The sequence below is a fragment of the Hemitrygon akajei genome, chromosome 1 (assembly GCF_048418815.1).
Source record: "Hemitrygon akajei chromosome 1, sHemAka1.3, whole genome shotgun sequence".
NCBI lineage: Eukaryota > Metazoa > Chordata > Chondrichthyes > Myliobatiformes > Dasyatidae > Hemitrygon > Hemitrygon akajei.
The window spans coordinates 114,952,466-115,088,586 of record NC_133124.1 but is presented as its reverse complement, the minus strand read 5'-3'; the positions used below and the strand labels follow the sequence as shown (position 1 = coordinate 115,088,586).

The following is a 136,121-nucleotide window of genomic DNA, read 5'->3' as shown; positions in this document are numbered from 1 at the left end:
GATTCCTATATTTTTGGTGCTGTTTTGTCAGATCTGCCAAGAGGAACAGTAATTTTTCTTTTGTTAGAATCTCTGTTCACTGAAAATTCTATTGCTTTACCTCCATTGTGGAAGTAGATCTTTGTTCAACTCAGATATTGGATTCAATATTTCCAGGATAGACTGCTGTGTGTGCTTTCAGGACTTAAAAGACCATGAGGCAGAGGAGTAGAATTAGCCTTTCAGCCCATTAAGTCTGCTCCATCATTTAATAATGGCTGACCTTTTTTCCAAACCAATTCTCCCACTTCATTCACGAGATGGCGCCAGCGACCAACGTGACCAATGGCAGCCTCTGCGGACAGCTCATAAAACTACATCTACTACTTCTTCTAAATGTGCTTCTCTTCCTGAACTGCGGTTGATTGCAGCCTGTAATTTACATTTTTATTATGTATATTCAGGCCAACTGAGCAACCTGGCACTTTTGTTATCTCCTGGGGAACTTGGTGAGGTTGAGAATGGAGCGTGCGGCTATTATCTCCTTAAGGCAGAACACGAACCCTTGGTTGGCTCCATTGCTCCTCGCTGATTAAGCCGTTGAGCAAGACTGAAATCAATGAGGATGAGAGGGGAGGACGAGCGGGTGCTCAGTGTAGGCTGCCTGCTCTTGACAGGTTACCCTCTCGCTGCTGCCGGAGGAAAGTGCAGGTTTGATCAGCTTGTTGCAGGTCATGGCCACGGGACGTTTTTGGGGGGACTCTGCAGTTTGATGTTTAATGTCCTCAGCTCTGAACACACTGCGCAGTTATGTTCTTATGTATTTGTGACTCAGTGATTGTGACTCCTGGACCGTTTCTGGGATTCTGTGGTTTGTCGTTTAATATTTTGTGTTATTTGCTCACTTTCTGCTGTTTGCGTGATTTGTTTCCTTTTATTGTGCTTTGGGTGTTTGATGTTCCCTTTAAAGGGGGTCCATGGTGTTTCTTTGTTTTATAGCTGCCCGCAGAGGACAAACCTCTGGGTGTATATGTACTTTGAAACTTTGGACTTCTCCCCATAACCCTTAAACCCTTTATAAATAAATAAAGAAACTATCAATTTCTGCCTTAAAAGCACCCAATGACTTGGCCTCCACAGCCTTATGTGGTAAAGAATTCCACATATTCATCAGCCTCCAGCTGAAGAAATTGCTGATCATCTCAATTTTAAAGGGAAGCTCTGTCCTCAGATTTTAGACTCTCCCACTAATGGTAGCATCTAAGCCTTTCTGTATTCAGGAGGTTTCAATGAGAACACCACCCACAACCAAACCCCCTCCCCCCCCCCCCCCCCCACCCTGCTGTACTCCATCAAGTCCAGGCTCAGAGACATCAAACACTCCTCATATGTTAAACCTTTCAATCTTGGTATCATTCTTGTGAACCCCCTCTGGATCTCTCCATGGCCAAATACGGTCCGACCAATACATTCATATAAAGCCTCAGTAGTACATCCTTGCTTTTATATTCTAGTCCTCCCATAATGAATTAGTAATCTTTCTTATTCTTTTTATAAAAAATTGTCCACTCTCTTCTCTTATCAGATTCCTTCTTCTTTTCCACCTATCACCTGCCACCTTCTCACCCTCCCCACACAGTTGACTTCAGCTATCACCTGCCAGCTGGTAACCTTCTCTTCACCCCCTCCTCCCCACCCCACTTTCTCATTCTGGCTTCTTCCTCTTTCCTTTCCAGTCCTGATAAAAGGTTGCAGCCCAGAATGTCAATTATTTATTCCATAGATGCTGTGTTCTGCCAACATTTTGTGTGAGTTATGTAGAATTTATGTTTTGTGTTTTTCTCGTGAATGCTGGCTATATGACGCTCTGTGTGTGTGATGTTGCTGCAAGCAAGTTTTGCAATGCACCTGTGCATAATTACAATTTTGAACACTTAAACATTAAAGGTATTGATATTAAAATGTACAACAGATTAACCTGTGAATTTTTTAAATTAAAATTGTAAATATATAGCAATAACTACTATTATATTCAGAAAGTTATCCTAAGAAAGTTCCAATTTGGTTCTGGTAGCAGGATTATTGTGTGAATTTAAATCGCCACATAATGCATTTGGCTATTTGATTAGTATACTACAAAGTAGGCAGTTGTTGAAGCTGTGAAATCTCAGCTATACATGCCGCAAGTAACTCTGTTCCATTGATATAGTTGTGTCTTAAAAATGAGAATGCAATATTTCATTACAAACAATATAATTTTGTGCAGTAATTAAGAAAGTGTTCAAGATCATACCAAGTGTGATTCACCCGCCCCTCTCTGCTTGCTGATCTATAAGAGCTGCCAAGGTCCTGAACTTAAAAAATCTCATCCCAGTTTTCAAATTCTTTCCTATCCTCATCATGCCCCAAATCTCTAACCGCCTGCAGCCTTTCAAACTTCTCAGGACAAATGGTTCAATAATAACATTTACTGATGATAACAAACTTTTACCGCTGTACTATTGAGAGCATACTCACCAACTGCATCTCAGTGTGGTATGGCAATTGTCCCGTATCAGACCGCAAAACACTCCAGCAGGTGGTGAAAACTGCCCAGTGGATTATCGGCACCCAATTGCCCACCATTGAGAACATCTACCATAAACGCTGCCTGGGCAGGGTGAAAAGCATTATCAAGGATGCATCTCACCCTAACCATGGACTTTTTACTCTCCTCCCATCTGGTAGGCAGTACAGGAGCCTCCGCTCCCACACCAGCAAGCACAGGAAGAGCTTCTTCCCTGAGGTTGTGACCCTGCTGAACCTCACATCACAGTGCTAAGCAGTATTGCACCCATTTTGTACTGTCTCAGTACTTTTATATTTGTGTGCTGTAGCACTTACTTTTTATTCACAGTTATTTTGTAAATAACACTATTCCTTGCATTTCTGGTTAGATGCTAACTGCATTTCATTTGGCTTTGTATCTGTACTCCGCATAATGACAACAAAGTTGAATCTAATCTAATCTTATCTAAATATCAAGGGAAAGTAAAACTAACCTTGAGAAAGATTGCAATTTGATGCGAGATGCTCTCAGGAAACTTCAAGAAGTGGGGTTTGAGTGATAAATGGGCTTTAACACAATTAGTTCCATGGTAGTATGATTCAAAGGTAGGCAAGTTATGTTCAAGTTGTATATCATTAATTAGTGGAAAACTGCTCTGATCCCTAATCTGCAAGCGAGGCAGTGAAGCATTGGTTGGGCTTCCAAAAAGGGTCATGCAACTGAGAGATTACATCTGTCAGGTTGGGTCTTCTTTATCCCAAGTAGACCATCAGAATCTTTTCCCAGGGTAAAAATGTTGACTACGAGAGGGTACGATGAGAGGCGAAAAGTATAAAGGAGATGTTCAGGGCAAGTTTTCCTTTAGACAGAGTGTGGTAGTCACCTGGAACCAGCTTCTAAGGAATATGGGGGAAGCAGTGGTGTTTAAGTGGCTGTTAAACAGATTAATATGCAGGAAAAGGAAGGATATAGATCATATACAGGCAGAAAAGGCCTAGTTTAATTTGAAATTTTGCACTGATGGGCCAGTTCCTGTGCTGTGCTGTTCTGTTCTATGCTCTACATTCTATATTCAAGAAAAGAGACTTCACGAAAGGGAAGGAGAGCATCGGAGGGAGGTGATGGGCAGGTAAGGAGAAAAGGTGAGAGAGGGAAACAGGAATGGGGAATGGTGAAGTGGGGGGACAATTACCGGAAACCCAAGAAATCAATGTTGATGCCATCAGGTTGGAGACAATTTTCTGATGGTACGGAGTGGCCTCAGCAAAGTAGAGGTCCGTCTACAATAAACAGAAAATGTACAAACTCCCCACAAACAGATTTGGAGGTTAGGATTGAACCTGGATTTCTGCTCTACCAGATGCATCACTGGGCCACCCTATCCTTTGCTTTGCCTTGGTGTGAAAACATCTCCCGATCTCTGCTGGCAATGTTCTTGGTGTCTAAGATTGCACAGCCCTCTAAAGTTGAGATCTCCACAGATTTATCGCCCTCTGCTCTTCTCGATTCTCGTCCTGGAACCATTCACAGAAGATGGCCATCTCTTTGAAGAATCAGAATCAGGTTTAATATCAGTGGCATATGTCATGAAATATTTTGTTATGTGGCAGCAGCACATGGCAAACCAGAATAATAAAAAAAACTATTAAAAGTGTTAAATTCAATATGTGCAAAAAAAAGAGAAAAAAGTAGTGAGGTAGAGTTCATGGGTTCAATGTCCATACAGAAATCTGATGGCAGAGGAGAAGGAGCTGTTCCTGAATTGTTGAGTGTGTATCTTCAGCCTCCTTTACCACCTCCCTGCTGGTAGCAATAAGAACAGGGCATGGCCTGGGTGATGGGGGGTCCTTAATAATGGATGCCGCCTTTTTGAGGCATCGCCACTCCTTGAAGCTGTCCTGGATGCTTGGGGGTGGTTGTGGCTAGTGCTCATGATGAGATGACTAAGGTGACAATGTTCTGCAGCTTATTTTGATCTTCTGCAGTGGCCCCCACCCCACCCCCAAAACCAGACAGTGATGCAGATAGCTAGAATGCTCTCCACGGAATTTGTGAGTGTATTTTGCAAGCAGAAATCCAATCCAATATCACTTTCTCAAAATCTCGGCCAGTTATCTTATTCTCAAGTATTAATTTATTCCCCTTTTGAAAGTCACAATCTATTCTGCATTCACTTCATATTCAAGTACGTTCTAGAATGCAACAAATTTGCTACAGAGATAGGTTGGAATCTGAAAGTTCCCAGAACAATGGTGTGTTGAGTATGAGCAAAAGTAAAGAGGAACAGGAAGTGAAGCTGAGCTGAGGCAGAAGTAATGGGAAGAGATGTGGATCACCAACACATTTTAGATGACCAAATGGAGTCAGACAGCACAGAAACCAGCCCACTGAGTCCAGACTGACCATCAAGCACCCAATTGTACTTATACTAATCTCATTTTATTCTCCCCACAATCCTATCAACTTCCCCCAGTTTCTACCACTCACCCACACACTGGGGAAATTTATTGTTCAATTAACCTCTGAACCTGCACGCCTTTGGGATGTGGGAGAAAACCAGATCACTGCGGAGAAAAGAACCCCACACATTCACAGGGTGAAAGCTCCACACGGACAGTGTCAGAGGGTGGGATTGAACCCAGGTTGCTGGAGCTATGAGGGAGCAATTCTACCAGCTGTAGCATTGCGTCATCCCTGCTGACCTGTTCTGTTGCAGCGTGGGTCTTGAAGCGAATACTTCCATCCTGAGATTGTGTGGCATCATCAGCTCTACCATTTGGTAGCACTGTCACATCTTCCTGCATTGCTTGTTGGAATGCACTGTTGATCGGAATTTTTCCTCCCGTCAGATCAGCTCAGCTTCCACTCCAAATACTTTGCTTCAGCAAATGGGAAAACGTTCAACGTGAGCAAGTCAAATTCTTCTGGTCGTCGTCCTGAAATGAACTTCCTTCCCTCACTATTACAGATGAATGCAATAGAAAGACCTGGTCCTTCTAAACACACTAAATACTTACTCCCCACTGATGAACCACCGAAAGATCCTTAAACTCATGCGACTGGCCAAGTGGGGTTTAGTAATCACCGTGCGTGTGTTCAGACCCCTTCTCTGTGCCATCAGGTGAACATTATACACCATGATTTCACAGCTTCTTCTGGGAAGTGGAGAAATATCAATAGTTGGTGTGTGGCTGGAATAGAGTCAGGAACATGGGCAGGACTGTGGCTGGTGCCACGGTCCAGAGCAGCAGGTAGCTGTCAAATCCAGGTTTATTGTCATATGCACAAGTTGCTCTCTGAATGGAAGTGTTGGCCACTATATGTCAAAGTCAAGGTCGAGTTTATATAGCAGGCGCATAGCGTCACATAAGCAGCATTCACAAGAAAAACAGAATGTTGGCAGAAATGAAGCAAATTTTATGAGAAAGAGCCAAACCAGAATGAAATAAAAGTGACCAAAGTGGTGTGCGTTGCTAAAGTCCAGTGATTAGGATTGAACCAGTGGCTTCAAGAACAGGAGGAAAGTAACTGCTCTTAACCTATGGATGTGAGACTTCAGGCTTCTGCACCTCCAAGCCGAATGTCATTGCCAGCAGGCAGAAACATATCCTTCTTTGTTTTCTGCAAGCAGTCTGAGTTCCTATTTCTCAGGAATAGGGAATTAGTGTACGTTTCAGTGAGACACCTGCTAGTTATAGAAATATACTGATCGCACACCACAGAGATTCCACTGATGGTGTCAACCATGGTTCCATGCACATCAGAACGCTCTTGGTTTAAGCCCTGCTCCAGAGATTTGAGCATGGAATCGTAGGCTGCAGCTGCAAAGCAGAGTGAAATACTGTGGGGAATGCTGACTTTCAGGCAAGTTTTTGCACAATCTGCCTTTCCTGTAGATATGCATATTCATGGAGTGGAACAGCGACTGTCAATGTTTATCTGTCACATCCAGAATGCAGTTAATTCACACTTAGAATATTCCATCTCCAACTACGCAACATTCACTCAGCTCTGCACTGGGAGTGCCAGCCCCATTAATGTGCTCAGCAATTTTGATTCAGTGGCTTTGCAAGTGCTCTTAACAATGTTGCTTTAGAGATAAATTTTAGCTCCAAATCAATAGGAGGACTTGTATGACATGAACTGCTGGAAGAAGTGATTGGGGCAGGTACACTGACAACAGAAACACAAGAAAGTCTGCAGATATGGGAAATCCAAAGCAACACACACAGAACACTGGAGGAACTCAACAGATCGGGCAGCATCTGTGGAAAAGAGTAAACAGTCAATGTTTCAGGCCGAAACCCTTCGTCAGGACCTCTCATGAGTCCCGATGAAAGATATTGGCTGGAAATGTCTGCTGTGCTCTTTTCCATAAATGCTGCTGAGCCTACTGAGATCCTCCAGCATTTTGTGTGTGTTGTTTGGATTTCCATCCTTTGTAGATTTTCTCCCGCTTGTGATTGGTTTCATGCACCAGTGTTTCCAGATGTCATTGCATTAAAAAGAGCATGGTGTTCAGGGTAAGGGTAACATATTGGCAAGGATAAAGGTTTAGATAACTAACTGAAAACAGATTTAGGATACAGCTCATACTTAGACTGAAATCCCAACACTGACCCTGATTGCCAATCCATCTTGATGTCTTGGATGAAGGGGTGGACTAAACTACAGCCAGTTTTCATGATGATACCAAAAAGTGAATTAGCAAGATGTGAAGAGCCTGTGAGGGATACAGATAGGTTAAGTGAGTGGGCAAGAGATTGGCAGATGGAATATAGTATGAGAAAATATGAGGTTATGTATGGAAGAAAGAATGAAATAAAAGTAATTATTTAAATGGGGTGAAACAACAAAATGTTGCAGTGGGAAGAGATATGGAAGCCCTGGTCCATTATAAACAAAAGAGTTAGCACTAAGCAGAGCAAATAATCAGGAATTGAAAGGGACATAAACGTAGGGAAGTTTAGACATGGGCAACTTTACAGGTTGCAATAAGACTTGGGGTGTTGCATAGAGTTTGGTCTCCATATTTAAGAAAGGATGTGCTTGCATTGAAGACAGAAAGTTCACTGGGTTAGTTCCTGAAATGAAAAAGTTAACTTAAGAAGTTGAAGAGACTGAAGAGGGTGCATGTTTAGGAGGAAGCTGGGACAAGCACTTAACTATGACTAATTTTGAGGAGGCGTGTTAAATGGCATAAACATCAATTTCTTGAACTTCCAGTAATGCCTCCCCTCTCTTTCACCATTCCCCATTCCTGTTTCCCTCTCCCACCTTATTTCCTTACCTGCCCATCACCTCCCTCTGGTGCTCCTCCCCCTTACCTTTCTTTCATGGTCTTCTACCCTCTCCCATTCTCCAGCCCTTCATCTCTTTCACCTAACAACTTTCCAGCTCTTTACTTCATCCCCTCCTCCACCTTTTCACTCTCACTTCTCCCCTTCCCTTCCAGTCCTGATGAAGAGCCTCAGCCCAAAACGTCGACTGTTCACTCTTTTCCATAGGTGCTGCCTGGCCTGCTGAGTTCCTCCAGCATTTTGTGTGTTTTACTCCTGATTTCCAGCATCTGCAGATCTTCTCATGTTCAGACTATGAAGTGCTGGTCACCCAGTTTGTGCTTAGCCTCACGCTGGTAGTAGAAGAAGCTGAGGACAGACAAGTCTTTGGGAATGGAGGGGCAAGTTGAAATGGACTGCAGCTGGGAGCTTAAGATGACCACCACGGAGGGAATGCAGGCACTTGTCAAAGTAATCAACTAGTCTGTGTTCAGTCTTGCCACTGCAGAGGAGATCTAACGTCTAACTGTGCAGCCAAGCCTCGGAAAATTCAGGACTGAAGACATTTCATGAAATTACTTACACTTTTGTTACAAATGAGAGAAAATCTGCAGATGCTAGAATTTCAAGCAACACACACAAAGTGCAGGAGGAGCTCAGCAGGCCAGGCAGCATCTTTTGAAAAGAGTACAGTCGATGTTTCAGGCCAAGACCCTTCCAGAGTTTTGGAGCAGGTCAGAATTGGAACAGAGGGAGACTGTCAAAGATATTTGAAAACAATTTAAAATTGAGCTATTCCTGAAATATATGGGCTCATGCAAGTCTGACCTTCCCTTAAAGCTGCTCAAAAAGATCACTGGGTAAAAATAAGATAGAACTTAGTATAGTGCACTACAGGAACAGGCCCTTCAGCCCATGATGTTGTGTCCTACTAATGAAACTGGTAATTAAATGCCTAATAAACTAATTCCTTCTGCTCTCACATGATCCTTATTCCTCCATTCTCTGCACACTCGTGTGCCTAGCCAAGAGCCTATTGAACACCTCTATCATATCAGCCTCCCCCACCACCCCTGGCAGTACATTCCAAGTACCCACCACACACTGAGAAAAAACAATTTGCCCCACACACCTCCCTTGAACTTAACTCTTCCACCTTAAATCAGACCCTTTAATATTGGACATTGAGACCCTGGGAAATAAATATACCAGCTGTCTACTCAATCTATGATTCTCGCCATCTTATAAACCTCGACCAGGGCTCCCCCTCAACCTCCACCACTCCAGAGAAAACAACCCTAGTTTGTCTAACCTCTCCTTATAGCACAGGCAGCATCCTGGCAAACCTCTTCTGCGCCCTCTCTAAAGCCTCCTCATTTGTCCTATAGTGGTGTGACTGGAATTTCTACAGATGTACTATGGAGAATATTCTAACTGACTGCATCTCTGGGTGTCCCCTGCATAGGATTATAAGGAGCTGCAGACAGTTGTAAACTCAGTCAGCTCCATCATGGGCACTGGCCTCCCCAGCAACCAGGACATCTTCAAGGAGTGATGCCTCAAAAAGGCAGCATCCATCATTAAGGACCCCCATCACCCAGGACGTGCCCTCTTCTCATTGCTACCGGTTAGGGAGGAGGTACAGGAGCCTGAAGGCACACACCAACAACTCAAGAATAGCTACTTCCCTTCTGCCATCAGATTTGTGAATAGACATTGAACCTATAAACACTGCCTCACTACTTTTTGTTTGCACTACTTATTTAACTTTTATATATTTACTGTATAATTTTTTATAACTATAGACTGTATAGTTTTTATTATGTATTGTAATGTACTGCTGCCACATAACAAGTTTCATGACATATGCCAGTGATATTAAACACGATTCTGATTGAATGTAGTATTACAGGTGCAGCTAAATCAGTTTTATAAAGCTGCAACATAGCTTTCTGACGTACTCGATGCAATGCTCCTCAGACAGGATGAAGAGATCAATACTCCCAAATGCCATTCGGCTTTACAATTCAACCGCCAGGAGTAAGATATGTTAAAGTGCCGGGGTTAGGACTCAATGTATTCAAGTAAACTACTTAAGAACTTTTTAAAAGCTGTTATTAATGCTTTTTGAGAGGATGATTTTAGATGCATATCATATTTTTACTGAGTTAAGTATTGTATGTAATTAGTTTTGCTACAATAAGTGTATGGGACATTGGAAAAAATGTTGAATTTCCCCATGGGGATGAATAAAGTATCTATCTATCTATCTATCTATCTATCTACCATCGTTACCCCCCAGCAATCCTGGAGCTACTTTCAGTGAGCTACAGACATGGACACCAATATCCATTCTACATCAACACTTAAGGGTCTTGCATTAACAGTGCTCTTCCTTTTTTTTATTTGATCTTCCAAAGTGCAGCACATCAAACTTGACTGGGTTGAACTCCAGCTACCATTTCTCTGCTCGTATCTGTAAATGATAACAGTGACGCATTTCCAGGTAAAAACAGCTCATAGCAATTGGTAGTAGAAGGTCCTGCACTCACCTGCACAGTGGTTGAACTAAATTTCTCGGGTCTCTGCTTGGAGCATTTTGAGTATAGCGTGATGAGAATATGAAAAAGTTTTGAAAAACTTATATTGTTATAGCAGTGCTGTCACTGTTAAAATGTAGAATAATAGCAGCAGTAGAAATCCATTCACCCATCAAGCCTGTTCTGCTATTCAATACAATCACAACTGACTCTCTATCCCATTTCTCTGTATTTGATGCCATGTGAATCTGGAAATCTTTCTTCATCTGAATGATATTCAGTAATTTGGCTTCCATAGCTTTCTGTGGGAGGGAATTCCACTGCTTCACTGCACTCTGAGTGAAGAAGTTTCTCCTAATTTAAGTCCTAATTATCTTATTTTTGTATCCTGAGATCGTGATTCCTTGGATCTAAATTCCCAGTCAAGAGCAACATTGTCCCTAAATGCAACGTGTTAGATTTGGGTACATTTCAATGAGATTCCTTCTCAATTTTCCAAATTTTAGTGAGTAGAGGCCTAATCAAACCAATCTTGAAGAACAGTTGCAATAGCCCAGGAATTCATCCTCTAAGGCAAGTGTATCTTTCCTGAGTCAAGAGTCCCAAAACTGATCACGTATCCCAGGTATGCTCTCACCGAGACTCTGTATCTGTCAGTACCTCCAGTTGAACTCTGACTTTTTGTGTGTTACCCCTAGCTGTCAGTCTGTGGTTTTGTATTGCCGTGTGCTCCTGTCCCCGCTCCTGCTCTACTCCAGCCCCTGTATCACTGAGTACTCCGTCTCTGATCTGTTTCTCATTATTACCTGTCTTGCTGCCACCTGTGTCTCATTGTGCTCCACCTATCATCTGTCTCTCTGTTTATGGCTCAGTGTATTTCAGTCCTGTGTTTTCACCTGTTTGTGGCCAGATTGTGCCAGTGAATTTTCCTGAGCCTTTCCAGCATTTGTATCTGTACGCCATCTGTCTGAATATCAATTCTGCCTGTTTCCCGATTCTGGTTTTTGGAATTCTCTGGATGTTTTGATCTCTGCCTGAACTTTGACACTGACTTGGTTTGCACCTGGGGATTTGTTACTCAATCAATATCACTGTGTGCACAGTACTGAGTCTGTGATTGGATCCCTGCTCCAGTGTCCTGACAGTATCATTTAAGTAACAGAACCTTACTCCTGCAAATCCTCTAGCATTGAAAGCTACCATCCCAATTGCCTTCTGCACTGCTTTCTCCTTGGGTGTGGAGACACAAGACACTAGAGTTTCTAGAATTTGGAATCTGCCTGACCTGCTGAGTTCCTCCAATAGTTTGTTGGTCACCTTACAGGTTTCCTTTCCATGACTGGTGGATAAGGACACTCCAATCCCCATGTACAACAACTCTGCCCTATCAATCACTATTAAAAAGTTATTGTCTTCCAGGTTTTCAGACCAAAGTGGATAACTTCACTTTTATCCACATTGTACTATTATGATACAGCAACAATGAATATAGAATTGAGACAGATTTTTATAAACAAATAAAACATTTATTTAAAACTCAGCTCAAAGACAAATGAAAAGTAAACAAATGACTAACTTAACTGGAAGTTAACTGCTATATGGCAACTCAAACAGTTCTTAAAGTGATAAATGCGAACACAGTTCTTAAAAGTGGTAAATGCAAAAGTCCAAATGATTTACACAGTCAATTAGGAGAGACTTTCCTGAAGTAATGAATTCCTCGACGACGTGATGCTACTGCTGATCCCAGCCGAAATATGCCTTGCCCAAAGGGTTTACGACGAAGGAAATAAAATGGCTTAAAGGCACTGACCTTTCCTTGGTGAAATGCTGTGTCCAGCTGTTCCTGCTTTCACAATGCAGGAGCTATCTTGGATGCAGGTTACTACCTTCTGAATGAGGATTCAATAAGGTTGATCCTGTATTACCGATGATGACACCAACTTTACTCAATCCTTCGGGTCTCCGTACTTCCATAAATCTTCACTCTCCCACTGGACTAAACTGGCAGTGTTGTAGCAAAACTGCCGGCAATAACCTTTGAGACTTAAGGCAGAAAACAAAACTCCACTTTAAAACAAATCTGCGTCATGAGACGAATACGCAGCATAATGGAGTCACTGATGATCAGAAGGTGGTACTCACCTAATGTTTAAAAGATATCTGGTCAAGCACTTGAATTAGAAAGGCATTGAAGATTGTCATTTCTTCACAGCTATATGTGAACCTCTCCCTCTCCCACTAACAGTTTAAATTACAATTTAATGTGTAAGTGAAGTCTTACTGAGAAGGGCAATGAGGTTTGTCATTTCCTCATAGACTGTTCCCCTTTGGCTACCAGAGTGCAAATCTTGTTTTGCGCATTGTACCCATGTTACAAAAAGAATTCACAGGTTACATTTATCTGCAGAAGGAACTTTACTGGCAGCGTTGGCACATTAGATTGCAACAATATTGGGAGGCAAAGGTTGAGGGAACTCTCAGAACAGCAGAAGGAGTAAGTGTTTCTAGGGGAACCAGTGGAATGAAAAAGGATTAGGCATTGGGGACAAGAGGAGGGTGATTATTGGTATTCGGTTCATGTTTGTATGAAGTGGAAAGTTTTTTCACCGAGACAGTCTTTCCATATTGAAGTATATCGAGGTAATATAAAGGAAAACAGAATGCAGAATATAGTGTTACAGCTACAGAGGAAGTGTGGTGTCGGCAGTCAAATGAAGTGCAAGATTCACAACGAGATAGACTGTGAGGTCCAGAGTTCATCTGTAGTGTAAGAGTGGTGCGTTCAAGGGTCTGACAGCAGCGAGATAGCTGTTCTTCAGTTTGGTGGTACGTGTTCTCAGGCTTTTGTATCTTCTGCCTAAAGGGACAGAGGAGAAGAGAGAATGGCCAGGACAGGAAGGGCCTTTGTTTATATAACCTGCTTTCTCAGGGCAGTGGGAAGTGCAGGCAGAATCCAAGATGTGCTCTCCAGTGTCCACAACTCTCTTGCAATCTTGGGCAGGACAGTTGCTGTACCTAGCTGAGATGCATCAGGATAGGGTGAATAGGTAACAATTGGGTTATCAGCGACATGCTGAACTTCCTTATTCTTCACAGCGAGGCACCAGAAAAGAGGTATCTTTCCAACACAAAACATATTTAATTTTGGGAGGTGTGGCAGTGCCACCCAATCCCATGCACATTTATGTACTGGAAATTCAATGTTGTTATTTCATCACTGCTGGAGCTTAATTCTGAAACTCCCTCTCCAGATCACTGTGACAACACCCTCAGTCCGTGTTCAGAAAGCACCTAACATTCACAGCATTTTACATTGACACTGACTGCTTTCAATCATGAAAATGATCAGCTGAGGGGTTGAGATTGTCCATTTGACTCTGTACCTCTGCGAGGAAATTGCAGACTCCTCAACTCCCATAAGTCAGGAACAGCTTTGAACTGAGCCACAGACCATCTGATATCCTGGTGTCTTCCACAAATTTGCTGATCCAATTAACCACATTATCAGCCTGATCATTGATGTAGATGACAACAAACCCAGCACCGACCCCTGTGGCACACCACTGGTCACCAGCCTCCAGTCAGAGAGGCATCTATCCACGACCACTCTCTGGCTTCTCCCAAAAAGCCAATGTCTAATCCTATTTATTACCTTGTTTTGAATGTCAAGTGACTGAACTTTCTTGACCAACCTCCTGTGTGGGACCTTGTCAAATTCCTTGCTAAAGTCCATGTAGACAACATCCACTGCCTTGCCTTCATCAACTTTCCTCATAACTTCCTCGAAAAACTCCATAACATTGATCAGACACAACCTACACACATGAAGCCATGTTGACTATCCTGAATCAGTCCATGTCTATCCAAATACTCACAGATCCGGCCCTTTAGAGTACCTTCCAATAACTTTCCCACTATTGATGACAGGATCACCGGCCTATAATCTGGTTTATTTTTTGAGCCTTTCTTAAAAAGCAGAACAACATTGGCTATCCTCTGGTACCTCACCTGTCACTGAGGATGATTTATATATCTTTGCTTGGGCATGGCAACTTCTGCACTTGCTTCCCACAGGTAATGAGGGAAGACCTTGTCAGGCCCTGGGGATTTATCCACCCTAATTTGTCTCAAGACAGCAAACACCTCCTCCTCTGTAATCTGTATAGGGTCCATGAAGTCCACACTGCTTTGTCTCACTTCTATAGTCTCTGCATCTGTCTCCTGAGTAATTACAGATGCAAGAAATTAATTTAAGATCTCCCCCATCTCTTTTGGCTCCATGACTGGATCACTATTTTGATCTTCCAAAGGACCAATTTTGTCCCTCACAATCCTTTTGCTCTTAACATACCTGTAGAATCCCTTAGGTTTCTCCTGCACCTTGTCCGCTAGGGCAACCTCATGCCCCTATTTTAGCCCACTGGTTTCTTTCTTAAGTGTTCTCTTGTATCTCTTATACTCCAGAAGCACCTCATTTGTTCCTATCTGCCTTTACCTGCTCTACATCTCCTTTCTGTTTCTTAACCAGGGCCTCAGTATCTCTTGAAAACCAAGGCTCCCTAAACCTGTTATTCTGACAGGCACATACAAGCTTTCTACTCTCAAAATTTCACTTTTGAAGGCCTCGCGCTTATTGAGTACACCTTTGCCAGAAAACAACCTGTCAAATTCACACTTGCTAGATCCTATCTCTCTCATTGGGACTTCTACATACTGATGAAGGAATCTTTCCTGAACACATTTGTCTAACTCCATCCCATCTAGTCCTTTTACAGTATGGGAGTCCCAGTCAATATGTGAAAAAAATCATCCTCTATAACAACTTTACGTTTCTTGCAACAGTCTGTGATCTCTACAAATTTGTTCCTCTAAATCCCTAGGACTGTTGGGTCTGTAATATAGCACCATTAACTTGGTCTTACCTTCCTTATTCCTCAGTTCCACCCATAATGCCACACTAGATGAGTTCTCCAGTCTGTCCTGACTGAGTACCTCCGTGACGTTTTCCCTGGCTAGTCACGCCACCCCTCCTATTTGTTGATCCATGCCTTGAGTTCATTTGTCTTTCCTACGATACCTCTTGCATTGAAATATATGCAGCTCAGGACATTAGTCACACCATGCTTAACTTCTTGGTTCCTGACCTTGAGGTCTTAAGAACATCTGTCTCTATAGTCTCTTCACTAACTGCTCGGGCACTCTGGTTCCCATCCTCCTGCAACTCTAGATAATAGAACTAGATACAATTTTACACTGAGTTTGAAATGGTCACAGTTCAAGGAGTTGGCAGAGGCAAGTGAGAACAAAGTACATAGAACATTACAGCTCACAACAGTTCAGCTCACAGCATTGTGACAATCTTCCCCCTTGCATTCCCTGATTTTCATCTGCTCACTAGTGGCCATTCCTTCAGCTGTCCAAGTCCTACCACTGGAAATCTCTGCCTTCTTGAAGATTTTCCTGACTAACCTATATATTGGTCTTTTCATCTAAAAGCATCTTAAATAGCTTGACATCAAAGTTAGTTTGTCAATGCTGTACCGCAACTCGGAAACAGCTTTACTGCATGGAAGGTGATACCTACATGCAAACTTTTCAGAGGTAGTGACCAACTTGTTTCACTGTCTGATCTGCATGAAGCCAAACAAAAGCCTGCCACTTGTCAGCTGAGGCACCACGACCATAAAGTTTACCTTCAAGAATTTCAGAAAGAAAAACAATATTAAAAGGCAGGAAATTTAATTTCACTCTATAGCCCAATTAAAAACACCAGTGGAAGGAAAAATACAAATATAAAACATCAAATTTATGGAGCAAAAATCAAGCTATTTGAGGAATTCAGTTAGGCAGCATCTGTGGTTGGCAATGGACAGTCGAACTTTGGGTTGAGATTCTTCGTTTGGAATGATGGAGCAATTGGATCATGACACAAAACATCATTTCCCTCCACAGATGCTGCCTGTCTCAGAGTTACTCAGACAGCTCTTCTGTCTCCAACTTTAAGGAGCAGCTTTAAGATACTAGGTCTGTCACTGTAAAGTTATCTGACATCATTTCACACAAATCAATACATTAAGTCACCAAGTGATACTCTGAGATGATTTGGCCAATCAAAGATTAGTCAGCAGCAATCCATGAGGGTGTGGGCTTTTAGAAAACCTTGAAAGTTGTGTATTAGGACAGTCAAAATGCTGGTGAAAGAAGGTTTTAAAGGAAAAAGCAGAAGGCCGTAGTGAGGGTATAACAGAGCGGAAAGTGGAGTAATTGAATTTGGGATGCAGAAGAGCTGGAAGCATGCAGTTATCTTAGAGCAATAATGTACACAAGAGTCAAAATTTTGTTGTGTTTTGGACAGGTGCATTGATCCACCTTTTGGGACAGACGTTCATGTGTTTCCATTAACATAGATCAAGCTTTGATGTTCAGTTAGAGGGGTTTGATGTGTAATTCCCTGCTGGACATTCCCCTTGCCCTTCACCTTCCTCTCCCCCAACCCCGTCCCCTCCTGCCATATGTCCCTGATTGGAACATCTGTAGGGTTGGAAGAGGGAGGCTTCGATGAGTCTTGACTGGATACAAGGGGATGAGAATTCTCGCATCAAAGGGTTGGACATCCAAACTTTACTGAAAGATCATTGTTAGTCATGCTGTGAATTAGATGATCAAGACAATGAAGGAAATTGGTTATATTTGTCCAAAAATAAAGAACAAATGATCATAGACAGGACAATATAGTGAGTGCAGGAGGCTAGCAGCCAGTGGAGTGTAGAAGTCAGTGTGCACACGGACCCAACACTGACCATCCTATTCAGACAAGACACAAGGCTCTGTTGTAGGTTGAACATCGATGTGTTCATAAACACAGACAGTTGTTTCATTTGGATCTGTTCCCAGTTCATCCAGAATCACTGGTAGCATGGGAATTGTTCTTTTATTGGAAAGCTATGGAAAGAATGGAAAAAAAGTCACTATCAACATTTAAAAATATTAACTGAATAAATTATCAAAAGACAAAGTCAGCTTTTAAGCTTTGACTGGAATACTTTTTTCTCAGCTACTTACGGAGCCCAAACTCTACCTTCACCTGTCATTATGATTATATATTTCTTATTGAACATTGTCTAATTTAATGTCATGGACATTCTTACATAAACACTTAAAAATCAATGCAATACCTAGTTATTGTTACAACAAATGAACAATGGAGGGAAAGGCCATTTGGTGCATCTGGTCCAGACTAGTACTGATGCATTCTTACTTCAACTTTCCAGCGTTTCCCCTTCATACACTCCCTGGATCAATCCACCTGAAACACAGCTTGCCCATTTATTTCAATCATTTCATACTCAGTTCCTGTGTTGTGTTCTACATTGATCCCAGTCCAAACTGTTTCTGATCTCAGCACATTGAGGAAGTATTTTTCTTTTATTCATTCGTGACATGGACAACACTGACAATCCCAGTGTTAATTGCCTGTCTGGAATTGCTTTGGAATGGTTTCCTGGATAATATCAGAGGCTCAGTCAGAGAAAATCACATGGCTGTAGGTCCGGATGTAGCATCCCAATGGCAGTAAGAATTCCCACCCAGACCCTACAGCCAAACACAGGTAAGGATGGGAGATTTCCTTCCCCCGAGTTGTTAGTTACTGTTAATGGCTTTTCAAACAATCCACGTCTTCACACAGCACTCTCAGGAGCGAGCTTGGAGAGAATGTAGCGTGGGGGTGCACAGTAGGTCACATCCTGTACTGATATGTAGCACTTTGGAGATGGAGAAGCAACTCTCCCGTGTTACCTGTGGTGTAGCTTTACCTCCTCAGTGCCCACACCTGTTAGCTTGATGGATCCTCCCAGCCATTTCATCGCCTTCCCAGCAACGCAAACCATCCTTGCCCCTCTTTGTCGAGATGCCTGACTTACTCTGGATCACTACCCACTCCTTCAGACACGGCAGGGTGAAATTTTGCACCGTGAGCAAGTTAGAGCTGAGGGAACCGGAGTAAAACTAAACTCAGCGTGAGGACAGACAGCAACCTGACCCTGAGGTATGGCTGTGCTCTGTCAGCAAGGTTGTAGATTCAGTTCCAACCTCAGTGTGGGTTCGACCACTGCCCACATCGCCTCCCAGCATCAGTTCCCTTTCCTTCCCTTGCAGCTCACCGCTTCATGGAGCTCCCTGCCCTGGATGCAGCACAGCACACAGTGGCGATGATTTATTGATCCACTTGAAGATCAATCCAACACACTCCAAGCTGGTAGTTTCTTCCTGTACCAGCACTGTAAGCAGAATGACCTTGAGATTCAGAGATTCAGAAAATCAGACAGCCTAGTGGGAGAGACTAGGGCCAAAGTGCCTCAGAATAATGGGGCACCCCTTTAGAATCACAATCATTGACATATGTCATGAATTCTGTGGATTTGCAGCAGTCATATTGTGCAACACATAAAAATATACTACACAATTACAAAGTATATATATAAAAATTAAAGACAGTGCCTTTAAAAAGTATTCATCACCCCCCCACCAGAAGTTTTCATGTTTTATTGTTTTACTTGTTTTATTGTTTAACTTGTGTTTTTTGACACTGATCAACAGAAAACGACTCTTTTATGTCAAAGTGAAAACAGATCTCTACAAAGTGATCTAAGTTAATCACAAATATAAAACACAAATTAATTGATTACATAAGTATTCACCCCCCCCCTTTCATATTGACACACCAAATCATCAAAATTATCACTGGTGGAGCTATTTGGTTTTAGAAGTCACATAATTAGTTAAATGGAGATCAGTTTTTGGAGAACTGTGTGCAGTCAAGGTGTTTCAATTGATTGTAGTAAAGATACACCTGTATCTGGAAGGTCTAACTGTTGGTGAATCAGCATCCTGGTTAAAAATTACACCATGAAGACAAAAGAACACTCCAAGCAACCCTGCAAAAAGTTTTATTGAAAAGCACAAGTCAGGAGATGGATACAAGAAAATTTCCAAGTTACTGAATATCCCTTGGAGTACAGTTCAGTCAATCATCAAGAAACGGGAAGGATATGGGACAGCTATAAATCTGCCTAGAGCAGGCCATCCTGAGAAACTGAGTGACCGTGCAAGAAGGGGCCTAGTGAGGGAGGCCACCAAGAGACCTATGACAACTCTGGAGGAGTTGCAAGCTTCAGTGATTGAAATGGGAGAGACTGCGCATACAACAACTGTTGCCCGGGTGCTTCACCAGGCACAGCTTTATGGGAGAGTGACAAAGAGAAAGCCACTGTTGAAAAAAACTCACATGAAATCTCAGCTAGAATTTGCCATAAGACATCTAGAGGATTCTGAAGTCAGCTGGAAGAAGGTTCTATGATATCATGAAACCAAAGTTGAGTTTTTTGGCCGTCAGATTAAATGCTACTTTTGGCATAAGCCAAACACCACACATCATCAAAAACACACCATCCCTGCCATGAAGCATGGTGGTGGCTGCATCTTGCTGAGGGGATGCTTCACTGCAGCAGGCCCTGGCAGGCTTGTGAAGGTAGAGGGTAAAATGAATGCAGCAAAATACAGGGAAAACCTGATGTAGTCTACAAGAGAACTGTGACTGGGAGAAGATTTGTTTTCCAGCAAGACAAAGACCCCAAGTATAAAGCCAAAGCTACAAAAGAATGGCTTAAAAACAGCAAAGTTAATGCCCTGGAGTGGCCAAGTCAGAGTCCAGACCTCAATCCTACTGAGAATTTGTGGCTGGACTTGAAAATGGCTGTTCACTCACAATCCCCTTGCAAACTGACAGAACAAGCAGTTTTGTAAAGAAGAATGGGGAAAATTTTCAGTATCCTGATGTGCAAAGCTGATAGAGACCTATCCACACAGACTCAAGGCTGTAATTGCTGCCAAGGTGCATCTACTAAATAATGACTTGAAGGGGGTGAGTAATTATGCGATCAATTAATTTGTGTTTTATATTTGCAATTAATTTTGATCACTTTGTAGAGATCTGTTTTCACTTTGACATGAATCTTTTTCTGTTGATCAGTGCCAAAAAACAGCCAAATTAAATCCACTGTGATTCAATGTTGTAAAACAATAAAACATGAAATCTTCCAAGGGGGTGAATACTTTTTATAGGCACTATAAGTAGAGCAAAATGAGAGAAGTGGAGGGGAAAAAGCTGTTCCTCAAACACTGAGTGTGTCTTCAGGCTCCTGTACCTCCTCTCTGATGATAGAAATAAGAGAGCATTCCTGGGTGATGGGGGTTCCTTAATGATGGGTGCTGCCTTTTTGAGGCATCGACTTTTGAAGATGTTCTTAATGCTGGGGAGGCTAGCGCCCATGATGGAGCATGTTGAGGTTGCAACCCTCTGCGGATTTAACAATCTTGTGCAGTGGTCCCTCCATACTAGACGGTGATGCAAACCTGTTAGAATGCTCTCCACGGTACATCTACAGAAATCTGCTCATTTTTGGAGACATATCAAATCTCCTCAAACTCCTAATGAAATACAGCGGCTGGCACACTTTCTTCATAATTGCATCAATGTATTGGGAGAAGGATAGATCTTCATGGATGCTGACACCTTGGAACTTGTGATGAGGAGGGATTTCTTCAGCCAAAGAGCGGGGGATCTGTGGAATCCAATGCTACAGAGGACAATAGCGGACAAGCCTTGGGTATATTTAAGGCAGAGTGTGATAGATTCCTCATGAAAACACATACAGTGATGCAAGAAAGTTTGTGAACCCTGCAGAATTTTCACTAATCCTGCACAAGCATGACCAAAAATGGGGTCAGATCTTCACGCAAGACCTATAACTAGACAGAGAACCCAATTAAATAAATAACACAAAAAAAATTACACACCACTGTAACTGGCCAATCTACTTCACATTCCCCTTCCAATGTTTGCCCTTCACCACAATGAAGAGCGAGGACAGACGGTGCATGCAGTTACACAACGTACCTTGGAATAACCTAACTGTTTCCTTACCGTTGCTGGGCTAAAACTATGAAGCTTCCTCCGCAGTCATAACCCTGAGCCTCTAATTGCACTTCACTGTAATTCTCTGTCCCACTCAGACCTCCCCATCTTTGCCCTGCTACAGTTTGAGCAAAGTCCAAAATAAGTGAGGCATACCTCACCTTCCCACCATGCAGCAGAACTCAACAATTAATTCCCCAATTTCAGATAACCAGACATTCTGGTTCATCCTATCCCAGGCATTCTCTCTTCTCCCCTCTCTCATCAGAGAGAAGATCCGAAAGCTTAAAGCACATATGACTAGTCAAGGATGGCTTCTATCCAGTTATCAGAGCCCTGATCTCATATGTACTAAAAGATGGACTCCTGTTCTCCTAATCTACTTCATCACCGCCCTTGCACTTTGTCTGGCTATATTGCACTTTCCCGGTAACTGTAACACTATATTTTGCATTCTGATTTTCCTTTACAACCTCAATATATGGAATACAAAACAAAAGCTTTTCACAACATCATGGTACATGTGACAATAGTAAATAGATCTGCACAATTTTGAAGGAAGGTAAACAACCTGTAAAGCTATCTCTGTTTCTCTCATCCTGGCTGCTGCCTGACCTGCTGGGGATTTCCAGCTCCTACATTGTACATTGTATCTCATGGTTCCAACATTCTTTTATTTGTACTCACCTGTTTTTACACATCTCCCCAGTTTACAGCCCCTATAAATGGTTACTGTATTACTTTTTCAGTTATATAAAGAGCAAAAGGGAGGTGGGAGTTGATATTGGACCACTGGAAAAATGATGCTGATGAGGTAGCAATGGAGGACAAAGAAATGGCAGATGAACTGAATGGGTACTTTGCATCAGTCTTCTCTGTGGAAGTCACTAGCAGTGTGCCAGAGGTCCGTGAGTGTCAGGGAGCAGGAGTGAGAGCCATTGCTATTACAAAGGAAAAAATGCAAGGTAAACTCAAAGGTCTTAATGTGGGTAAGTCACCTGGACCAGTCAGACTACGTCCCAGAGTCCTGAGACAGATTGCTGAAGAGATAACAGATGCATTGATCATGATCTTTCAAGAATCACTTGATTCAGGCATGGTCCTGAAGGACTCCATTCCACTCTTTAAGGGAGGAAGGCAAAAGAAAGGAAATTACAGGCCAGTTAGCCTAACCTCAGTGGTTGGGAAAGTGTTGGAGTCTGTTATCAAGGACGAGGTTTTGGGGTACTTAGAGACTAATGATAAAATAAGTCAAAGTCAGCATGGTTTCTGTAAGGGGAATCTTGCCTGACAAATCTGTTAGAATTCTTTATAAGACACCAGTCAGGAGTATTGTCAACAGTTTTGGGCCCCATATTTCAGAAAGTATGTGTTGTCATTGGACAAGGATGATTCCTGGAATGAAGGGAATGAAGGGGTTAACATATGAGACCCATTTGACAGCTTTGGGCCTGTATTCATTGGAATTTAGAAGAATGTAGGGGGATCTCATCAAGACCAATCAAATGTTGAAAGGTCCAGATAGGGTGGATGTGGAGAGGATGCTTCCTGTGGTGGGGCTTCCAGAACTAGAGGACATAGCCTCAAAATTGAGGGGTGACCTTTTAGAATGGAGACAAGGAGGCATTTTTTTTTTAGCCAGAGTATAGTGATTCTGTGCAATGCTCTGTCACGGACAGTGTTGGAGGCCAAGTCCATGGGTATATTTAAGGCGAAAGTTGATTGTTTCCTGATCGGTCAGGGCATTAAAGGATATGGTGAAAAGGCAGGTGTATGGGGCTGAATGAGATCTGGGATCAGCCATGATGGAATGGTGGAGCAGTCTCAATAGGCTGAATGGGCTAATTCCTCTCCTATGTTTTATGGTCTTATAGACAGATCTGCTGTGATTAACAAGCCTTCACCTCCCTCGCTCTGCCGGCACCACCATGTTTTCCACATTTCCAGCAACTTCTGCTTGTATTTCAGATTTCCAGCATCTGCAGGCTTTTCTTTTCCAGGCAGTTGGAACCAAATTCCAATCCAAAAACTCCAAATAATTCCCCCCCCCCCCCCCATTCTAACTGCTTACAAAAAGTATTCCTTATTTGGGCTCCTTGGTTCAACCAATGGTTTTTATTCTCTGTGCTATCACCTGTGGTCAGTTATAGACCACAATCATCCAACGTGGCAACAGGTCCCATGATCCGACTGGTCTATGCTAACCAAGAATCTCATCTAAGCTAGTCTCTAAACCCATGTACCTGCCCAAGTATCTTTTAAAAGTTGTTATTGTATCAACCTCAACCACCTACTTTCCTTCCATATGCTGATCACTCTCTGGATGAAAAAGTTGCCCCTTAAGTTCCAATATAATTCCTTCCCCTCTCACCTTAAACCTGTAGCCTCTTATTAACCTGAGGACAAAGACCATGTGATTCATCCTATTGTTAAGACCACCATTCATTATCCCACACTCCATTGGAAAAAAAGCCCCAGACTGCTCAATCTCTCTCAAGTTCCACCAAAATTCATGCAAATCTGTTGTAATTTTGTTCATATCTGTTGGATATAAATCTGGGAAATAATGTATATTAGTCATTCAAGGCAGTTACATTGAGCAAACACCAAGTGGTGATAAATCTGTAAAATCCGGATTCATGTCAAATGCTTTACTGACAAAGAAGCTCATTTATCTAACATGGATTAGAATCGATTCCTGATCTACCCTAGCATCAAAAGCCTTGAAACCTAACTTGAATGTCCTAATGCTGACAATCATGTTGTATATCACTCAGTTTTTCAGAAGTAGTTGGCTTAAGCAATAAGCATCCCATTCAGATGCATCAAGGCTTGGTATGGTAACTGCTCTGCTCACACCCTCAAGAAATTGCATCAACTTGTCAGCCCAATTAATCCTGAAAACCAGCCTCCCCTTCATGCACTCCATCTGTACTTCATGCAAACTCGAGAAAGCAGCCAGTGTAATCAAGGACCCCACCCACCAGGCTATTCTCTCCCCTCCCCCCCCCAGTTGAATATGTACCACCAGGCTCAAGGACAGCTTCTTTTCCACTGTTATAAGACTCTTGGATAGGCCTCTTAAAATGATAAAGATGAACTCTTGATCTCTCAATCTTTCAATCCGCCCCAGCATGACCCTTACACTTTCTTGTATCTAGTATATATTTTTTTATTGCTGCATGTACCAAGATAATGAAAATCTTTGTTTTGTATGTCATCCATACTTCTTCAGATCAGTGCATGTGGTAGTACAAGGGAACACAATAACAGAATGCAGAATAAAGCTTTCCTGTTCTGACACGTCAGTCCATGGCCTCCTCTTATGCTACAATGAGGCCGCTCTCAGAGTGGAGCAGCAACATCTTGTATTCCGTCTGGATAGCCTCCAACCCGATAGCATGATTTTTCCTTCCAGTTAAAAAAAATTCCCTCTCATCATCTTCTATTCTCCACTCTAGCCTCTACCTTTGCTCACCTGCCTGTCACCTCCCATTGGTGCCTCTTCTCCTTCCTTTTTCCCTATGGTTCACTTTCCATAGATGCTGCCTGACCTGCTGAGTTCCTCCAGCATTTTGTGTACGTTGCTTTGGATATCCAGAATCTGCTGAATTTCTTGGTGTTTACAATTAAAACGCAGTGCAGGCAGACAAGAAGATGCAGGGCATGACAAGGAATATTGAGAGGTCAGGAGTCCATATTATACTAGGGGACCGTCTTACAACAGCAGAATAGAAGCTGTCTTTGAGCTGGTGGTACAACAGTGTATTCAGCTATTCATTTTCTCCCCTTTTGTACTACCTCAATATATGTACAGATGACACGACAATGAAAGCTTTTTACTGCATCTTGGTATATGTAACAATAATAAACTAATTAACAAGGCCAGGATTTATTGCTACACCTATTGAGGGTGCATTCTGGTGAAGATGCTTCCACAGTGACGATGAGGAATCACGGACAAATTTCCGAGTGAGTATGAGGTACATTTGGGAAGAAAACCCCCTTTTGTGCTTGGTGTTTGTTGTGGTAGTCATTAATTTGGAAGGTGAAGTTTAAGTGAGTAATTGCAATGCATTTTATAGGTGGTTAAGACTGCACGTGCTAGAGGTCAAAGGTGGTGGATGAGGTAACAATCAAGCAGATAGTGTTGAGGAGTTTGAATAGCTTTAGATTCGTTGTCATTGAAGTAAGTAGAGAATATTCAGTCACTCTCCTGACCTTGAAGGCCTTGGGATGTCACCTGGGTCACCAGTGTCTCTCATTTACACAGTATTTGTCTGGCTGGTCTAGCTGTGTTTCTGATCAATGGTGATCCTCCAGTAATATGGATGATCAGGGACTGAGTGGTGGGGATCCACACATCTGCTGCAGATGTTCATTACTTGTCTCCTTTGTGGCACTAATGTTACCTGCCACATCCGCTCGAGTGCTATCTGGGTCTTGCTGCTGGTAGGCAAGGCCTGCTTTATTTGCTGAAGTGTCAGAACGAATTAACAGTAATGCCAGTGAACATACCCACTTTGAACCTGGTGATAGAAAGCAGGTCATCGATGAAGCAGCTATAGAATTTTGGGCCCAGGATTTTGCCCTGAGGAACTCCTACAGACATGGTCTGGGGGCTGGAGTGAGTCACACCATCGTCCTTGATGTGGAATGTCATTCGAACCACTGAAGTGTCTTCTTTTTGATGGCACATCAAGATTCAAATGTATCACCTGTGCATCAAAACATACAGTGAAATGTGTCATTTGTGGCACCAACCAACAGACCCAAAGGGTCTGGGGACCTCTACATTTAGAAATGTCAGCACACATTCTGATGCTCAGTAGAAGAATACAGACCACAATAAGCAACAAAACAACAACTGTGAACAGTGAAACAGAAACAATCTTCTTCCATAAAATGCACCTACAATATAAAGCTTTACATTTCTTGACTCCAGCATTACTAGCATCCACACAGAGCATTGTCACAGGAAAGCAGCATCCATCATCAAGGACCCCCTTCTAGGCCATGTTCTCTTCTGGCTGCAGCCATCAGGAAGGAGGCACAGGAGTCTTGAGACTCAAAACCATCAGGTTCAGGAAGTTCCAAACATGAGAAAATCTGCAAATGCTGGAAATCGAAGCAACACACATTCCTGCTGAAGGGTTTTGGCCCAAAACGTCCACTGTACTTTTTTTTCCCCATAGGTGCTGCCTGGCCTGCTGAGTTCCTCCAGCATTTATTGTGATGTTCATAAAGTTATTACCCCTCATCATCAGGCTCTTGAAGTTATCCCTGATGGTTCATAGATTATAACTGTGCACCCCAACACTACACAATTCCCACAACCGATGAACTCACGTTCAAGAACTCGTACCATGTTCTCAATATTTATTGCTTTGTTTTTGTTTCTTTTTGTATTTGCTGCTTGTGGCCTTTTGCACATTCGTTGCTTGTTTATCTTGTGTGCAGTTTTTCAATGATTCTATTGTGTCTTTGTATTTACTGTGAATGCCCAGAAAAATGTCAGGTGACATACATGTACATCAATAATAAATTTACTTTGACTTTTCATTGTACCTATCTAAATGCCTTTCTGTTATTGTACCAGTCTAAAGCACCTCCTCCAACCATTCATTCCGTATCCCAAGCACCTTCCAGGTATCAGAAGATGCCCCTGAGGTTCTATTAAATCTCCCTTTTCTTACCCATTTCATTCTTAATTCATCCCTGAGATAAAGACTGTGCACTCATTCTGTCTATGGTCCTTATGATTTCATACACTTCTATAAAATCATGACCTATTGTTTAGATGCCAGTGCTGTTGTTATACAAGAACATCTCAGCCAGCCATCTAACTGGAGTAGGTCTTCTGTACTACATCTGGGTATTAGCCTAACCCCATAACCTTGGCTGTATCCAGTGGTCTTCAGTGTTTTTTTCAAATCACACTGGAGTAAATCCAAATGGCTGTATACAGACTTTTACAGAGATAGCAGAAGGAAGCTGAGATGAATCACCCACATGGCAAATCACAATGAATAATGATTCAGCTCCATCTTCAACGCTCACTTACTTGGCCCCACCAATTGATGGTATTGAAGCATCCTCTTCCTCTTGTTAAGCTGCTCAATTGTCCTCCAACATCAATGAACAACAGTGGAAGACTGCAGAGTTGCAATCTGGTTGAAGATTAGCTTTATTTGTCACAGGTTTATCAAAACACACAGTGAAATACATCATTTTGTGTCTCAGGAATGTGGGAGGAAACTGGAGCACCTGGAGGAAATCCATGCAGTCACGGGGAGAACATACAAACTCCTTACAACCAGCGGTGGGAATTGAACCCTGAACAGTGATTGCCAGCACTATAAAGCAATTGCACTGAGCTCCGTTATGTGTTTTTGAAGCACTTGAATACATCCGTTGATGCTTCACCAAGGTGAGTTCACCGATATGGGACCTTACCTTCAACATAGTCATCTTGATAATCAACATATTTCAGCACCTGATCAAGAGGCAATGGTTGTGTCACCAAAAGAAAAGACAAACTGAAAACTGCAAGTGCCAACTGTAAGGTTACATTGCAAAATTAGGATGTTTGGTAAATATGGTATGACCAAGAAATAAGAATTTCTCTAGATTATATTTATTCAGTAACACAAGCAACTGCATTCAATGCAAATAATGGCTGGTGTTGATGCCCTTGTTGTTATTTATATAAATGACTTCTATGAGAAGGCCTGGTCAGTAAGTTTGTGGCTGACACAAGATTAGGAGTTGTTGTCAATAGTGAATAAGTTTATCAGGGATTGTAGAGGGATCTTGGTCAGTTAGGTAAGTGGGTTGTGGACTGGCAAACAGATTTCACTGCAGGTAAGAGTGAAGTAATCTACTTTCTAAAGTCAAACCAGTGTAGGACTTAACTACGAACAATAGGGCACTAGGGAATGTAAGGGAACAGATCAACTTGAGAGCAGAACTGCATAGTTCATTGCAGGTGGCTTCACAGGTAGTAGAGAAATGAAAAAGGCATTAAACACACTGATCTTCATTAACCAGGGCACTGACTATAGGAATTGGGATATTATGCTGCAGTTGTACATGTTGTTAGTGAGACTGCACTTGGGGTACAGTATACAGTTCTGGTCATCCTCTTACAGGAAAGACAAAGTTAAGCTAGGAAGAGTGCTGAGATTTATTGGGCTGTTGCCAGCAATAGAGGGCCTGAGTTATATAGACAGCTTTGTTAGGCTAGGTCTTTATTCCTTGGAACATAGGAGATTGAAGGGTTACCTGATAAAAGCATTTAAGTTTATGGACTGGTTGAGCCAAAGGGCCTGTACCCATGTTATATTGCTCAGCAAATCAATGTGTGCCTTGTATCTGAAATATTAGCAGTTTATCTTTATCACAGTAAGAATGTTTCCGTATTAGTAGTAAATCACTCTGCCCAAACATTTTAAACTCCTGCTTTCAGCTACAAATGTTGAAATGGGGGGTGAGGGAAAATAACAGAAACATAGAACACCTATAGCACAATGCTGTGCCGAACATGTACTTACTTTAGAAATTACCTAGGGTTACCCATAGCTCTCTATTTTTCTAAGCTCCATCTACCTATCCAAGAGTCTCTTAAAAGGCCCTATTGTATCCGCCTCCACCACCGTCGCCGGCAGCCCATTCCACACACTCACCACTCTCTACATAAAAATCTTACCCTTGACATCTCTTCTGTACCTACTTCCAAGCACCTTAAAACTGTGTCCTCTCGTGCTAGCCATTACAGCCCTGGGAAAAAACCTCTGACTATCCACACAATCAATGCCTCTTATCATCTTATACACCTCTACCAGATCACCTCTCATCCTCCACCACTCCAACGAGAAAAGGCCAAGTTCACTAACCCATTCCAGGCAACATCTTTGTAAATCTCCTCTGCACCCTTTCTATAGGTTCCACATCCTTCCTGTAGTGAGGTAACCAGAACTGAGCACAGTACTCCAAGTGGGGTCTGACCAAGGTCCTATATAGCTGCAACATTACCTCTCGGCTCTTGAACTCAATCCCACGATTGATGAAGGCCAATACACTGTATGCCTTCTTAACCAATCAACCTGCATAGCAGTGTTGTGTGTCCTATGGATTCAGACCCCAAGATCCCTCTGATCCTCCACACTGCCAAGAGTTTTACCATTAATACTATATCCTGCCATCATATTTAAACTACCAAAATGAACCACCTCACACTTATCTGGGTTGAACTTCATCTGCTACTTCAATGTCCCGCTGCAACCTCTGACAGCCTTCAACACTATTCACAACACCCCCAACCCAAATTTACTAACTTCCTCATCAAGTTCATTTATAAAATCACAAAGAGAAGGTGTCCTAGAACAGATCCCTGAGGCACACCACTGGTCACCAAAGTCCATGCAGAATATATATGCCCTGTCTGCAACCACTCTTTGCCTTCTGTGGTTAAACCAATTCTGGATCCACAAAGCAAGGTCACTTTGGATCCCATGCCTCCTTACTTTCTCAATAAGCCTTGCATGAGGTACCTTATCAAATGCCTTGCTGAAATCCATATACACATAGCCTCAGTCATTTGTTGAAATGGAATAACTACTAATTTATTAAAAGACATCAATTTATTTCTAGTTCATCTGATTGAGCAAGTGCAGTGAAGTAGCAAAGAAAAGTACACCTTTGCAATACATTTCATCCCAAAATTTCTAAGCAACTGGAGGGAAGTTTAGGCATCATTCATTCCTGTGAATGACAGTGTACTCAAATGAATACAATGAACAGACTTGCCACGATCACAAGCTAAACTTTTAGCAGAATATGTCAAGCTGAATTATTAGTAACTCACTCTTCCCTACAAATCTGGCCTTGTCCTCTACATTTGTAAGTCCTTGTTTTCTAGCCTCCGATTCTCAAAGACAAAATGACTCACTGTTGGCCCATATCTAAGTCCTCAAACTTTACGCCAAGTAGTGTTATAGTAGTCAGAACAATGCCAAAAAAAAATTAGCCAGAGGAAGGCTTTGTATTAAAAGGGGCGCAGGCACAGCCATGAAAAGGTTTGCAAAGACAGGGAAAGAACTGGTTTCTAGTAGCCCATGTTGCCTCTAATTCAGGATGTTCCAAAGACCTCTACAACCAATAAAGTATTTTTGAAGAGTACCTATGGCTGTCCTTTATAGTCAATATTTGTACACAGCAAGATCCCACAGTGTGCAGTCCAGGTAAACAGGAAAAATCCTTTGCTCTTTTATACCTACCATAGAGGACAGTCAGGGCCATGCTTTCACCAACACTGTGGCAGTCCCTCAGTACAGCAATGGAATGTTATCCAAGGACTTTGTCTTCAAGTCTCTGGAGTAGGACTTAAAATCTTCTTATTCAGAAATATAAATATACAGCTATATAATTGAGTGATTCAGATTTATACTCTCATATATTCCATCACAGTCTGTGCTGAACAAAGACATACTTGGCTCATTTTGAAAACTGCTCCTTAAATAGGCAGAAATATAATTAAAATGAAGTTACTTCCAGTTCCATGTGGTGGCACTGGATTTCACTGTAAATTGGAAAAGGTCCTCAAAGTGCACACTTTTTTTTTGCTGTGTAAAAGGTGCAGAATACAATTATTGCAAACTCTTACTGCACATTGAATGTGGGTCAAAATTATACTTAACTTCCTTTGAGATGCTGTATCCCAATGAATGCTAATATTCTCATTTACTTATTCCTGCTAAATAACAGCATTGGTTCTATTGGTCTTCGTATGAAACACTAACCACTTCTCTCCATAGAAGCTGCCTGACCTGCAGAATCTTGTGTGTTTAGGATTGCGAGCTAATGTGCTTTTGCTTGCTCAAATCCTATCCCCTTTCCTGCTCATTGTGTCCAATTGACCTGTGATATATAAATGATAACACTCTTTCACAGCTGTAGAGCACATTATTGGCTCAGTAATGCAGATATCTAGATAAGTGCTCTTGAAACATGTGTTGGAAGCTAATTAAATCCAAATTAAAATCCAACCGTGGAAGAGGAATTAAAATTGAATTAACCATGCTTTGAAATAAAAACTTGGTATCAGTTTTGTGGTCATCATTATTAATCAGATTGTTGCAAAATTCTTGTTCACAAATTGGAGAGAGCAGTGCCTGTCCTCCCCCACCCAGCCTGACTTGTTTACAACACCAGACCCACAGTAATACATCACTAATTACTTTCTGATGTTGTGATAAGACTGAAAATGTTTCTGCAAGTTTAAATTGCCTCAGAATTCACCCATTGTTGTAATCATTCACAGTATTATCTGGGGCATTGTACTTCTGTGGATGGAAATATGTACACAACTTCCCAAGATCACCAAAACTGGCCTTTTGGACACACTCCAACACAGGTGCCACTGAGCTCTGGAACTTCCCCTATCTCAACCTCTGCCAGAGCCTTCCTTAAAACTAATGACTTCAACCAATCTTTTGCTCACCTGCCACAAAGTTTTAAGATGTCAAATTTTGTTCCCATGTGTCTCTTAGCTCCCACAAATAATAGTCTCTGGTAAAGATGGGAGATAACACTTTATAAGCTTTTACAATGCTGTAGTGCCTTTCAAAAGATAATCAAGATGAACCAATGAAACTTGAAGCAGTGACTCTTGTGGTGCACTAGTTACAAAGTAAATTGAACATAGGAAGCTCTCACCAGTAACATTTCGTAATTCCAATTTTTTTTTGATCTTGACAGATAAATATTTCCCGAAACACCAGTTGTCATTCCCCAGCTCTTCCTACAGTACCACTGAACAATTGAAGAAGAAGGAGCTTCAGTTTAAAGCTTCACTCACACAGGACTAGAATCAACACTAGTCTCTATACAATCCAGGGTTTGGCCTGACTGAGCATTACGTTGATAAACAAGTATTGCTTGATATCAGTGCTTGGGCAGCCAATTCACCAGTAAATTAGATGGGAATAAAATAAATGAGGAACTGGATTCCTAATTCCATTTTTTCGCAGTCAAACAATCCGAGTTATCAACTGTGAATTTAAGTCTTGCTATTCCCAATTATTTCTGTAGTGCCAACTTTCTAACTCGTCACTATGCTATATCTTTATTCTCACTGCCACCCCCATTCATTATTGAAGCTGCATCTGTATTATCCTCATCTCCCTGGCATGTGTTAAGTGACTATTATGTAGCATATAATAGATGTTCAAATTTAAACTGAAAACTACAATTAAAAACAAGTGAAAATAAACACAATTTGATTATGGTTTATAAATTACAAGGACTGATTACACAAACAATTGTAGCATTGCTTAGAATTTTTAAAACTTACAGTAAGATTTCATCTAAGTTTGCAGTACATTAAAAGGAAAATAAAAGGTTTATTTCATATTTTATAGCCTTGGGACATAGTCTTATATTTAAAGACAGATTTTTCAAAAAGTGATGTTAAGAAGCACTTGATCCAATCGGATGTCAGAACAAATTTCAGGGGATAATTAACCTCGACTTGTTACTATGAAAAAAAATGGAAGAGCTAGTGCCAAAAGGTCCTAACAACTATTGCGGAAAGTTTGCAGCAGGCCTTATGGAATACTGTACCTATAAACATCATAGGAGACCTCAGCCTCAGCTCACAGCTGTAATTCCCAGTGCCAGATATAAGGAAATATGTAGCCTTCATTTTATGAGAATTTGAGAAACCTTCTCATAAACATAAAGTTCTTCTGAGCAAGGTCCAAGGAGATACCATCAGATGAACATTCGCAATTCCCATCACCCAACACCCCCAATATAGATTCCTGAGAGTTTGAAGGAGAAAGGATTCAAAATATGAATGGAACTAATGCAGATTTTAACATTTCCTAATTGTTCTAACATCAAGGGCATCTTCAAGGTGCTTCAAGGGGGTGGCATCCATCACAAAAGCCCCTCACCATTCAGAACACCAAACTTCACATCAATGACGTCAGAGATAGTAAATCTGACTCTGATGCAAACCTGATTCAAGGATTAATGATTTTGAAATAAATTCTGTGTCAACAAAGATAGAATGTAAATGAAATGAATACCAGAAAAAAGGCAATTTGGTTTGAAGACCTTTGTATCTGAACTAATGGATTCACTCTTGGTCAGTGCTTAAGTGACTGTAAAGATCTGAAAGCAATGAGAAGTGGAACCAGGCATAACTTGTACCATGAAAGATACTTATCAGCTGAGTTTTGTGGAGCATTAGCAGACATGAAACTTAAGCCGATTATCAAATCTCATTAACATTTATTAGCTACATTCTCCCAAGATAATATCAGAATTTATTTATTTATTTTGAGAACAGGCCTTTCCAACCCTTAGAGCTGCACCATTCAGTTACCCTTGATTTAACCCAACGAATCATAGGATGATTTACAATGTTCTGCCTCTAGAGGTGCTGTTCATTTTGTATGCAGTTCATTATGTATGAACTTCACTTCCTGTTCGTTAACTTTTTTTTAAACATCAATTTCCCATGTGGGATAATTAGGATTGGAGCAAACATGGTAGGAAGAATTCATCTCCAACCACTCTTTATTTGCCCTTGAAACAGTAATATCTGTGAGTCTTAAGCTTTCTTAATATTGCTAAACATTTAGTAGATGTACTTTGAAGGTAGTATTATGTTTATTGTTCATCGCTATTAAACTATTTTTGCACCACAAGTTTGCTCTAGTCCACAGCATAGCTATAGAATGTTGTAAGTGTGGATCACCTTGCTTAATGCTGATAATGAGAATAATCGATAATATTAGTATATTCAGGTGTGCAATGATTCTGTACTGAATCTTAATTTTCTGCAGTTCCACAAAGTTCTCTTTATTAAAAACCCTAAAGAAGCTTCCGGCTTGGGTGATCATTTTTGAGGTGGTGTTTAACTTCCTGCATGCAACGCACTGCGAGGGAAGTAGATACAATGACCAATTAACCTACTAACTGGTACTTCTTTAGACCATAGGTAGAAACCGGAGAAAACCCACATTTTCCAGGGGGAGAACATATAGACGCTTTACAGATGATGTCAGAATTGAACTCCGGACTCTGATGCCGAGCTGTAATATCGTGGCACTAACCACTATGCTACCATGGTGCCTCAACCTCCAAAAGCACTTTTCTTTACCGTGAATCGACAGCCTCACCATTCAAAACACTTCCAACTGAAGTACTTGGAATACAAGAAGAATTTAACTTTTTCTTTTGCAAAACAAGACAGGTCTACAGAAAAGTAAGAAAGCTACATGATCATTGCCTGCCATTACAGATCACTAGAGTCAATGAAGACACACACACACACACTTGATGTCTACATTAATATGTACATTTTCACAGTTTCTCATATTTCTCTTATTGCTAAGATGATTACTTGGGCATCCACAGGCTGAATGAAATAAAAATAAAGTCAAGGCTACTTGTGACTGGTAGTACTTAAATAGCAGATGAACTACAAAAGACATGAACACAAAGTGAATATGAGAATTAACAGGTTTGTTACTAATACGACAGCATCCAGAATCTCGTGCACAACATTGCTGGTCCCCAAAAAGTGGGAAAGATAGTGCCAAGGCAAATGTCCTGGTGTAGTTGCCATTTGTTGTAACTGAGACTGAGTGAATTGTCCAATTTGGATAATTGATTTTCCAAAGATTTGGATCAGATCCTTCAAAAAGAATGAAATTAACTTTAAGTAGCAGGTGAATCTGACCATGGATAAACTGCTTTGCAATGGAGTTTAAAAAAGAAAGGATCCCTTCTGTGTAAGTCAAATTTTGCGGAATGCAAGCAAACCTTTATTGGCCACCTTATATCCTAAACCATTCCTAGCTTTCAAAAATGAAACAACCTCTGATAAATTTAAGACAAGTGTCAATCAGTTTCAGTAGTAGATATTAAAAATTCTCAAAAATTATTAAGCAGGAAGGGCACTTAGAACTGGCACAGACTCAATGGGTCAAATGGCCCCATTTGGTGTCAGAAATACATACATAATTCAACTGTACTGATGTTGAAGGCATCATGAATTGATGGTTGAAAAAGCAATATTTACTGTTTCTGCCAAAAAGAGAAGACTTGCATTAAATAGAAATATTATAAAGTATATTCAATTTAATTGAAACTTTGCCATTGATTTCACTACAGGATTTGATACTGGTTTCAATACTATTGTACAGGATCCATTAACAAAACTACTTGTTGCAAAACCTGCACACCAAATCAAACCTACCATCCTTTCTTAATTGAACTTGCTGAAAATAGAAAAGTATTTCTGGTTTTCAGTGACATTTTGTAGCTTGGCATTGCTGGGGACCAATCTTCGTCATGGATGAGAGCAAAAAAAAATTAGAACTGGTGCATGAAGTCTTCAGCAGGATTATGGATTTGAGGTGTACTACCAAGCACTTTCCAATCAGCAGTATAGAGGACAAACAACTTAAATTCTATATCACTATTTCATATACAGCCAATGGGAATATATTACTACAATGGCCAACATCTACAATGGGTTCCCAGCCAGCTGGGCCTACAACTGGGCTATTAAATGTTGATCCAGATAGTCCACTGGGTCACAGTGAAACAAGAAAATTGATTCTCTATTTGACCATATCAGTGGAAGTGAGATTGTGATCACCATTGTCTGGAGCTGCTCTGTGCCATACAATCACTGTTAGCCCCTATAACTTGCAATTGCAAACAATAGTTGAAAGAAAAGGTTGTATGTATTTTTCCCAAACAGTTTCAAGTGGAAATGCCAAGTAAGCCATTCCATTTTGCCTATCAGCACAAAAGGTCCACAACAGATGTCATTTCACTGGCTCCTAACTCAACCCTGCAACATCTGAACAGCCAGGATGCTTTTTATCAACTACAGCCTGGCATTCAATGCAATCTTCCCCTCAAAACTAATGAGTAAGCTTCAAGACCTTAAGTCTCAAAACCTCCTTGTGCAACTGGATCCTCAACTTCACTTGCAGACACCAATCTCAGATCGGCAACATCTCCTCCAGAATCACAATCAGTACAAATGCACAGTCCCAAGGCCATATTTAAGTTTGCTGATGACACAACACCACTGTCGTAGGCCAAACCTATGGTGGAGAGGAATCAGCATACAGGAGGGAGGTTGAAAATCTGGCTGAGTGGTGCCACAACAAACTCTTACTCAATGTCAGCAAGACCAAGAAGCTACACACACATGCTGGAGGAACTCAGCAGGCCAGGCAGCATCTATGGAAAAAGGTACAGTCGACGTATCAAACCAAAACCCTTCAGCAGGGTTTTGGCCCTAAACGTCAACTATCCTTTTTTCTATAGATGCTGCCTGGCCTGCTGAGTTCCTCCACTATTTGTGTGTGTTGCTCACATTTTCAGCATCTGAAGATTTTCTCTTGTTTGTGATTTGAAGACCAAGGAGCTGATGATTGACTTCAATGAGCCAGACCTCATTGGAAGATCAGAAGTGGAGTGGGTCAGCAACTTTAAATTCATTGGTATTATCATTTCAGAGGACCTATCCTGGGCACAGCACGTAAGTGCAATTACAAAGAACCACGATAGCGCTGCTATTTCCTTAGAAGTTTGCGAAGATGCAGCATGTCATCTAAAACTTTGACAAACTTCTACAGATGTGTGGTGGAGTGTGTACTGACTGGCTGTATCACAGTCTGAGTCATACCCTCTTTTCACTGACACCATCAAGAAGGTGGTACAGGAGCCTCAGGACTCACTACCACCAAATTCAGGAAAAGTTATTACTCCTCAAACATTAGGTTCTTGAACCAAGTGAGAGAACTTTACTTGCCCCATCACTGAATTGCTCCCACAACCCATGGACTCACTTTCAAGGACCTTTCATCTCATCTTCTCGATATTCATTGCTTTATTATTATTATTTCTTTTTCCCCCCACTTACTTTTTGCACTTGCTCAGTTTGTTGTCTTTTGCATATGGTTGTATGCCCAGTTGGTGCAATCTTTCATTGATTCTATTATGGTTATTGGATTTATTGAGTATGCCCACAAGAAAATGAATCTCAGGGTTGTATATAGTGACATATGTACTTTGATAATAAATTTACTTTGACCTTTGAACACCAATCTGGTTGTTTTATCAGAAATTATATTTCCACCATTTTGTACAAGAAAATTAAATCATTAAGAGCCATAGTTTACTTTTAAAACATTATTAAGGTGCTAAATAACCACATCTATTTGGATCAGCATTTAGAACTTGGCTGCCCTTGGGACTGAGAAGGAGATAGAAGAGAGGGGAAGCAGAAAGAACAACTGCAGTAGACTGGGAACATTGAGGTAGATTAAGAGGCAGAGAGAGGAAAAGAGAAGGGAAAGTTTGAAAGGTAGAAAGAACCTGAGAAAATAAACAGAATAGCTGGGAAGAGAAAAAGGAAGGAGAGAGGAAAAAACAAGTATGGAAGAATTGAAAGAAACAGCACTATCATCTGACACTTGCTTATTAAGATGTACAGTACAACTATGGAAATGTGTTTAATTAGTTTGGTCCTTGTTCAACCTTGCAATATGTACAGGTAAGGGTGACCGGCTAACCCATTCAGATAGAACACCATCTCTGAAGATCAGGTTCTTGGCTGGAAGAGGAACTCCCACATCAATGGACGATGTCTGAGGAAATAAAGTTGTCCCATCTGAGTCACCAGTTTCCTAAACACACAACAACAGCAGTTATGTGGAACATTTCACAGAAATACCACATCACAGGTACACCCATTATATTCTATGATTCCTTATCTACCTCATCTGCGCCTTTTGTGAAATTTACACTGAGTTTGGTTCAGGAGTTTGTTTGCTTTGGAGGTGGGGGTGAGGGGAGAGGGGAGGCAGAAAGAATGCACATCTCACTCCTACTTTTAAGAAGGAGCTGGAGAAAAACATGTAGAGGAAAAGACTATTGTCAAAATGGTGAGGGGAGACAGCCAGTGTAGAGCACAAACAGTACAATGTTTAAAGTTCGGCCAAATGACTTGTTTCAAAGCAATTTTGAAACGTCTGCACAATTGATTTGATAGGCATTGAGGTGCTGGAAGTTAATGCTGAGACAATTGGTCAATATCATACTCCCAGGCCAGTTGCATCACTGTTAGCTCCCAACACACTCCATTCCACATTTTGGGTCCCATTTCAATTAAAAACTTATGCATTATCTCCCCACAGCCATTCCAGCTATGAATCCAACATTGACTAGTTTAATTCCAGTATGAACTAGTTTAATGGTAATTTGGAGTAACAAACTTCTGGAGAAACTCAGTGGCTAGAAGAGAATCTGTGCAATGAAAAGAATTGTTGACATTACCGGTCAAAATCCTACATCAACACAAATGTCAACAACTCCTTTTCTCCTACAGGAAGGATACTTGCCCTCTTACTCAATCAGCAGAGTTTTTCCAGCAGATTGTTTGCTACTCCAGACTGCAGCACTTGCAGTCTCTTGTGTCTCAATGGGTGAACTTAGTTTGCCAAATCCAAAACTTGTTATTGTTATAGCCAAGAGTAGATTTTCAGTCTGGATTTGAAACCATATCTCAAAGGAAATAGAGTTCTGTCTAATTCTTCTCCATATCCCAATAACATGTGTTAAAAAAATATCAAACAGCTCTGTAAACGTTTGAATGCAAGCACTAAATTTATACCTGGAATGACTGTACAAAGCTGAGGACTTGCAGGGATAATTTCCTACTGGAATGCAAGAGTTTCTGAAGGCTGTGGAAAAATGATAATCATTATTAGTTTATTTTTGTCACATACCAAGATACAATGACAACACAGTATACTAAGAATCTGCACAGGCAAGATAAATAGAGCAAATATGTCTACTTAGAGCACCGACTTCCGTTTGTAAGGACAAAGGGTCTAAATTGTTATGGAAGATTAATGAACAATTTGGAGCAGGCAGCTAGAATGGGGAATTTTTAAATGCTTTTACAGGTTTTAAACTCTGCCAACACATCAAATAGATACCAGAATTATATTATAAACTGTAAACTTAATCCAAGCCCTGTACTCCATAAGCAACAGCTGCAACTCTGCACCCCCCCCCCACTTTTGATAGTTTGAGCTATCCTTACAAATTGAACTGCTTTAACTCATCCAAGAATGTCAGATTTGCATCATCTAAATCCTCTATCTGCAGCAACTTGTCCAAAGGTAAGCGAGTACCAAGTAATAACATTTAAAACCATTGTAAAACAGTAACATGGGTCACCCGGAGGCCTAATGGTCTGTAATTCTAGAACCAATAATGCTGTCTAAGTATTTCAACTGACCCTTAACAACAATTTACATTTAACTTTGGGTTAAGCTTTGAGCACATTACCCCAGTATTGATTAATATTTCAACATTAGGGGTATCCCACTATCTCCTTCTCATGCACCCTCTCAGCACAACACCACAGCTTAATTTATTGGCTCATACTAGATTGAAAGGGTTATTGGGTTTCCTGTCTTTTGTTTAATGGTAAAGAGAATTTCAAGCTGCAATGTCCTTTAAGGCTGTGACTCAAACTTGCTTCTTATTTTAAGTTCATAGGGATGATTTTTGGGGCAATGTTGGAGAATTAAGGGCAGGGATGTGGGGAGTTAGAAGTAAGGGCCAATAAATGAAGAGTCAAAGGCAGAACCTGGAGTCTGCACTCCATGGTAGATAGTCAGTGATCCCTGTGAACAAATGTCAGGTCAGAAGGCACTGAGATAAAGAACAGCGACCCATATGGTCAACGACCAAAGTTGACAGGCTCAATGGACGACGGTGGAGAAACCTACATGTTGGGAAGTCCCGGGATTGAAGGTCTACATCAGCAGGAGGAGCAAGGGCCAGGAAATCCCCATCCTCTCGGTAGTGAGTCCTGGGGTTGGGGGTCCATGTGCAACCAGAGCTCAAAGCCCCATGATACGTGGGTGAGAGAGTGAGTGAGAGACACAGAACGAAAAGGGGCTTATTTGCTGTTATTTTGTTGCGTTTATAATGTGTTGCTGTTGCTTATGTTGCTTTGCTGAACATTGTGGGAACGTGTGCTGACACTTGTGGGCTGTCCCAGAACATTGTTACATTATGTTGGTTGTTAATGCAAATGGTACATTTCACTGTATTTCGATGTATGAATGATAAATAAATGTAAAATAAGTGAATCTGAAGTACACCCAATAAGTGGCAGGTATACATTTAGATTACGATTGAATAATTCTGTTCATAACCTGACAAACAACCAATGTGATAGGATTAACTTTATGCAAGCATGAGTTTTGAGAAATAATAGTAGTGTGATCACTCGAGTCCAGTATGATGTTCTCTTCAGACTGGTTTATTGGTGGGTCCAATCTGGGATCCAAGTATTCCAGTGCAGTGTGGGGAAGAGCAAGTGGTGGCTGGGTTTTCTGGTTGTTCAGTTTCTCCTTTCACAGCTGCAGCTTGTTCTCCTGTAGCACAGCTCCCTCTTGAACAGATTTCCTCCAGGTGTAGCACAGCGGTTAGCACAATACTTTTACAGCTTGGGGTATCGGAGTTCAGAGTTCAATTCCAGTGCTGCCTGGAAGTAGTTTCTACATCCTTCCCGTGAGTGCAAGGGCTTCCTCCCCAGTCCAAAGACGTACCGGTTTGGTGGGTTAATTTGTCATGTTAAATTGTCCCATGACTAGGCTAGATTTGAATAGGTGGATTATTGGGTGGTGTGGCACATTGGGTCGGAAGGGCCTATTCCATGCTGTATCTCTAAAAAAAAATACAGTGCAATATCTTCCCAATTTTTAGATGTAACGGTGTATTTCATCAAGCTGATTTTGATGTCATCTTTGAAGCATTTTTTTTTGCCCACCAGGGGCACACTGACCTTCCTTCAACTGGAAGTAAAGGATCTGTTTGTGAGACGTGAGTAATGCATCTGGATGACATAACCTATCCATCAGAGTTGGCATTGTTTTATCGTGGTGGAGATGCTTTTCACGTTGGCCTTCTTTAGTGTTAATGCAGCTGCCCTTCCAGCTGATCCTCAAAATCTTTCCGCGGGATCTTTGGTGTTATTGTTCCAGGGCTTTCAGATGCCTACTACATTACAGGTGGTCCATGATTCAGTTCCATACAGTAAGCAGGAACTACAACTCAAAGGTTTTGTTTGCAGCTGTAGGTCGCAGTCTTCAAAGACTTTTCCGTAATCTTGCACAGACTCCATCAGCACTACTTGGGTGTTAGTTAATGTCAGAGTTCATACCTGGTTTCGATGAGAGAATGCCCAAGATAGGGAAAGTGGTCTACATTTTCTAGGGTGATATCGTCAGCTTTTACGGACGGCTGGTTGGGTCACGGCTGACATATGACCTATGTCTATATTCAAGACAAGACCCAGGACCCTATATGCCTTAGCAAAGGCATTCAGGATACATTAGAGGTCTTCAGAGTGTGCTGTGATGGTTATCATCCATATACTAAAATTCCATGAATGCAGTGGTGCTGGCCTTGTTCTTGGCCGTGAACCAGTTGAGATCGAAAAGCCTGTTGTCCATCCTATACACAACTAGGATTCTCTGTGGCAGGTCATGGCCAATAAGATGAAGGATGGCAGCAATAAAATTGGCAAATAGGGAAGGAACAATGATGCTGCCCCATTTAACTCCTATCTTAACAATGAAGAGCTCTGATTCAGCGCTGCTATGTGGCTGACATACCATCATGAAGTAGCCTCAGAATTAGTAGGTACAGGTCAGGACAGCCATGTCTTAATAGCATATGCCAAAGCTTGGCAGTCTACTGTATCAAATGTCTTTGTTCTCAACATTTTTTCTGTAATTGGTGTGCTGTGAAGGTACCGTAGATTCCGGATTTTAAGCCGCTACTTTTTTCCCACATTTTGAACAGCTTTGAACTTTGCGGCCTTTAATCCGGAGCGGCTAATACATGATTTTTTTCATGCCGCCTCGTAAACATTTTGCCTCATAACAGTAGACCAATAAAATTGATGAGTAGTTCACAGAGGTCCAATGAAATTGTACGATAAATCAAGTGCACTTTCACAATTAAATTATTGTAAATCAGTCATTTGTACTCACCCTCATCAACATGGAAAACACTCGAAGCATTGTGCTGCCTTATGGCAGTTACTTAGTTTATAATATTTTCGCTTAGTAATTCATTTTCTAGTTAAAGTTAGAAGAGTTTTAACTATATTTGTTTTCTGTACTACATCGCGGGATGCTATGACGTCACACCCGGTTTCGCGGTGTCTTGTGGGAAAATGCCGGTTTGCGATGAAACGGGACGGAGGGAGGGAGCGCATTACGCGAGCGGCTTTGGATCTGAGCGAACGCTGCTTTTAAGTTAAAGGTGATCAATAACTTTTCCTGGTAGGCTACAGTATATATATTTTTTACCAGTCGTTAGGAGATATTGGAATGTTGTTCAGTAAAGAAGTATACGCAACGTATATTTAAAAGTAGCCGCGTTACGGGCACGGTTCGAAAAAAAGCATTTGCAATATGTATTTGTTTTTGTTACCATATGGATTTAATTAAAAGTTAAAAAAATCCTCACGTGTAATATCTTTCTGTGTAAATATCTCATATTACAACGTGGGACACCTGCGGCCGAAAATCCGGTGCGGCCTTTACAATTAAAAAATTGATTTTATTTCTAAAATTAGAGCCAGCGGCTTTTAATCAGGTGCGCTCTGTAGTCCGGAATCTACGGTAATTTCAGTGGTACTGCTACATGTATGGAAACCGAACTGTGATTCAGGGAATGTGGAAGGGTTGACAAGGATACATACAAGCACCCTACCTGCTGTTGACAGGGGGGAGATGCCTCCGCAATTGCCACAATCAGCCTTGTCTCCCTTCTTGAATATGGTCACTATTGGAGCATCCCTGAGCCTGAGATTAGTTCCTTTTCCAAGACCTTCAGGAGAATTTGTGTGTGGTGTAGATGTGCTGGTACACTTTCCTTGACGAACTCTGCTGGGATCCTGTCAGGACCAGCAGTTTTGTTGCTTTTCAGACACCTGATGGCATCATGGACCTTTTTCATACTGGGAGGTTCCCCCATGACTTTTCTCACAGGTCTCTGGAGAATTTGGTTAGTAACCTCTAGCTCAACAGAGCTGCCATGGTAAAGAAGTTCTTGAAAGTGCACTCTCCATTAATCATTGATGTCCTTCCAATCCTTTAACAAGTTTTTCCAGTTCTTTGAACTCAAGGGTTTGAATTTGCTGTAACCTGGACCATAGACTGCTTTGGTGCCACTGAAGAAGCCTTTCATGTCACCGGAGTCTGCCAGTCACTGGATTTCCAGGGCACAGTCCAGCAAATGCTCTTTAGCTCCCACACTCTGCGTGGGATGTTTGCCTTGAATCTGGGGCAAGCTCCTCTTTTGGCTTTGCTGACAATATTATTCTGCCAGGCACAAAAGGCTTTCCTTTTCTTGGAGATAAGTTCTTCTATTTCCACAGTTATCATTAAACCAATCCCTGATGTTTTCTGGACATGTACCCAAGCATGTTTTTGCAGGTATTAAGAGTAGTGGATTTAATTTAAGCAGACCACAAAGTTCTTTGGAATCTTCTGAATTTGGAGGCTTTCCCCAATCGAGGCCTGAAAGTGCTCTTTCATGACAGTGTCAAGCAGGCTCTTGAGTTTTAATCGTGGTATGGTCTGCTTCTTATGAATCTCTTTAGCAATCGTTTCTACCAATCATGGCCCTTGTGATATTCACATCACAGTGATCCTTAGCTTAAACAATGATATAGTCAATGAGATGTCGCCAAATTGACTTGAATTTGATTTTTTGCTGGCTGAAGAGAATGTTCGTTATGATAAGATTGTATTCAGCACATATGGTGAGAAGTAGTACAGGCAGTCCCCAGGTTACGAACGAGTTCTGCTCCTGAGTCCGTCTTTAAGTCGGATTTGTACGTAAGTCGGAACAAGTACATCTGGTATTATTTAGCGTCAGTTAGTCAAACGTTTGTCTTAGTATATATTTTACCTTTCTATGCATATAAAACACTTAAAAAACGTATGTATTTCAATAATTAAAACCACTGCGTTGCTTAATAATAATTGTAGCTTTCATCGGGGCAGAGCCTTTCACATGCTCCATTATTCTCACTTTATCCTTTAAAATTGTTCCGATCGTTGACCGACTGTAGCTTAACGCTTTTCCAATGACCAATGGCATTTCACCTCTTTCCAAACGCTTTATTATTTCCACTTTATTTTCAATCGCAATCGCTTCCCATCAATGGAACAGAATCACTGCGGGCGGCGGGTCCTGACCTCCGCTGGCTCCCGAGGTCCGCTGGGTCCTAAGGACCACCGCACTTTTAATTCCCCGGGTCCGAAGGTCCAACGCACTGAGACAGGTTAAATGGGACAAGTGGGGGCTGTGCTTGCCTTGGGTATTTGATCCTCCACAATATTCCACGTGGGAATTTAAACTGGAGGTGGCAGTGTTTTTTTTTTACGAGATTGAGTTGCTAGCTCAACATCAGCCCAGCACAGGAGCGGTCTGTCACTGGATCGAACTTAGGAACCTCCATTCTCCAGCTCGGCCCAGTGATCTCACTTTGCCACCAGCCGATCGAAATGGGGGGGGGGGGGGTCAGGGTGAATCTTGCTAAGAAAAATTTAAGCCAAATACAAAGTTAGACACTCAAAACAGTGTCAACGGCAACGACTTAAAATGGTGGACGGCGTTCTCCTTCCTTGGTTCTTAAGTACGAGTTGTCCATGAGTTGGACGTTCGTAACTCGGGGACTACCTGTACTTCATTTGTGTTGACGTTGCCAAAGCCTTAATTTCCTATGGTACACTTCCAAAGGCTGAAGTCCTGGGTGACCCTGGTATTGAATTCCCTGAACACAATTCTCTTATTCTCCCTGGGGGATGTTCAACAGTGTTACATCTAGGCAAGCATAGAATGCCTCTTCCTACAAAAGTCTCTAAAAAGTGGCATTTTACACTTTTGAGAATTACTGTGTAGATATTACATCTTAAATGTGAGAGTGCATTTGTGGGCACGTGCATGCAAGAAACAAAGAACCTGAAATAATGCACTTATAGAATTGTACCACATTTGATGGAAATGAAGAAATATGAGATTCTCCTCCCTGCAGCTGAGGAGACAAGGAGGAAAACAAGTCCTGCATTTCAATGATGCCTTTCACAGACACAGGACACCATCACAGACTTTGCCTGCAGTCCATGCAATATTTCAGAGATGCAATCTCAACCAATTGTCAGAAATGTGGAAGTCAATTTGCACAGTTAAACTCCCATAAACAGAAATATAATGCAAGGAAAGGGCTGAACCCATTAAGAGCCAGGACATGCACAACTGCTTCTGTTTGTACCGTGTCATTCAATGTGAGATAAAGAAATAAAATAGAGAAAAAAATTACCTCTCCTTCCCACACAATCCATGAGCAGCAATTTTCTGACAAACTCTTCTGTTCAGTTCTGAAACGAAGAGTGGGATTCCAAAGCACAGCTCCAGAGGAATCCAATCCTGCTCAGTCGTCGAGGCTAGAAAATTACATTATTATTAATCTCACTACAATATTCTCCTCTCATTTTGGGACAGCATTTATGAATAACAGGAGTAATCTATTGCTGAGGAATTGAGGATATAAAAAAATCATTTTGAATCTATGTAACCTCTGGCTAAGAGAATAATTGGGACTGAATAGGAATTTTTGAACTGAAGTAAACTGTCTTCAGCAGTTAGCTAAAACCGGCTTATACCAGTTCTCCCCTGGTTTGCAGAGAGACACAGAGTTTGATAACATTGTACATTGTACCTTCATTTGAGTAGGGGAGGATGACTTACCAATAAGGACAGGAATGAACATCCATCTGTAATTAAGTCAGGGCCTAGCAAAGGGAATAACTGATAAGGACTGGACAGCACATTCATCTGTAATTAAGCCTTGATCTAGCGGACTCTCTTATCTGTAACTAAGCTTCTCACCAACAGACTTGGTGGGCGTACCAGTTCAAATGACATCTTGCAACAGTAATGCATGGGGCTTACTATGTATAAATATACGGCTGTAACCAGAGAGAGTGGGCCCACTTGTCGGATAGTGGCAGTACTTACGTGCCTTCCCTCTGACAACTGGGTCTCAAGCTCCTGCAGAAGGGTGCGCAATAAACTGTTGTAACTATAAGAAGTTGGTTTCCCGAGTTTTATTCAGATTCATCTTTAACATTGCTGCTGGCCTTTTATGCCATGGGCCTTTCTGCATTTGACACATTCAACAACTTGTAGACATTCCATGCCTTTTCACAAAATGAAACAACACACAGATCTTCATGAGGGAAAGAACAAAATCTGACAGGGAGCCATTAGGATAACTCATTAAAATCTTCATCAAAGGGATAATTTGGGAGGAAGATTGCAAACTGAAGCTGATAGAGGGGTTTAATAATTCCACGTTAAGGCAACTACGTGTTCCCCAACTAGAAGACAGCCACAGTGTCACAGGTGTTACGTATCCCGTAACTGGATCACTTACCAACAAAGATAGAGAGGTCCACTGAAGTCTGATGGTACCATTTTTAAACCGTTTTTATTTATAAAGGGGCACAAAAGGAAGGTTAATACAAACATTCAGATACCATAAGTCGTCAATATTCAATCTAAAGTGCCGGTATAGTAATGATCAATCAGAAATAAGCTCTATCGTTGTCTAGGGGATAATATCTTGTCCATTTGGAAAAAGATAACAGTCATTCCAAAAGTCGACAGGCTTCAGCCTTCTGGGAACTGCTGAGTTTCCCGTGTTGGAGAGAGAGAGAGAGAGATTGGTGAGAAAAGGAACACTTGCCCGGGTCCTTACGAAGCAAAGCGGTGGAATCAGGAGAGCAGGCTTTCCTGTTGTTAGTTAAAAGCGATTGTCCGTGATTCCAGCCACAGACTCCCGATTCGGAATCTAACGCACGTGGCTTCCTTCAAAATGGCTTCCCGCTACGACTGGATCGCTATCGTGTCTCCTTGGTGCGTCTGAAGGGGTCGTCCCCCCCAGACCCTCCTTTATACTTCCTCACAGGATCGCCGGTGTCAATCTCTCTCTCAACCAGCCCACTTTGCCCGAGGGCTTTACACGTGGTCTTCATGAGACAATAGTCAGAGTCGCTTTATTCTGCTTCCCGGGGGAACGTGGTCTTCAGCACGTCTCCCTCCCTCTTGGGTCATTGACCCCCCCCCCCCCACCCTTCACTAGGGCTCTTGCGATTCTCGCAAAGGAGGGGGCTGGTATCATAACACAGGAAAGCAGCATCCACCATCAGGGACCCTCACAACCCAGGTCACACACTATTCTCGCTGATTCTATCAGGGAGGTAGTACAAGAACCTTGGGACTCTCAGCACCAGGTTCATGAACAATTATTACCTCTCAATCAACAGGCTCTTGAACCAGAGGGGATAACTTCACTAAACTTCAGTTGTTCCATCATCACAAAACTGTTCCCACAACCTGTGGACTTATTTCCAAGGACTTTTCATCTCATGTTCTCGATATTTATTGCTAATTTACTTAATATTATCATTTCTTGTTTTCTCTTTTGTATTTATATATTTTTTGTCTTGTGCACACTGGCCATTCACCCTGTAGGGTGCAGTCTTTCATTGATTCTATTATGGATATTGGATTTACTGAGTATGCCCACAAGAAAACAAATCTCAGGGCTGAATATGGTGACATATATATACTCTAACAATAAATTTTCTTTGAACTTTGTATCCAGATCAAGTTTCTTTAAAACTTTATTCTTGCTTGGGTGGGGATGATCACTGGTACAGATGGGCACTATTTATCGCTCAGTGACAAATGCTAGATTAAGTGGTTATCAGCCACCTTCCTAAATCACTACAGTCCACACCAATGGAGAGATTTCAGGATTTTTAACCAAAGACCATGAAGGCATGACAATATGTTAAATATGGAAGCAAAGTAATTGTGCCTCCAGGACATAATGATCCTGATCCAGATCTGGGCCGTACCTTCCAAATATCTGGACCTGACTTGCACTACCGTACTTTCCCTTTTCTATTTTCTAATTATGATTTATAATTTAAATTTTTTATCATATTTACTTTGATTTGTACTTCAGAGAGCGCGAAGCGCAGAAACAATTATCACTGTGATGATTGTACGCTCTAGTATCAATTGTTTGGTGACAATAAAGTATTTGTATTGTATTTGTAATGTCCTTGTCCTTCCAATTGCTCGTTTGTGTGCTTAGAAATTTTTTGATTGCAAATGTTGGCAGAAAATGAGCATTATTAAGATTTGTCTTTACCTTCAAAAGTTCTTTTGACTGCAGAATCAGACACGGGCTCATCTGTTACCAACTCAAATGACTCTGTGCTGCCTTGTACAGAACCAGACGAGGATTCAAACTCTTCTGCAAAATAATCACATACATATTAGAAAATCTTATTTTTAAAATAAGGATTTTGATAAAGTGGGGCTTACGGATGATAATGTCTTGGAACATGAATGGCAGGTAGTCTGACTCTTGTAGATGGTCAATACTTGCGTGGCACGAGTGTTACTGCCACTTGTCGGCTCATGCCTGAATGCCTCCTGAGTCATGCTGCATGAAGATGTTGATTGTTTTCATCGAGAAGTTTGAAACTTGTTTTTAAATTATTTTTGGGATATGAATACTATTAGCAAGAACAGCATTTATGTGCCCTTGAGGTGATGGTGGCAGTGGTGAGGCATCATGACATTGTGCAGTTAAGAGCAACCAGAGTTACTTTACATGACTGACCTCCAAATCGCAAATCTGGGAGCTAATAAGCCCCTCAATCTGTGACTAGCTGTAATACTGCAATTACAAATTGTGACAGGATGTTTAAGAGGTGAAGGATTACTTGGCTTAGATAGAAACCACACATATTCTTATATTTCTGTTATTTGTGACAAGCTCTTTGCAATGTGACAGAAATGAAGTTCCAACTACCCCATGAGCCTCTGTATTCAGCACACCATTCTCTGCAATTTCTGCTATCTATAACAAAATCTACTGTTAAGCATAGCGTTCCCTTCTCCACCTCCCCACTCTCCACTCCACTCCCTCACACACTTATCCCTCCCCACTGACCTGCCTCACGGCACTTTACCCTGTAAGTATCACACCACATTCAGAACATTGAGTAGTTTTTGGCCCCGTATCTTAGGAAGGATATACTGGCATTGAAGGGGTCCAGAAGTGGTCAAGAATGATCCCAGAATGAAAGCATAAGCTTTGAGGAGCATTCGATGGCTCTGGGTCTGTACTCAATGGAGTTTAAAAGAATCAGGTGGAATCGCACTGAAACCTTCTAAATAATGAAAACCCTAGATAGGATGGAGTATGTGGAGAGGATGTTTCTGATAGTAGGGGAGTCTAGGACCAAAGGGCACAGACTCAGAAGAGAAGGAGGTCTCTTTAGAACAGATGAGGAGGAACTTCTTTAGCCGGAGGGTGGTGAATCTGTGGAATTCATTGCCACGGATGGCTGTGGGGGCCAAATTAATGGGCATTTTTAAAGTAGAGGGTGATAAGTTCTTGATTAATAAGTTTCAATGACTACAAGGAGAAGGAAGGAGAATGGGGTTGAGGGGAAAATATATCAGCCATGATAGAACAGTAGAGCATTCTTGATGGGCTGAATGGCCAAAATCTGCTCTTGCGTCTTATGGTTTTAAATGCTACAACTGTCCTTACACCTTTCCCAGCCTCTTACATCATTAAATCTTCCCCTACCCACAAACCTTCCCCTTCACCTAGTCTCAAACCATCACCAACCAGCTTGTACTCTTCCCTGACCCTCCCCATTCCTTTTTGTTCTAGCTTCAGTCCCCTCTCCTTCCAGTCATGATGAAGGGTCTCTGCCTGCAACGTTGACTCTTTGTTCCCCTCCACAGATGCTGTCTGACCTGCTGCGTTCCCCTAGCATTTTGTGTGTGCTGCTCAGGATTTTGCAGCACCTACAGAATCTCATGTTTAGATAGATCAGAAGTGGCCTCGCAGTTGTAGCAAATTTGAACAAATGAACAAGACAACCAGAAAACACCTGTATTTGCATTCCATCATCAGTGATGGGAGGACCACAGGGTGAAAGCACAGCTTGGGTGAAAATATTTTGTGGCACCAAAATGTACCAGCAGGTCAGATCATTTTTAAGAGTTCAACAAGGTAGGTAAACATTTAAATTGTGCCTTTTAAGACTGCAAAACTTTCATAAGTGCTTTCCAAGCAATGAAGTGTTTCTAGTTATTACTGCAATTTAGCAAAACTCAACAATCAATCAACACACAGCAACTGTGTTGGGAATTTTGGAGAAGGACAGAAGTAATGCCTAGATAGCAAGGGTACATTCTGATCTTTAAATAATCCATAGGATCTTAATATCCTTTTCAAAAGACTGATAAGATCTGAGTTCAACATATCATTCAAATGAAGTGCCTCTGACAGTGCAGCTTTTTTGGAACAGGTCTTGAATCCTTGGCCTGACTGAGAGAGGAGTGGTGTCCCTGAGTTACGCTGACACAAAGGAGTGCATTTAACATAATAACAAGACTTGAGCAGATTTTAAGTGATCAAAGGGAAGCACAGATTAATGTAGTAGTACACTTAACAAGAACAGACTGGCTTTTGTTCTGTCTCGGAGAGGACCTAAAATTGTATCTGTGGCTCATATGTTCTCTCAGCTCATGAGTCATAACCATAACACACGAATCAATTGTTTAGCTGTAGCCCTGACTTTCAAAAGATCACATCAATTGCATTCAATGAAAGCACTGAAGAAACTGTAAGATTATAATCTCATGATTAGGAAACTCAACTAATTTATGTGACATTAAAGCTTTTGGAAATTTTATAAATCTCACAAATTACAATGTTAAACCAATATATAATCAATGACCCAATACAGAATTTACTGTAGACATGAGCCAACAGACTTCCGTTCCACAAGAGCCTTCTCCAAATCTAGTCCATGACTTTTTAAATCAATATGTTCTTCAATATCTATCCTTCCCATAGCTATCTTGTTTATCCTTGAAAACATTCACATCAGTTCTCATTCCCATAAACGCTTTACCCAGAGTACTTTTGAGTACCTGAAAAGTATAGCAGCTCAGAGCTGAGCTTGAAGGCATTTAATGGTATCAGTCAAGGTTCATCCAGTAGCAACTCAATCCAAGGTCAGAGGATCTAGCTCTAGGTTCCAGAAACTTCAGCAAAAAAAAAGTTAACATCCCCAATGTAGTCGAGTCAGAGTTTTGTAGAACAATACTCTAATTAAAGAACAAAATTTCCTATGAATGGCCTAACATTAATTGCTCAGCTAAAATCTGATCTGGATATCACATCCGTAAACTGGCTGTAATATTTCTTTCCTTGCAACTATGACTAAATTTTAAGATAATATGCTTGGTTATGAAGAACTTTGGAATTTCTCGAGGTCCTGTGGAGGTTAACCTTCAAGGAAAGCTAAACAATAACTTAAGACTAAAAGAAACAGGGTGTGTAAAGTCAGACAATACTTGAAGACTCACATGGAGCTGGACAGAAGCCTCTTCCTTCCCATAAATCTACACCCTCACCATTAAAATGCCCCTCATTATTGTGCCGTTTTATGACAATTTTGTGATTTATTTTTGTGGTTCAAAATACCTCAGGATATTCACCATTTCTAAAACTGTTGGACAACTGCATTTTCAAAGTAGTTCTGGCTGTGATGAGCTGAACTTTGTGTACCTTTCTCATCCAGGTCTTCACTGGGTCGTCTCCCACTGCTGCGCCGAGCTCGAGGATTCAGCATGTTTACAAACCCACAGAAGTGGTCCAGATCCACTTTTGCCCTCAGTGCTTTCAAAGCTCGATGCGAGCACATGTTACTCCGCGAAAATTCTGCAATAATCCAAAGGAAAAGAGTTAAAAGAAAAGTTAATCAAAGTAACATATGCAGTGGTTATGGAAAACCTTTGACCAACACACACTATAATGCTGGAGGAACTCAGCAGGCCAGGCAGCATCTGTGGAAAAGAGTAAACAGTCGACATTCTGATGAAGGGTCTCAGCCTGAAACATTGACTGTTTACACTTTTTTATAGATGCTGCCTGGCCAGCTGAGTTCCTCCAGCATTTTGTGCGTGGTGCTTGATTTTCAGCATCTGCAGGTTTTCTCCTCTTATGGAAATTTGACACTATGCAAATTCTCCAATAAATATTTAAAGCATTTTTCAAGACAGGAAAGTTAGTCACAGACATGCAAACATCTTCCAGAAGTTATGGGTTAGGGTTAGCAGCAAATTAATTCAAAAGATAACCAGGCTTCATTCAACCTCCACACAGTAATAAACAGATCACAAGAATGCACCTGCCCAATTACAGAAGGAGGCGACTTAAGATATTTGGTTTGGGATAAGACTAAACAAGGACTTCAATTGATCCTTGTAAAATATTTTATCAAACAATGGAACATCCATCGATTCTTTAAGGCCATTGAAATTAGCTACTTGATGTAAGACATTCTGATTCTGTACCACTGTAACTATACAGGCAAAGACAATAAAAATATATATTTTTGCTAATAAACTCTCTTTGCAATTGTTCCTTTCTGACTTGGGGAAAATTGGTCTACTGACAGTTCTTAGGAATTGAATCTTTGCCTAAGCTGGGGACTGCCTATACATAGAATTCGAAACAAAACAACATTGCTTTTACGGTCTCCACACTTTGATACAGTCAGGACACGCAGCAGCAGTATGGGTGCAAGTTAGTCCTTTATGCTCAGGGAGATTCGTGAAAAAGTAACCTCAGAGCATTGAAATCTTTGTTTATTTAGGACCAGCATTTGTTGTCCATCCTTAAATGTCCTCAAAGTGATGGAGGTAAGCCAACTTCTTGAACCATTCTATCTATCACTTTAGTGATTGAGAACTGATTTAAGGGGCAGTAATTAGCCAGATTGGATTGGCTTTGCTTCTTGTTAAAAGGAGACAGAACAGGAACAGGGTCTTCAGCACACAATGTTTGTGCCAGCTACAGAGTCAATTTAAACTGTGCGACATATGGTATATACTCATCCATTCCCTGCCTGTTCATGTGTCTATCTAAATGCCTTTTAAACATTACTACCGTATCTCCTCCCATTATTTCCAAAAATAGTGCCATGGACCAGTTTGGCAGAATGGCGTGCTTCTATCCCGTAAAATTATTTATTTACTGAGATACACTGTAGAATAGGCCTTCCAGACCTTCAAGTTGTGCTGCCCAACAAGCTCAATTTAACCCTAACCTAATCACAGGACAATTTACAATGACTTACAAACTGGTACGCCTTTGGATTGTGGGAGGAAACCTGAGCACACAGAGGAAATCCACACATTCCACAGGAGGATGTACACACTCCTTATAGATGATGCTGGAATTCAACTCCGACACCCCAAGCTGCAATAGCATTGCACTAACCGCTACGTTACCAGTCTTTGCATCTTACATATTAAAAAAGTGAAAAAGATAGTAAGATTCATTATGTAAAAGACTGATGACACTGGACAGCTGAATTATACATTACTGTTCTGAAAATGGAGAAAATTGAAGGGTGCACGAATTTTAGTACATCTTAAAGCAGTCAGGAGGTTGAAGGTGTCATAGATGAGAGTTTTGAAGAGGTGGTCACACCCAGAGTACAGGCTTCGGACAGTGGATGGGTGACCACCAGGAGAGGTAAGGAGATTAAGAAGTCAGTGCAGGGTTCCCTGTGACCGTTCCCCTCAGCAACAGGTATACCCCTTTGGATACTGTGGGGGGGAGGGGGGGTGAGAATGACCTATCAGAGCACAGTAGCATCAGCCAGACTGGTGCCACTGTGGCTGGCTCTGAGGCCACAGGGAAGAGTAAATCTAGGCAGTGCAGTAGTTATACAGGATAGTTAGGGGACAGAAAGGAGATTTGGTGGCTGCAGAAGAGACACCGGGATATTGTGCTACCTCTCAGATGCCAGGAACGGCTGCAAGATATTCTCAAGGGGGAGGGGGTACAGCCAGATGCCGTGGCGCACATTGGCACCAATGACATAGGCAGACAAGAAGAAAAGATTCTACGCAGTGAGTATAGAGAGTTAGGAAGGAGGTTGAAGAGAATGGCTCCAAGATCATAATCTCCAGATTATTCCTGTACGACGGGCTAGTGCAGCTAGGAATGGGGTGATAGTGACAGGATTACAAGTTCTTGGATCACTGGAACCTTTTCTGGGAAAGGGTGACCTGTACAAAAGGGATGGGTTGAAACTGAACTGGAAGGGAACCAATATCCTGGCCACGAGGTTTGCTGATGCTACTCAGGTGAGTTTAAACGAATTGTGCAGGGGGCTGGGAACTGGAGCCCCAGGTAAGGCAAGGTTTGGATGAGAAGGTAGATGTCAGCAAATGTATTGAAAAGCAAAATCGAAATAACAGGCATGATGGGTTGGATAGCTTGAAGTGTGTATATTTTAATGCTAGGAGTATTAGGGGTAAAAGTAATGAACTTAGAGCATGGATCAGTACATGGAACTACGATATTGTAGCCATTACTGAAACTTGGCTGAGAGAGAGGCAGGAATGGGTGATTAATGTACTAGGTTTTTGAAGTTTTAGAAAAGGTAGAGGTGGAGGTAAAAGAGGTGGGAGAGTTGCACTACTAATCAGGGACAATACCACAGCTGTACTCAGAGGAGACATAATGGAGGGGTCAGACGCTGAGTCCATTTGGGTGGAACTCAGGAATAAGAAGGGTGCAATCACACTGATGGGATTGTACTACAGACTCCCTAATAGCCAACTGGTCACTGAGGAACAGGTATGTGACCAGATTAAGGAAATGTGTAAAAATATCAGAGTCATGGGGGGATTTCAACTCTCCCAATGTAAACTGGGACCTTCTCAGTGTAAGGGGTTTAGGTGGGGCAGAATTTGTTAAGTGTACTCAGGAAGGTTTTTTAAATCAATATGTGGACGGTTCCACTACAGGAGGGGCTGTACTGGACCCTTGGGCAATGAGCCTGGCCAAGTGACTGACCTTTCAATGGGTGAACAGGTAGGTAACAGTGACCACAATCCTTAACTTTCAGGAGAGCTAGAGATAAGGATAGATATGGTCCTTGTGGGAGAGTTTTAAATTGGAGTAGGGCCAATTATGAAGGTATTAGGTGGGGACTACAAAGCATTAATTGGGAACACCTTTTCTCTGGCAAGCCCACATCAGACATGTGGAGGACGTTTCACAGAGTACAGGATAAATATGTTCCTGTTAGAAGGAAGGACAGGGATGGGAAGACATGAGAACCCTGGATGTCCAGAGAGATGATGATTTTAGTCAAGAAGAAAAAGGAAAAATATAAAGGCAGTAAAGAACTAAAGAAGGGAATTAGGAGAGTCAGGAGAGGCCATGAAAAGTCTTTGGCAAGTAGGATTATGGTGAATTCCACCTAAAGCATTCTATACATACACATCATGAGTAAGAGGATAACTAGGGAGAGGGTAGGACCACTCAAGGATAAAGGGGGGGAACATTTGCTTGGATACAGAGGAAGTGAGTAAGGTACTTAACGGTACTTTGCTTCAGTATTTATCAAGGAAAAGGATATGGAGGACCTGGCAATTAGTGTTGAGTATATAAATACATTAAGGTGCTCAGAATTCGAGGAGGAGGAAGTACTGGGCCTCCTTATGAGTATTAAGGTGGATAAACCCCCAAGGACTGATGAGATTTACCCCAGGTTATTGAAGGAGGCAAGAGACAAGATTGCTGGGCCCTTGACCAGTATCTTTGTGTCCTCTCTAGCCACAGGCAAGGTTCCAGAGGAGTGGCGAGTGACTGATGTTGTACCTCCATTTAAGAAAGGAAAAGCTTGGGAACAGTAGACCTACAAGTCTCCCATCAGTTGTAGGGAAACTGCTGGAGAAAATTCTTAGGGATAGGATATATGAGCATTTGAAAACCCATGGCCTAATTAGGTAAAGCATAGTAGGTCATACCTTACCAACTTGATTAAGTTTTTTGACAAGTGACGAGAGAGATTGATAAGGGTAGGGTACTGAATGTTGTCTACATGGATTTTAGTAAGGTGCTTGATAAAGTCCCTCACAGGAGGCTAATCTAGATGATTAAGATGCATGGGATCCACAGTGAATTAGCTGTTTGAATTCAGAACTGGCTCGTGCATCAAAGACAGAGGATAGTAGTCAAAGAGGTCTGTGATGAGTGGTATACTGCTGAGATCTGTGCTGGGACCTCTGCAGTTTGTAATGTATATAAATGACCTGGATGAGAATGCAGATGGGTGTGTTAAGTACATTTGTGGATGATACCAAAGATTGGTGGAGTTGTGGGTAGTGTAGAAGACCGGCAAAGAATACAACATGATATAGATCAGTTGCAGATATGGACTGAGAAACAGCAGATGGAGTTTAACTCAGATAAATGTGAGGTGTTGCACCTTGGTAGGGTAAATGCAAGGAGACTGTACATTGTTAAGGACAAGGTCCTTAAGTGTTGCTGTGCAGACAGATCTTGGGATCTGAGCTCGTAGTTCTTTGAAAGTGACTATACAGATCAATAAGTTGGTTAAGGCAGCTGATGGAATGCTTTCTTTTATGAGTCAAGGCGTTGAGTTCGAAAGCCAGGAGGTTACGTTACAACTTTATAAATCTCTGGTTAGGCCACATCTGGAGTATTGCAAACAGCTCTGGCTGCCCCTCTATAGGAAAGGTATTGAAGCTTTGGGCAGAGTGCAGAAGAGGTTTACCAGGATGCTGCCTGATTTAAAAGGCATGTGCTATTACGAGAGGCTGGATAAACTTGAGTTGTTTTCTCTGGAGTGCCAGAGACTGAGGGGAGATCTTACAGAGGTTTACAAGGTTATGGAAGGCATAGATAGTGGACAGAGAGTATCTGTTTCCCAGGGTTGAAATGTCCAATGCCGGAGGGCAAGCACTGAAGGTGAGAGAGGGGTAGGTTTAAGAAGGACATGAGGGATGAGTTTTTTTACTCAAAGTCGAAGATGCCTGGAATGCGCTGCTTGTTATGGTGGTAGAGGCAAATACATTAGAGGCTTTTAAGAGACGTTTGGATAGGCATATGAATATAAGCAAGATGGAGAAATAATGGACATAGTGTAGATAGGAGTGATTAGTGTTTGAGTGATTTTGATTAGTTTTTTAGCTGGTTCGACATACATTATGGGCCGAATGGCCTGTTCCTGGGTTGTATTCTTCTACGTTCTATGTTAAAACAATTACCACCGATTTGATTGGAGATTTGCTTGCATTTTCCCATAATGCTACTTTAATCAGGAAAGCTAATGAAAAATAGATGTAAAAGCTCACCTCCATTCATCTCCACTTCATCAAAGGGAAATGGAACATATGTGGTTTCTCCCTCACCATGGATACCAAAGCCCTTGAAGCAACAATGCATTGGATCAATTTATTAAAATTACACTATTATTTATGCAGCATTACTACCTTATTGTTGAACATCTGAGTGACGTTATGGGAGGAAGGGGAGTGAAGCAGATCTTTAGTTACTGATGTCAAATATACAAAACGTCTACTAGCCACTATTGTATTCACTATCAGCTTCACTGTCGTCCAAGGAGTTTAACACCAGCAACCAAAGACATTTCTGCCCCACTGATTTACAACAATGGCTTCAAAAACATTTTGGGATATGTTTATATAGTTTTATATTTCTTACTTCTAAAGCTGAACTCCCAAGTAGCAATATTGCCCAAATCACCACAAACTTTCTCCAGGCCCCAAAGTTCAGATAATTAATTATGCTAAATTTTACAGATTTTTCAATATTTTCTAACACAGGCACATTTATCTGAAGCACTGCCAGTAACCATTCTAAAAATTTAATAAAAGTATGAATTTATTGTAATATTATGTTAATTGTGGCTTTGTGATTGAACACGCAGGGGAAAAAATAACTCTCCTGGCTAGATTATGTTTTCTAACAGCATGCAGTATGCTCAAACGAACCCGGGGCTACCTGTACTAACACAGCAGAATGTGTTAGAGCGTCATTCAGCATGCTGAGCACATTTGAAGTAAGAACAACTCCAGGATCATGCCCCCAGGAGGTTATAAGCAGCCGGTCATAGCCCTGGAAATAAAAGGAAGTAAGAACCTTACATTTTTAATCAATTCTAAGTGATGCTCAAATTGTACACAAATGAAAATATTAAGTTTGTTCATTAAAGTTATGAAAGTACATTTTCTCAAAAAATACCTGAAAAACTTCAGGAAGTTTTCTTAGCCTTGCTCCTTTTGTAAGTAATAATGATGGAGGTCCTTGTCCAGTAATATGGTAGATGTAGAGTTTAAACCAGATTGAACTAACTTCTGGGATTGCTGGTCCTATGTGCTAAAATATTTAAAGGAAGAAATGTTACTTCTTATAAGTCACATAAAATACGAAATGCTCTGAATCTTAATCTGACCTTTTCCTTTCAAAGGCTAAATAAGCCAAGCACATTCATTTAGATTCATAGTCATAGAATAGTACAGAACAGAAACAGGCTCTTCAGCCCATCTAATCTGCCTAGTCTCATTAATCTGCAGCTGGACCATACCTCTCTCATTCATGTGCCTACCCAAATTTCTCTTTAATGTTCAAATCAACGTCACATCCACCACATACTGGCAGCTCTTCTATAAGCCCATTATTTCCAGGGCTATCTTCTATAATCTTTACTCTTTGAGTAAAGCAGCTCCCCCACGGGTTCTCCACAAACATTCCAACTTTCTCCTTTAACACACAGCCTCTAGTTGTAGTCTCACCCATTCTCAGTAGATAGAGCCCGCTTGCATTTACCCTATCTATACCCCTCATAAATTTATATACTCTATTGTCTCCCCTCAGTCTTCTACATTCTTGGGAATAAAGTCCTAACCCTATTCAATGTATCCCTACAACTCAAGTCCTCATTGTAAATTTTTCAATCTTATTAACGGTGCATCTTTCCCGTAGGTAGGTGACCAAAACTGGACATAATACTCCAAATTAGGCCTCACCAACATCTTATACATTTTCAACACAGCATCCCAACTCCTGTACTCAATACAATGATAAGTGAAGTCTAATGTGCCAAAAACTTACTTTATGACCCTATGTACCTGTGACACCACTTCGAATGAATTATGGATCTGTATTCCCAGATTCCTTTGTTCTTCTACACTCCTCCCTGCCCTACCATTCACTGTATAAGAACTACCTTGGGTGGTCCTCCCAAAGTACAACACCTCACACTTGTTTGCAATAAATTCCAGTTGCCATTTTTCAGTCCATTTTCCAACTGACCCAGATTCCGCTGTCAGCTTTAGTAGTCTTTCTCATTGTTTACTATATTCCCAATCTTGGTGTTCATTCACAAATTAGCTGATCCAGTTTATCACATTATCATCCAGATTGTTGATACAGATGACAAATAATAAAGGACCTAGCACCAATCCCTGCAACACACCACTACTTACAGACCTCATCAGAATGGGAACCATCTACGACCACTCTGGCTTCTTCCACAAAGCCAATGTCTAATCCAATTTACTACCTCATCCTGAATGCCAAGAGACTTAACCTTCTTGACCAATCTCCCATGTGGAAACTTTTCAAAGGTCTGGTTAAAGCCCACGTAGACAACATCCACTGCCTTGCCTTCATCAATTTTCCTGGTAACTTCCTCAAAAAACTCTATTAAGATTGGTGAGGCATGATTTACCACACACAAAACCATGCTGACTATCCCTAATCTGTTCCTGTCTATCCAAATACTTACATATGCAGTCCCTTAGAATACCTTCCAATAACTTTCCCACAACTGGTGTCAGGCTCGACAGCCTATAATTTCCCGGCTTGTTCCTAGAGCCTTTCTTAAATAAATATTAGCTATTCTTCCAATCCCTCACTGTGGCCAAGAATATTTTAAATATCTCTGCTAGGGCCCCTCTAATTTCTGCACTAGCCTCCTACAGAGTCCAAGGAAACACCATGTCAGACCCTGGGGATTTATTCACCTTAGTTTCCCTCAAGATACCAAACATCTCCTCTTCTATAATCTGTATAAGGTCCATGACCTCCTGCTGCATTGTCTCACATCTGTAGACTCTGTGTCCGTCTCCCGAGTAAATATAGATACAGAAAATCGATTTAAGATCTTCCCCATTTCTCTTGGCTTCACACATAATTACACTCTGATCTTCCAAAAGACCAATTTTGTTGCTCACTATCCTTTTGCTCTTAATATATCTGTAGAAGCCCTTAGGACTTTTCTTCACAATGTCTGCTAGAGTAACTTCATGTTTTCTTTCAGCCTTCCTGATTTTCTTAAGTATTCTCTTGTATTTCTTATACTCAAGTACCTAATTTGTTCCGGTCTACCTACAGCTGTTATGCACCTCCTTTTTTCTTTACCAGGACCGCAATTCAGCATCTCTCAAAAGCCAAGGTACCCTGAACCTGTTATCCTTGCCTTTTATTCTGACAGGAACATACAAACTGTACTCACAAAATTTCACTTCTAAGGACTTCCATTTACCAACTACACCTTTGCCAGAAAACCACTTGATCCAATCCACACTTGCCAAATCCTTTCTGATACCATCAAAATTGGCCTCTTTCCAATATAGAATCTCAACCTGAGGAACAGATCCATCCTTTTCCACAACTACCTTGAAACCAATGGCATTATGATCACTAGATGCAAAGTGTTCTTCTACACAAACTCTGTCACCTGCCCTGTCTCATTCCCTAATAGCAGATCAACAATTGTACACTCTCTCTAGTTGGGAGTTAATGTACTGATTAAGTAAACTTTCCTGAACACATCTGACACACTGTTTCACATTCAGTCTTTTTACAGTATGGGTGTCCCAGTAAATATGTGGAAAGTTAAAAATCACCAACTATCAAAACCTTATGTTTCTTGCAACGGTCTGCGATCCCTTCACAAATTTGCTCCTCTAAATCTTGTGGACTAATGGCTGGTCTATACTATCATCTCACTAGTGTGGCCACACTTTTTTTATTCCTCAGTCTACCCACAAAGCCTCACTAGATGAGCACTCCAGTGGGTCTAGACTAAGCACCACCATGACATTTTCCCTTACTAGTATGACCACTCTTCTCCCTTTAATCCCTCCCATTCTAACACGTCTAAAACAACAAAACCCTGGAAGATTGAGCTGCAAGTCTCACTAATGCCTACAATGTCATAATTCCACATGCCGATGTATGCCCTAAGCTCACCTGCCTTTCCTACAATACTCCTTGCATGAAATATACGCAGCTCAGAACATTGGTCCCATCATGCTTGACCTTTCAATACCCAACTTTGTACAAAGGCTTAACAATATTTTTACCCACAACAATTCCTCTATCTGTTCTGGTGCTCTGGTTCCCATTCCCCTGCAACTCCAGTTTAACTACCCCCTCGCCATCTCCGTGCAGCACAAGCAAACCTTCCATTTTGTAGTTGATTTGTTGTTTTTATTTTGCACTTTCATCTTTGGAACAAGTTAATATATCACACAGCAAATGCAATGTCAATAGGACTATTAGATGGAATTAATTTCAATCCAAGCAAGATTGGCCATCATATCTAATCATACATAGCAGCAATGAATTCATAATAAAGATTTACAAGTAAACAAATATTTCTGAAAACTGCAGCAAAACAGCAGTTTCAATGGAACTTTCAGATATCCTCTTGTTCACAGCTTAGATTTCGTTCAGTTTATTGTCATTCGCCCACATAACGTATATACCGCCAAATGAAACAATGTTCCTCCAGAGCATGCTGCACAACACAGTACATATGGCTCACACATATAAAACAAAGTAATATTAGCACAAGTAAATTAAAAAATAAGATGCATATAGAACACAAGTTGAAAAGTAAATAGTATAACGCTAACACGAGGAAATCTGCAGATGCTGGAAATTTAAACAACACACACAAAATGCTGGTGGAACACAGCAGGCCAGGCAGCATCTATAAGGAGAAGCACTCTTGACGTTTCAGGCCTAGACCCTTCATATAACGCTAATGGTGCTTCATACATGATGAGACCTGGGTGGTGGCATGGAGTTCAGTACCCTAACAGCCTGGGGGAAGAAGCTGTTTCCCATACTATCAGTTCTTGTCCTAATGCTACAGTACCTCCTGCCTGATGGTAAGAGGTCAAAGAGATTGTTGGATAAAAGGGAGGGATCACTGACAATGCTAGGGGCCTTATGTACGTAGCAGTCCTGATACATATCTCCAATGGGTGGAAGAGAAACCCCTATAATCCTTTCAGCAGTGCTTGCAAACCTTTGTAGACAGTTGTGGCCAGATGCCTTGTAGTTCCCGAACCAGACGGTGATGCTTCTGTAAAAGCTGGTTAAAATGGGAAGCTGGGGGTAGTAGCTACAGTCATCTCAATCTTTTCAGGAAGTAGATATGCTAATGTGCTTTCTTGACTAAAGAGGTACTGCTGAGGGGCCAGGTGTGATTGTCAGTTACATACACTCCCAAAAACCTGGTGCTCCTAATTTTCTCCATGGAGGCGCTGTGTATATGCCCTGAGGAGTGGTCAGCCTGCATCTTCAGACTGTATAACTTTCAGAGTGTTATAATCCAAAGTGCCTCCATTAAAAGATTAATATTTTCATTCAGGAAAAGCTATGACGGATTCCTTTTCACTGAGAACGTTGTGCTGGTACTCTTACACTGCAGAACCCTGATTTTCTGATAGCTAGAGATAATTTCACACTTTTTCAGTCTAACAATTTCATGCTTGTTCAGTTACCAATCTAATGTTGCATTCAAAATCTAAAACATATGCTATATCCAAATAAGAACTTTTCAAAGAAATTTTCTAAATATATTTAGGCAGGACAGCAGAGAGAGAAAGGAGGCATTGTGGTGCTGGCACACAGTCTGTTAAATATCTGTTTTAGCCAGTGAGGTTACTTGAACTGAAGTGCAAGGACAATCTTTTTCATCTGGCTACAATCTATCAGGGACATTTCACATCACAATCAAAGTTAACATACAATCAAATATCACTGCACATTTACAGACAAATTATAAATTACAAATACTTCAACCATATATTAGAACAACAGAACCAAGCATATCTTCCACACTCCCTCACTTAATTTCTGAACCCTTTGCTTCCATTTATTATTAACATTTTATTGTGGCTGATTGCATCCTTTATGCACCATAGAATCTCCTCTAGAGTAGCTAAATATGTGCACTGATGCAGAGAATTTGTCCCCATTGAAGTTCATTTGGTATTATGAACATTAATTATAGTCATGAGTTATGGAGTATCAACAGGACAAGGAAAATATTAAAACCTCTGGTGTTTTGTACATTGTTTACAACCAGACACCTGCAGCGTATAGATAAGGCCATTAAAAGTGATGTGCAATGAAGCAGTCACACAAAGCACTTTCTAGAACTTGCTTATGGCTAACATCTTCAGAATGGCACTTTGATTGCTGCAAACAAAAACACCCAGTTGGGGTTCATTACTTAAGCTGGATAAGAAGACCGTTCCTAAACCCTGCTGCTTACCTGTGGTGTGCAGCTGCTTATTGGACGGATTTCATTGCTGAGTGGTGCCATCGAGACCAACAGGGAGTAATTCTTGTTCAGGACTCTGCTGCAGGTGGCAGGATCCAATCCCAGTAAGCTCTCGCAACGTAACAAATCCAATGGAAAACCTACGAAGAAATCAAGCTCATTAGCAAGCAAAATTTTGCAACGGAAGCCAGTGTCCAGAAAATTGACTGCCTCATTTCCTAACTTCACATGATGTACTCTGCACTTCATTGCTCGACTGTTGCAATGACTTCTGTATTTTCACCATCCTCTGGTTAAAACAAGATTGCTCTCAATTTTCTGTAAAACTTGTTAGTGTGAGTTACTTATTTAGTCACGAATTCTGACCCCCCCTCCCCCCCACGTGGGGCCATGCCATTTAATGAGTCTATCATTCTTGGTACCTCCTCTAAGTCACTACTCACTCATACTCAATTTGTCATATTAGTTCTAGGTCCATAGTTGGAAGATCCTCCTTTTTACACTACTTTTTTCCTGCTACAAAATAAAATTAATCCCCAAAGATGACCAAATTAAGGCTTTCCTCTGTATTAAACTCAGTTTCTCTACTTTCAAAGTTCATCTTAAAGTAAAGCATTATCAAATAAAATCATATCTATATTAATTAAGATATAAATTACTATTTAAACACAATAAATTAACCTTTTTATATTTTTCAGCACTTTTAACAATTGATTTCAACACAGAATATATCCTACCACCGCTTGGTTGTTCATCATCTGTGACTAGGTCTTTATTGTGTCGCAGGAACAGTATAGTGTTTCTCAGAGTTAGTGCATGATCAAAATATCTCTGTGCCTCTCCCTCGCCAGTGTTCTGAACCTTAAATATAAAACACTCCAATTATCATTCATAAACAGCATTAAAAACAAATGCTTGAAATAAAGTGACTTAGTGAAGATGTACAATTAGAAACTTTAAAGTTCAAAGTAAAATGAATTATCAGAGTACATACATGTCACCACAAACAACCGAGATTCTTTTTCCTGCAAGCATACTTGATGTGAAATGTGCAATTTCTATTACATGATATTCTATGATACATTTGTGTTTAGTAAATATTATTTTTCTGTTAAAAACTGACAGGAAAGATTATGTAGATTATAAGATACTTGATGAATAATGCAAAGAGCAGATTTAATGATCTGTATACAGAGTTAGGTCCATATATTAAACAAAGCTGAAATAAACAGGTAGAATTATTAAAGATGTGTGAAAATACCAGATAGTTATCACATTTCAGAGCAGTGAACGTATCTCAAATATCTTGTTTGGCCTACATAAGTTCAGGTCCACAGCAGTGTAACTGACTATTGTCGCATTAAATGCGTTATGAGTGAGTGTGTATGCGTATAAATGAATGGGCCAGCAAGCCAATCAGTTCAAGGGTTTGGACAATAAATGGCAACCCTGCCTGTGAAGACAACATTTGTGAATGAATAAAAATCCAGTGGCCTCTATCATAACATTTCTGCTACAGCAAACCACAAATCCCAGGTCTTTACCATCTCGGACAAGGGCAGTATGTAACCAAGAAACACCATCAGCATGTACATTTCCTGCACCACATTCCTTTCATGTCTTTCAGCTTGTACCATAAATATTCACCTGGTATGTACAAGAACCACTCAGTACAACAGTGTATTTGATCACTGTTGTTTTTAGATAGTTGAGTGATAGAACTCCAGTGTTACTCAGATCGACTTACATCTATTGAAGCTCACTTTTTAATAACCTGACATTTCTTGTATATTGATTATCCTCTGATCATGGGGTCCCTCCTCCAATCAACACCAGGTCCAGCAGTACTCCTCCATTACTCTCATTTAGCGTAATCCCTTGGTTCCATTGTTGGCTTGAGATGCCAATACACAAGCTCTAGATTTCTCTCCCTCAACTCAACACCCACTATTTTGAAAAAGAAATAAAATGCTCAAGTGACCACAGCTTTGTCGTTGCTTCAACATTTGAAGGCTTACTCAGCTCTTTGTCATCTTTAATATTGTCTACAGATTTAAATTTCCTGTTCATATCTTCATTAGTGCGCATTCTATTCACTTCATAATTATGCTATTGAGTTAATCATATTAAAATAACCTTTCCATAAAATACAGAGTCACTGATCAAGTAATTCTACAGCATCGGAGGTGGCAATTCCTCAAATACTGGAGTCCTTCGAACTCTTATCAATTAGTTCTATTCTTCCTCCTTTCCTTGCCAGCACTGGCAAATATTCAATTATGTATCCAATTATCTTTTGTAAATTTCATTTATAAACCAGCTGTGCAAATGAAATTCCTCTCTTTTTTTGGGCACCGGTGTTCTCTAACACATTGATCAGAGTAAAATGGTTCTCGGTACTTCTGACCAATTTTGATACTCATAAAAGAAAATTCAGTGAGCCGGATGATGTTTGACCTAGTTCAGGCCCCAAAGATGCCCACGATTCAATCATGTTTTGTAGCCCCATCTGTCTAATCACGCTAGATGCTTCAAGAGGCAGGATCTGAGACCTCATTCCAAAGTCACCCAACTGGACTGATCAAGCTTCCAATAAAGCAACTGAAATAAACAGTTTAAAAAAAGAATGTAATTTTAATGTAATTAAATGTAACTTAAATTAACTTAATGTAATTATCAAGCCTTAATGCTGTTTACATTAGAAAACTAAATCATTTACCCTTCTATCCGATATAGTGATCGCATTAAAATAAATCGGACCTTGCCAGATATGCCAGTGATCCATGACACAATACTATGAAGTCAGATATAAAGTGTGGTTGAAGACAGTTGTGCTCTGCTTCTGGATGGAGTGCCAGGTCCAGCAGAAGAACGGAAGGATAAATGAGCCCCGGAGCACACTACAGAAAGCCCCGGAGCACATTTATTTATAAGGTGTACCTTGCCATCAATAGGCCTGTGCATTTTGTCCATTTTGAGCAGATAATGACCAAAGGGAATACCACAAGGATAATTACTGTAACTTCTCCCTAATAACATACCTTTTCAAGTTCTACAAGGAAGCTGTCTAGAGACTCATCTGATAATTTCCCAACTTCAAACATAGTCACAGCGTGACTCTTTAGGTTCTGCAAAAAAAAGCAACAAAACATTAATTAAACACGCAAAAAACACTAACAAACCATTACCAAAATTGTCAGATGTTTGCAATTACTCTCCACAGAAATTGGTCCAAATTTTATTTTGCAATACAACATGGAGTAGGCCTTTCTGGCCCCTCAAGCCTTGCCGCCCCAGCAAACCCCGACGAAGCCGATCAACTGTAACCTCATCAAGGGACAATTTACAACGAGCAATTAACCTACCCAGTACGTCTTTGGACTGCGGGAGGAAACCAGAGTATGCACAGAGGCTCCTTTCAGAATGGCACCGGAAATGAACTCAGAACTCTCCCATAATAGTGTTGCATTAAAATCTCTTAAGTAGTAATAATTTGCTCAAACCATTTCATAGGTATAACTGATGAAAAAGCAAGATTTCACAACATCTTAAGCAACTCTAGCATTTCACACTGAATCCAACTTTGAAAGACTTAAAAGTCTTAAGTCTTACATTTACACACAGCCATTCTACAGCATCCCAAATTACCTTACAGCCAAGAACTTGAGAAGCACTTCTCCATTGCAGGAAATGAAGTAACCAATTTCTACACAAGATTCCACAAATGGCAATGTGATAGTGAGCTAAACATGTTATAGAAACATAGGTTGGGTTGCTCTCAACATAGGTTTGAGAGACAGGGGATAAGTTTCTTGCTTTTCTTGTTGCCACAAGTTAAATTCTCTTCATCTCAAACAGGACTTTAGTTTAAAATATAGGGTGGTACTTTAAATATTACTGCACTCCCTCAATTCTGCATAAGAGTGTCAGTTTGATCTTCGTGCTTGAGAGTGGAACTTGACAGCAGAACCTTTTGAAGAGGAAAGAGTGCCGCCTCAAGAAGGTCGCATCCATCACTGAGGACCCTCACAATAATTACTATTACCAGGGAGGAGGTACAGGAGCTGTGAGACCCACACGCAATTCAGAAACAGTTTCTTCCCCCTCCCCAAGCTTTTTTGTTGCACTATTTATTTTTGTAATTTACAGTAACTTCAACTTTATACCATACTGCTGCTACAAAACAAGTTTTATGGTGTCTAAATCAGTGATAAGAAATCTGACTTTTGAATGCATCCAACTGAATCAGAACTGAATCCAAGTTCACTCAACTTTGCAAAATACCCCAGTCCGCAGGCTAAGCTCCTGACCTATATTCACCTCCAAATAAATGTCACTAAAACAAATAATCTGGTCACTATCATATTGCTGTTTTCAAAAGCATGCTTTATGCAAATTGATTACCAAGCTACCAATATTACAATAGCTATTCAAAAAAATATTTCATTGGTCCTCAAGGAAAAGGCAATCTTTCTTTCATCAACTAAAAAAAAGGAAAGAGAGTGACACAAGTAGCATTTTAAGGGACTTTACCGGTGAAAGATTTCCCATCATTAAAAACGCTGTGAGAGTTGAATCAAACAGGAACGCAATTCTTTTAGTGTGTCCACTGGGCAAGCTTAAACTGTTCACACTGGCAGAGTCAGCTAGAAGTTAAAAACATTATCATCACATAAGATGCACTAAAGTTGTAAATACACAACCAAGCTGGAAAAACACCCAAATGACTTACGATTTACAAAGATCCTATCATACAACACTTCACTAAACTGAATTAAAAATCAGAAAAAAAATTCAACAACTTTAAGATGAAAGACTGGAAGGTCTGAATAAGCCTACCGATTAATAAGACACTGCTATAACTTCAAAGTACAATTAGCTTCAGCATAAATCATGACATATCTTTGGGGAAAATAATCAAACATGAGCACTGTTTATATGTCCCGCACTAACCCACATCCTCTTGACTAGTTGTATCAGTGTCTGTTGTTGATGTGGTGTCATGCACAGGACTCCGATTTTCCATCCCATCCCATGATTGCAGCATTTTCTGAGGGTCGATTGCACACCTGTATGAAACAACCAAGTATTACTGGCATCAGCCCAGGTTTGGAAAAAGCACAAAACTGTACACATACGCAATTATTTTTGAAGAATGTTTTTTGATCCCACCCCACACAAATGAAAAGAATTATGATGTTAAACAGAACGGGATTACAGAATTACAGGAAAACTTGAGAAAAGGGATGGTAAAGGGGAAAGGCAAAGAATAAGCCTCAAATGCCAAAATACAAAGCTTTTTATAAAAAATAACTTTTACAGCTTTGTAAATACACATTTAGAAATACTAAATACATCAATATAATTATAATTAATATAAATATAATTAATGCTCCAAGAACTTGGTTGTAACAGCTACACATTAAACCCAGTTTCTTCAATTCATATCCCTGGGTTACGAACGAGTTCCCTCCTGAGTCCGTCTTTAAGTCAGATTTGTACGTAAGTCAGAACAAGGACATCTGGTATTATTTAGCGTCAGTTAGTCAAACGTTTGGCTTAGTATATAATATATATTATACCTTTCTATGCATATAAAACACTTCAGAAACATATTCCAATAATTAAACCACTGCATTGCTTAGTAATAATTGTAGCTTTCATCAGGGCAGGGCCTTTCACATGCTCCATTATTCTCACTTTATCCTTTAAAATTGTTCCGATCGTTGACCGACTGTAGCCTAACGCTTTTCTATTGACCGATGACATTTCACCTCTTTCCAAACGCTTTATTATTTCCATTTTATTTTCAATTGTGATCGCTTCCCGTCAACGGAACAGAAACACTGCAGGCGGCAGGTCCCGACCTGCGCCGGCTCCCGAGCTCCGCTGGGTCCTAAGGACTACCGCACTGAATTCCCTGGTCCTAAAGTCCACCACACTGAGACAGGTTAAATGGGACAAGGGGGAGCTGTGCTGGGTTTGGGTATTTGATCCTCCTCAATATTCCGCGTGGGAGTTTAAACTGGAGGTGGCAGTGTTTTTTTTTTATGAGGTTGAGTTGCGAGCTCGACATCAACCCGGCATGCTTGGGAGCGGTCTGGCACTGGATCGCACTCAGGAACCTCCGTTCTTGAGCCCGGCGCTGATCTCACTGCGCCACCAGCCGACCAGAAAAGTGGGGGAGGGGGTCAGGGTGAATCTTGCTAAGAAAAATTTAAGCCAAATACAAAGTTACACACTCAACACAGTGTCAATGGCAACAACTTAAAATGGCGGAAGGCATCGCGATCTGACTTAAAATGGTGGACGGCGTTCTCCTTCCTCAGTTCGTAAGTACGAGTTCTTTGTAACTTGGGGACTACCTGTAGTTAATATTCATTTTCTCCAGTCCTAATAGAGCTGATCGAATGATCTTATGTTGTACAGGTCCACCTTCACTAATCTGACTACCTGTAATCTGGTTCCTTTGGTAATCTGGCACTGATTTCAAATTTTCTGCACAACTGTAATTTCAAATTTCCCGGGCCACCATACCAATCCGCTGCACATTGTTTTGGTTGCGCTAAATCTGTTCATGTGTTGGCCCGCTCTTGTAAGCGGAGACAGGCGATTCCTGCTTGTTTTCCTACATTTATTAATATCATTTGCTCTTTTTCGGCCCCAATTATGGCCCCAGTGAGTAGAGGAAATGCACCTCATGCTGTGAAGCGAAAACACCACACATTATCCATTAAAGGTTGAACTCTTGAAAAATCTGGACAGTGGTGTATCGGTGAAAAGCTTGTGTGAGTGTTACAACACTGGTTCTTCCACAGTGTATGATATAAAGAAACAAAGAAAAACTGCTACATTTTTTTTGCTGAGGGTGGCTCAAAGAAAAAGATCTGCATAAGAAAAACAATGAAAGACGGAAGAAGTTCAGAACTAGATAAAGTGCTGATAACGTGTTTTAATCCTCATGTAAGTGAAGGTGTTGAACTATCTGGAGATAGGGTGAAGGAACAAGCAAAAGTGTTTCATGAAGAACTTGGACTAGATTATGAGTGTGACTATAGTGAAGGCTCACTTCATTAGTTCAAGCAGCATCATGGCTTACAGTTTCGTGCAGTGTGTGGTGAAAAATGTTCAGCAGACAAGGAAACAGCAGCAGAGTTTGTTAACGAGTTCGTCAAGTTGGTCTCCGATGAAAATTTAAGCCCGAGCAGGTGTACAATGCTGATGAGACTGCTTTGTATTGGAGATGTACAGCAAGAAGAACACTAACAGCAGATGCAGAATCGCCAACAGCGTATAAGGCATCGAGAGATCATGTGACTTTGCTAGGCTGCTCTAATGCTGCAGGAACCCACAGATGTAAGTTACTGGTCATTGGCTAAAGGTTACGTCCCAGGGCCTTCAAAGGTATGAAGCAATTTCCTGTAATTTATCGTGCTAACAAAAACGGATGGATTACAACTAGCATCACACTAGAATGGTTTGAAAATTATTTCATTCCCGAAGCACAAGCTCACTGTGCCTCTGTTGGCCTGCACCACAACTGTAAGATAATGCTTACTTTAGACAACTGTTCAGCACACCAGAAAGCAGAACTCCTGGTTAAAAAAAACCAATGTTTTTGGTATCTTCCTGCCACCTAACTGTATGGCATTAATTCAACCCCTGGACAATGGCATATTACGTTCTCTCAAGTCGAAGCATCATTCCCTGTTTATGAGGCGCCTTTTGAGTGCAGTTAATGCTGGCAGACCGGTAAAAGAATTTATAAAGGATTTTAATATGAAAGATGATTTACTGTGCTGCTAATTACTTGGGGGTCTGTAGAGCCATCCACACTGAAGGATAGTTGGCATAGATTATGGCCAGGTTTAATGTTTGAGTCTGCACCTAGTGAAGACACTGGAAATTACTTTACAGGTTTCCAAGGAAAAACAGATGATATGTGAATTGCAAACACAAGGAAATCTGCAGATGCTGGAAAGTCAAACAACAACATACACAAAATGCTGGTGGAACACAGCAGCATTTTGTGTGTGTTGTTGATATGTGAACTGCTTTCTTTTGCTCAAGAGCTAACTAATCCTGCTGCCAAGGATCTTGAATCAAGGTTCAATGATGACAATGTTGAAGATTGGATGAATATAGATGAGGATGAGCCTACTGTTCAACATTATACTGAGTCGGAAATTGTGCAGATGGTTGTACATCCAGAGAAGGAAGATATTGGAGGAGAAAGCAGTGATGAAGATGAGGAAGTTGTAGCAGAGAGACTTTCTACTGACAGGCTAATTAAGTTGACAGGTGAATTGCTGCAAGGATTAGAGCAACGATGTTTTATAACTGAGCAAGAAATAATGAGTGTTTATATGCTGCAGGATACGCTAATCAGAAAGAGACCAAAATATGCAAAACAGCTTACCTTGGAAGATATGTTCAAAAAATTGCTAAAAGAAGTGCAACAGGGGAGCTAACACTTCAAAGTCCAATGCCATCATCTTCTGCTCACCCAGATGTGCCATCAACGCCTCACTTTAGAAGCGAAAGTGCTCAACTTTTCGGTATAAGTTAATTCCTGTACATGTACCTGTACCCTTTATTTTATCTGTCTGTACAGTATATTACTTTATTAAGATTTCAGTTGCTACTCATTTAATATTTCTGTTTCATTATCTAACTTGTACTGATTTACATGATATTTTAAAGTTGTTTTGAGGCAGTTAGCTATTGCTTAATGTGATCCTTCTGTAATCCGGATTTTCACTAATCCAGCACTCCTCAGATCCCAATGGTGCCGGATTAGTGAAGGTTGACCTGTATCATAAAAATGGTTGTGAAGAAATTCTCTTCAAACAGAAACTTGATCTGACAAGATTACGGAATTATATGATAATGTGAGCTTGCTTTAACAATACCCATGTACTTTCTTCAACAAATTCACTTTGGAAAACGGTCAAAATAAACTCAAAGAAATTTACCTTTATTTTAATCCGAAATGATTTACCCCTTTGACTTTCAACTCTAGTCTTAATTCTGCAGAAATATCTATCCAATTGAGCCCTCTTATTCTTCTAATTCCTATGCAGACCTGGTCTCCAGCCATAAAGGACACCATCTCCCTTCCTAATTCCTATTGCACATGCATGTTGGTGGGATGTTTTCAACTATGCTGGTGAGTGGATTGATATCTAGGGATAATATCACAAAAGAAACATTTTAACTCAGTGGACATTGCCATTGCACGGATCTGTTCAGGAAAATAGCATGCATTGAAAGTGAAGCTAATAATGTACATACAGGAAAAAGGAATGGAAAATTGTCTTGATGAGATAGGAAAATTTTTGGATTTAGTACAAATATCACTAGGCTCAGCTGAACAGTTATTAGAGTGTAAATTTTCTGACAGCCAAATTCTAAGAGACAGGTCAAAGAGGAACGATGGCAGATAGCAGAAGTTTAGCTAAAAGAGGGATTACATAAGAAAAAGACACAACCTCCAGTTAACAGGAGGCAAAAGATAATGTTTAATTAAAAGCTACCATAATTAAAGTGGCAGACCAGAGAAACTGGACTTTTTTTGGACCCAGAAGTCGAAAACTAAGAAGTCCATACGGAAGAAAATGAATTTTAGAAATCTTACATGTAGTACAAAACAGCAAAAGCTTCTATGGATATACAAATAAGAAGCAGTTAAAGTAAATGTGGGGCTTCTACAGAGTAAGGTTGATGAATTACAAGAAGGAGATGAGGACCTAGTGGTATGATGTCATGACAACAAACCTTCACTCAAAGTCACCAAAACAGAAAAGCTGGCCATGGAGTTCAGGAAGTGGGTGGTGTACATGCTTCCGTTTACATCAATAGTGCTGAGGACGAGAGCTTCGTATTCCTAGGGTGAAAAGATTTATCCACCCTGATCTGCCTCTGAGCAGGTGGTGTTTGCTACCCTGAGGCAAATCAGGGTAGATAATTCGCCAGGGCCTTACAAGGTTTTCCCTTGGACCTTGTGGGAGGCAAGTACAGAGACTGCCGGGGCCCAAGCAGAGATATTTAAAACATCCTTAGTGACAGGAGAGGTACCAGAGAACTGGAGGATAGTCAATGCTGTTCTGCTGTTTAAAAATAGTTCTAAACATAAACCAGGAAATTATAGGCCGATGAGTCTGATATCAACTGTGGGAGTTATTGGAAGGTATTCTAAGGGACTGGATATACAAGTATTTGGATAGACATGGACTGATTAAGGATAGTTAACATGGCTTCATGTCATGTCTGAGCAATGTTATGAGTTTCTCCAGAAAGTTGAAAGGAAAATGGATGAAGACAAGGCAGCAGATGTTGTTGACATGGATTTTAGTAAGGCATTTAACAAGCTCCCACATGCAGCTCGGTATTCAGGATGAGGTAGTAAAATGGATTAGACATTGGCTTTGTGGGAGAAGCCAAAGAGTGATAGTAAATGGTTGCCGCTCTGATTGGAGGCCTGTGACTAGTGGGGTGCTGCAGGGATCGGTGCTGGGTCCTTTGTTGTTTATCATCTATATCAATAATCTGCACGACAATGTGGTTAACTGGATCAGCAAATTTGCAGAAGTTACCAAGATTGAGGGTGTTGTGGACAGTGAAGAAGCCTATCATGACTTGCAGAGGGATCTACATCAGCTGGAAATATAGGCTGAAAATTGCAGCAGATAGAATTTAATGCAGACAATTGTGAGATTTTGCACTTCAGTAGGACCTATCAGAGTAGGTCTGACACAGTGAATGGGAGGGCACTGAGGAGTGTGGTAGAACAAAGGGATCTGGAAATATAGATCCATAATTCATTGAAAGTGGAGTCACAGGTAGATAGAGTTTAAAAGAAAGCTTTAGGCACACTGGCCTTCATGAATCAATGTACTGAGTACAGAAGATGGGATGTTGTGTTGAAGTTGTATCAGATGGTGAGGCCTCATTTGAAGTATTGTATGCAGTTTTGGTCACCTACACAAGAAAGACGTAAACAAGGTTGAAAGAGTGCAGAGAAAATTGACAAGGATGTTGTTGGGTCTGGAGGACCCGAGTTATAAGGAAAGACTGAATAGGTTAGGACTGTATTCTTTAGAACGCAGAAGATTTGATGAGAGGTATACAAAATTGAGTATAGATAGGGTAAATGCAAGCAGACTTTTTCCACTGAGATTGGGTGGGACTACAACCACAGTCATGGGTTAAGAGTGAAAGGTGAGAAGTTGAAGAAGAATATGAGAGGAAATTTTTTCACTTAGGGTCATGAGAGTGTGGAATAAACTGTCAGCACATGTGGTACATGCGAACATGATTTCAACTTTTAAGAGAAGTTTGAATAGGTACATGGACAGTAGGGATATGGAGGGATATGGTCCCAGTGTAGGTTGAAGGGAATAAGCATTTTAAATAGTTTTGGCATGGACTAGATGGGTCAAAGGGCCTGCTTCTGTGTTGGACTTCTCTATGACTCTAATATCACCAATAGATTGTCCTGATCAACCACGTTGATGCCATGACCAAAAAAGCTCCACTTCCTCAAGGGGCTAAAGGAACTTAGCATGTCCTCTTTGACCCACACTCATTTTTATCTATGCACCACAGCTCGCTATGGCAACTGCTCTCTGCCTGTTATTGCAAGAAACGGTAGAGTTGTGGACACAGCTCAACATATCACAGAAACCAGCTTCTCTCCATGGACTGTGCCTGCGCTTCTTAATGTCTCATAATCAAAGACTCCACCCATTCCAGACATTCTCTCTCCTCCCCCTTTCCACTGAGCAGAAGATACAAGAGCCCAAAAGCACATTCCACGAGGCTCAAGAAAAAACTTCTATCCATATATGTCCATCTAATTGGGCTTATCTCTAGTCCAATATAATGGACTCTTGAAATCACAATCTACTTTGTTGTGACTTTGAATCTTATTTTCTTCTGGTACTGCACTTTCTCTGTACTGTAACACTGTACTCTACACTTTGTCATTGTTTTACCTTGCTGTATCTCAATGCACTGTTGTAATCATTTGATCTGTATGAATGGTAGACAAGTTTTTCACTATACCTTGGTATGTGCAACAAGAATAAACGAATTTAATAAACAGCAAAGAAACAGCAAACATGTTGACTTTTTAAAAAAAAACATCTGTCTTCATCATGGTAGGTGCTACTAACGGGAGAGTCTCAAACAAGGGCACATAACTCCAAGGTGCGGGTTAATTAAAAAAGAGATACATAGAGATTTCCCTACCTCAGTTGATGGATCATAAGAATATTTATTGAGATACACTGCATGAGCCCTACTGGTGCTTCAAGCCACACTGCCCAGCAATCCTCAATTTAACCCTACCCTAGTCATGCGACAATTTACAATGAAAAATTAACCAACTATTATGTCTTTGGACTGTGGGAGAAAACCCACACTGGAAGAACTTACAAACTGCTTACACATAGCAGTGGGAATTGAACCCAGGTCACTGGCACTGTAAAGCATTGTGCTAACCACTATGCTACTAAGCTGCCCCAAATTGCAGTGGTGAGAGATAAATATTTGCCAGATGAACAAATAGAGGGGCGTAGCGATCTGGCACAGAAGTGGAGTTAAGGCCAGCCATAATCATTAAATGGAGCGTTAGGTTTGACTATCTAATCCTCCTTTTTTCTTAAGTTCTTGTATGACAAATATATACAGCGGATTGAAGACAAAGAGAACAGTTTGGTCTGTACTGTATGTCAAAGATGTTATTACAGAAAAAGGTAAAGGTTTTCCACACCAAAATTGTAATTTGTTTTCTCTTAATGCTGTGAGTAGGGTCTAAAATAAATTATACATAATTTACAAGATAAATAATCCAAATCACAGTTGAGGTGCCCACGATTGGAAGTAGATCTCCCTTGGATATTTTGTATCAATGCACCCAGTAAACACAAGTGAGAAGCCACTACTAATTTTTCAGACGCAATGATATAAAACAATATTGAAGCAAGTTATGCATCTGCTCAAGAGCACTGTTTTCGACTGAGTACACATGCCAACAATGAAACCCTTAAAGTGGCCTGAAGTGACATTTGGCAGAATAGGTTTCGTAACTGAAGACTAAGTATTACCACATTCAGAAATCTCAATATGGAATCTACTAAGGAATACAAGATATTAAAATTATTTATATTTTTGATGTATGTTGTTAATGAGAGAAAATTGAATTAATAATCTACAACTAAATTGTTTTATGTTAGAAATAGAGAGTTGCATTTAACTCATATTCAACACTGATTATTAACATTTCCTCGGACAAGCTCACAAATGCAAATGATGATTACTACATGAAAGGAAGTCCATTATAGAACGCCATTGCAAATTTGTTAGATACATAGGAACATACAAAAGAAAATACGATCACACCACCTAACCCCTCAAATCTATCTTATCATTCAGTCTGATCACGGCTGACCTGCCACATGCTACAGTTCGATACCAATTCCACACAGACCTCAACTCCCCAATCTTTCAAAGATTACTTCCAGTAATCTGACCTCCACAACCCTACAGGATAGAAACTTCCAAAGATTCACCACCCTCTATGAGAAGCAATTGCTATCTACAACAGTTTTAAATTAGTGTTGTCATGTCCCTTGACAATTTCCCCTTCATATCTACTTTGGAAATACAGTTGGCCCATCTTATCCACGGGGAATTGGCTCCAGGACTCCCCCGTGGATACCAAAAACACGCATGCTCAAGTCAGTGGACTTTAGGACCCGGACCTTATTTAACCTGTCTCGGTGCAGTGGACTTTAGGACCCGGTGGAGCTCGGGACCCATTGCCCGCAGTGTTTCTGTTCCGGAAAATGATCACGATTGAAAATAAAGTGAAAATAATAAAGTGATCGGAAAGAGGTGAAACACCATCGGTCATTGGAAAAGCATTAGTCTACAGTCGGAACAATTTTACAGGATAAAGTGAGAATAATGGAGCACGTGAAGGCCCTGCCCGATGAAAGGTACAATTATTACTAAACAACGCAGTGGTTTAATTATTGAAATACATACATTTCTTAAGTGTTTTATATGCATAGAAAGGCAAAATATATACTATATACTAAGACAAACGTTTGACTAACTGACACTAAATAAAACCGGATGTACCTGTTCTGACTTAGAGAACTTCCGGTTTTTTTTCGATTCCCGATCCGCGGTAACCTATGCACATCCTCCTGTATACTTTAAATCATCTCTAGATTACTTATCGTACCTAATACAATGTAAATGCTATGTAAATAGTTGTTATACAGTATTGTTTAGGGAATAATGACAAGAAAAAAAGAAGTCTGTACATGCTCAAACAAGTGCTGGAGAGAGAACTTCCGGGTTTTCCCGATCCATGGTTGATTGAATCCGCGCATGCGGAACCCGCAGATAAGGAAGGCTGACTGTATATTGGATCCTAAGGAGGTTTGAACACGAAATCCTTCCATTCTTCTAAGTTCCAAAGAATACAAGTCTTTTTCACACCTTTACAGCCATTGGTGATAGAACAATGTTCTCATCTTAGGAATTAACAAAGTAAATAAATTCCAGACTGCCTCCAATAATAATGTAACCATTCATAAATAAAGCAGCACAATTCTAAAGTAGTATCTTGCCTCAGTACACCTATCGACTTGTCACAAATTAGCCCAAATTATACTCCAAGATATGCACAAAGATATAGTTGTCTGCAGACAGACCAGAGAGAAATCTTTCCCTTACTTCAATCTGTTGACTGATGGAACATTCCTCCATGTTGGGTGAAGCTGATCTGCATTTATTACTTGCCCTTTTTTATGTGCAAAGCCCAAGCGGCAGTATACTGACACTGCATTCTGGGGAGACAAAGCATTCAAAATAACCAATTTCAGAATTATCATGTAAATAAAAAGGTATTATAGGTATTTCTCCTTTCAGCAATGACACGCTTTCCTTGGTTACACTATCAGCTGCTGGAAAATAATTAAAATATTTGAAATATGCTTTGATAGCATCTCCATGCTAGTGATGGCACTATAGTTCCCCATGATGTGAAACCAGCACGACAATTTTATGGGGTTGTTAGAATGTGTATTGGCTCGTAGCACTTTGGAGCATAGAGTTAACATAGAAATAGGCCCTTCAACCCAACACATCCATGTAAACCAAACTGTCTCTTTGTACAAGTCCTACATACCTGAATTTGGTCTATATCCTTTGAAACCTGTCCTGTCCATATACCTGTCTAAATGTCTTTCAAACACTGGAATTGTACCCACCTCTAGCAATTCATTACACATACACACAACACTCTTTGGAAAATATTGACCCTCAGATCTCTCCCAAATCTTTCCCTATATTCTCTAACTTTAGAGTCCTCTACTTTAGGAATCTGATCTATGCCCCTCATAATTTTATGAACCTTTATCCTCCAAATTCATTTGAACCAAACCAACATTAGTATCTCATACATCAGTAATGAAGCAATAATTACTTCGATCTTCTCAATTACTTTGAGAAGGCATGGAAACCAAATGCCCAACGTTAAACTTCCAACGTACTATTCACGCTGTTATAGAAAGAGATTACCAAGTAAAGGAAAAATTTCAAGTGTGCTCAACACATCCTTGCAACATGCCCATTGACTCAAGGGAATCTCTAGACATAACCACCGATGGTAGAGAATAAGCATTTAGGGTGGGAGCAAGAAGCAGACAGATGTCCAGCAGCATCAATGGAAACAGGAGACCACTATGCATATTGCCAACCTGCCTAGTGTTTGAAAAAAATCTGTGGTGCCTATCAGACAGGAGAGAAAAAGAAAAAAAAGAAACAAGTAAAAAAATACATAATAGGGCAACTTACAGTTTGAGTTGGGCAATATCAAAAGATGTAATTAATCAGTTAAATTCCTTTTTATTAAATGGCATTAAAGAATCTTCACTAGAATTAAAAAATTCTATTTCACTGCCTATTGCATTGGGAGATGTGTGCATAAATTACAAAAGGTGATGCATAAACATCTACAGTAGTACCACACTATTTTATCAACTTTAACCTACTCTGGACAACTTAAAATATTGCCAATAAAAAATGGAACAATTCTAAAGAGATTAAAGAATCCCATTTTAAGATGCCTCATGAACAGAACCTTGATACATATTTCTACATACCTTTACAAGGGATAGATCTATCTCCAGAACATTCGCCAACTGGAAAACATTAAAAATCATTACTTTGATAGATATAACAGAAAAAAAAACATTCACTATAGCTCCTCAGTATGTGCGAAGATCATTTTCAGTTACATTAATGGCCATCCTGGCACTCCATGACCGCTCTGCTCCCACTGCCTCCCGAAGACAAAGTACTGTTTTCCCATATATTTCATTGCTCATGTCGACCATTCCTTCCCAATCTGATTACTAAATAGCCCTTACCTATAAATACTCAAAGTAATGAAAGTTTTCCAAATCCTTACAACTAAAAACATTTACCAGCTTGAAATGTCACTATATTTCAATAACTCTATGTAATTTGATCTGCCAATCTACCCTGTCATGGTCCATGCAGTTTGTTTTTATAAAACTTACATTGTACATTGGCAGCTGTGTAAAAAAAATCTATATTCTGTTTTCTTTTTACTGCCTCAATACACGTATAAACCTACGTGACACACAAACAAAGCTTTTCACTTTATCGCTGTTCTCTTGATAATAATGAGCCAATATCAATAATTTTAATTTCCTTTTGTTGGCTGTTATCCAACCAACTTATGGTAATCACTATCTATCGACTAGATATTACTTCCACACCACACTTCAGAACTCCAGAGCTGAGCAACTACGGCCAAATCATTATATAAATAACAGTTCATTTATTCTTGCAGTCTGTGTTTATTTTTAAAATGCAAAATTCAATAAACAGATTTTAGAAATTAGAGTTTAACGTTATTTTTAAAAATCTTAACCTTATTTCCTTTCCTATTCTAAGATTTCAATGAATGTTACTTGTTTTAAATAAGAGCACAAAACAAAATCAAACTATTTAAAATTTTCAAAAAAGAAACAAGAAAGAAATTGCATTTACAGTCCACCTTTTATGACTTTAAGACTTCCCCAAGAACTTTCCAGATAATGAAGCACTTTTGAATAGTTGGCATTGCTGCTAATTAAGAAATCAAGAGAGAGAGACGTGCGAAAAACCACGTTCTTCCAAGAAGCAGAATAAAAGTGACTTTGACTATTGTCTCATGGAGACCACCTGAAAAGCCCTCGGGCAAAGTGGGCTGGTTGAGAGAGAGATCGCATTACCTGCAACTTGATTGACACCTGCGATCTCGTGAAGAAGTATAAAGGCGGGTCTGAGGGGAGGACCCTCAGATGCACCAAGGAAACACACGAAGGAGAAACGCTAGAAATCCTGCGACAGCGTTTTAATAGCTACAGCCGGTGGTGGGGTTCGTGTGCGTCCTTCCCTTGCCTGGGATTGGCGACCTCACCACGGAAGACGGCCTAGCTACAGGGGAAGCCACAGATGAGAGTCCATTCCCCCAACGAGACTTCCGACTACCTCCTACAGGTTGGAGAACCTGTCGGGTAAATGCTTCATGTTCTCTGTCTTTCTAACTAAAAGTGCACCAACGCAACACTTCCGCCGACAACTAAGTGAAACTGCCGTGATCTAAAAGGCTTTTAGCTATCCAGTGAACGATATAAAATCTACATTACCCCTAGACGACGATCGAGCTTGTGTTTTGAATGATTATTATTACACCGGTGTTTTAGATTGAGTTTTGATGATCTGAATGTTTTGTATTAACCATACGTTTGTGCCCTTGTTGAATAAAACGGTTGAAAATAGTAGCATCCGACTCAGCTGATCCATCTATCTTTGCTGGTAAGTTACCTGGTTACGGGGTTTTCGTAACAAGTGGGGTGCTCGTCCCGGATTTGAAACCAAACGGGAGGGTCAGTGAATCGGGCTGTAAGTCCAAACGTAAATCTGGTTACGCAGGTAGCCAGACAGGAAACCAGCAAAGATGGACGTGGGTGAATTTATGAAAAGCCCAACTATGGAGGCGCTAGAGATGGCCACCAAATCAGACTTGTTAAATTTGGGGAAGGGGTTAAACCTCGCAGAGGTGAAGTCGTCCATGAAAAACCGGGAGGTGCGAAGGGCCATAACTCAGTATTACATTGGGGAGAATGTGTTTGAAGCAGAGGAGTTGGAAAATATCCCTGAAAAAGTACCCGCTGGTACGACGGATCAGTTAGAGATAGAGAGATTACGGTGGGAACATGAAATTAAGTCAAAAGAGCTAGAAGTGGTCGGGAGAGAGAAGGAACGAGCAGAGACAGAGAAACAAAGGATCCATGAATTGGAGCTGGACAGGCGAAGGCAAGAGCGAAGAGCTCAAGGGATAGAGAGAGAGGAGGGGTTTGATGTTAGTCGGGAGCTGAGATTAGTACCTCCGTTCGAGGAGACGGATGTTGATAGTTATTTCTTGCTTTTTGAAAAGGTGGCAGTGAACCAGAAGTGGCCACAAGAGCAGTGGGTCGCGTTGTTACAAAGTGTGTTAGCAGGAGGGAGGATTTGGGCAGCCATGATGCTGACCCGCCGACCGGCGAGTACGGTGGCCCCGCCCCTGGAGTCCCAAAGCTGTCGCGCATGCGCGGTCACTCGCAGCTTGTCGAGAAAAGCAGCTGAGAACGAGAGCAGTTTAAATCGGGCCAGTAGTGATTTGGCCAAGACGTTTTTACCGACCCTATACCACGAGGGTTCCGAGGGTGGTAAAACAGAAAGTAGTAAAGTGAAATGGGGTAAGGGCGAGGAGATAGCTCCCCCCTTAGTGAAGAGAAAGGTCCTAGAGGTAGGAAATAAAGATGAGAAACGGATAAAGCTGTTAAAACGTCCAAAGTTGGACGTGGTTGATCTGTCTGGTTTGGCAGAATTGTTTGGAGAAGTTGAGAGTTCTAAAGATGTTCTCGATGGTCCCGAGAGTGAAATGAGGGCAGTCTTAGAGGAGAAGGGTATCCTTGCTGTGGAGAAGTCAGCTGACATGGCCGAGGAGGTTGTTTCAGCTCGCAGGGTTGCGCCTTCCCCAACAGGGTGCTGCCTGGAGAGTTACTGGAAGGAGGGGGGGACGTTAGAATTTGAAAAAGGTACGGGTATTGAAAACCTGGAAGAGGCCAATGTCCCGTTTGAGTGTGTCCAAGATGGGGATACACATGGTGCTGAACCTAGTCACGGAACTCAAGGGAAAGGGGGATGTGTAGTTCCCAAATTGAATGAAGAAAATTTAAAGGCTGGACTGATATCAAAAGCAGCAACCAGGCTACAGAGACAATGGCTTGGTACCACAAAGCCTGTGAATCAATTACAGGTTGAGTTGGAAGGTAAAGGGGCCCCACACGCTATTGTTATTCCAGAGTGTGTGTGAAAAGGCAGAATTTGAAATGCTGTCTGAACAAAGCGAGATCGCTTGCGGATCTTAAATTGGAAACTAATAGCATGACGGGTCCTGAAGAGAAAAACGACAAATTGCCTAAAATTAAGGAATTGGGTGGTCTAAGTTTGGAACACGCTGATAAAATAACTCCTATGAAAGGAGCGGGCGAAAGCCTATTTCGCCAGGGTGCCCAAGATCGCCACGAGGGAATTAACCGGAAAAAAGGCGAGGGTTAATGGGGACGCGATTTTTAAAATAGCAGAAGCCGGTTTTAAGGGATTTTGACAAAGTATGTGAATAATAAAGACAACACCCGTGGAAGCTTGACTGTTAAGTTTGAAAGTAGCATAAAAATTTGTCTTTTGCATGAACCTTTGTAGATGTATGTAAGCTAAGATCACACCTCCTTAGTTATGTTGCTGAAGAAAGCAAATAAATAAGGTGGTTATTGAGCTGAAGTTTGATGCTACCAGGCGTTAGTAGGGCACATGAGGTTAAGGTATTAAAGAAAAGGGGCACTGTACTTGTTACCTGTTTAGATACTGACTTGAATGTATAACAGTAGTACTCTGTGAAGAGAAAAGCTTGTGTAGTATGTAGATTCAAAAAAAAAAAAAAGAAAAAAAATTCCTGTGTCAACCTGTTTTTAACCGCTGGTTAAAAACCCATTATGGGGGGAGGTGTTATGCCGTTGGCCCCCTCCTTTGTGAAAATTGCAAGAACTCTAGTTAAGGGGGGTCAACTGACCCAAGAGAGAGAGACGTGCGAAAAACCACGTTCTTCCAAGAAGCAGAATAAAAGTGACTTTGACTATTGTCTCATGGAGACCACCTGAAAAGCCCTCGGGCAAAGTGGGCTGGTTGAGAGAGAGATTGCATTACCTGCAACTTGATTGACACCTGCGATCTCGTGAAGAAGTATAAAGGCGGGTCTGAGGGGAGGACCCTCAGACGCACCAAGGAGACACCAAGGAAGCATGATACCGATTCCCGTGGGAGCGGGAAGCCATTTTTTTTTAGGAGGCCACGTGCGTCAGATTCCGGATCGGGAATCTGTGGCTGAAGCCAAAGGAAAATCGCTTTTAGCTAACAACTGATTCCAGGGAATTGTTTCGCAAAGACAACGGGCAAGTGTTCTTTCTTTCACCAGCTCTCTCTCTCTCCAACACGTGAAATGCCAGCGGTTCCCAAACGGAAAAGACTGTAGATTTCTAAGTGACTTTAATATTCAATTGGACTCAGTATTACCCCTAGACAACTATAGAGCTTATTTCTGATTAATTATTATTACACCGGTGTTTTAGATTGAGTATTGACGACGTATATGATCTGAATGTTTGTATTAACCTTACGTTTGTGCCCCTTTTTGAATAAAACGTTTGAAAATAGTAGCATCAGACTCAGCTGATCCATCTATCTTTGCTGGTAAGTTACCTGGTTACGGGGTTTTCGTAACATGAAGCACTTTTGAATAGTTGGCATTGCTGTTAATTAAGAAATCTAGTTGTCAACTTTTCCTTACTAACTTTCACAAACACTGATGAAATCTTGCAGTATCTGTTTTAATAAAGATAGGTGGGGTGAAAGAAAAAACTGGCAAGCCATTGCCATTGCCCTTTTTGATTCAAATCATGCTGAGATTCTTTACATACACCCTAGGGAGTAGAAAGAGCTTTTATTCAACAGCTCATCTGAAAGACAATACTTCCACAATAATGCCTCAGTAACAAAAATCTACCTGATAAAATTCTGTTGTTGGTTATTTGTATTGGCAAAAAAAGTACATTAAACAACATTTCTATTGTTTAGGCCTCCCTACCTCTGCAACATTGGTTTGTTCATCGATAGAAACAAAAATCTTGTAGAGAAGCGTTTCAAAGTAATCACCTTGCACCCTGTTCATCACAAATCCTTCCAACGGTGGAACTAAAAGAGAAAAAAAATCAAATTTTCCATTTCTCAAAGCTTACTTCACTGAAACACAATTTGAAAATAGTAATTTAAAAAACTGTATGTTTCCCAAAGGAGGCATATATAATAATTTCCCTTTATTCTTGCTCTCAGTTTCACAATAAACCAATCAATAGCCTTTCATTAAGTGAATGATGAACTGTAAGGAATTTTTTCTGTGATTATCCATGTCCACAAATATTTATTCAACTTTCCCTTAAAAATACCTGCAAATTTACACATCAGGTTTTCTCCTCAATAGCATCCTGACTACTTTAAATTAACATCGTTCAATCTTGTTAATGTTGATATAATTGCCCAATGTACATTTGTTAGAGGAGGCAGCAGCACCAAGGATGAATAAAGAATGCACATTTGAAAGTATTGTGATCCTGGACAGCAAAAGAAAGGCTGAATGGACAGTTGCTAAAGACTAAAAGGTTAAGGATATAATATGAGGCCTGGATTAAAGAACATGTCTTCTGCAGAAAGGTTGAGCAAGCTAGGGCTATTTTCTTTGAAGCATAGTAGGATAAGAGGCAGCTTGGTAGAGGTGTGCAAGATTATGAGAGGCATAGTTAGAGTAGGCACGCAGTGGTTTTATCCATGGGTGGCAAAGGCCAATACCAGAGGACACCTGTCTATGGTACGTGGAGGAAAGGTTTGGAGAGAATGGCAGAGGTAGGTTTCTCTACAGACACTGGTAGGTGCCTGGAATGCACTGCTGAGGGTGGTGGTAGAAGCTAATACTATTGGGACATTTAAGAGATCTAGATAGGCATATTGCTATAAGAAGAATGGAGGGTTACGGACAATGCAGAAGGGAAGACTTTGATTGATCATGGAATAGTCTTTTTTTTTTAATTTTTTTATTAGTTTTTCAAAACATTTTACAAAATTAAAAACCCCAAATCCCAATGAGGAGCATTAATACAGAGCAAGCTTAAGCATACAATAACAATATGCTACAGAGGAAGAGAATTTAACAAAAAAGCACCTAAATTAAAGACAAGTGAGCTTAGTGTCCTCCCCAAACCCCACAACACAAGAAAAAAAACAACAATTCCAGACCAACCACCACACAATATAGAGAGTATAAGTCCGGACAGTCAAACTCCCAGACTGTGAATACACTTAGCAACAGAGGATAATAATGCCTACTACCAGAAAAAAAAGGGAGCTAAAAGCAAGGGACCGAAAAGAAAAAAAAACCCTAGTCAAGAGGAAGGTTATGAAAGTACTCGATAAAAGGCCTCCAGATCTTATGGAACTTTAAATCCGAATTGAGAACTGAATAATGAATTTTTTCGAGGTCCAAGCAGGCCATAATGTCGTTAAGCTATTGCGCATGAGTGGGCGGGGCAACATCTCTCCATCTAAGGAGGATCAAGCGTCTCGCCAGGAGAGAGGCAAAGGATAGTATTCGGCATTTGGTCGGACCCAGACATAAATCTGTCTCGCCCCAAAAACCGAACAGAGCAATTAAGGGGTTAGGTTCTAGGTGCTGATTCAGAATACCCGATAGTGTAGTGAAGACATCTTTCCAGAATTTCTCCACGCTAGGACAGAGCCAGTACATATGGATGAGAGAGGCCACGCCCCTCTTGCATTTATCACAGAGCGGACTAATGCCAGGGTAGAATCGAGATAGTTTCGATTTAGACATATGGGCTCTATGAACAATCTTAAACTGTAAGAGACAATGGTGAGCACAAAGAGAGGTTGAGTTAACCGATTTGAGAACTGAGTCCCAGCTCTCCTCGGATAAGGAGATATTTAAATCCTGCTCCCAGGCCATTTTAATTTTATCCACAGGGGCCCGTCATAAGGCTGCTAGTTTATCTTGGATAATTGAAATTAAACCTTTACCTAGTGGATTGATGGAGAGAAATAGGTCCATAGCATTTTTCGCAGGCATTTCAGGAAAGTTAGGAATTAAAGGAGCAGTAAAGTGTCGGATCATGGAGTAGTCTTTATAGGCTGGACAACGTCGTGGGCTGAAGGACCTGTGCTGTACTATACTGTTCTATGTTCTATAATTGTCCTGACACAGTGAGTGATCATGTTGCAAACTGATGCTTGGGTTGAGCATCCACTAACAACAAGGGCAGCAGGATGGTCTGTTTACTCGCCATGCTGCCAGAGAATAACAATCTTTCACTGCAACTTCTCACACCTGTTCTAAACTCATTTTTTTTAAAACTCACTCCACTTACACCCCCTTAAAACCTAAAGAACATTCTTCAGTTTGAATGAAAACTCATCAACCCAACATTATCTCTGTAATTAGCTGAAATTCACCAAGAAGTTCCTTGGGACTTGCTGGTGAGTCTCACTTAACAGGACAGGAGAAGGGGCACATTGGCAAATTGTTACTTAATAGTTGATTGGCCAAAATGCTAATTAATAGCATCCAATAAAAAGAAGTTATTATGGTAAGGTGGAGTGGCCATTTTCAAAGATTGTCTAAGTGTATGCTTTGGTGACAAGGTTCGGTAACTCTAAGGAAAGGTGAAGGTAATTTATTTTTCCCCCTCTTATCTTCTCAGTCGTGGCAGGTGAGCTCAGAGCTGTATCATTGTGCAATGTGGGAACTTGGAGGTTGCCAGTCATGATGATTGTGTGTGCAGAAAGTGCATCCAGCTGCAGCTCCTGGCACTGGGCCAGGAGCATCTGCGATGCTCCGAAGAATGTTGAGGTTAATGCATCTGGTGAGTTGGCCATAATGCAGTTTACAGCCTTAAAAAAAAATGAGGAATGAGTGAACAACAGGCAGTGGAGTAGCAGGAAGATACTGCAGGAATCTCTTGTGGTCATCTCCCTCCAAAGCAGATACAACTTTGAAATACTGTTAAGGGAGTAGCCAAAATTATGGTACTGTAAGTGGCTAGGAAAAGCATGGCAAAGATATAGCAGTAGGTGATTCCATGTAGGGGGAATAGACGGGAGCTTTTATAAGTGCGAATGGGTCTCCTGGTTGGAGTGCTGCCTCCCAGGTGCAAGGGTCAGGAATGTCTTGGAGTGGCTACAGGGCATGCTAAAAAGGGATGGTGACCACCCAGTTGTTGCATTAAGAGGATCCTTTACTACAATTAATTTTACCTGCCCCATGGCACAGGATCAGATCTATGATAGTATGTTCCCTTGCAAGTTTAGTAACATGCTGTTCTAGAAAGCTATCATGAATACATTCTATTAAGTCCTCCTCAAACAACTTGATTTGCCCAATAAATGTACAAATTAAAGTTCTCTATGATAGCCGCTGTTCCATTCTCACATGCATCAAATATTTGTTTATTATATGTGCCACTAATCCTCTAATTATTTCTATTGTCATCTACCAGGGGAAACAAGAGAATAGATTTTTTTTAAAGATTTTGGTGACTAGATTTAGGACGGAAGTGAGAAAGAACTCCTCTTCTCAAATTGGTGAATCTGTGGAATTCTCTGCCAGGGAAGCAGTAGAGATACCTTTTTAAATATATTTAAAAGACAGTTAAGTAGATTTTTGTACAGTAGGGGAATTAAGGTTTGTGAAGATGAAGCCACAGCGAGATCAGCTATGATTTTACTGATTGGCAGTCGTCCCATTGGGCCAAAATAAAAGGACTGCACATGAATTCCCTGTTCATCTTCGAGCAGTATTCTGTGATCTTTCATATCCACATATATTTCATATTGCGATGTTGCCTCAATAAAACTGCATTTTAAGTCAAATGATTTTCTACAAGTATTTCAACAGAGTGCAACTTTTTCAGTACAGCACTTAAGTATGACCTTAAGCTCTGAACTCCAGCACTGAAGTGAGATTTGAGTTACCTACCCTCTGATGCAAGGCAAATGATTTATGCATACATTTAAAACAAGGACTGCTACTGAAGTCGTATGCAAATTAAGAACCTTTATGGTCAGCAAAGTTGTCACCATCTTTATTAAGTGTTCAAATTGCCCATTGGAAAGACTTTAGTAAAAGGGATATTAACCCTAGGATCTCTTCAACATTAAGTCACAGACTTCCAAAGAACGATTCTAATTCAAACAACACGTGGATCCCACTTTTCGAACGTTTGCTTTACGACACCTCACTGTTACGAAAGACCTACATTAGTTACCTGCTTTCACTAACAGAAGGTGTTTTCATTGTTACAAAAAAAGGCAGCACGTGCCCCAAGCAGCCAAGCTCCTCCCCTGGAACTGCATTCTAGCCGGCATTGCTTAAACACGTGCCTCTGAGCATCTGTGCTTTGTCGATTTATTTTGTGCATCCATTAGCAAGATGAGTTCTATGATATTGGAAAAGCCTAAAAGAGCTTGTAAGGGTGTTACACTTAGCGTAAAACTAGACATAATTAAGCGTTTTGATCGTGGTGAACAAAATAAGGACATTGTCCGCGCGTTGAACCATTCGCACTATTTATATGCAGAGAGAAAGAATCTTGAAAGCTGTCGATGTTACTGTTGGTTCTGCTCGTAGCAAAGTGGTCGGTATCCAATAATGGATAAAATGGAAAGTCCAATGCTTGAGTGGATTGATGGGTGTACAAAGCGTGGTGTTCCATTAAGTTATCTCATACTTAAGGAGAAATCAGTCAGTCTTTTTAACAAGCTGAAACAAAAAGCACTGGACGATGGTGATGAAAGTGTTGCGAAAGTGGAATTTAAAGGTAGTCATGGGTGGTTTGATCAGTTTCCAAGGTGAGATTAAAGTTTACTGGACAGAGTGCTTCGGCTGATGCTGAAGCTGCCGAAAAGTTCCCAGCAGAACTGAAGAAAATAATTACAGAAGGTGGTTATTTGTATAAGTGTTTAACTTTGACGAAACTGCAATTTATTGGAAAAAATTGCCAACCACCCCAACCTCTGACAACTCAGCCCAACACACCATCAGTGTGCTCAGTGTCTTCCCAATTCCAGTAAGTGAAACTACACTGTACATACATTATTTCTACTTTATATAGGCTGTGTATTTTTATGTGTTATTTCATATGATTTGGCAGCCTCATAGGTTATTGGAAAGTCTGCTTCTGCTACGTAGTGAGACTATACGCTATGCTAGACAGTGCTGCAATGATTGCAGAAAAGTATTGCTACTTTATATAGGCTGTGTATTTAACATTTTGTTCCTGCTTTTACTATATGTTACTGTTATTTTAGGTTTTATGTGTTGCCTGGCATGAATTTGCAGGGTTTTTTTTGGGTCTGCGAATGCTCACAGATTTTTTCCATATAAATAAATGGTAATTGCTTATTCATTTTACGACATTCCGGCTTACGAACCATTTCATAGAAATGCTCTACCTTCAGATAGCAGGGGAAACCTGTATTGGGAAACTTTAAACTTGATAATCTAGTGGCAAAGATGAGTCACAGAATAATGTAGTACAGAAGGAGACCATATGGTCAATACGTTCACTCTTTGAAAGAGTGATTCCATGTACAATCCTACAAGACTTTCCAACATTTATCAAACTCCCTTTTGAGAGTTAATATTGAATCTTCCCCTCAGTTACACATTCTGGATGAAAACAATTTCTTTTGCCAGTGTGTGTGTATATATATACATACACACACACACACATATGTATATGTATGTATATATGGCCACAGAAGGAAGCAAATTATTTACTCTACATCAAAGTATCAACAATTTGAAAGGTGGAAATTTAAATGAAAAAGACTTTTTCCGTATTTCACCTTAATCTTTTGACTGAGGAGAATAACCCTAGTTTAAAATGCTATTAAAATAATCTATATAAAAGGTTTGATTAATTCATAAAGCCAGTTAGATCACATGCTACTTTGTAAAGTTCACCAGAGTAGTGTTACTAAAGGCTCGCTTGAAGCAAAATGCTCACCTGCAATGCAGCTGTCATCAGATATTGGTACATCAAGGTAAATGAAGCCTTTGTTATACAAACCTGCAAGTAAAAAGCAAGCTATCAATTACAGACAGCAATTGTTTGATTTATCTTGCCTCAAAAACAAATGTACAAATTTTCCAACTCAAATTCACTGGTTTAATTTAATGACTGTCTTTAAAAACTTAAAAACAAGTGTCTTAATACTGAGAAATAGAGATGTACCCATCCTTTTAAGAATCTTGTTAGATACAGCCAGAATAAACAGCTCTTTCCCACCATCTGCCATTGCCCCAATCTCAAAAGCTTTTCCTAATGAATTTATTATGACCTTTCACTATGTCCTGTTGTTTCCAACTTTAAATGATTTAGGTGAAGCACAATAAAATCAAAGAAAGGGTATTATTTTATATTATGTTAGTAAATATTTACTAATAAGAGCTCACACTATTTCCTCACAGGGTTCTTGCAATTAAAGTACCAAAGACCTTTTATCAACCTGGTAATGAAAACAAGAACATACTCAAGTAATTAGTTGGATTCCCCCCACTCCCATCATCAGCTAAATATTAAAAAGAGAGTCTACAGCTGAGGACAAGATTAGCCATTTCAGATCAAGAAGAAGAAAATGTTCAATTGTCATTGCACATCTTCAGAATTCTACTCCAAAGGGATGGGAGACATGAGACTAATATATTCCAGAATAAGGATGATATGATGTTTGAATGCAAAGGACAGCAATACACAAGGATGAAGTAGAATTTAGGAAGGTGGGTTACAATGGTTTTGATGTATGTCAAAGGTGAAGGAATCACATGGCCTCCTCAAGTTTAATAAATACTCAGATCTAGTCTTTGTTACGCCAATTGAGCAACCTTGTACTGATCTTTGCTGAAATCTACTTGCCACATGTTCTGTCAACATGCAGTTAACTAAGCTATTGATCGCAAAGATAGTTTCAGGATTCAGCAAGTTTTTTTTAGTGATAACGTTACAAAAGAATGTACTCACCAAGAACCACATTGTGTTCCAATACTCCAACCAATTGAGGTCCCGAATCAATAATTTTATCAATGCAACTCTTTTCAGGTCCAGAGCAAAGCTAGAAAAATAAGGCAATTTTTATTCAGTATTCAGGTGAGAATCATAAAATAGACAACTTTTAAAAAAAGACTACAAACTTGCCAGTAAGTTGTGCCAAGTTATAGGTTAGCCATATTCTTAGGGCTCAGAAAAACACTCTCAAACTTACACAGATCTATCTATAATCTAAGTTTTCAGAGCTTGAAATATGCTTCAATTCACTCCTGATCAAACACTTGGTGACATTTCAATGTGTCTGATGACCTTCTGCACATTTGACCATTAAGATCTTGCCCTCAAAGCTCACAGCTTCAAATTCAAAGCTCTTAACCTCAAAACTCCATCTTCAACCCAACTGCTCAGTTTTTTTCTCCTTCTTACTTTAGTACCCAATTGTGTTTTGCTAAGACATCCCACAAATACGTCTGCTGTTTCATCCTTGATCTTTTGAAAAACTTAATTTACTTCACTGCCTCCATTGATGCTGACTGATTCTCAGAAGAAATGGTTAAAGCAGGTTTAGTAACATTCAGAAAGCAATTGGACAGGTAAGTGGATAAGGAATGTTTATAGTGATATGGGTTAAACATACCAATATGGGCAAATTGGACTAACTTAGATGTAAATCTTAGTTGGGGTGGACATGTTGGGCCCAAAGGCCTAATTCTGTGCTATATGACTCTGTAATTCCTCCTTCACCCACATCTATTCTCACAGGCCCAAATCCCTGTGCTTTTAGTTAATAATTTTAATTAATCTATCATCACTTCCTAGATTATGGATCTCAACTCCTCTCACCAATCTCACACATCTAGACATATTCAGGACAGTCCCTACATATCCAGTACATATAGGGCAGCATTACACTATTACTATGCTGCAACTGATGGCGACTCTACCAACTTAGAGGTGTACACAGCATCAGTGACCAGCTACATCAGCAAGTGCATTGATGATGTTACTCTGTCCAAGACCATCACTATACGTGCCAACCAGAAGCCATGGATGACCGCAGAGGTGCGTGCGCTGCTGAGGTCCCGCGACTCCACCTTCAGAACAGGCAACAAGGCAGCTCTAACAACAGCAAGGGCCAAACTGTCCCGAGCCATCAGAGGGGCAAAGCTTCAGTGTCCTGCCTAAATGACTACCGTCCCGTTGCACTTACATCCATCATCATGAAGTGTTTCGAGAGGCTCGTCATGAGGCATATCAAGACCCTGCTGCCCACCTCACTGGACCCCTGCAGTTTGCGTACCATCCCAACCACTCAACAGATGACGCCATTGCCACCACCCTCCACCTGGCCCTAACCCACCTGGACAAAAAAGACACATACGTTCGGATGCTGTTCATAGACTTCAGTTCAGCATTCAACACAATCATCCCTCAGAAACTGATTGGAAAGCTGAGCCTACTGGGCCTGAACACCTCCCTCTGCAACTGGATCCTAGACTTCCTGACTGGGAGACTTCAGTCAGTCCGGATCGGGAGCAGCATCTCCAACACCATCACACTGAGCACGGGGGCTCCCCAGGGTTGCGTGCTCAGTCCACTGCTGTTCACTCTGCTGACCCACGACTGTGCTGCAACACACAGCTCGAACCATATCATCGAGTTCACCGATGACACGACTGTGGTGGGTCTCATCAGTAAGAACGACGAGTCAGCTTACAGAGAGGAGGTGCAGCGGCTAATGGATTGGTGCACAGCCAACAACCTGTCTCTGAATGTGAACAAAACAAAAGAGATGGTTGTTGACTTCAAGAGGGCACGGAGCAACCACTCCCCGCTGAACATCGACGGCTCCTCAGTAGAGATCGTAAAGAGCACCAAATTTCTTGGTGTTTACCTGACGGAGAATCTCACCTGGTCCTTCAACACCAGCTCCATAGCAAAGAAAGCCCAACAGCATCTCTACTTTTTGCGAAGGCTGAGGAAAGTCCACCCCCCACCCCCCCATCCTCATCACATTCTACAGGGGTTGTATTGAGAGCATCCTGAGCAGCTGCATCACTGCCTGGTTCGGAAATTGCACCATCTTGGATCGCAAGACCCTGCAGTGGATAGTGAGGTCAGCTGAGAAGATCTCTTCCTGCCATCATGGACATTTACACTACACGCTGCATCCGCAAAGGAAACAGCAATATGAAGGACCCCATGCACCCCTCATACAATCTCTTCTTCCTCCTGCTGTCTGGGAAAAGGATCCGAAGCATTCAGGCTCTCACGACCAGACTATGTAACAGTTTCTTCCCCCAAGCTATCAGACTCCTCCATACCCGAAGCCTGGACTGACACCTTGCCCTACTGTCCTGTTTATTATTTATTGTAATGCCTGCACTGTTTTTGTGCACTTTATGCAGTCCAGTGTAGGTCTGTAGTCTAGTGTAGCTTTCTCTGTGTTTTTTTTTTAATTACGTAGTTCAGTCTAGTTTTTTGTACTGTGTCATGTAACACCATGGTCCTGAAAAAAATTGTCTCATTTTTACTATGTACCGTACCAGCAGTTATGGTCAAAATGACAATAAAAGTTGATTTGACTATGCTAACGACACAGGGTCAATTCCCACTGCTGTCTGTAAGGAGTTTTTATGTTCCCCTGTGACTGCGTGGGCTTTCCTCACATTTCCATAAATATATGGGATAGTAGGTTAATTGGACACGTGGGTGTAAATGGGCAGTGCAGGCTCGTTGGGCTGGAAGGGCTTGTTGCTATGCTGTATCTCTAAAACTAAAAATGTCCAGTATTTCTCCATATTATGTCCTACAAAAGTAACTTATCTCAATGTTATATTGGATTTTAGTCAACATCGTGTGTTCAACCATTAATACAAATCTAATACATCTTGGCCACAAACTCCACTTTTGCCATCATTACTTTTATATGCTTAACTTTCTCTTACCTTGATATCATCCTCTGTGATGAAACCAGCCTGAACCACCCACCACGGCTCAATAGTAATCTCTACAGGCTTCACTGGTAGCAAATCTCGAGCAGTTTTCCTCCTGAAAAATTTCTGTAATAATATTTCTTCAATGCAATCAGTGAATTAAATACCATTACCAAATGTCATTTCCCTCAAGCAAATTAATTATACACATTTACACATTAAAAGTACTGGCCTCAACATTCTGCTGAGACGACAGTTGATCCACTATGGCCTGCTAGCTTTTACACTCTTAACTTGGCAGTCCAAACACAGTCTGGGGTACAGCATTTTGCTTTTGTTATCAGCTTTGGACTCCTGGATTTCTTGTGGAATCAATTAGGCCAGTGCAGACTCCCCAGAGACTGCCAAGAAATCTGCTTGCTGCACCCTCCTGGGGAAAAATATTCACAGGAGATCTCCTATGAATTATAGGAGATCTCATATGAAATTCTCAGGTCAGGCAACAGCTCTGGATCAGCAGTTCAGATTGCTGATCACTGACCCAGCAACATAAACACTATACAAAATTTAAGTTTTGTACTAATGTGAAATGAACCCAGCACATTATAAACAGCTCAACACTACACTTGTACTCTGCACCTGATCACCATCCACTCAATAATTGGGGGGGGGAGGGGGAGAAGAGAGAGGGTGGGAATGGAACTTTACAGAGAATCAAAACCAACAAAAAATCCTTCAAATTACAATGGAACTTACTTTTGATGATCTACACTGATTCATGAGGTCAATATACTGGTTCCTTCCAATTCCCAGAAGCCTTAGACCTAGATGAAAAGAAAATCCATGTCAATTAATAGTGTTTAAAATGTTTAAAGTACCTTCAAGATTTAGCTCTGCTCTCTTTCTCATTTCAGGCAGATTTTGGTAAATTGTCACATGTACTAAGGTACAATGAAAACTTGTCCAGCATACCATTCAGATTAATTCATTTCAACAGTGTGTTGAGGAAGTACATGATAAAACAGTAACACAATATAGAATGTTACAGTGAGTGAAACTACAGTGCAGGTAGACAATAAGGTGCAAGGTCATAAAGAGGTAGATTATACTAGTTATTCAAAAGCCTAAATTTTATTAAAACAGCTGCAAAAACATAAGTCACATTTTTGAAACCAAAATATGCACATCTACAGTAATTTCAGCATGTCAAAAGATCATTAAACACATAAGGCAGTTTTAAACTGAGCTACTTAATGTGACAAACAGCTTATTGAAGAATGAGGTATTAGAGAGATGCTTAAAGAGCCAGAGATATTTTGGAGGTGGACTCTTGTGCTCAAGACGTTTAAAGTTTAAAGTACAGTCGGCCTTCCTTATCCATGGGAGACTGCTTCCAGGACCCCCCACGGATACCAAAATTATACAGTCAGCCCTCCTTATCTGCGGGGGATTGGTTCTAGGACACCCCGCGAATACCAAAATTATACAGTCGGCCCTCCTTATCCGCGGGGGATTGGTTCCAGGACCCTCCACGGATACCAAAATTCGGGGATGCTCAAGTCCCTTATTTAACATGTATCAGTGCGGTGGTCTTTAGGACCCAGCGGAACCCCGGACTTTATTTAACAAGTCTCCGTGCGGTGGACATTAGGACCTGGTGGTGCAGCTCTGAATCCACACTGTTTCTGTTCACGAAAATAATCACGATCACGATTGAAAATAAGGTGGAAGTAATAAAGCGACTGGAAAGAGGTGAAATGCCATCGGTCATTGGAAAAGCGTTAGGCTACAGTCGGTCAACGATCGGAACAATTTTAATGGAGAGTGTGAAAGGCCCTGCCCCTGATGAAAGCTACAATTATTACTAAGCAACACAGTGGTTAAATTATTGAAATACGTATGTTTCTTAAGTGTTAAGCACAGAAAGGTAAAATATGTACTATATACTAAGAAAAATGTTTGACTGACGCTAAATAATACCGGATGTACCTGTTCCAACTTCAAATCCAACTTAAAGACGGACTCAAGAACTGAACTCATTCATAACCCGGGGACTGCCTGTACTTTTAAGTCATTTCTAGATTACTTATAATACCTAATACAATGTAAATGCTATGTAAATAGTTGTTATACTGTATTGTTTAGGGAATAATGACAAGAAAAAATAGTCTGTACATGCTCAAGCAACGAGTGCTGGAGAGAGAACTTCCGGGTTTTCCCGATCTGTGGTTGGTTCAATCTGCGCATACGGAATCTGCGGATGAGGAGGGCCGACTGTACTGGAATCAATAATGGCTCCGTAGGAAACTGAGTTTGTCTGAAGCCATTATTAGGAAAGCATAAATCTTAGGTTATAAAGAGGTGTTTGCACAACACAATACTGAAACTAATAACATAACTAATGGCATACTTTGAGTCTTAAACTACATATTTGAATATAATGGCTAAATATGACCACATCTCTATAGAGGATGGGTTTAGTCAAATTCTGAAATAGCCTCAAAAAGTTCCAAATTTTATATTCACATAGTTATAACATTCATGTGAGTATATGGCATAAACTGTTATAACTATTGTGACTGCTGCAGCAGAGTATATTCTGCAGTACTTTGATTATCTCCTGGCACATAGTTTTTTTTTTGTTTTTAAAACAATAACTATTTCAAATATATTTATTTCTCAAAATCAATTTTCAGTCATTGACACACCATCTTTGACTGCAGAATACTGAGTGCTGATTCTCATCTTTAAAGTTTAATTATCTAAATTCTGCTGCATGTGTTCTAACTTACACCAAGTCCCACTCTCACATTTGTTGTTTATGGGAAGTATTCTTCTAAACTAACAGTTAAAAACACTTGCCCTTCTGACAGATGGTTTAACTCCACCACCAAAAGACTTACAATCAGCAGCTGTGAAGTTAGGTAGCGAATCATAACTTTTTTCACTGTTCATGATATCCTAAAAGGAAAAAAAATACAAAATTGAATTATACGTAGTCTCTGGTACTGCATTACAGTCCAAAACTACAGAGATCCTGTTCCTAAATTACAAATCTACTGGGAGATGTCAGCTAGCTCACAAGGAATGACGCACACAGTAACTTACCAGCTTTGGACACAATGGCCAAGTTTAAAAGTGCTTTAGCTGGTGCTACAGAGTATATTTATAATCCAAAACTAATTGTTTCTTCCTGCATCTAAAAACTGAAATTAACAAAGTACCATTAACAGCTTTTCATCCACCTTAACTTCAGAACTTTTCTCTATGGAGTATTGGACTCATTTACTCTCTGCATACCCATAACTGTGTTGCCACCCATAGCTCCAATCTGCTAATTAAATTTGCTGATGATACTACATTGATTGGCCTAATCTCAAATAACAAGACAGTTTACAGAGAAGAAGTCATTACGCTGACATGGTGGTGTCAAGAAAACAACCTCTCCCTCAATGTCACAAAAACAAAGGAGCTGGTTGTGAACTACAGGAGGAATGCAGACAGACTAATTCCTATTGACATCAATGGATCTGGGGTTGAGAGGGTGAACAGCTTCAAGTTCCTCGGCATCCACATCACTGATGATCTCACGTGTTCTGTACATACCAGCTATGTGGTGAAACAGCACCTCTTTCACCTCAGATGGTTGAAGAAGTTTGGTATGGGACCCCAAATCCTAAGAACCTTCTACAAGGGCACAATTGAGAGCATCCTGACTGGCTGCATCGCTGCCTGGTATGGGAACTGTACCTCCTTTAATCGCAGAACCCTGTAGGGAGTAGTGTGGACAGCCTAAAGCATCTGTAGATGTGAACTTTCCACTATTCAGGACATTTCACAGGGTTTGTAAAAAGGGGCATGAAGGATCATTGGAGACCCGAGTCTCCCCAACCACAAACTGTTCCAGCTGCTGTCATCTGGGAAACAGTACCACAGCATAAAAGCCAGGACCAACAGGCTCCGGGACAGCTTCTTCCACCAGGCCATCAGACTGATTAATTCACGATGATACAAATGAATTTCAATGCTACATTGACTGTCCTGTTGTACATACTATTTATTACAAATTACTATAAATTGCACATTTAGACGGAGACAAAGATTTTTACTCTTCATGTACGTGAAAGATGTAAGCAATAAAGTCAATTCAATTCAACTCGGAGGTAGTTGTATAATGAGAGAAAACACTAATGGTGAGGGGTAACTACACATATTTATAAGGTTACATACAAAGTTACATTTGCAATAACAAGCTTAGGATAAGAGTTGGGAGGAAGCTCAAATGCAGCACAAACACAGCACGGAAATTGTCTATTTTGTGTGCTCTGAATTCTGTGCAAAACATTGGGTAATAGAGCACAGAAGAGGCACTACAGCCTACAGTTAGCTCTTTGCTCATGCCAACCAATCAATGCTATTTGGTTAGAAATCTGCACTCCAATGAATGTAAGTTCTGGAATCCTGAAGGATACAGGCTTGCATCACTAAAACAAATATCCACAAATGAATGAACAATGGAACCACAGATCTCAGAGTGCAATCTTACAGGTTAAGACTTCTGACTGACAGCTTGAAATTATTGAATTCTTAAACTCACCTCCATAATTCCTATATAATAGGAAAAAGGTGTGACCCGCAATCCTTTCACCATTATGTCAGATAAATGGTATGGATACAACATGAGATGTTCTCTGCTATACTTAAATAGCTCTTCATAGTATTTGCGTTCCTCTTTCTTGATGTATCTAACTGAGGATGTGGATAGGTTGAAATTTAAAAAAAAGTCAGCAAGGCATACAAATTAGAAGCACCACCATTTGCCTTAATAGTTTTGTTTTTTTTTTTTACAGATCAATACATGAAAACAACAGATATAATAATTTAAACATGCCAAATGTTAAACACCATCCATGTTGTAAATCCAAATTGTATGAAGCAAATGCTGGGCAGGTCACACACAAGGATCTAGATTCATGTTTCAACACAGTGAAGTTTCAATGGTAACAACACACAAAGGTAGAGGAACACAGCAGGTCAGCTAACATAAAACCACAAGACCATAAGATAGGAGCAGAGTTCAGCCATTTGGCCCATCGAGTCTGCTCCACCATTTCATCATGACTGACCAATTTTCCTCTCAGCCCCAATCTCCTGCCTTTTTTTCATAACCCTTCATGTCCTGACCAATCAAGAATCCATCAACCTCTGCCTTAAATGTACCCAATGACATGGCCTGTGGCAATGAATTATACAGATTCACCACTCTCTGGCTAAAGAAATTCCTTTAGCCTGCTGAAGGGATTCGGCCCAAAATGTCAACTGTAATTTTTTCCCCATATATGCTGCCAGGCCTGCTGAGTTCCTCCAGCATTTTGTGTGTGCTGCTCGGATTTCCAGCATCTGCAGATTTTCTCTTGTTAAAGAAATTCCTCCTCATTTTATGTTCTAAGTGGAAGCACCTCAATTCTGAGGCAGTCCTCTCATCCTAGGCTCCCACACCATTGGAAACGTCCTCACCGCAGCCACTCTATTGAAGCCTTTCAACATTCAATAGATTTCTATGAGATTCCACCTCATTCTTCTGAATTCCAGTGAATACAGGCCCACAGCCATCAAATACTCCTCATATTTCAAGCCATTCAATCCCAGAACCATTTTCATGAACTGACTTTGAACCCTCTCCAACATTGGTACATCTTTTCTTAGATAAGAGGCCCAAAACTACTCACAATACTCTGTGAGGCCTCAACAATGCTCTATAAAGCCTCAACATTACATCCTTGCTTTTATATTCTAGTCTTCTCAAAAAACATCCATGGAGGAAAATGGACAGTCAGGGTGGGAAGAGGAAACCGGATGAGATAAAACCTGGCAGGTGGATCCAGGTGATGGGGATTGATAGGCAGGTGGCAGAGGTGGGAATGACACAAGGCTGAAGAAGATGAGAGGGGATCATGAACCATGGCATAGAGGGGAGATGATGAACCAGTGATAAAGACTAAAGATAAAAATTAACTTTATTTGTCACATGTACACTGACACATACAGTGAAATACTCTATTTACATCAAATCAGTAAGGATTGTGTCTTTCCCCCACGTGTCGCTTTGCTTCCAATGCCAACATAACAAGCCCAAATTTCCAAACAATAAAACTAACCATACATCTTCTAATGTGGAAGGAACCCAAAGCACCTGGAAGAAACCCACAAAGTCAAGGAGAGAACGTACAAAGCTCCAGACAGAGTAGGTGAAATTGAACTCTGATCACTGGCACAGTAAAGCAATTGTGCTAACCACTACACTATCATACCACTTAGAGGGATAGGTGTGTAGCTGAAGGGTAGATCAAGAGAACAAGAGAGGCAATGGAGATGGTGAATGTGGCTGCTTAGGTTTTAAGCAACATTTACAGGACATGGAATTCCAGAGCTCAAACCTCAGGTAGTTGGAGACACTGGAAATCAGGATGCGTAATCCAAGAGTTTATTGTGGAAATTATCTTTTGACCAAATAATTTAGGACAGTTTCTACCAAACCAATTTGTGCTTAAAGTAAATGTAATGCCTTGGTTAAGATTTCTACCCCCATGCTGTAGATATTTCATTTTAGCAGTTTCAGCAAAAGCAATGTGTCCTGCTGGTAGAATGTTTTGGTTTTGGCTAGAGATAAGAAACCCTGCTGCTTGACCTAGGAATGTTGTATCAGCCATTCAGGATAGCAAAATCAGGAGAAAGTTCCAGAGAGCAGTGCGGAGATAGATTTGTGACAGACAGCAGTCTGATTCGGGGTCTTTTTTGGCAGGAGCAGTGGAGAAGACAGGAGGGAAGAAGGCTGACAATGCTGTGGGAAGCAGAGTCCCTGATGCACAAAGTGCTTTGTGCAGATGAATGTCTCCAAGGAGGAAGGGCCAATACTCCCGAGAGAGTCCTTTTGTTTGAGATGGATTTCAAGCCAAGTTCGGAATCCAGTGTGTGCTTTCATGCAGAACGAGGGTCTAAGTAAAAGGACAACTCCAGGATAAGCTCCAACTTTATGTGTACATTTGGACTGGTTAAACTGTAATGGGCCCTTTCTCTTCCTTTTTCTTTCCTACTAACTGTTCGATAAAGCCGGTTAGTAAATATACTTTCTTTATAATTTTGTGCAGTGTACAATCTGTTATTTCTTGCCGACCAACAATTGTATATGGGCAGATTTACATAGCATTCTCTCAAATCAAGGTTTCTTTCATCAGAACATCACAGCATTCCTGCTTGGTTGAACCACAAGTCATACCAACCCTAGACATATATCGTTTATGAAAGGTGGCCTTCTCACCGCCGAGTCCCTTGGCTGTTATAGTCGGCTAACAAGCCAAGTTTGCATACAAGCCCAGTGAACGGGTTACCTAAAGAAACCCTATAAAAAGGTAAATTTAATCCTCTGATGTATTTAGACTGGTAAGTACGCCAAGGCTGTTCCCTATTAAATAGTACATAATTCTGGTACAGTGGGCAAGTTCCGAAAGATTTACAACTTCCCATTTGCCTTGACAGTAAGGGCTTGATACTGAAGCACATACAGTTTATAATATTGTAGGTCAGACTTCAGTGAACTTATTGTTCTGCTTACCCAAGTTAGTTCTATATCGCAGTTGATTGCGGATGCTGTAGAGCAGGACCTGTTTCTCATACTCGCGCTGAGAGTTCCCAAGGCTCTGCAAAAAAAAATTAATTATCAGAACTGATAACAGTATTAGCATAAAGAAGCAAATTCCTTAAAAGCAAATATAGATCTTAAGAAATTTTTTTGCACAAATATCATCAAATAAAGAATTAATCATGTTGAAAGCTCAATATTGACAACACAGGACTTCTTGTTCTTTTAAGTACACTGTAAAGATCCTTTACTCTGTCTAAGGAAACAGATGTGGCCTTGATTCAACCAATAGCATCTAAGAAAGTGATGGCAGATGAATCGAGGACATCTTCAAGAGGTGGCGCCTCAAGGAGATGGCAGTCATCACTGAGAACCCTGTCAGTGACAATGCCCGATTCTGAATTGGAGATTAAAAACTGAATCTTCAGATGCAAGAGGCAGGATTGTTACCTACTGTTTCACAGCTAACTATACACAACTTCCCGATGACAAATAATTATAAGGCACTTCCTTACAGATTAAATTATGGGTCATCTGATGCAGAATCATAACTTGATTTTGAAGATTTATGTTGTACTTTTGATCTATTCACCGTACCAAAATAATCTAAAGGAAAAAGTACAGTACTGGATGAATTTGCACTCTAACCCTGATTAACGTTTTGGATTCAATTTGTATTCTAGAAATTAAATATCAAAACTAGGTTAAGACTACAGTCCTGGACTGAAGGAATGGGGCATTTTTGGCGGGACTATCCTTCCGACAAGGTTTTAAAACAAGGTGTTGTGGATGATCTTAACTGGACAAAAGATTTGTGGCACTTCTTCAAAAGAAGAACATGTAAGCTTTTCCCTTTCAGTCCCAGCCAATATTTACCTCTTAACCAATATCATCAAAAATCAGGAACCAATAAATACAGTAGATGGATGAAGAGCAGGCTATCAATAAACAATTTGAAGAGGACCAAATTTATGACTGAATTAAACACACAGGTACCACAAAAAATCAGAATCAGATTTAACATCACCAGCCTATGTCATGAAATTTGTTAAAATTTGCAGCATAAGTAAATTGTAATACATAATAATGTAAAAGGTTGAATTACAATATATACATATCAAATAGTTAAATTAAATAAACAGTGCAAAAATAGAAATAAAAAAGTAGTGAGGTACTGTTCATGGGTTCAATGTCCATTCAGAAATTGGATGGCAGAGAGGGAAGAAGTTGTTCTTGAATTATTGAGTGTGTGTGTTCAGGCTCTTGTACTTTCATCCTGATGGTAGCAATGAGAACACTGCATGACCTGGGTGATCAGGTTTCCTAATGATGGACACCATTTTTGAGGTATCGCTCCTTGAAGATATCCTGGATACTACAAAGGCTAGTGCTCATGATGGAGCTGACTAAGTTTACAACTCTCTGTAGCTTACTTCGATCCAATGCAGTAGCCCCTGTTTCCAGACAGATATTTCAGATAAAAGCAACAGCGCATACACACCAACTTTAATCATCTACTCACGAGTACATGGACAAGTATATCATAACATCCCCCTTTTTATCAAAACAAAGAAAAGGAACAATTGTATTAACAATTAAACTCAATTTCTCTGGAGTCTACTTTCCAGTATGTTTTCATGGAATTAACTTTCAAAGCATTCATTAATTATGCCTTATGTCTCTTAAGCCTGTCACAAATGCATATCACTCATTATTTCCATTTGTATGAGCATATATACAAAATATAAAACATACTAAAATTTAACTTCAAACTACAAACTACACAACCTCAAATAGGACATGGTCCTTCTTTGAGTATAAACATGACATTAAAATGCCAAATAGTGTCACAGACTTATTGTTCAATTGTTCATGCAATTATTCAATGTGGGACAAAGTCTTCTAGATATTGTGGCCTTTTCACTGTGCGGCCAAAACGAGTTTTTACTGTTTTGTCCGAGTCCTGTTGTTTGTTATTTGCATGTTTCAACATTTGTGTTAGTGTTTGTGTGTGTCATTAGCCTCTGTTAGTGTTTGTTTGTGTGCATTTGACGCGGTAGGCACACTATGGTCATTGATCTCAGTTGTTTGACCTGACTTTGCCTGTTCATGTGTGATTAGCTTTTTACAGGCGGTTCCTCAGCTGACTTTCATAGATGTGTGCGATTACGTCAGTAGATCTCAGAAGGAGTTTGAACTACATATGAACGCTCACCAAGGCACCAACACACAATTGCTTTCTCCCAATTCTTTTTATCTTGCACCAGGGGTTGCATGGTATCTGCTTCGTCGAGTGGGGCAAGATCTTTGGCTGATTTGTTGTAATTGTCAGCCTGCTGCTGGACGCAATGTTTCATACGTTCACGTACAACTCTGGGTTCCAGTAAACTCGCTGTTGTAGGCAGAAGCGTGCGTGTGCGGCGATTCATCAGATGCTGGGCAGGACTCATGCTGAGCCTTTGCGAAGGTGTGTTGCGATGTCTAGAAGAGCGAGGTAGGGATCAGCTTGCGATTTGTTGCTCTTTGCGAGGATCCGCTTAGCTGTTTGAACTGCTGATTTTTTTTCCATTTGCTTTGCTATTTCTGGGACTGCTACACAAGTGCTCAAAATCCCATTCTCGTGTAAATCTGTGAAACGTCGCTGACATGTATTGTGGCCCATTATCTCTAACCACTTGTGCTGGGCTACCATATCTCGCAAAATGAGCCTTCAATTTGGAAATAACAGCTGCGCTGGTCATATTGCAGAGAAGATCTACCTTGAAGAAATTGCTGTAGTAATCAACGGTGACGAGGTACTCTTTTCCTTCGAATGTAAATAGGTCAGTACCTATCTTTTCCCACAACCGAGCAGGTACCTCATGACTCATAAGCAATCCTTTCTGCTGACTCATTTCGTATGTGCGACAAACATCACATGTAGCAATAGATTGCTTGATGTCGCTGCTCATGCCTGGCCAAAAAAGACTTTCACGTGCGCGTCTGAGGCATCATTCTACACCCAAGTGTGACGAATGAATTATTTCCTTCATTTGCTTTCGCTCACTTTGTAGTATGATGACACGCTCACCTTTGAAGATTAAGCCGCCTTGGACTGTGAGCTCATCCCTATAGCTATAGTAAGGTGTGAGTTGCTCTCGTAGTGTGTCACGTTCGCTTGGCCATCCGCTGATGATTACGCGTTTCAATATCTGTAGTGCCTTACCTATTTTTATTCCTAAGATGTACTTTGATTCTTTAGATTCAATTTTAACATCTTATATTTGGAATAATAAACAAGCTTGTTTAAGTAAAGTTTACCTACAAATAAATAAAGAGATGGGTGGACTAGCCCTACCCAATTTTAGGTTTTACTATTGGGCTGCGAATATAAGGAATATTACTTTCTGGTCCTATTATATTTATCGTAAAGATGGCCCATCATGGGTCTCCTTAGAAGTTAATTCTGTAAAAAAATTCCTCTATTGTCTCTCTTCTTGGATCATACTCTTCTTTTTGAGCAAATAAAATAACAGATAACATAATTGTTAAGCAAACTTTAAGGATTTGGGCTCAATTTAGGAAATTTTTTGGTTTACCGAATTTTTCATTATCATCTCCCATTTTCCTTAATTTTTTTTTTATCCCTTCCATGACTGATAAAGTCTTTAAAGACTGGGATGAACTAGGTAGTAAGTGTTTTTGGGACCTGTTTATCTCAGGATCTCTTGCTTCATTTGACCAATTGTCAAATAAATTTGCACTCCCAAAAACACATTTTTACAGATACCTTCAAAGTAGAGATTTTCTACGTTTCCAATTAACTACTTTTCCTATAGGCCCTGATAAAAATTTACTGGATGATCTTTTAAATTTCAAACCTTTTGTTAATGGTTCTATTACCGGTATCTATAACTTGTTGATTGATGCTAGACAAGACTTTTTAGATAAAATAAAAAAAGCTTGGGAGGATGACCTAAATTGTCAGATTTCTGATGATAGATGGAATAAAATTCTTAAACTGGTTAATAAATCATCTTTCTGTGCTCGTCATTCTCTTCTACAATTTAAAGTGGTTCATAGAGCTTACATTTCTAAACAGAAGCTGTCCAGTTTTTACCCGAATGTTTCTCCACTTTGTAATAAATGCAACTCTGCTGATGCCTCTTTAATTCATATGTTTTGGCTTTGCCCTACAATTGAAAAGTTTTGGCGGGATGTATTTCATACCTTCTCACAACTTTTTAGGGTCCAATTTGACCCAAATCCCCTTACTGCCTTGTTTGGTATTATTGCAAATGAATATATAACTTTAAATACTCCTAACCTACAGGTTTTAGCTTTTACCTCTCCTTTAGCAAGAAGAGCAATCTTGCTTAAATGGAAGGAGTCTACCCCTCCTACACATCTTCAATGGCTACGTGATATTATGTCTTATTTAAATTTAGAAAAGATCCGCTGCTCAGTCTTAAATTCGAAACAATCTTTTTATGATATTTGGTGACCTTTCCTAAATTACTTTTCCAATTTATAAAGTTTAACAGTGCACAGACTTTTATGTATATTTTTATCCTCTCTTCTTAAGTGAATATGTCTTTTTTTTCTAATTATCCATTGTCATCCATCAGCTTTTTTCTTTGGTAGTTGGTAGGGGGTTGACTTTTTTTATATAAAAAATTTCTTTTATGATGTATGACTTATCTTTACATTTTTGATTACAGAGTGGTATACCTTTATGTGTTATGCTATAACATTTTGATCAATTTTATTACAATATATGAATGTACACAAGTTATGTTGAGATGTATCTATGTGTTGCACTCTGTAAATCTTGTTTTTTTTTTCTTCTGAATAAAAATATTGTAAAAAGAAAGAATATCTGTAGTGTGTCATCATTTGCTGTTTCTATGCAAATCTGCTCCAGACACTCATCGCGAACTGGCAGGTGCAATAGCAATGTTAACTTCATCGAAGTTGTTCTCCTGGACTGGAGTACCGCTAACTGCTTGTGATAGCGTATATGCGATGTGCGTAAGCTTTCCTTGACAGTAGGTGATGTCAAAAATCATAGCTCTGCAGGTTTTTTGCAGGACCTTCACCAATGAAGGCGAAGGTTCATTGGTGAACCTTCACCAATGGCTTCTTAACTATCAGTTTGAGCGGCTTCTGATCACAGAGTACTCTTGTGAAGCAGTCAAAAGTGTATTGTTGAAAATGCTCAAGTGCGAAAACGATTGCGAGCATTTCCTTTACGATCGCTGCGCAACGCGTTTATGTGCCCGTTAGCGCACTGCTTGCATATGCGATCGGACGCCCATTCTGGAGGAGTGCTGCCCCTAGGCCTTTGCTGCTGTCATCACATTGGATGGTTAGCTCTTCCTTAGAATTGTAGTATGCTAACACCGGTGCTTTGGATACTGTCCGCCTTATCTTGGAGAGAGCGTTTTGCTGCTCAGCTGACCACTCCCATGCTACATCTGGCTTTGTCAGCTGTCTTATTGGCTCAAGGGTATCCGAGAGACTTGGTAGAAAACGGCTCAGGTAGTTGACAAATCCAATCAATCGCTGCACTCCCTGCACATCTGTGGGTGCTGGCATGTTGAGAACGTCACCAACCTTTTTAGGATCATGCTTAAGTCCCTCAATTGTGATGAGATGCCCCAAAAAGGGTATCTCTGTCGCTCTGAAGACAGATTTGTTCTTGTTGAGCCTGATATACACAACGCTGTAATTGCTGCTCAAGTTTCACATCATGATCGGCGATTGACTTTCTCTGCGTTTCCCCTTTTCCGTACACCAGAATGTCGTCTGCGACGCAGATCACTGCTGGTAGTCCTTCCAGCGCCTGGTGCAGTCTGCGCTGGAAGATCTCTGATGAAACGCTGGTTCCAAACGGAAGTCTGAGCCATCTATACCACCCGAAAGATGTGTTGAAGGTGGTGAGCACACTGGATTTAGCCTCCAGTCATTTCAATGACGTGAATTCGAATCCCACCACTGCCACCATGTTTCAGGACAGATATTTCAGATAAAAACAATGGTGCATACACACCAACTTTAATCATCTACTCACGAGTACAATGTCTCCCCCCAGCCGGTGATGTTAGCCAGTTAGAATGCTCTCCACAGTATACATGAAGAAATTTGCAAGTGCCTTTGGTGGCATTACAATTCTTCTCAAACTCCCAATGAAATACAACAGTTGCCATGCCTTCTTTGTAGCTGCATCAATATGTTGTGTCCAGGTTAGATCCTCAGAGATATTGACATTCAGGAACTTGAAGTTGCTCACTCTTTCTGATCCCTCTAAGAGGACTGGTGTGTGTTCCCTTGTCTTCCCCTTTCTGAAGTCCACAATCAGTTCTTTAGTTTTACTGACGATAAGTGCAAGGTTGCTACTGCACCACTCAACTAGCTGATATATCTCATTCCTGTCTGCCCTCTCGTCACCATCTGAGATTCTGCCAACAATGATCGTATCATCAGCAAATTTATAGATGGCATTTTAGCTGTGCCTAGTCACATAATCATGTACACGACGCAAGGCATTTGACAAATTTGATAAATCATAAATTAACTTAATGACACTGTAGAGACACCAACAAATAAATAAACAAGTAGAATAAATTCATAACCTGTATGGCAAATCAGTAATTGAAGAAACATGCAGCAGTGAATTAATAAATTGTTAACGTACTGCAAGTAAAATTAATAAGGGAGTCAGCAGATACAAGTATAAAATTAACAGGTTAACAAGCAGCAGACGTCATTGTATCAACATAGGATAAGATACCAGTAGTTATTGGGAAACTGGGGACGAGGCTTAGGGTTAGAAATGTTAGAACGCACGTGTTGGAAGTTCCAGTTTACTACTCCAATGATTCAACAGGCACTTCATCAGGCAGGACCAGGGAAACACTATATTCAATTAACATGCATTCACCTCAACCCTATCACAGGGATTTCAGCAAGATATCTCAGGATATGCTGCTGTCTGAAATACCATTCTTTTGGGAAAAAATATCCGACTGAGACCCTAATTAACCCCTCAGCGCACTCCAGGTAAAGGATTCCACAAGACTACAGCACTAATGGTATTGGTAAGCCTGCCTCTAAATGGGCAAAAAGCAAGATTCAGTGAGGAGAACTACGATTTGCAAAGGTCGCAAGTCAAAGAAGGTGAATGGGGGGAAGTTTGTGGATGAGAATGGAGAGACATGTGTCTACTAGTTGGATAAACAACCTGACCCCCATCGATGATTATTTTTTTTGAATACATGTTATGCTTTGTGTGGATGGGGCAAATAGTATGGAAGTTTATGTAGAATTTCATAAGCTTTTAGTTAAGTAGCTCCACAAAACCATCTGCAAAGGAGGTCTGAAATAGGGACTACAAGATTATTTCAATACTCAACAAAAAACACTGCTCAGAGGAGCAGCAACCATCTGCCAGTTCCCTTGGCCTGCCTCTACCAATTGTGATGGGTAATACAACACTTGTTGCTGAGAGGCTGGAGATGTATTCTTTCTGTTCAAAAGGCAGGCTGACATATTCTTCTTTTGCTGTCACTTGGTAAAAATGTAGCTTCAAAACTTGGCAATTTGCAAACTGAGTCCGCTTCATATTTTTGATGGGCATCCAAACACTTTGGGTCAATGTCTCAACTGCAAGAACAGATGAGTGATTGAGGAAGGTTTAACAAGCTCATTTACTGTTCCTACACAAAACAAATGCTAGTTATGGACACACTTTTATTCAGCCAGCTATTTAGTTTTCATTGGATTAGAAGTGGATACAAGGCTTGAAAGTACAAATATGCAGGCCAATGAATCTTTGAAACTCTTCTTAGTGAGGGTATCAGATAATCCAGCAGGAAACACATGAACATTTCTATTTTAAGAGCAAATTTCTTGGCATAAAAGCAAAAATTGAACTTACTTCTACATGTGCTCAAAACATCAATCACTTATTTAAGCAAAAATACATTGAATAAAGTTACTAAGGAATTTGTAATCCCACGTACCACTAAAATTGTAAGGTGGAGCCATTGCCCAAGAACTGAGAAATACAATTTGATTGCCAATCAGGAAATAAAAGAAAACTATTAAAACATTATACAAGTCTGCTCCAGAGTCCACAAGTCAAAATCTGGAAGTGCACTACTGGATTAGCTAATTGAAGCTCATGACAAAATGTTCACAACTACATTTTATATTAAAACCACTTTTGCTGGGAAAATACTCTAAAACTAGGGTTCAGAAATGCATTCGGGTCAATTTTCCTTGTCAAGATATTTCATAATTGTCAAGAACTTCCTAAGGCACACAATATAGAGCAGCTAAAAATCAATAATGGCTTCAGAATGCTCTCAAACAGCTTCTAATGTATTTTACAACTGCAGTTGTAAAAGATGTTGAATTTTCAGCGATCAACGTGCAAACAAAACAAAACTGTGGTTAACAAAAACAAGATAATAGCCAGAAGTTTTTAAAGTGACAAGTAATCGGAGAAACCCTGCTCTTCTTTAAAATAGTTTTGTTGGATTGGCAATAGCCACCCCCAGGAGAGCAAGCACAAAACTGAAAGGTCCATGAATTCATATTCTTCAACACTGTTCTTTCTTCAAAAGAAAACAATTTCAATCATATCTGGACAAGAAGTTTGAACAATACCACAAAATACTGCATATTCCCACTAAACTTTATAATCGAACCCTGGATTATAGGTTGAAAATACAGTAGTACAAAGTATTGCACAATAATTTAGTACATAGGTACCCATATACATACAAAATAGCCATTTAAATATTTACATTGACAAAAAGACATCACCAACACACACAAATAAAAATACATTCAGAAGTCATGCTGTGCATGCTAAAAAAGAAAGACAATACTGGAAGTATGTAGTTCTAATGAAACACTGGTGACCTAAAATATGAACATCATTTCCTGTTTTTCCACAACCGTAGTGCAATCAATTTGAGGAACTGAGATAGGGCTGAAGGGAAGAAGTGTGCTCCAAGTTATGACCGCGAACAAAAAAAGATTAACACAGGATTACTGCAACAAGGTGATCAGCTAGAGAACAACACACACAAAATGCTGGTGGAACACAGCAGGCCAGCTTGCTGCCTGGCCTGCTGTGTTCCACCAGCATTGTGTGTGTGTTGTTGTTTGAATTTCCAGCATCTGCAAATTTCCTTGTGTTTGATCAGCTAGAGGCCTGTTTATGTGATGCATTTCTGACTTTCACCATGACTTCCACATCAGCTTCCCAGGCTAATATGCACTCAGATTTGCTTAATCTTTTAAGTTTACAGTGGGACACAGATCAAACACATATTACACCTACTAGCTAATAGGTTAAAAAATGAGGTGTATCACAAAACAAATAGTGCAGCGCAGGTACAGGTTCTTTGGCCTGTGATTCCTGCACCAAACACAGTGCTGAATTAAAGTCGCTCTCTTCTGCCTGCACGTGATCCATATTCATTCATCTTTGCATGTTAATTTGCCTTGCTAATGGCTCCATTATGCTGCAGCCTGTTCCAGGGATCTACCGCTATGTAAATAAACATGCCCTACACCCTCTTACTTTGCACGTCCTCCAGTACTTGCTATTTCTACACTGGGAAAAGGATTCTGACCGTCTATCCTATCAATGCCTCTCATAATTGTATAACCTTCTTGTAGGTCTCTGATACTCCAGAGAAAACAGTCCAAGTTGACCAACCTCTAGTAGGTCACATCATCTAATCCAGACATCATCCTGGGATATCTCTTCCATCCCTCTCCAAATCTCCACCTTCTTCTTGGCCAACTAAATCAATAGCACCAGTCAATAAAAACTCCAGTACTTTTCATCCAGGAAAGTTCTGCTTTACAGCACATGTAAAGTCCTAGTTTATACTTAGTGTTTTTCCCAAAATGTACAACGTAAAAGTACTGCTGCTGCAGGCAACTTTACATAAATAGCATAATGCTGCTTGTGGTGTCTAACAGTGCAAACAAAACTGGCCGGCTATTTCGTTTGAAATCCCGCTGTGCAAACACAGGTCGTTGCTACTAAGATTTTGTTGTGCACAAACTGACTGGTGGAATTTTTGTGCATGTATGAGGAAGATGCCAAATAGGTGGATGATCCATTTGACATCTTGTATAAAAGTTGTCTGGTTGTCTACCTTTAGATCTTGTTTGCCACAAATGGACAAACTGGTTACTTAAAATCTTGCCACGAGCAAAAGGGCGCACCCTGGGAGCCTCCTGTGTACCGAATCACCCTGGCTCCTCCAGTGCATTTAAACACACTGGCTCACCCTGAGATCCTTCTATGAAGAGTTACCCAAGCCCTTCACAAAGCGCAGTTTCTCAGCAATGTCAGTAGTGCATGCGCCTCCAGTGGACGGGAGGGCCGAGTGGGATGTGTCTGGCGCCGTGAAGATGTAGAGGGTCAGCCTCACCTGCCTCACGTTACCCGGCAGTTTGGCCCAGGGGTAGTTCTGGCGGATGTGAAATTCCACGTCGATGTTCATGGCGAGCGGCCTGTCAGACTGTCACCACCGCTGACGTCTCCTCTTCAGTCCATGGCCAGAGCCTAGCTGTAATCCAAACGGCCGTCGGAGCTCGCACTGCTTCACACCCTCACAGGCCGACGAACACCAACGTCTCCCTCTCCGTACCTTTTGCTCACTGGTACCCCGGCGCCATAGCGGCCCACCCGGAATGCGCATGCGCCAACTCGGAACCTCGGCGCAGACGCACTCAGATCTAGACATACTTGTAGTTTAATGGTTGTTGGTGGACCCACATAAGGTGCATTACCGCCACCTACTGAATTGGAGTGTGGAGCAAAGAGACAGGGAACAGTGCAGCCACAAAATACACCCTTCCAAAAGGAAAACCCGAAACTCAAATAACATCAAAAAGTCTCATGCTTTTCAGAAATATACACTAATATACATTACAATGACAGTGATATCCTAAAACCTTTCCATGTTGAACCGTGTCTGTTCCAAAGATCTCAATTTAGCAGTTGAATGTTTCCTTTGCACCTCATACAAACTGCATATTTTGACAAGGGCCCTCACTACAAATGCCTGCATCATGCATACTAATTCTGACAAAGAATGATTCAACCTAATACACAAATGTGTAAGTATAACTTCTTCCCTCCTTTTATACAGATCTTCCAGTTGAGTTCCCACCATCCTCTGAATTTTATTGTTACATACCTCGTGGGTATCTTGTGACTGTCTCATAACCATGATGTAATTGCATATCTGGTAAGCATGATGTAATGGTCTTGTGATGATGGGGTGATTTATTTTCCCGCCAGTATAAAACGGGGAAAGCCTGCTGTGACGCAGGAGTTTTTGTTGGACTATTGTTTAAGTCATCCATTACTCCGTTATGCTGCATATATAGTTTCATGACGCGGTTTTGTTTGAAAGTGGAGTTTTAATTCTTACTGTAAGGTACATTGTCGTTGTGCCAGCAGTTTTGAAAATCACTGCCAGTTAAGTTTGATGTATCTTCGATTTAATTTTAAAGTCTAAGTATTGGAGAGTGAATATTTACTGAAGTACAGAAACCCAAAGGATCGAGTAAAGTTGGTGTCGTCGGCGGTAATACAGGATCAACCTTATTGGATCTTCGTTCAGGAATTAGTAACCTGCATCCGATATAATCCCTGCTGTAAGAGCAGAAAGGATTGGGCACAGTGTTATTCGCCAAGGAAAAGGTCAGTTCCTTCAAGCCGTTTTTATTTCCTTCATCGTGAATCCTTCAGGCAAGGTATATTTCGGCTGGGATCAGCAATAACGTCACATCGTCGAGGAATTTGTCACTTCAGGAAAGTCTCTCCTAATTGACTGTATAAATCATTTGGACTTAAGCATTTATTGCTTTAAGAACTGTGTTAACCTTTATCACTTTAAAAACTGTTCAAGTTGCCATATAGCAGTTAATGTCCGGTTAAGTTAGTCGTTTGTTTACTTTTCATTATATTGAGCAGAGTTTAATTAAATGTTTATTTGTTTGTAAAAAAAAACTGTCTCAATTTTGTATTCATTGTTGCCGTATCGTCACATTATATAAATGCCGAACTTTCTTTTCTTTATCCCAACTTTATTGGCATAGTGATCAAATAGATTTTTAAATTATAGCTTGCAAAGGCTCCACAACATCTACATCCACATTTACATCGTGGACGCATTGGTAATCATTTTCCAATGTTCTATAGATTCAGGAACAGTTCCTGCTGACTGGAGGGTGGTTAATGTTGTCCCACTTTTCAAGAAATGAGGGAGAGAGAAAACAGGGAATTATAGACCGGTTAGCTTGACGTCAGTGGTGGGAAAGATGATGGAGTCAATTATAAAAGATGAAATTACGGCACATTTGGATAGCAGTTAAAGGATCAGTCCAAGTCAGCATGGATTTATGAAGGGAAAATCATGCTTGACTAATCTTTTGGAGTTTTTTGAGGATGTAACTATGAAAATGGACAAGGGAGAGCCAGTGGATGTAGTGTACCTGGACTTCCAGAAAGCTTTTGATAAAGTCCCACATAGGAGATTAGTGGGCAAAATTAGGGCACATGGTATAGGGGGCAGAGTACTGACATGGATTGAAAATTGGCTGGCTGACAGGAAACAAAGAGTAGCGATTAACGGGTCCCTTTCGGAATGGCAGGCTGTGACCAGTGGGGTACCACAAGGCTCGGTGCTGGGACCGCAGCTGTTTACAATATACATTAATGATTTAGATGAAGGGATTAAAAGTAACATTAGCAAATTTGCTGATGACACAAAGCTGGGTGGCACTGTGAAATGTCAGGAAGATGTTATGAGAATGCAGGGTGACTTGGACAGGTTGGGTGAGTGGGCAAATGTATGGCAGATGCAGTTTAATGTGGATAAATGTGAGGGTATCCATTCTGGTGGCAAGAACAGGAAGGCAGATTACTATCTAAATGGAGTCAATTTAGGAAAAGGGGAAGTACAACAAGATCTAGGTGTTCTTGTACATCAGTCAATGAAAGCAAACATGCAGGTACAGCAGGCAGTGAAGAAAGCTAATGGCATGCTGGGTTTTATAACAAGAGGAATTGAGTATAGGAGTAAAGAGGTCCTTCTGCAGCTGTACAGGGCCCTGGTGAGACCCCACCTGGAGTATTGTGTGCAGTTTTGGTCTCTAAATTTGAGGAGGGACATTCTTGCTATTGAGGGAGTACAGCGTAGGTTCACAAGGCTAATTCCTGGAATGGCGGGACTGTCACATGTTGAAAGATTGGAGCAACTGGGCTTGTATACACTGGAATTTAGAAGGATGAGAGGCGATCTGATTGAAACATATAAGATTATTAAGGGATTGGCATGCTGGAGGCAGGAAGCATGTTCCCGCTGATGGGTGAGTCCAGAACTAGAGGCCACAGTTTAAGAATAAGGGGTAGGCCATTTAGAACTGAGATGCGGAAAAACTTTTTCACCCAGAGAGTGGTGGATATGTGGAATGCTCTGCCCCAGAAGGCAGTGGAGGCCAAGTCTCTGGATGCATTCAAGAGAGAGTTAGATAGAGCTCTTATAGATAGCGGGGTCAAGGGATATGGGGAGAGGGCAGGAACGGGGTACTGATTGTGTATAATCAGCCATGATCACAATGAATGGTGGTGCTGGCTAGAAGGGCCGAATAACCTACTCCTGCACCTATTGTCTATCCTTGATTTTATGTGATTGCTTGGCTAGAATGACTGCTCCCTTGTTTTCTCCAACCCCATCGTGGGCAAAAAACTGTGGTAGGATCCTACCACTAAACATAGCCTTACCTACCACTCCCCATCTCCACTTTCCACAGGGATCGCTACCTCCATGATTCCCTTGTCCATTTGTCCCTCCCCACCAATCTTCCTCCCGGCACTTATCCCTGCAAGAGCCCTAAACCTGCCCATTCATCTCCTCCTTCACCTCCATTCAGGGCCCTAAACAGTCCTTCCAGGTGAGGCAACACTTCAACTGCAAATCTGCTGGGGTCGTCTATTGTGTCCAGTGCTCCCAATGCAGCCTCCTCTACATTGGTGAGACCTGTTCATAAATTTGCGGATCGCCTTGTCAAGCACCTCCGCTCCATCCACCAAAAGTGAAACTTCCTGTTGGCCAAACACTTCAATTCCAATTCCTAGAATTCATTCCCTTTGGCCTTATGGTGCCAGGAACTCTGAAATGGTACTCTCATGCAGTGAATCAAGTGCTGGACAATGTTGTGGAGAATCAGAAAGTCAGGGAGACTGATTGTGGCTTCACAAACGCTCCGCTGTCTCCCTACGCTGGTCACATCCAACCAAGGCCAGAGCAGATAGCCAAGGAGATCCTCAGCACAAGTGGCCAATGGTCAATGAATAGGAGCAGGGACTGCAGTGAAGTCTGCAATTAAACAGCAATCTCTTCAAATATCAATCTTCCAATGTGGGACATGGACTCATTCAGATCACAAGCATTACGGGTGGTTTGGGAGTCTCAAGCTATACAGTACAACCACCACTGCAGAACTAGAAAAGTGCAGAAGAGAATTACCAGAATGAGACACTGTTGTTTTCAGTGAATCAGACAACTCATTCAGTTCACACTGTCTGTGTTAGCTCTTTGAAAGATCTATCTGATTAGACCTTGTACTCCCTTTGTTTCAACTGCAGGCATCAAGGTTTTTATCTTTCGAGTACTTATCCATTTTTCCTTTCAATAGGTGTCACTCTACCTGTGTTTTAGGGGCTTCTTGGTATAATCAGAATCAGAATCAGGTTTAATATTACTGGCTTATGTTGTGAAATGTATTGTTTAATGGCAGTAGTACATTGCAAAATGTAAGTTACAAAAGTGTGTGTATATATGCTTATCTATATATATACAGTATATAAACAATTAAACAAGTTGTTCAAAGTGGAGAAAAGTAGTGAGGTAAAAAAATCAAACCAAAGATAAGATGTTAATAATAGGTCGTGAGCAGCTGCTCGACACTGCCTTGAGGTTGGGACGGATACTGAGTTGACACACGGGGGATTTCAAGTGGGCACCCTCCTTCCTCGATGTTTTATCAATTAGCCCACTACATCTCCGGAGGGCTGGACAATGACTTCTGGCGTCCCAGAGTCACCCCGCGTTGTGTCCTCCCATACTCTTCATGCTATCTTGGAGCCCAGGAGAGCTCTTTTCACTTGATCGAAAGCCACTGGCTACTTCTTTCTGCTGCCTCTGATGGTTCGCCATAGAGTCTGACCATGGATCCATAGCCCCTCCAGCAATTTGTTGGTGGATGTGGCTATAAATCCCCTACGGCCCACGTCCACAGGGCAAACTTTGTTTGTCCAGCCCCGTCTCTGAGCTTCAGCTGATAAACATGCATAGCAGAGCCTCTTGTATTCATATGCTTCAGTCTCTGAGTCCTCCCGTGCGACTGTGAGTTCCACAATATGGACCATCTGGAATGATTTGGACCAGAGGATCAAGTCTGGCCTGAGGTTGGTGGTAGCAATTTCTGGTGGAAAGGTGAGTTGTATCCATGGATACCATTCAGGGAAAGTAGCTGTTCCTGAAATGTTCAGTATGTATACCAGGTCCCTGTACCTCCTCCTTGATGGTAGCAATAAGAAGAGGCCATGTTCTGGGTGACGAGGGTCCTTAATGATAGATGTCACCTTTTTGAGGCATCACCTTCTGAAGGGATCCTTGATGCTGAGAAGGCCTGTGCTCATGTTGAAGCTGACTAAGTTTACAACTTTCTGCAGCTTATTTCGATCCTGTGCAGTAGCCCCCTTCCCCTTACCAGACAATGATTCAGCCTGTTCGAATGCTCCCCATGGTACAACTATAGACATTTCAGGGTCACTGTTGTGCCTCCTTTGTAGCTGTATTGATATGTTGGGCCCATGATAGATCCTCAGAGATGTTGACACCCAGAAACTTGAAACTGCTCACTCTTTCCAATTCTGATTCCTCTATGATGGCTGTTGTGTGTTACCTCGTATTATCCATCCTGAAGTCCACAATCAGTTCTTTGGTCTTACTGACATTGAGTGCAAGATTGTTGCTGCAATACCACTCAACTAGCTGATATATCTCACTCTTGTATGCCCTCTCATCACCATCTGAAATTCTGCCAACAATAGACATTGAGCTCATCTGGGAGAGAATCATCACCGCCACTCATGATGTTAAGTTTCACTTTGTATGAAGTAAGGACCTGCAAACCCTGTCAAAGCTGACATGCATCCATCTCTAACCTCAATTGGAATTGCTTTTCGCTCTTAAGTAGCCTTATGTAGCTCTTCCCAGACTTCTTGTATAGTTCTGGATCACTGGTCTTGAATGCTATCTCTCAGCAGACTTCAAATCTTCTGATTCATCCATGGCTTTTGGTTTGGGTGTGTTCTCCAAGGCACACACTCATGCACTTGGTGAAGTCATGACAATGGTGGCATATTAATTCAGATTCTAAGATGAATACCTGAATATTGCTCAGTCCACTCACTCAAAGCAATCCTGTAAATGCTCCTCAGCCTCCTTGACCATACCTTCTTGATCCTCACCACCGGTCTTTAGTTTCTGCCTATGCACTGGTGTAGAAGTACAGCCAGGTGATCGGACTTTCCAAAATATTGTCAAGAGATGGCATGGTAAGCTTTCTTGATGGTGGTCAAGTGTGCTGGTTCCTCAGGTAACATGTTGGTGGTAGTGTCAGGAAACTTCTTCTAGCTGACCTGGTTGAAATTCCAGCATCAAGCTCACTGCACCAAAAATATTCCCTTGATCTCTCTTCTGACCATCTTGCTAATTACTTCCAGTGCCTGTCCTGTTACCACTGATCTGCCATCCCAAATTGTGGATTTCAGGAAGGGGAAGCCAGGAGAACACACACACACCATTGAGGGATCACTGGTGGGAAGGGTGAGCGGCTTCAAGTTTCTGGGAGTCAAAGTTTCAGAGGAACTATCCAGGGCCCAAAAAATAATGCAGTCACGGACAGATTTGGTATGTTACCAAAAACATTTGCAGATTTCAATAGATATACAGTGGAGAGCAACCTAGCTCTTTGCAGGCTCCAATGCACAGCATTGCAAGTGGCTGAGTATACTCAACTAGGTCCATCACAGGCACATTTCTCCCCACCATTGAGGAGCAAACATAAGGGTGATAAAAAGTTAATTGAAGTTAGTGAATTGTATAGAATTCAAAAAGAACAATTTTCCAGTCCACGTGCCTTCACTTATACTCCAGGTGAGCTTCTTGTCACCCTCTCTTTATCCAACACTGCCCACATATTAGAAAAGGCTTTGTGAAAAGTTCTACGATTCTTTTCTTGCAGGTGCATGTCAGGGAAATCATTAGTGCAACTGTGAACTGGTACTGATTGTTTAGGACTGATAGGGGGAATTGACATTATGAAATAGATAACAAAGCTGGCACAAGTAAAGCAAACATTCCTGGTCCTTGTGTGTATTGCTAGAAATCAATAAATTCTTTCACTTTGTTACATATTTGCTAATGCTCATATGGTTGAAATATAAAACAAAGAACATAGAATGGAACCACAAAGGGACAGGCCCTTCAGCCCACAGGGATGTTCTAAAACAATTAATTTAATCATCAAATGGCCAACTAATCTAATCTCTTGTGCCTGCACAATGTCCGTATTCTTCCATTTTCCTCACATTTATGTGCCTATCTAAACATCTCTGAAAGGTCTCTAATGTTTCTGCACTACTACCACCCCATTCAGCACATTCCAGGCACCCCCCTCTTACTCCTCAAAACTTACTCCTCACATCTCCTTTGAAATGACCCTCTCTCACCTTAATACATGCCCTCTGGTATTAGACATTTCAACTCTAAAAAAAAGATATTGTTTGTCTACTCTATCTTTGCCTCTCATCTTATAAACCTCCAGATCTCCCCTCAGCCTCCGCCACTCCAGAGAAAACAACCCAAATTTGTCCAACCTCCTGTTACAGCACATGCCTGCAAGTCCAGGCAATATCCTGGTAAACCTCTTCAGCACCCTCTCCAAAACCTCAATATCCTTCCTTTAATGGGGTGACCAAAATTGTATGCAATACTCCAGATGTGGTGTAACATAACTTCCTGACTTTTGAACTGAATGTCTTGACTAATAGAGACAAACATGCTATATGTTTTCTTAACCCCCTGATCAACCTATGTAGCAAGTTGCTATGAACTTAGATCCCAAGATCACTCTGCTCATCAATATTGTAAAGGATCTTGCCCATAACGTGTACTGTCTCTCTACATTTGACCTAACAAGAGAAACACTTCATGTTTGGCTAGATAAAACTCCATCTGCCATTTCCCCTGCCCATATCTGCAACTGATTGACAACTTGTTGTATTCTTTGCCTGTCTTCTACACTATCCACAGCACCACCAATCTTTGTATCATCTGCAAACTTACTAACCTACCCATCTACATTTCAATCCAGGTCATTTATATATATCACCAACAGCAGAGGTCGCAGTACAAACCCCTGCAGAATACCACTAATCATAGACCTTCAGCTATAATAAGTCCCTTCAAGGATGTAATCCCGGCTACCTTGGACCAGCACCAATCTGCCTACAAGGCAAATATATCAACTGAAGATGCCATTTTAACACCCTTCATACTGTCTTGGAAAACCTGCAGCACAAAGACACCCATGTCAGGAAGCTTTTCATTAATTACAGCTCAGCCTTTAACACCATACTGCCAAACAAGCTGGCTGTCAAGCTCCACAATCGAGATCTCGGCACATCAACCTTGGACTTCCTCACTAATAATCATACCCAGACAGTGAAACTAGGCAAGTGAACATCAGCTAGACAAACCGTACCCCCCAACCCTGAACTCTGGTGCCTGGCTGTGGTGTGTACTGAGGCCACTTCTCGACTCTCTCGTCATCTATGAATGCACTCCTGCTCTTGCTGCAAACTCAATCATCAAATCTGCGGATGACACACTAGTGACTGGCCAAATCTCAGACAATAACGGATCTGCATATAGGCAGGAGGTGTTGGGACTGTCCAATTGGTGTAGGAACTACAACCTATCATTCACAATCAAGACGACAAAAGAAATGATAATTGATTTCCGGAGGGCAAGGTCCTGAACAAGTTCAACTGTTCATTGATGGAGATGCAGTGGAAAGTTTTCCAGTTTCTAGCGTTTGGGGATGAACATCACTAAGGAGCTCTTATGCTCTGTCAACACAACCTCGATGGTAGGGAAGGTACAACAATGACTATACTATCCAAGGTGCTTAAGGAGAGCTAATCTGCCCCAAAAACTGCTGGCCAACTTCTATTGGTGTGTGGTAGTGAGCATACGGACATACCGAATGACAGTGAGGTACTCTACTGCAGCAAGACAGATCACAAAACACTCCAATGGGTGATTAGGATGGCTCAACACATCAGTGGGACTCAACTACCGGATTTAGAAACAACGTACAACTCGCAATGCCTACAGCATGCTTGTAGCATCGTTAAGACCCATCCCATCCCAGACACTGTCTGCTCAATCTTCTGCTATCTGGTAGGAGATAGAGAAACATTTTAAGACTGAAAGACAGCTTCTTCCTGAGAGCTGTTGTGTAGCTGGATAATGCTACACCCAGACTTGCCAATGGTCTTTCAGTGTTATGGACGATCATAATCACTTGTTGCATGTAAATAAGGGATTTTTTTTATATTAAGCCGTACCACATGCATTGTAAATATATGTAACGTGCGGACAGGAGAAGTGCTGCAATCTCGTTGTCTTGAGCAATGACAATACTCTTCCAGTCTATTCTATCCCTCTGTCTTCTATGGCTTCTACAGCTATATTAAGAGCAGAAGGATAGCAAGAATCTCAAGATAGCAAAGGTTCATCTACTCACCTGCCACAGTGAGCTACACAGCGACAGTCTGCTCACAGATTCCTTCTCTGGCAACGATCAAAAAGAAGACAGTGAACTCTCACTCGCCTTCATGCATTCACCTCAATGTCTCAATCTTCCTCGACACTTTAATCAGCAATTAATCGATGGTTTAACCAGTGAAATGGAGTTGAACATTGGATTATGACCCATCTCAAAGTTCCTTTGCACTGAGGCTGTCCAAGTACACGCTCGCTTCCTGGAATCTTCTCAGAGACAGCAAAGCGCTGGATCACTCTTGTTACGAATGTGGAGCAACTCTGAGGGGCCGAAGGGTGCAAAGTCACCCCCTCCTTTTTGAGAATCGCAAGATCGCTAGTATTTCAGGTACGAGACCCAGGAGATGAGAGAGATACACAGCATGCCAGGAAATGAGAGAGATACACAGCATGTCAGGAAATGAGAGAGAGAGAGACGCAGAATACACAAGGTTTGGAATGTCTCCTGACATAAGCGGAACGGAACCACTGATTACTGCTATTGTCTCTTGGAGACGGAATTGTGTATTGAGTACTGTACTATTCATTGAAACCCCTCAGGGGACAACCAGAGTGGTCTGGTTGAGGGATTGCATCATCCCAACCTAATTGACATCTGAGACCCCGTGAGTGAGGATAAAAGACGGGTCTGGGGAACACCCCTTAGATGCACCAGGAGAAACGCTAGAGATCCAGGGACAGCATTTTATAGCAAAAGTCGGTGAGAGCTCGTGTGCGTCCTCCCTTGCCTGGGTGGCGGGCTCATCACGGAAGAACGGTTTAGCTAAAGGAGAGGTCACACTTGAACGGCCATAACAATGAGATACCGACGGATCAAAATCATAAAGGAAAGTTGGCAAAACACTTAGCGGTAACTGTTCCCATTCTCCTATCTCTCTCTTTCTCTCCAACAATTGCAATACAGCGACAAACAAACGACGGCAGCCTGTGTGAACTGCAGCAAACTTTATATTTCCATTGGACAATTCATTATCCCCTAGACAATGATACAACTTATTTCTTATTGATTATTATTATACCCGCACTTTTAGGTTTAGTATTGACGACATATATTATCTGTATATTTGCATTGATATTATTTTTGTGTATTTTTACTAATAAATACTGTTAAAAATAGTATCATCAGACTCCAACGGATGCCTCTATCTTTGCTGGTAAGTAACCCAGTTACGGGGTTCGTAACAACTTGGGGGCTCATCCGGGATTTGATACCAAATTGGAGGGCCAGTAAATCGGGCTTTTAAGTCCAAACTTGGATCTGGTTGCGTGGGTAACCAGACAGAAAACCAGCAAAGATGGACGTAGATGAACTTATAAAAAAACCCGACTCTGGAGGCGCTAGAGGCTGCTACAAAGTCGGACTTGATAAATATTGCGAAAGGACTAAATCTCGCAGAGGTGAGGTTGTCAATGAAAAAGCAGGAGGTGCGGAGGGCCATAACTCAGTATTACATTGTGAAGAATGTGTTTTCAGCTGAGGTATTGGAAAATATCCCTGAAAAGGTACCAGCTAGTGGGACGGCTCAGTTAGAGTTGGAAAAATTAAGGTTGGAGCATGAAATTAGGTTAAAACAGCTGGAAGCAGCTGAAAAGGAGAAGGAAAGAGCTGAAAAGCAGAGGGAGTATGAGGAGAAGGAGAAACAGAGGCAACATGAGCAGGACATGGAGACGTTAAGGAAAGAGCGAAGAGCTCAAGGGCCAGACCGAGAGGAGAGGTTTAATGTTAGTAGGGAGTTTAGATTAGTACCTCTGTTCAAGGAGACAGATGCTGATAGTTATTGCTTGCATTTTGAAAAGGTGGCAGTGAGTCAGAAGTGGCCCAGAGATCAGTGGGTGGCGTTGTTACAAAGTGTGTTAAAAGGGAAGGCACAACGAGCATATGCGGCGTTGTCTGTGGACGAGGAGGAGTATGAGAATTACGAGGAAGTAAAGCAGGCCATTCTTCGGGCCTATGAATTGGTACCTGAGGCCTATAGACAAAAGTTCAGAAATTTAAAGAAAGTGTGGAATCAGACGTATGCAGAGTTTGCCTATGAGAAGGGTGTGCTCTTGGATCGCTGGTGTGCGGCAGAAATGGTGGAAGAGGATTTTCGGTGTCTCAGGGAGTTAATTCTGATTGAGGAATTTAAATGTTGTGTTTCGGATGATATCCGGATGTATTTGAACGAGAAGCCGAATAAGTCCATATCCGAATTTGCCAGGTTCGCAGATGAATATGCCCTAACCCACAAGACAAAGTTTTCCTCGAATAAAAGTTACCAGAAAGACCGTGGGAATGGTAGAGAAAGCCCGCTGGCTGAGGCAGAGATTCAGCCGGGAGCTAGTGGTAAAAATAAGGAGGAAGAAAGGCAAGATGGCAGGAGGTGTCCTGGCTTGACCTGTTTTTGTGGAAAGGTGGGTCATATTGCATCCAAGTGCCTTGCTCCGAGGAAGGAGACAGGAAAATGGAAAGCAGCAGTCCCTATAGGATGTGCTGTGGTGATCAGTAAATCGACGAGAGAGCCCCAGGTAGACAGAGTACGAGAAGGGTCTGAGACATGTATTTCAGAAGGAACCGTGTCTGTGAGAGAGGAAGACACACCAGTTCCAGTGCGGATCTGGAGAGACACGGGAGCTGAGCTGTCATTGATTAGCAGTAAGGTACTGGATTTTGGTGGCTTTGAGAGGCGTAAGAAAAGGGACAGAAGCGGTGCCCTTGCATAGGATCATTATAAATTGTGATCTGGTATCTGGACCAGTTGAAATAGGGGTGCGATCAGAATTCCCGAGAACTGACGTGGACGTCCTTCTTGGTAACGATTTAGCCGATGGTAAGGTTTGGTCAGCAATGAAGCTGACGAGCCAGCCTGTGAGTGTTAAGGTCCCGCCCCTAGATTCCAAGATTTATCCCGCATGCGCGATCACTCGCAGCATGTCGAGAAAGGCAGCTGAGAAAGAGACCAGTTTAAATCCGGCCAGTATCGATTTGGCTAAGACGTTTTTACCGACCCTGTACCAAGAGGGTTTAGAGGGTAGTAAAACGGAGAATAGGAAAGTGAAAGAGAGTAAGGGCGAGGAGGTAGTCCTGCCCTTAGCCAGGAGGAAATTTATAGAGGCACGAAGTAAAGATGAGAAACAGATAAGGCTGTTAAAAGGTCCAGGGTTGGACATGGATGATCTGTCTGGTTTGGCAGAACTGTTTGAAGAAGTTGAAAATTCTAAAGGTGTTCCCGATAATGAAATGAGGGCAGTCCTAGATGAAAAGGATGCCATTACCTTGAAGAAGTCTGCAGGGTTGGCAGATGAGGTTGTTTCAGCCCGCGGGGTTGAGTTTACTCCGGAAGGGAGTTGCCCAGAGAGTAGCTGGGAGAATCAGGGGAATTTAGAATTTGAAAAGGGTACGGGTATTGAAAGCCTGGAAGAGGCAGATGTCCCGTTTGAGTGTGTCCAAGATGTGGATGCACGTGGTACTGAACCTAGTAATGGAGCTCAGAAAAAGTCTGAGGTATTTGATTCAGTTGAAAAGGAATGCAGTCTTTGTGGGTCAGATGGACTTGGTTCACTGAAGAAAGGGTTAACCTTGGTAATAGTGGGAAGTGAGAATTCCCAGTTGTTTGTGCTCGAAGGTGTGTTAAAAGTTAGTGAGGAGATAAAAGGTGGTGAGGTGAATATTATTATTGAAGGAAAAGGGAAAAGTGTAGTTCCTAAATTGAATGAAGAAACTTTAAAGTCTGGATTGATGTCAGAAGCAGCATCCAGGCTACAGAGACAATGGCTTGGTAACGCGGTGCCTGTGAATCAATTACGGGTTGAGTTGGAATGTAAAGGTGCCCCACACGCTATTGTTATTCAAGAGTGTGGTGTGAAAAAGCAGAATTCGAAATGCTGTTTGAACAAAGAGGGATCGCTTGCAGATCTTAAATTGAGAACTAATAGCATGAAGGGTCCTGAAGAGAAAACTAGCAACTTGCTTAAACTTATAGAATTGTGTGGAAATTCGGAAAATGGTCTAAGTTTGGAACACATTGTTGATAAAATAACTCCTATGAAAGGAGCGGGCGAAAGCCTATTCCACCCTGGTGCACAAGCTCACCACGTGGGAGTTAACTGGAAAAGGGGCGAGGGTTGATGGGATGCCATTTCAACTAACAGGATCCGGGTTTAAGGGATTTCGACAAAGCATGTGAATAATAAAGACAACCCCCATGGAAGATTGACTGTTAAGTTTGAAAGTAACAATAAAGATTAGTGTTTGCATGAACTTTTGTAGTATACACGTAAGCTAAGATCACAACTCTTTAGTTTTTGTTAGCTGAAGAAAATAGGTGGTTAGCAAATTGAAGTCTGATGCTACAAGACTTTAGTAAGGTACAAGATGTTAAGATATTAAAGGAAGTGACAATGTAATCACTAACTGTCTAGATGCTGAATTGAATGTATAACTGTATTACTCTGTAGTGAAAAAAAACTCTTTTGTATTGTGTTAGATTCTAAAATCCTGTAAGACTCTGTATTAATTCATTCTTACCGATGGTAAAAAGGCTTTGAAGGAAGGGGGTGTTACGAATGTGCCACAACTCTGAGGGGCCGAAGGGTACAAAGTAGCCCCCTCCTTTTTGAGAATCGCAAGATCGCTATTAATTCGGGTCTGGGACCCAGGAAATGAGAGAGAGACACGCAGAATCCACAAGGGTTAGAATGTGTCCTGGCCTCAGCGAAACGGAACCATTGATAACGGCTATTGTCTCTTGGAGACGGAATTGTGTATTGAGTACTGTACTATTCATTGAAGCCCTCGGGATGACCAGAGTGGGCTGGTTGAGGGATTGCATCATCCCAACCTGATTGACATCTGAGACCCCGTGAGTAAGGATAAAAGAGGGTCTGGGGAACAACCCCTTTAGACGCACCAGGAGAAACGCTAGAAATCCCGTGACAGCGTTTAATAGCGACAGCCGGTGGGGCTCGCGTGCGTCCTTTTCCCTTGCATGGGAATTGGCGGGCTCGCCACGGAAGAACGGCTTTGGCTAAAGGAAAGGCCACACCAACGGAACTCTCGAAGGTTTGAAATCATTAAAAGGAAAAGCTGGCAAGTTTCTAAAAATCTCTCTCTTGACTCCAACCAAAGGCTGCAGCCTGAATGAACTGAGTGACTTTTATATTTCCATCAGACAATACATTATCCCCTAGACAATGATAGAGCTTATTTCTTATTGATTATTATTATACCCACATTTTTTAGATTTAGTATTGATGACGTATATTATCTGTATGTTTGCATTGATATTATTTTTGTGTATTTTTACTAATAAATACTGTTAAAAATAGTACCATCAGACTTCAACGGACCTCTCTATCTTTGCTGGTAAGTGACCCAGTTACGGGGTTCATAACAATCTTGTCTCACTCAGTCCAAGAATGGACAGTTTGTAACTTTTCATCTTGTTTGCTATGATGATGGATTTTCCTGCCTGGTACATGGTTCTAGCCTTCCAGATATCCAAGCTGGATATGGGCTTTGGTGACCAAAGAGTTGTCAACTGTGCAGGATCCTGATGACTTTACCTGAACCGCATCATGTATTCACTCAAAGATTAGCCTCTTCTCACAAAGTCAATGGTATGGTTGGAGTCCGTCCATCTTTCTGTAATTCACTGTATCCACTGTACATGGGATTGGCCTCTACAGCTTCACCAGAGCCTTGTTGGCCGGCCTTATGCGTTTCCACCTCTCACGTTGGAGATGTAGGGTTGGACTTTGAGAAATGAAGATTGCTCTTTATTTCTTTATTTTCTGAAAAAAGGAAGACAGACATTAAACGCAAGAGATTCTGCAGATGTTGGAAATTGCAAGCAACACACACAAAATGCTGGAGGAACTCAGCAGGTTAGGCCGCATATGGCAGGAAATGTGTAAGCAGTTAACGATTTGGGCCGAGACCCTTCATCAGGACATGACGACTCTCACAAATAGCAAAGGGAAAATAACCAGAAATAAAAAATAGCTTAAGTGACATGGGGTGAGGGATAAGCGTTGGCCAGGGCACAACTGATAACTCACTGCTGTTTTTTGGCAAAGTGTTGAATACCACCAGAGAGGGTGGATGGGAATGTGGTTTATAGTCTGATCCAAAAGACACTGCATCACTCCCTCTGTATCAGTCTGCACCATATGAACCTTCCCATATTCAGTTGCTTCGACTGCTCAGAGCTTATTCTGGACTTTTGGTGTTTTATGGTGAAGTTTTCTTTGATATTTATCTTTTTGTTCCATCTTACCTTTGAGAAATACTTTGCACTGTCTTTTTTCCTTGCAGTGTTGCTTTAGAGTACTGCTGCAAATTAGTAATTTACGATCTTTAGCTGATCTTTAACTATTTAGGAACTTGATAAACTTTGTTCTTTTTAAACACCAGTCCCACAGAATACAAAGTGTTAGCATTTCAGAAAGCTAATGCTTTGCAGGAAAATGTTGTAATTATTTACCAGCATATCTCTGCCAGCATGAATCACAGATGGGGAATGAGCTTGCCTGACTCAGCTAAGGGATTCACTTATTAGGAAAGAGTGAACTGGCCAGGGCATTTTCTCTAGGCTGGTAAACTGATGTGGTAGAAGTCTTTAAAATTATCGTGGAGGTTGATATTGTGAACATAGACAAAAGGTTTCATCTACTTGGAACAAAAAAGGCTACTCTATCTGTTGGATTCATTCTAACTTCCAACAGACCGAGCTCATCAATCTCATTTCCCCCTTCCATATTCCCCCACCCCTGCATCTCATGTTCCCCATCAACACCCTTTCGATTTTTTTTGACACTTAGCTACATTAAGGGTAATTTTCATTGGAAATTGAACTAATCAGCACATTTTTGGGAGGTAGGTGTGGAGCAGCGAAAGTGAGGTTAAGTATCTTCAGGCAACGGTGGGGCATTCTGCAGGCTAAGCAGAGGTACTGGAAACCACAGAACCAAGAAGCACAGGGAATGAAGGTCATGTAATTGAAACACCAGTGTGATTATTTGGCTGAGAGAGCTTTGTATTCCACTGTGAACAATCCCACCACAAACCACCCAGAGAACAGAGTAAGTAAATGGGGATGTTTTGGGAGCTGACATCTTGTGAAAGTGGCAGTCTGATCAAAGTGCAGATGGTCTGATAATTAAAGAACCAATAGAATCTGAAAGGAAGCCGAACAGTCACAGGGAAACATGCAGACTCCACATAGGCAGCACAGTGGGGCTGTGACATAGCATAGGTCAAAGTTCACTAGCAGTTCTCAGAGACATAAAATATGAGGTCGTCACTAATATATCCAAAAGGGAATTTGGGGGAAACTGCTTTACCCAAAGAGTGGTGAATGTGGAACTCAGTGAGTGGTTGAGTTGAACAGTTGATGTGGATCTAAAGAGAATTAGATAAACATATGAGGGAGAGGGGAAGATGAAGAAGAATGGGAGAAAACTTGTATGGAGCAGAGTAGTTAGGTTTATAGGTTGTTTCTGTGTCGCTCGTTATATGTAATTCTACATGAGAGAATACTTCGGTCATTCTACTGACAATGCTCCATCCACTTCTATGCTTATTTTAATAAGTTAATGTTCTTTTTTTTACCACGTACCTGATTATTTGCCTTAGGCTTAGATTCCGAAAAGCTCAATTTAATGACAAAGTTTTAAATGTGTGCTGCACCCTTTTTTAGCAATCCGGGTCACTCAGGTACTATCTCTGCTTTCCTCCTACAGGTGCTCAATACTTAGAACCTGCCCATCAGCCTGAAGGCACGAAAGTCTGAGAGTATGAATCACCAATTTAAGGACAGTTTCTATCCCATTGTTCTCAGGCTTTTAATCAGACCTCTCATATGCTAAAGAATGAATGTTTAAACTATTGATCTCAGTCTATCTTGACATGGCTCTTGCAACTTTATTTGTCTGCCTGAACTGCACTTTCTCTGTAACTGTGACACTGTAGCGACGTGCTACGCGCAGCACTGAAATTACGACACGGAGTCGGTAAACTGCAACCACGGACTAATTTTATTTCTCAAACACAGTCTTGCTTAAAAGCCTGTCTCCCCCCACTCGATACTTGGAGAGGCACGTAACTGAAACTACCTGAGGCTATGTACCTTTGTCTCTGGCTCTGGCTAATTGTCAGCCGGTTCGAGTGTGCTAGTAATTGGGTCGCCACATAACCCCCCCCCAGAACCGGCGGTACACCCCCCAATGTCCACAGTCTGGGCCGGGCCCTGTTTGGGAGGTCGGCCTCTGCGCCGCGGTGCCGGAAACTCGACCGGTTGCGCCAAGTCCACGTGGGCCGGTTTGAGTCGGTCCACTGTGAAAACCTCCTCTCTCCCCCCAACGTCCAGCACGAACGTGGACCCATTGTTCCTGAGCACCGTGAACGGCCCCTCGTAGGGCCGTTGCAGCGGCGGCCGATGCCCGCCCCGGCGTACAAACACAAACTTACAGTTCTGCAGATCTTTGGGTACGCAGGTCGGGTGCTGCCCGTGCTGCGAAGTGGGCACGGGGGCCAGGGCACCGAGTCTCTCGCGTAGTCTGCCCAGGACCGCTGCGGGTTCTTCCTCTCGCCCCCTTGGGGCTGGTATGAACTCCCCGGGAACGACCAGGGGCGCGCCGTACACCAACTCGGCCGATGAAGCGTGCAGATCGTCTTTGGGCGCCGTGCGGACGCCGAGCAGGACCCAGGGAAGCTCATCCGCCCAGTTAGCTCCACGCAGGCGGGCCATGAGAGCCGACTTCAGGTGGCGGTGGAAACGCTCCACCAGTCCGTTCGACTGTGGGTGGTAGGCAGTGGTGTGGTGCAGCTGAGTCCCCAACAGGTTGGCCATCGCTGACCAGAGGCTGGAGGTGAACTGGGCGCCTCTGTCGGAGGTAATGTGGGCCGGGACACCAAAGCGGGACACCCAGGTGGCGATCAGCGCCCGGGCGCAAGATTCGGAGGTGGTGTCGGTGAGCGGGACCGCCTCTGGCCATCTTGTGAACCGGTCCACGATAGTCAGGAGGTGCCGCGCCCCGCGTGACACAGGCAGGGGGCCCACGATATCCACATGAATGTGGTCGAAACGCCGGTGGGTGGGGTGGAACTGCTGCGGCGGGGCCGTGGTGTGTCGCTGCACCTTGGCCGTCTGGCAGTGCAGGCACGTTCTGGCCCAGTCACTGACCTGCTTGCGGAGTCCGTGCCAAACGAACCTGCTGGAGACCATCCGGACGGTAGTGCGGATGGAGGGGTGGGCCAAGTTATGAATGGAGTCGAACACACGTCGTCGCCAAGGTGCTGGGACGACGGGACGGGGCTGGCCAGTGGCGACGTCACAGAGTAGGGTCCTCTCACCTGGGCCTACGGGGAGGTCCTGGAGCTGCAAACCGGAGACTGCGGTTCTGTAACACGGGATCTCCTCATCTGCCAACTGTGCCTCAGCCAGTGCCTCAAAGTCTACCCCTTGGGAAAGGGCGTGAATGTTAGGGCGAGAGAGCGCATCCGCCACGACATTGTCCTTACCCGAGACGTGCCGGACGTCCGTCGTGTATTCAGAGATGTAGGACAGATGGCGCTGCTGGCGGGACGACCAGGGATCGGACACCTTTGTGAATGTAAAGGTAAGCGGTTTGTGGTCCGTGAACGCGGTGAAGGGCCTACCTTCTAAGAAGTACCTGAAATGCCGGATTGCCAGGTATAGCGCCAACAGTTCCCGGTCGAAAGCACTGTACTTGAGCTTGGGTGGCCGCAGGTGTCTGCTGAAAAACGCCAGGGGTTGCCAGCGGCCCGCGATGAGCTGCTCCAGCACCCCACCGACTGCCGTGTTAGAGGCGTCCACCGTGAGGGCGGTAGGGACGTCCATTCTGGGGTGCACTAGCATCGTGGCATTCGCCAAGGCATCCTTCGTTTGAATGAAAGCGGCAGCGGACACCTCGTCCCAGGTAATGTCCTTGCCCGGACCGGACAGCAAGGCGAACAGGGGGCGCATGATCCGGGCAGCTGAAGGGAGGAAGCGGTGGTAGAAATTGACCATACCTACGAATTCCTGGAGGCCTTTGACCGTGGTGGGTCGGGGGAAATGACGGACCGCATCTACCTTAGCGGGCAGAGGGGTTGCCCCGTCTTTAGTAATCCTGTGGCCCAGGAAGTCAATGGTGTCGAGCCCGAACTGGCATTTGGCCAGGTTGATCGTTAGACCGTAGTCACGCAGCCGGGCAAAGAGCTGTCGGAGGTGGGACAGATGCTCCTGACGACTGCTGCTGGCTATGAGGATGTCGTCCAAATAGATGAATGCGAAGTCCAGGTCGCGTCCCACCGCGTCCATCAACCGCTGGAACGTCTGTGCGGCATTCTTCAGGCCGAACGGCATGCGGAGGAACTCGAAAAGGCCGAACGGGGTGATGAGAGCCGTTTTGGGGATGTCGTCTGGATGCATCGGGATTTGATGGTATCCGCGGATTAGGTCTACCTTGGAGAAGATCTGCGCGCCGTGCAGGTTTGCTGCAAAGTCCTGAATGTGCGGCACAGGGTAGCGGTCCGGTGTTGTAGCCTCGTTCAGCCTGCGGTAGTCGCCGCACGGTCTCCAGCCCCCTGCCGCCTTGGGCACCATGTGCAGGGGGGAGGCCCAGGGGCTGTCGGACCGCCGAATTATCCCCAATTCCTCCATCCGCGTAAACTCCTCCTTCGCCAGTCGGAGCTTGTCCGGGGGAAGCCGCCGAGCGCGGGCATGGAGGGGTGGTCCCTGGGTCAGGATGTGGTGCTGTACACCGTGCCGGGGCATGGCTGCCGTGAACTGTGGTGCCAGAACCGATGGGAAATCCGCCAGGACCCTGGTGAAGTCGTTGCCGGACAGCGTGATGGAGCCGAGGTGAGGGGCTGGCAACTGGGCTGCACCCAGGGGGAATGTCTGAAAGGTCTCGGCGTGAACCAGTCTCTTCCTGGGCAGGTCGACCAGTAGGCTGTGAACCCGCAAGAAATCCGCACCCAGAAGCGGTTGGGCTACGGCGGCCAGTGTGAAGTCCCACGTAAACTTGCTGGGGTCGAGCCGTAGCTGCACCGGACGGGTGCCATAAGTCCTTATGGTGCTGCCGTTCACGGCCCGTAGGGGGGGACCCGGCGCCCTGCTGCGGGTGTCGTAACTCGTCGGAGGTAAGACGCTGATCTCGGCACCGGTGTCGACCAAAAACCGGCGTCCCGACTGTTTGTCCCAGACATACAGGAGGCTATCCCGAAGGCCAGCTGTCGTAGCCATCAGCGACGGCTGGCCCTGGCGTTTCCCGGGAACTGGCAGGGCGGGCGACAGCGGCGGGCATCTGCGCCCCACCGCTGGTGGTAGAAACACCAGTGTTCGTTGGGCTCCACACCCCGGCCTCTGGGTTTAGGGGACTCTGCGGCCGGGCCTGGACTGGTTTGCTGCTGGGATGGCCTGGTGATCTGTGCGACGGACGCCCCACTCTCCTTCTTGGCTTTCCACAGCTCGTCCGCCCGGGTTGCCACCTTCCGGGGGTCGCTGAAATCCGCGTCGGACAGCAGCAGGCATATGTCCTCGGGCAGCTGCTCCAGGAATGCCTGCTCAAACATGAGGCAGGGTGTGTGTCCGTCGGCCAGAGACAACATCTCATTCATCAAAGCCGATGGAGGCCTGTCTCCCAAGCCATCCAGGTGCAGTAAGCGGGCAGCTCGCTCGCGGCGGGAGAGCCCGAAAGTCCTTATGAGCAGGGCTTTGAATGCCGTGTACTTGCCGTCTGCCGGGGGAGACTGTACGAACTCTGCGACCTGGGCTGCTGTGTCCTGGTCGAGGGAGCTCACCACGTAGTAGTAACGGGTGTCCTCTGAGGTTATTTGCCGAACATGGAATTGGGCTTCTGCTTGCTGAAACCATAGGTGAGGTTGTAGCGTCCAGAAGCTTGGCAGCTTCAAGGAAACCGCGTTAACAAACGCAGCGTCTGCCATCTCCGGTCCAAAAAAACGGTTGGACCGTCGGGGTCACCAATGTAGCGACGTGCTACGCGCAGCGCTGAAATTACGACACGGAGTCGGTAAACTGCAACCACGGACTAATTTTATTTCTCAAACACAGTCTTGCTTAAAAACCTGTCTCCCCCCACTCGAAACTTGGAGAGGCACGTAACTGAAACTACCTGAGGCTATGTACCTTTGTCTCTGGCTCTGGCTAATTGTCAGCCGGTTCGAGTGTGCTAGTAATTGGGTCGCCACAACACTATATTCTGCGATCTGTTTTCTTACTACCTTAATGTAAGTATGCATCCAATGATCTGTCTAGATGGCATGCAAAGCAAAAGCTTTTCACTATATCTTGGTAATGTGACAATAATAAGCCAATACCAATCATCAGCTTCTCTAATTGGTTCTGCTATTTATAAAATTCCTCATTAATATGCTGTATACTGACAACTCTTTTTAATTGGATTTCCTATAGGTGCATTGTTTAGCAAGAGGCCTTCTAAGGTAAACTGTCACCTATCATTTCTTTCTACATCATGCTTAAATAGGGCATCATCAGGTATACAGTATATTCTTAAAGTAAATCAGATAAGAAATCTCATAACATTCATAAAATAATTAAGCCAGGTAGGACACAGAAATAAAATTGATATTCATAGTTTTCCTCACAGTATGGAGAATTATAGTTACTCCCCAAAATGTAACAAGATATTGAGGTAGCATAAGAGCACTTGAGTGGTTACATCACCACTTGGCATGGAGGCATTAATGCAAAGGAGCCCAAGAGGCTTCAAGACTGTTGTAGACTCAGCCGCTCCATTACAGGTACAAACCTCTCCATTGTCGAGAACATTTTCCAAAGGTGCTGTCCCAAGAAGGCAGCATCCATCATTAAGCACTCTCACCAGGCGTTACATGTCCTTTCATCAAGCAGGAAGTACAAGAGCCTGAAGACCCACTCTCAAAAATATGAATATAGAACAATCTTTTCTCCAAGATCGGAAAGTCCAAAACTTGGAGGCACAGGTTTCGACTGAGAGGAGAAAGATTTAAAAAGGACCTGAGGGGCAACATTTTTACACAGAAGGTGGTGAGAAACCAGAGGTTGAGGCAGGTACAATAGTATCAAAAAAGAAACCCTTATATAGGTACATGAAGATTTGCAATAATTAAATGCTATTTTGGAGAAAGCTAAAGAATTTATTCCTGTTGTCTGAGGCAATTTTTTTTCCCTTTTTCAATGTCATTGAAACCTTCACTATCTGATCAATATCAGATCGAGAATTAACTGTACACAATTTTGTTGTGTGGTTTTCCATGTTACAATGTTTCATTGGCTGTAAAA

General features: G+C 41.6%; 1 protein-coding gene and 1 long non-coding RNA gene across 3 annotated transcripts; both read right to left on the bottom strand.

The window, feature by feature from the left end:
• Positions 1 to 12,046: 12,046 nt before the first annotated feature.
• LOC140732794 (uncharacterized) lies at positions 12,047 to 17,266 on the bottom strand. Its single transcript, XR_012100152.1, has 3 exons — positions 17,150 to 17,266; positions 15,934 to 16,042; positions 12,047 to 12,392 (listed from the first exon to the last, which is right to left on the bottom strand). It is a non-coding gene; the product is annotated as an uncharacterized lncRNA (long non-coding RNA).
• A 16,335-nt stretch (positions 17,267 to 33,601) lies between these two features.
• Positions 33,602 to 113,613, bottom strand: fam91a1 (family with sequence similarity 91 member A1). Of its 2 annotated transcripts, none has more exons than XM_073050472.1 (24): positions 113,332 to 113,613; positions 102,863 to 102,947; positions 99,848 to 99,999; positions 98,154 to 98,211; positions 96,007 to 96,074; positions 95,263 to 95,376; positions 92,288 to 92,378; positions 91,274 to 91,336; positions 85,288 to 85,394; positions 80,192 to 80,230; positions 78,762 to 78,874; positions 68,964 to 69,079; positions 68,544 to 68,656; positions 67,052 to 67,138; positions 64,748 to 64,871; positions 64,002 to 64,150; positions 58,667 to 58,801; positions 58,427 to 58,540; positions 57,757 to 57,829; positions 52,142 to 52,294; positions 48,689 to 48,793; positions 45,785 to 45,908; positions 39,035 to 39,104; positions 33,602 to 38,009 (listed from the first exon to the last, which is right to left on the bottom strand). In XM_073050472.1, the coding sequence occupies exons 1-24, from the start codon at positions 113,401 to 113,403 to the stop codon at positions 37,875 to 37,877; spliced, it is 2,460 nt and encodes an 819-aa protein (XP_072906573.1). In that variant the 5' UTR covers positions 113,404 to 113,613; the 3' UTR covers positions 33,602 to 37,874. The 2 variants fall into 2 exon arrangements, with proteins under 2 accessions (XP_072906573.1, XP_072906565.1); XM_073050464.1 differs by having other exon boundaries at positions 33,602 to 38,048; positions 113,332 to 113,612.
• Between the last annotated feature and the right edge of the window lie 22,508 nt (positions 113,614 to 136,121).

Excerpts from the sequence above, each read along its gene's own strand:
- fam91a1 (XM_073050464.1), bottom strand. The coding sequence starts at position 113,403 with ATGAACATCGACGTGGAATTTCACATCCGCCAGAACTACCCCTGGGCC. Across the intron at positions 91,337-92,287 it reads GGAACACAATGTGGTTCTTG|GTTTGTATAACAAAGGCTTC; the intron begins GTGAGTACATTC and ends TTTTACTTGCAG. Across the intron at positions 58,541-58,666 it reads AACTTCCTGAAGTTTTTCAG|GGCTATGACCGGCTGCTTAT; the intron begins GTATTTTTTGAG and ends TTTTATTTCCAG.